The following is a 112500-nucleotide window of genomic DNA, read 5'->3' as shown; positions in this document are numbered from 1 at the left end:
TCAAGTTTATAGATACGTTCCTAACATGATGCTAGAAGAGGAGCTAACACGCTGCTAACAGAGGAGCTAACACGCTGCTAACAGAGGAGCTAACACGCTGCTAAGAGAAGAGCTAACAGAGGAGCTAACACGCTGCTAAGAGAAGAGCTAACAGAGGAGCTAACACGCTGCTAAGATAGGGGGACCAGACGTCCTCTTTCCCCGGACATGTCCTGCTTCTGAGACCTACAAAATGCGTCCGGCAGGGATTCCAAAAACGTCGGGATTTTGCTTCGTCGGATATTTGTGTTTCTCTGGGTTTTCACAAACTAGTATTTACCCCTTACAAGTTTGAGAAATGGTATCTCCCTTACGGTCCACCTTCTTGCGTGAGCTGACAGAATAGAGAGCAGTCATTGGTCGACCGATCTCAGGGTTGCCAGATACACGATAATTATCCTCCAAATTCAACCATGTTGAGCCTTTGGTACGATACTTCACCATCTCCAACCTGGCAACACGGAGCACCTCGCCGCCTCCACTAGTTCATTGTTGTTTGTGCTATAAACTCCTCCCAGCGCCGCCGCTCCCATAGCGCACTACGCGCTGTGCGGAGGGCACCACGTCCTGAGGGGGCTCCACAGAATAGGCAACGAAAAAAATCCTCATAGTTATAATAATTATAATGCCAATATTATTTCAGTCTAGAAATATTAGGCACCTTTTAGGCATGTATATCACAAAACAGGCAGAACAAGAGAGATGTTTAATCCCCGCCCCCGAGACGAAGTGTCCTCTTTTTCACAAACTCAAATCTGGTCACCCTAGCTAAGAGAAGAGCTAACACGCTGCTAACAGAGGAGCTAACACGCTGCTAACAGAGGAGATAACACAGGAGCTAAAAAAGGAGCTAACACACTGCTAACAGCGGAGCTAACACAGGAGCTAACACAGGAGCTAACACTGAAGCTAACACGCTCATAACAGAGGAGCTAACACACTGCTAGAAGAGAAGCTAACAGAGGAGCTAACACTCTGATAACAAAGGAGCTAACAGGCTGCTAACAGAGGAGCTAACAGAGGAGCTAACAGTCTGCTAACAGAGGAGCTAACAGAGGAGCTAACAGTCTGCTAACAGAGGAGCTAACAGAGGAGCTAACAGTCTGATAACAGAGGAGCTAACATGCTGCTAGAAGAGAAGCTAACAGAGGAGCTAACAGTCTGATAACAGAGGAGCTAACATGCTGCTCACAGAGAATCAAATATAAACCTTAAATGTGTTAATAAGTTAATTATAAAGTATGTCTTTACAAAGAGACGAGTCACTAAAGTGTTATGATGTATATATATATGTATATATATATGTATATATATATATACATATACAGGGCTCTCAAGTTTTGAAATTTTCGGATATCAGTCAGTCGCGCGCAATTCTAGGATGCTTTATTTTCATTGGTTGCTGGATTAAATCTTACCCAGATACAACAGATACGGGTTGTTTTCTGATTGGCTGTTGTGGAGCCCATTTCTTTTTTTTGATTGGCTGATAAGTGTCTCCTCACAGCAGAACTCCAGGGGAGCGCTTGATTCCTCCACGGCGAGGGCAGCGCGGCTCATGTTGGCGCGCTGCGGCACATTAAAACATTAAATAGCCGAGAGTTTTTTTCAGCGTGAGAAATACGATGTGTGGCGGGAGTGCGTGACTTAAGACCGAAATGCGTGAGTCTCACGCTCAATGCGTGACACTTGAGAGCCCTGCATATATATATATATATACATGTGTGTGTGTGAGTGTGTATGTGTGTGTGTGTGTGAGTGTGTGTGTGTGTGTGTGTTGTGTTCCACAGGCTCAGGTGATGATGACGTTAGTCTTCAGAACTTCTTCACACTGAAGCTGAAGTCCAGAGCAACCCGACCCCATCAAGCATTCATGAGCTGCTCAGAGCGCGCACACACACACACACACACACACACACACACACACACACACACTAACTAATGATGGAACCATAATGTCTTGTGATAACAATTCAACTTAATTGATACTTAAAATATCTCAGCGGTTCGTTTAGATCTTGGCGGGTTCACCCTCGTCATATTGGGACGTCTCGCTTGTCTTTCCACAGCGTAGCTGAAGTACAAGTACCTGGAAATGTACTTCAAGTACTCGAGTACACAGACCTGGAGATGTGGAGGAAATACACAAACATGGATCTGTCACATTGATTCAACAACAGCTGAAGGAATTAAAGTCTGTAATGCCACACACACATAATACACACACACACACACAGAAAGACACACACAAACATACAAACACACACACGCACATACACACTTCCTCATATCGACAGTACTGTCAAAGATCCTCTCACATTACCAAAGTGAGACGAGACTGAGGGGAAGGAGGAGGGGAGGAGGGGAGGAGAGGAGGAGGAGAGGAGAAAGGATATGAAGACAAAAGAGGAGAGGGTGAAGAGGAAGATGAAAGAGAAGGAGGGATGAGGAGGAAGAGGTGAAATTAGGGAAAGGAGTGAAAGTAGGTCAAGAGGACAAAAGAGCAGGAGGCCCCAAATCAATGATACATTTAAATGTATCAATGTAACATTGATACATTTAAATGTTACATTGATACATTTAGTTGTATCAATGTATCATTTCCACACAGCTCTATTTGTAGTGTAACTGAAAACTGAATTTAATGGATCCGTTCACAGCACCACAGAGGAAAAGCCCGGCAGGATATGCACGCGTGTGACTGTGTGTGTGTGTGTGTGTGTGTGTGTGTGTGTGTGTGTGTGTGTGTGTGTGTGTGTGTGACTGTGTGTGTGTGTGTGTGACACAGGAGGACAAGGCCAAGCATGTTCACTTCCAGTCTGAAAGAGGATGATGCGTCATCTAATCGCTATGAGCCGTCTGCTGGTTGCATGTAGTAAATATATGTGTGTGTGTGTGTGTGTGTGTGTGTGTGTAGATAGGAAGCTGCAGAAGATACACAATTAAAGTGTGTTGAAGATATGGGGAACTAAATAACCTTTTTAAACTACAGTAACAGAAAGAGATTTGACAGCCAATCAGAGGGCTGGATTAACGAAAGGGGTGTTGACCTCTGACCTCACAAAGCTGTGAACATGACATCACTGCTGCGGCCTCAGAGGAACGAATGAATCAAACGCACCTTCACTGACTGAACTAATTTACCCTGAGTGCTAATACACACACACACACATATGCACACATACACACACACATATGCACACATACACACACACACACACACACACACACGCCTCCTGGTGAACTGCCATCAGAGTGTGAATCAATCTCCGCTCTGCAGCAGGAACACGCCTTCGTCCGGAAAGGATGTGAAGAGGAGCATGATGGGAGGAACACTGAGGGGTGTGCACGTGTGTGTGTGTGTGTGTGTGTGTGTGTGTGGGTGTGTAGGTGTGTATGTGGGGGTGTCAGCAGGAAGATGGATGAGTCACAGCGATGTCTGATTCCTCTGAAATTTAAGGTCTCGGCTTCGGCATCAAAACATTTATCACAGCTGTAGTTCTCTGTATTACTCTGTGCAGTACTCTGTGTAGTACTTTGTTTAGGTAGTACTTTGTATTATATTATATTATTATTACTTTCTTTTTCTTTTATTTCTTTTATATATTTTATTTATGTTATTAAAAAAAAAAATTTGCAATTTTTTGTATTCTTTAAATTTAAATATATATACAGGACTGTCTCAGAAAATTAGAATATTGTGATGAAGTTCTTTATTTTCTGTAATGCAATTAAAAAAACAAAAATGTCATGCATTCTGGATTCATTACAAATCAACTGAAATATTGCAAGCCTTTTATTCTGATTTATTGCTGATTATGGCTTACAGCTTAAGAAAACTCAAATATCCTATCTCTAAATATTAGAATATCATGAAAAAGTATACTAGTATGGTATTAAACAAATCACTTGAATTGTCTAATTAACTCGAAACACCTGCAAGGGTTTCCTGAGCCTTGACAAACACTCAGCTGTTATAAATCTTTTTTTTTACTTGGTCTGAGGAAATATTAAAATTTTATGAGATAGGATTTTAGAGTTTTCTTAAGCTGTAAGCCATAATCAGCAATATTAAAAGAATAAAAGGCTTGCAATATTTCAGTTGATTTGTAATGAATCCAGAATGCATGACATTTTTGTTTTTTTAATTGCATTACAGAAAATAAAGAACTTTATCACAATATTCTAATTTTCTGAGACAGTCCTGTATATATTATTTATTTTTTACATTTAAAAAAAAGTTAATTTTTAAAACTTTTTTTAACTTAAAAAAATATTTGTATTTATTTATTTCATATATATATACACATATATAAATACATATAAATATATATATATATGTTCATCCTCAGCTTCTGAAAGTACTCGCATGCATTTTCAAATGACTGACTTTTCTTATCTTGTCATTAGTTTCATCATCTCGTTTCTTCCTGAGTATTTTATTTATTTATAGCCTGAAAGAAATGATATTGAAGCAGCATCACAAAACAAGCGCTCCCTCAGGAGGAGCCAGAGTACTGATGTACCTGTCCTAGTTTACTTTCACTGAAGGCAGGATGCTTAAGTCGTTTATAAATTGACGTTCTGGTATTTCTACCGTAGTAATAACGAGTATTTATTCTTTTTACTGAAGATTATTTACTTTGATCTCAAAAATCTGGAAGAATTAATAAACTAAAACACATTCATTTCATTCATGGATCTGGAATCAGAAAAAAAGTTAATTAAACTGATTCATTGGTTCATTGTTTGGTCTATAAAACGTCCCAAATCAATACAAAATTAAAAGTCGATCAGTGGATCAGAAATAAAATTTTAAAAATGAACTGTAAACTTTTTGATTGATCATCAAAATTGTCGACAACCGATCGATTAGTCGCTGCAGCTCTCGTTTACAGGGAAACCCTCCGACTCCGGTCGGCCCGACCTTTGACCTCCAGGTTCACAGCTCATGAAACCAGAGCTGGGAGCCGATAGCTGATCAATAGCTGATCAGCAGGACTTCAAGGTTACTTCATATCGAAAGGAATCAAAACCACAGAGGAACGACATCATAGAAGTTAATACAGTCTGACTCCTCCCCACTGGCGTGCACTGCGTTTGAAACCAAGCCCCCCCCCCCCCCCCCCTCCAGACCTCTGCTCAACTTTAGAAGAACCAGAAAAAACATTCAGACAGAAACCTGAACACCACCCCTCCCGCCGGGCATGGAATACATCACAAACCAAGCGCCTCTCTCTCTCTCTCTCTCTCTCTCTCTCTCTCTCTCTCTCTGTCTCTCTCTCTCTGTCTCTCTCTCTCTCTCTCTCTCTCTGTCTCTCTCTCTGTCTCTCTCTCTGTCTCTCTCTCTCTCTCTGTCTCTCTCTCTCTCTCTCTCTCTCTCTCTCTCTCTCTCTCTCTCTCTCTCTCTCTCTCTCTCTCTCTGCAGACATCATTTGTTCCCCCGACAGCTGCTCAGCGCCCCCTGCTGTGCGATGAATCACAAACCAAGCGCTCCTTTTTCTTTTCTTTCAAATTCTGTTCCAGCAGCAGAAAATTATTCAAAACAAACCATCAGCTGCAGCTAACTCCACCCCCCTCACAGGCCCACGAGGAGTCTCAAACCTTAACACACACACACACACTTCCAAAAAAGAAAACAATGCAAATCTCCGCCCGGCATATTACACGCCGTGAATCAAGCGCTCCCTCACCAGCTGCATTTCCTTTGGGTTCACCTCACTCTGTCTCCTCTCCTCCAGGCCTGCTACGGTTCATACATGAAGCACGCCTTCTGGATCTCTACAAACTCACCTACGGCTGATTGTCTCCCCCCGGCTGTGTTTAACATCACAAACCAAGCGCTCCCCTTCTCCCCTCTGTGCCAGGTGAACACGCTAGCTCCCCCCCAACCCCTCTCCTCTGGCATGAAATGCTTCACAAAACAAGCACTCCCTTCGCCTTTCAAGTCCAAACTTTCTTTGGTGTCCTCACATCGTTCCTCCCAACCCGCCCTCCAAGCCCCACGAACCAAGCGCTCCCTTCATCACGTCTGGAGCTGCTGTCCATCCACTCATCAGGAGTTTAAGTCTCCTCATCTCATGTATGCACCACCCGTCTCTCCTCAGTTGGCTCGCAGAGCTACATAAACCAGGCGCCCCTTTGTTTACCTCACAAACCAAGCGCTCCTCTGAATACTTAAATCAGACAACTGATAGTTTCCTTCTCCGCAACAAAATCAAACCAACCCCTTCTCGACTTGCCCACCCGCCTCGGCTGTCATGTGGGGGAAACCAAGCACTTCCTTCCTTCAGGATCTTGTCTGGTGTCTTTCAACCTGCAGCTGCAACAAAGTAAACAAACCCCTCCCCTCTCTCCTAGTTTCATCCCCCCTTCTTGCATGTCATGCATCAGAAACCAAGCGCTCCCTTATTTACCTCACTGCTGGAGACCCACAATTCATTTAATTATCTGATCATCTTTAGGGGCGAAGAACAGACCTGGACCGGGTCCACCTGGACCGGTCTCCAGTCCATCGGGGGGCGGAGCTTCACAATATCATGTGTGTTTTATTTCTTCAACACAATCAGCCAACCTTCTTGTCTCCTCTCCACCTCGACCCTCTCCTGTGAGCAGGGATGTGCTGCTCAACAAACCAAGTGCTCCCCTGATTCCCTCATAAAGTGGAGCTCCCCTTCACGGTAGCATTGTTTTTATTTTAAAGTGGAATCAACACTCCTCCCCCCGCCCCTCTCCCTCCGGTCTCCTCCAGTCTAGACCCACTCCTCTCTGTGGGGCATCCCAAATCAAGCGCTCCCTCCACCTGGAGCATCGCGTGTGTCTTCCTTTCTTTCGCTGCAACAACAGGATCAACTTCACCTCCTTTCACCTCCTCCAAACCCCTCTCTCCTTATCCTACATCACAAAATCAAGCGCTCCCTCCTCCACATTGACGCCAGAGCTTTCCCTCCACCATCACTTGATATTTCTGCAACAAAAATCCCCCCCGCCCCCCGCTTCTCCCATTCATGTGGACCCTCTCCTCTCAGCTGACATGTGATGCATCCCAAACCGAGCGCTCCTTCACCTCCAGACCCTCTGAAGCCTGAACACCATCACGTCTTCTTTCTGTTCTGCAACATCCAAAACACAACGAGCTGCAGCTCCTCTCTCACACACACACACACACACCTACACACACACACACACACACACACTCACGCACACACACGCACGCACGCACACACACACACACACACACACACGCGCGCGCGCACCGGGGGCGCACCGGGAGCGGGTCTTACCTCTGGAGCTGCTGAAGGCGGTGTACCAAGACAGGGAGACCAGCCCGCACAGCCCGAACAACAAGACCGTCAGGAAGGAGACATGTCGGAGCCTCATCTCCGGAGCCCCGGGAGCATGTCCGCACCGAGAGGGGGGAGCAGAGGGACTGGCGGAGGGAGGGAGAGAGGAGGGGGAGGGAGGGAGGGAGGGGGAGGAGGAGGAGGAGGCAGGTGTTACGGTTCAACCTGAGACCCTGTTAACTGGAGACCTTCGGTCGAACGCGTCTGTTGTTGTCGTAGTTACGGCAGATGTTGATCATAGCAGGAGAACACGCAGCTGTCCTCGCGAATGCCGCATTGTTTAGTTCTACAATTGAATGAGAAACCTTCTCGTGTCTGAACATACCGGAGGCGGAGACGACGTGGAAGAGAACGCGTCCAGCGACGTGAAGCGTCGCGTGTTGTTTACGGGTTAAACAGGATGTTAGCAAACTGCCCTTCCTTTGAAAGACATTTGGTCAAATAACTAAACACTTAATCAACATACAATTGGGAACCTGTTTTGTGTAAACATGTGTCACGTAGAATAACTCTGGAGTACAGGAACAGGTAGAGAGACATTGGGAGAGAGAGAGAGGGGCGAGGGAATTAAAATGATCGTCATGTGGGAAATAAAACCAGTTTATAAAGAAACTAAATACTAGTTCATTAAATAGTTGAAATAAATACTTAATTGTTTAATTGTGACTTAAGAATAAATTAAAACGATGACGTCATTTTAATTCAAGTCAAGTTTCATCATCTCGTTTCTTCCTGAGTATTTTATTTATTTATAGCCTGAAAGAAATGATATTGAAGCAGCATCACAAAACAAGCGCTCCCTCAGGAGGAGCCAGAGTACTGATGTACCTGTCCTAGTTTACTTTCACTGAAGGCAGGATGCTTAAGTCGTTTATAAATTGACGTTCTGGTATTTCTACCGTAGTAATAACGAGTATTTATTCTTTTACTGAAGATTATTTACTTTGATCTCAAAAATCTGGAAGAATTAATAAACTAAAACACATTCATTTCATTCATGGATCTGGAATCAGAAAAAAAGTTAATTAAACTGATTCATTGGTTCATTGTTTGGTCTATAAACGTCCCAAATCAATACAAAATTAAAAGTCGATCAGTGGATCAGAAATAAAATTTTAAAAATGAACTGTAAACTTTTTGATTGATCATCAAAATTGTCGACAACCGATCGATTAGTCGCTGCAGCTCTCGTTTACAGAAACCCTCCGACTCCGGTCGGCCTGACCTTGACCTCCAGGTTCACAGCTCATGAAACCAGAGCTGGGAGCCGATAGCTGATCAATAGCTGATCAGCAGGACTTCAAGGTTACTTCATATCGAAAGGAATCAAAACCACAGAGGAACGACATCATAGAAGTTAATACAGTCTGACTCCTCCCCACTGGCGTGCACTGCGTTTGAAACCAAGCCCCCCCCCCCCCCCCTCCAGACCTCTGCTCAACTTTAGAAGAACCAGAAAAAACATTCAGACAGAAACCTGAACACCACCCCTCCCGCCGGGCATGGAATACATCACAAACCAAGCGCCTCTCTCTCTCTCTCTCTCTCTCTGTCTCTCTCTCTCTCTCTCTCTCTCTGTCTCTCTCTCTCTCTCTCTCTCTCTCTCTCTCTCTCTCTCTCTCTCTGTCTCTCTCTCTCTCTCTCTCTCTCTCTCTCTCTCTCTCTCTCTCTCTCTCTCTCTCTCTCTCTCTCTCTCTCTCTCTCTGCAGACATCATTTGTTCCCCCGACAGCTGCTCGGCGCCCCCCTGCTGTGCGATGAATCACAAACCAAGCGCTCCTTTTTTTTCTTTTCTTTCAAATTCTGTTCCAGCAGCAGAAAAATTATTCAAAACAAACCATCAGCTGCAGCTAACTCCACCCCCCTCACAGGCCCACGAGGAGTCTCAAACCTTAACACACACACACACACTTCCAAAAAAGAAAACAATGCAAATCTCCCGCCCCGGCATATTACACGCCGTGAATCAAGCGCTCCCTCACCAGCTGCATTTCCTTTGGGTTCACCTCCACTCTGTCTCCTCTCCTCCAGGCCTGCTACGGTTCATACATGAAGCACGCCCTTCTGGATCTCTACAAACTCACCTACGGCTGATTGTCTCCCCCCGGCTGTGTTTAACATCACAAACCAAGCGCTCCCCTTCTCCCCTCTGTGCCAGGTGAACACGCTAGCTCCCCCCCAACCCCTCTCCTCTGGCATGAAATGCTTCACAAAACAAGCACTCCCTTCGCCTTTCAAGTCCAAACTTTCTTTGGTGTCCTCACATCGTTCCTCCCAACCCGCCCTCCAAGCCCCACGAACCAAGCGCTCCCTTCATCACGTCTGGAGCTGCTGTCCATCCACTCATCAGGAGTTTAAGTCTCCTCATCTCATGTATGCACCACCCGTCTCTCCTCAGTTGGCTCGCAGAGCTACATAAACCAGGCGCCCCTTTGTTTACCTCACAAACCAAGCGCTCCTCTGAATACTTAAATCAGACAACTGATAGTTTCCTTCTCCGCAACAAAATCAAACCAACCCCTTCTCGACTTGCCCACCCGCCTCGGCTGTCATGTGGAAACCAAGCACTTCCTTCCTTCAGGATCTTGTCTGGTGTCTTTCAACCTGCAGCTGCAACAAAGTAAACAAACCCCTCCCCTCTCTCCTAGTTTCATCCCCCCTTCTTGCATGTCATGCATCAGAAACCAAGCGCTCCTTATTTACCTCACTGCTGGAGACCCACAATTCATTTAATTATCTGATCATCTTTAGGGGCGAAGAACAGACCTGGACCGGGTCCACCTGGACCGGTCTCCAGTCCATCGGGGGGCGGAGCTTCACAATATCATGTGTTTTATTTCTTCAACACAATCAGCCAACCTTCTTGTCTCCTCTCCACCTCGACCACTCTGTGAGCAGGCCTCCTGCTGTGAGCAGATGTGTGCTCTCAACAAAGTGGTGCCTGATTCCCTTCTAAGTGGGCTTTCCTCTGTTTTTATTTTTTTGTTTTATTGAATCTCCTCCTCCCCGCTCTCCCTCCTCTCTCCTCCTCTCGGTCTACCTCCCACTCCTCTGTGGGGCATCAATCAAGCGCCGCCTCCACCTGGAGCATCGCGCGTGTCTTCTTTTTTCGCTGCAACAACAGGATCAACTTCCTCCTTTCACCTCCTCCAAACCCCTCTCTCCTCTCCTACATGTGAATCCCAAACCAGCCCAGACCCTCCAGCCTGAACACCATCGTCTTCCCTCTCGTTCTGCAACACCATCACAACACACACACCAAAACACACACAGCTGCACACACACACACACACACACACACACACACACACACACACACGCACACACACACACACACGCACACACACACACACACACACACACACACCACGCGCGCGCGCACCGGGGGCGCACCGGGAGCGGGTCTTACCTCTGGAGCTGCTGAAGGCGGTGTACCAGGACAGGGAGACCAGCCCGCACAGCCCGAACAACAAGACCGTCAGGAAGGAGACATGTCGGAGCCTCATCTCCGGAGCCCCGGGAGCATGTCCGCACCGAGAGGGGGGAGCAGAGGGACTGGCGGAGGGAGGGAGAGAGGGAGGGGAGAGGGAGGGAGGGAGGGAGGGGGAGGAGGAGGAGGAGGCAGGTGTTACGGTTCAACCTGAGACCCTGTTAACTGGAGACCTTCGGTCGAACGCGTCTGTTGTTGTCGTAGTTACGGCAGATGTTGATCATAGCAGGAGAACACGCAGCTGTCCTCGCGAATGCCGCATTGTTTAGTTCTACAATTGAATGAGAAACCTTCTCGTGTCTGAACATACCGGAGGCGGAGACGACGTGGAAGAGAACGCGTCCAGCGACGTGAAGCGTCGCGTGTTGTTTACGGGTTAAACAGGATGTTAGCAAACTGCCCTTCCTTTGAAAGACATTTGGTCAAATAACTAAACACTTAATCAACATACAATTGGGAACCTGTTTTGTGTAAACATGTGTCACGTAGAATAACTCTGGAGTACAGGAACAGGTAGAGAGACATTGGGAGAGAGAGAGAGGGGCGAGGGAATTAAAATGATCGTCATGTGGGAAATAAAACCAGTTTATAAAGAAACTAAATACTAGTTCATTAAATAGTTGAAATAAATACTTAATTGTTTAATTGTGACTTAAGAATAAATTAAAACGATGACGTCATTTTTAATTCAAGTCAAGTTATCATCTCGTGTGTGTGCGTTGGATTTGTTTACAGTGTAAAATAAAACGTCTGCTCCACCAATCATAGCTTGGCTATAAACTAAGCCCCGCCCCCCATTGAAAGTATCCTTATTATTAAAACATAAAGACATCAGAATGTCTAACAGGATTTGAAACTGTCTGATTGTAATAAAAACACAACAATTAATAATTTCACTGTAAAAGTCAATTAACCGCTGATGTGCGTAAGTTATGAAGTTACTTAGGTTCTTATAAATAATAGATTATACATGTTATCGTCTGTGTTTCTATTGTTTACTTTATGTCCTTTGGTGCATTTTTGTTTAATTGTTAATTGTTTAATAAAAAGGTTCATACAGAAACAAGTTAAGACATGAAAAACTCAAGTAATAAGTCAATAAGTCGCAAAATAAAGTTGCAAGTCAATAAATAAATAAGTGACTCAATAAATGTCAAGAATGAAATATGTGAATGTAATGTATAACATATAAATAAGTTAATTAATAAGTTAATAAATAAGTCAAGTTCTTAAATTAACACGTTTCCTCTGTTTATATTTTGTGTTTAATATGAATTGTCATTTTGTAGAGATGTGTTGAACGCAGCGTGCAGCGCCACCTGGTGGTTGGTGAGTGTAGTTACAACAAGCAAACTATTTTCTAGATTTCTTTCCGGTCACTTTTAACTGTAACTATCTTTTTTCTTTTTCAACTGTATTAGTAATACAATAATTATTTGTATAAATTATCTTGTGGTTTTTGTATTACAGTTAAGATAAAGAAAAAATTTGATAATTCTTCATCAGTCATAAAGCTGGGAAATGTACAGGATTAAAAATATATCCGTATATTATAAATTTAAAACAATAGTCAGTAGTAGTAGTAGTAGTATAGTCAGTAGTAGTAGAGTTAGTAGTAGTAGTAGTATTATAGTCAGTAGTAGTAGAGTTAGTAGTAGTAGTAGTATAGTCAGTAGTAGTAGTAGAGTCAGTAGTAGTAGTGTCAGTAGTAGTAGTGTCAGTAGTAGTAGTGTCAGTAGTAGTAGAGTTAGTAGTAGTAGTGTCAGTAGCAGTAGAGTTAGTAGTAGTATAGTCAGTAGTAGTAGTGTCAGTAGTAGTATAGTTAGTAGTAGTAGTATAGTTAGTAATAGTATAGTCAGTAGTAGTAGTATAGTCAGTAGTAGTCGTGTCAATAGTAGTAGTGTCAGTAGTAGTAGAGTTAGTAGTAGTAGTATAGTCAGTAGTAGTAGTGTCAGTAGTAGTAGTGTTAGTAGTAGTATAGTTAGTAGTAGTAGTATAGTCAGTAGTAGTAGTGTCAGTAGTAGTAGGCTAGTAGTAGTAGTAGTATACTTGGTAGTAGTAGTAGTATTATACTTAGTATTGGTAGTAGTAGTATACTCAGTCGTAGTAGTATATTGTATAGTCTGAGATCATCTGTGAGAACCTGACAATGAGTTGGTACTTATTTATCAAACCAATTATCAATAATAAAACATTAATCAATAAAAGGAAGTCTCTCAGTTATAAACCAGGAAGGTGAAGGAGCTCAATGAGAATATTTAAGTTACGGCGTTTCTCAATTCAAAGTACACGAGTACAGACGTGTGTTCTTTTGGAGTCTGGTCTTGGGAGTCCAGACTCCAGAGGACGGTCTTTCTGGTCTTTCTGGTCTTTCTGGTCTTTCTGGATTGGAGCAGCAGCTGACTTGATGACGTCACCACATCAGCTGTTCTTGCTCCTGGGTTTACTCTAATTATTCACTGTAAATTATTTTTTACAGTCAAATAAACAAAACATCGTAAAATTACATTCCTGACTCAACAAGAGTAGTATTTATAAAAAGTCAACTGTCAGTAGTTTATTTTCTCCTCCGCTACTGTTTCCGGTTGCTGGTGAAATGCATTCTGGGATATATGCTGGCCAGAGTACGCACGAGTCTCCTCTGATGCATTCTGGGTAAAGTGGGAGGATCAAGTCACATCCGGGCATTTTGACCGTGCTTTGAGAGAAGCGAACTTTGAATTGGAACATGCACTCGGGCTGCGACTGATGACGAGGCACGAGGACACAAGGAGAGGAAAGTACACACAAGTACAGAGAAGTACACAAGTAGAGGAAAGTACACACAAGTAGGCTGATTGAGAAACGCCGTTAGTTTATTTAATGTCGTGTCACTGTGCAGCACTGACCCCTAGTGGTCAGGACTTGAAGGTACACTGGAGGACAAACAATAACATCATTTATTTATTACAACAACCATTATAATGATATTGACTCAGCTCTCTGAGGACCTGAAGAGGATATTATTTATTCATATATTATTTATTCATATATTATTTATTCATACATCAAATACGTTCACATTCATCTCGACGTGAACTAACACATCAGATTATTATTTAAACCTCACAGCAGGAACGTGTCGTTTTTAAGAAGAAATCTGCATTTTAATTCCTGCTTTAACTTTTTTAAATGGTTGTTTATTGTCAACAATAATAATATTTATTCATACAGCACATTTCATATGGAATGTAGCTTTAAAAATAAATAAAAACAGAAAACCTCCAATTTAAATAAATAAAAGTCAAGTGTAGTGAGCGTGTTTTAATTACAAAACAAACGAATACAAACTGGAAAACATTACATATTTAAAATGTGAAGTAAATGTCAAGTATGTTTATACACATGAAAGATGATTATACAACACATAAAATAAATAGATAGAAGTGTTTTACCTGGAATTGAAAAATACCTTTAAAGGTCTAACATTTGGGTAATAATCTCATAAAAATAGTCAATTTTCTTTACGGGTTTGGAAATCAAATAAAACACTGAAATATGGAAGTAATGATCCGATGATGTGTCGTGAAGAAGTGATGAAGTCAAACTGTTTGTGAAACGTTGGATGCATACCTGCAAACTTGTCACCTTTCGGTGAAATTCACCGTTTTGAACTCAAAATAGGTCATCCACGTGAATCGTGGAGATCCGAAGAGTTTTTTTTGGGGGGGGGGGGGGGTCACCTGGCCCGCTGCCGTTGAGATTGCAGTGAGACGCGGAGAAAAGTGTGAAGTGGTGCTCTTCTTCGCAATAGAACATCTTTGATGGGACGTGTCGCGTCTCGGCCAATCAGCGTTCAGATGTCCACAGCGTTTGGGGATTCAGGTTAGCTTGAATGTTAGCCCGCTACATCTACTGCTGTCACGCTGCACGGTGTAGCGATGCTAACAAAGTACCCGTACGTTAAACACGATGTGATTTAGCATATGTTTAGTATCGATACTTCATTAAGAGAGCGATCAGAGCGCACGCGCTGCTCCGTGTCGAGCTGTCTGCGCACACTGCGCTGCGCAGCTCACAGCGAGAGAAGAGGCGGAGCTTAGAGACTTCGGCTTAAAAATCAAAAGATGCCAGAAGTGAAATGTTTCAGTCTGTAAAGTTGTGTAACTCTCCAGCTGCTCATCCTGATGAACTGTGGATCATCTGGTCAGAGACTAACGGCCTCATAGTGATAATCAATGCTATGATGGAACCATGTAGTTTCATTCATATCTGGCTGTATTAATACTCATATTACTGACATTTGTTAAGTGTTGAAAAAGTTGGTAAAACGTGAACCATACAGATGTTTTATTTATTACTATTATAGATAAATATACCAGTCTCGTAATTATGGTACCATATTGTTTGTATGGTGTATTGAATTCTGGTATCGGGTATCATGATATTTATGGCAGGTATGTAATATGTATAGAAGTTATAATATGAGTATCGTGACAAACAGGTAGAGACAGAACAGATTCAGGGAAAAGTCCATGAGGACTGTTCAGGCAACAAAAAGGAAGTTGGTTCATGAATGACTTTAACCATATTATATATAATGACAATGTATATTTGTTATTACTATCATTATAGGGCTGAGTCAGAGTGGAGAACCTTTTGTTCTTAAACTGTTTATTATCATTATTTAGATTTGTGGTCAGAACAATAAAATGACTGTAGTTGTGGTTCTAAAAGCTTTGAGGCTTCAAACAACGTGGATGTGGTGTGGTGACAAAAAAAAAATCACCTGCACCCCCCCCCCCCCCCCGTTGTCACCTTTTTCACCCCTCATGAGTTTGCAGGTATGTGGATGGATAATTTGTTAAATATGTTTTTATTCATGCATTTGAGTGTTCCACTTTCTTCTGTTTGAACATTTAAACAGTTTTAAGCTGTTTATAGTTTTTATTTACTCTCAATATCATTCACAATAATACTTTTCTATTCTAGGTGTCAGTATCACTTCTGACACACTATATATTTCAAATATGGTCTTTTTCTCTTTGAATTAAATTACTATTTAACTTTTTAACTGAGGCATTACTTATTAATAATTAATACTTATATTCTATCGTTTATATTTCTTTCTAATTTAAATGTAGTTTGTATTTCTTTATCATTGTAATCTAATATTTATATTTCTTTATAATTTGGATTTTTTCTTTACATTTCTTTACAATTTAAACCATATTGTTATATTTCTTTCTAATTGTAATTTATTGTTTATATTTCTTTCTATTTGTAATCTATTGTTTATATTTCTTTATAATTGTAATCTATTGTTTGTATTTCTTTATAATTTTAATCTATTGTTTATATTTATTTATAATTTTAATCTACTGTTTATATTTATTTATAATTTTAATCTATTGTTTATATTTATTTATAATTGTAATCTTTTTTAAATGTATTTATAATTGCAACCTATTGTTTATATTTATTTATACATTTAATCTATTTTTTATATTTCTCTCAAGTTGTTTATAAGTAAATAAATCTGAGGAAGGAGCGAGTGCAGAAAAAGGGAGGAAGGAAGAAAGGAAGGAAGGACACAAAAAAGGAATGATATGCGACATTCATTCATTTAATGGAATTCAGGAGAACCTCAAGGGGCAGGAAGAAGGGAAGGAGGGAAGGGAGGAGGAGTAAATCAGTGTTGGAGAGTCTGTGACGCGGAAGAAGAATCAGCCCTCTGAGGAGGAAGAGGAAGAGAAGAGGAAGAGAAGAGGAAGACACCCCAAAATGAAAGCGCCGCCCCCCCCTTCCTCCCCCCTCGCCCCCTCCCTCCTCCTCCCCCCTTCTTCTCTTCACACTTGTTGAGTAACGTCTCTTCTCCGGCTCTCTCCCCGGTTCCTCCTCTCCGGTTCCTCGCGTCTTCTCTAACCGAGTCTTGCACGCGCGCTCCAGCTGCACCACGTCCGAGCGCGTCGACTGGAAGAAGAAGAACTTCCGTTCCGGAGACTTCCTGCCGCCGCCGCCGCGCGCATCACTGCTTACCGGATCGATAAGTCATCTTTTATTCATTCGGCTTCCCGAACGGGGAGGAAGAGGAGGAAGAGGAGGAGGAAGGGAAGAAGAGGAGGGGTCGCACGGAGCACGCGCGGCTTGCGGCGCCGCTGGGTGGCACCGCTGTCTCCGGCGGAGGGAACTCTGATCTCAGCGCGGCGGACGTCGGCGACGTCGAAAGGTCCCCCCCCCCCCCCCACACACACACACGCATACATACGTCACCGCCTCTCCTGGAACTCCCACTCGGTGTTCCACGGAAGGTGGACACACGCACACACACACACACACACACACACACACACACACACACACACACACACGCACACACACCGGGAACAGCCGGCCCGAGAGACGCCGGCCGTAGCGCTCTCTCCGCCGGGCAGCAGCGCGGGTCCAGCCGGTGCTGATGACCCTCCAGCGGGTCACTAACTAATCCCGTTCCACAAAGTCGTGACCCGGTTGCCGACTTTGATTTTGTGTGATCTGGGCTGTGAGCTGCTGAGGCGGGAGGGTCTCACACACACACGCCGAGGACGGCGCCCTGTCGCCGGGGCTGCTGCGCCGCGGTGCCCGGTCGGGGATGCCTCTCCGCCGGGTTGTTCTATAGAGATTCGGGCTCTTGTTGTTGTTGACATGTCGGACCAGGACGCCGCGGACTGCCGGACAGCGAGCCCCCTGGCCGGGAAGAAGAGGGCGCAGCAGTCCCCCGGTGGTCTCCGGCCCCGGTACCAGGGCTCCGCCCCGGGCCACTGCCTCCGCAGGGTGACCCTCACCAAGCCCACCTTCTGCCACAGCTGCAGCGACTTCATCTGGGGGCTCGTGGGCTTCCTGTGTGAAGGTGAGATTACGTCATCGTTTATATTACATCGCTGTACTTGTTTCTACGTGCTCGCGGCTCGTGCACGTGCACGCTTGTTGTGGGAATTGAACCACCGACCCGGCTGGTTGTTCCTGCTGCCCGCGGAGCTCCAGGTGTGTCTGGGCGTCTCCGGCTTAACGTGGAAACGGACTCGTAGAGCTGGTGGTGTGAGACCAGATCCCAGACCAGATCCCAGACCAGATCCCAGACCAGAAGACCGAGAGAATCACAGACTTGGTTGATCCCAGTCCGGATGCCGGTCTGGTTTCAGGCCCAGGTGAAGGTCTTCTGCCATCACGAGGAACCAGAACTCGTTTATTCATCCCCACTTCCCTTTACTACCCTCTTTATTTCCTTTCTTCTGCCCTTCTTTCCTTTCCCCCTTCCTTTCTTAGTCATTCCTTTCCCCCTTTCTTTTCCCCATTTTTCCTTTCCCCTTATTTTCTTCCCTTCCTCTCACTTTTCTTTCCATCTCAAAGCCACGACGTAATCAGGAATTCAACAGGCGAACTAAAGATCACACACACACACACACACACACACTCTGCCCAGTAACACACTGGTTGTCCGCGTTCAGAGCCGCAGTCAAGTCGTGATTTACTTCCTGTGGGCTGGCATGGCAACAGGAGGCGTGTTTGTGAGTCATCATCATCTTTATCTTCATCATCATCATCACCAAACAGCAGCAGGTGCATCAGAAGCTGCAGAACAACAATAACAATAACAATAATGACGACGACACAACCAAAGGCGACGCTCGGCTGGATTATGTAATGGTTTATTTTTTCAGCCGAAGAGTCGGATTACACGATGTGCGGAGCGCGTCTCGTTTCTGTGAACATGACCAAGTTGATCACCGGACTTAATCCATGACAACCCAGGGTTCAGATCAGGAACCGGGAGCAGAGTTGTAGTTTAACACCCTTCTCTGCTCTTCCATTCGAGCAGTTACCCACCCATGACTCTAGAGTAGAGACTGTGTCTGTCCCACGGCCACTTCAATTAAATAAATCAAAAGTAAGCAGAAGAGGAGTCGTACACAATAACCTTATACAAGTTAACACCATTATTTCAGCAGTGCAACAAAATAGGTCTATTAAATGTGGTCTCCTAAATATTCGATCTCTGTCATCTAAAGCTGTGTTACTAAATGATTTAATATCAGATAATCACATTGATTTATGTTGCCTAACTGAAACCTGGCTGAGCCATGAAGAATATGTCTGCCTGAATGAATCGACTCCTCCAAGTCATATTAATACTCACATTCCTCGAGGCACCGGTCGAGGAGGTGGAGTAGCAGCCATCTTTGAATCGAGCCTATTAATTAATCCTCAACCAAAATTACACTACACCTCATTTGAAAGCCTTGTTCTTAGTCTTTCACATCCAACCTGGAAAACACTACAGCCAATTCGATTTGTGATTCTGTACCGCCACCAGGTCCATATTCAGAGTTTATATCTGAATTCTCAGAATTTATATCAAGTTTGGTTCTTAAAACTGATAAAGTTATTATTGTTGGAGATTTTAATATCCATGTGGATGTTGATAATGATTGCCTTAGTGCTGCATTCATCTCCTTGTTGGACTCGATTGGCTTCTGTCAGCGAGTACAGAAACCCACTCACAGCTTTGGCCACACGCTTGATCTTGTTCTTACTTATGGCGTTGACATTGAGCATTTGAACGTCTTCCCACAGAATCCTCTTCTGTCAGACCACAACCTCATAACTTTAGTTTATACTCCCGGAGTGTACACCGTTAGTCAAAAGGTTCTACACCAGATGTCCAACTGACATGGAGCTACATTTAAAGAAGAGATTCCTTCTGCATTTGATTCAATACCACGTCTCCATATGACAGAGGACTCCTGGTCTAACTTTAGTCCAGTCTCAATATAACAGAGGACTCCTGGTCTAACTTTAGTCCAGTCTCAATATAACAGAGGACTCCTGGTCTAACTTTAGTCCAGGTCTCAATATAACAGAGGACTCCTGGTCTAACTTTAGTCCAGGTCTCAATATAACAGAGGACTCCTGGTCTAACTTTAGTCCAGATTGATCATCTTGTTGACAGTGCCACAGGCTCTCTGAGAATGACACTGGACTCGATAGCCCCTCTGAAGAAGAAGACAGTGAGGAAGAGGAGGTTTGCTCCCTGGTATAACCCTCAGACCCGCAAACTGAAGCAAACGTCACGAAAGCTTGAAAGCATATGGCGTTCAACTAATCTGGAAGAATCCCGCTTAGTTTGGCGAGATAGTCTTAAAACTTATCAGAAGGCCCTCCGTAATGCCAGAGCAGCCGATGACTCATCAGGACCAGAAGAAGAACAAGCCCAGGTTTCTCTTCAGCTCTGTAGCTGACAGAGAGTCACAGCTCTGTGGATCCCAGTATTCCTAGAGACCTCAGTGGTAATGACTTGATCAACTTCTTTAATCAAAAGATTTTAACTATTAGGGACAAGATTAATATTCTCTTGCCCTTAACCAGTGCCAATCTGTCTTCAAGTGGAATGGCCTTGGAAACCGCTGTATGCCCTGGTGTATATTTGGATGGCTTTTCTCCATCAACCGTGACCAATTATCGTCAACGGTTTCTACTTCTAACACGTCTACCTGTCTCTTGGACCCCGTCGACCTGTCTCTAGGACCCCGTCTACCTGTCTCTAGACCCCGTCTACCTGTCTCTAGACCCCATCTACCTGTCTCTAGGACCCCATCTACCTGTCTCTTGGACCCCGTCTACCTGTCTCTAGGACCCCGTCTACCTGTCTCTAGACCCCGTCTACCTGTCTCTTGGACCCCGTCTACCTGTCTCTTGGACCCCGTCTACCTGTCTCTAGACCCCATCTACCTGTCTCTTGGACCCCGTCTACCTGTCTCTAGGACCCCGTCTACCTGTCTCTAGACCCCGTCTACCTGTCTCTTGGACCCTGTCTACCTGTCTCTAGACCCCGTCTACCTGTCTCTTGGACCCCGTCTACCTGTCTCTAGGACCCTGTCTACCTGTCTCTTGGACCCCGTCTACCTGTCTCTAGGACCCCGTCTACCTGTCTCTAGGACCCCGTCTACCTGTCTCTTGGACCCCGTCTACCTGTCTCTTGGACCCCGTCTACCTGTCTCTAGGACCCCGTCTACCTGTCTCCTGGACCCCGTCTACCTGTCTCTAGACCCCGTCTACCTGTCTCTTGGACCCCGTCTACCTGTCTCTAGGGCCCCGTCTACCTGTCTCTTGGACCCCGTCTACCTGTCTCTAGGACCCCGTCTACCTGTCTCTAGGACCCCGTCTACCTGTCTCCTGGACCCCGTCTACCTGTCTCTAGACCCCGTCTACCTGTCTCTTGGACCCCGTCTACCTGTCTCTAGGACCCCGTCTACCTGTCTCTAGGACCCCGTCTACCTGTCTCTAGACCCCGTCTACCTGTCTCTAGACCCCGTCTACCTGTCTCTATACCCCATCTACCTGTCTCTAGGACCCTGTCTACCTGTCTCTAGACCCCGTCTACCTGTCTCTAGGACCCCGTCTACCTGTCTCTAGACCCCGTCTACCTGTCTCTGGACCCCGTCTACCTGTCTCTAGGACCCCGTCTACCTGTCTCTGGACCCCGTCTACCTGTCTCTAGACCCCGTCTACCTGTCTCTAGGACCCCGTCTACCTGTCTCTAGGACCCCGTCTACCTGTCTCTGGACCCCGTCTACCTGTCTCTAGACCCCGTCTACCTGTCTCTAGACCCCGTCTACCTGTCTCTAGGACCCCGTCTACCTGTCTCTAGACCCCGTCTACCTGTCTCTGGACCCCGTCTACCTGTCTCTAGACCCGTCTACCTGTCTCTGGACCCCGTCTACCTGTCTCTAGACCCCGTCTACCTGTCTCTTGGACCCCGTCTACCTGTCTCTAGAGCCCGTCTACCTGTCTCTAGACCCCGTCTACCTGTCTCTAGGACCCTGTCTACCTGTCTCCTGGACCCCGTCTACCTGTCTCTAGACCCCGTCTACCTGTCTCTAGGACCCCGTCTACCTGTCTCTTGGACCCCGTCTACCTGTCTCTAGGACCCCGTCTACCTGTCTCTAGGACCCTGTCTACCTGTCTCTTGGACCCGTCTACCTGTCTCTGGACCCCGTCTACCTGTCTCTAGACCCCGTCTACCTGTCTCTAGGACCCCGTCTACCTGTCTCTAGACCCCGTCTACCTGTCTCTTGGACCCCGTCTACCTGTCTCTAGACCCCGTCTACCTGTCTCTAGGACCCCGTCTACCTGTCTCTTGGACCCCGTCTACCTGTCTCTAGGACCCCGTCTACCTGTCTCTAGACCCCGTCTACCTGTCTCTGGACCCCGTCTACCTGTCTCTAGGACCCCGTCTACCTGTCTCTGGACCCCGTCTACCTGTCTCTAGGACCCCGTCTACCTGTCTCTTGGACCCCGTCTACCTGTCTCTAGACCCCGTCTACCTGTCTCTAGACCCCGTCTACCTGTCTCTAGGACCCCGTCTACCTGTCTCCTGGACCCCGTCTACCTGTCTCTAGACCCCGTCTACCTGTCTCTAGGACCCCGTCTACCTGTCTCTTGGACCCCGTCTACCTGTCTCTAGACCCCGTCTACCTGTCTCTTGGACCCCGTCTACCTGTCTCTAGACCCCGTCTACCTGTCTCTTGACCCCGTCTACCTGTCTCTAGGACCCCGTCTACCTGTCTCTAGACCCGTCTACCTGTCTCTTGGACCCCGTCTACCTGTCTCTTGACCCCGTCTACCTGTCTCTAGACCCCGTCTACCTGTCTCTGGACCCCGTCTACCTGTCTCTAGACCCCGTCTACCTGTCTCTGGACCCCGTCTACCTGTCTCTTGGACCCCGTCTACCTGTCTCTAGGACCCCGTCTACCTGTCTCTAGGACCCCGTCTACCTGTCTCTAGGACCCCGTCTACCTGTCTCTTGGACCCCGTCTACCTGTCTCTAGGACCCCGTCTACCTGTCTCTAGACCCCGTCTACCTGTCTCTAGACCCCGTCTACCTGTCTCTAGGACCCCGTCTACCTGTCTCTAGACCCGTCTACCTGTCTCTTGGACCCGTCTACCTGTCTCTAGGACCCCGTCTACCTGTCTCTAGGACCCCGTCTACCTGTCTCTAGACCCCGTCTACCTGTCTCTTAGACCCCGTCTACCTGTCTCTAGGACCCCGTCTACCTGTCTCTAGACCCCGTCTACCTGTCTCTAGGACCCCGTCTACCTGTCTCTAGACCCCGTCTACCTGTCTCTAGACCCCGTCTACCTGTCTCTTGGACCCCGTCTACCTGTCTCTAGACCCTGTCTACCTGTCTCTAGGACCCCGTCTACCTGTCTCTAGACCCCGTCTACCTGTCTCTTGGACCCCGTCTACCTGTCTCTAGACCCCGTCTACCTGTCTCTAGGACCCCGTCTACCTGTCTCCTGGACCCCGTCTACCTGTCTCTAGACCCCGTCTACCTGTCTCTAGACCCCGTCTACCTGTCTCCTGGAACCCGTCTCTGACCCCGTCTACCTGTCTCTAGACCCCGTCTACCTGTCTCCTGGACCCCGACCTGTCTCTAGGAGCCGTCTACCTGTCTCTTGGACCCCACCTGTCTCTAGACCCGCTACCTGTCTCTAGACCCCGCTACCTGTCTCTGACCCGTCTACCTGTCACTAGACCCCGTCTACCTGTCTCTGGACCCCGTCTACCTGTCGACCCCGTCTACCTGTCTCTAGACCGTCTACCTGTCTCTAGGACCCCGTCTACCTGTCTCTGGACCCCTTCTACCTGTCTCTAGGACCCATCTACCTGTCTCTAGACCCCGTCTACCTGTCTCTGGACCCCGTCTACCTGTCTCTAGACCCCGTCTACCTGTCTCTAGACCCCGTCTACCTGTCTCTAGACCCCGTCTACCTGTCTCTAGGACCCCGTCTACCTGTCTCTTGGACCCCGTCTACCTGTCTCTAGACCCCGTCTACCTGTCTCTAGACCCCGTCTACCTGTCTCTTGGACCCCGTCTACCTGTCTCTAGGACCCCGTCTACCTGTCTCTAGACCCCGTCTACCTGTCTCTTGGACCCCGTCTACCTGTCTCTAGACCCCGTCTACCTGTCTCTAGACCCCGTCTACCTGTCTCTTAGACCCCGTCTACCTGTCTCTTGGACCCTGTCTACCTGTCTCTAGACCCGTCTACCTGTCTCTAGACCCCACCTGTCTCTGACCCCGTCTACCTGTCTCTAGACCCCGTCTACCTGTCTCTAGACCCCGTCTACCTGTCTCTAGACCCGTCTACCTGTCTCTAGACCCCGTCTACCTGTCTCTGGACCCTGTCTACCTGTCTCTAGGACCCTGTCTACCTGTCTAGACCCCGTCTACCTGTCTCTAGACCCCGTCTACCTGTCTCTTAGACCCCGTCTACCTGTCTCTTGGACCCTGTCTACCTGTCTCTAGACCCCGTCTACCTGTCTCTTGGACCCCGTCTACCTGTCTCTAGACCCCGTCTACCTGTCTCTTGGACCCCGTCTACCTGTCTCTTGGACCCGTCTACCTGTGTCTTGGACCCGTCTACCTGTCTCTAGACCCCGTCTACCTGTCTCTTGGACCCCGTCTACCTGTCTCTAGACCCCGTCTACCTGTCTCTAGACCTGTCTACCTGTCTCTAGACCCCGTCTACCTGTCTCTAGACCCCGTCTACCTGTCTCCTGGACCCGTCTACCTGTCTCTAGACCCCGTCTACCTGTCTCTTGGACCCCGTCTACCTGTCTCTAGACCCGTCTACCTGTCTCTAGGACCCCGTCTACCTGTCTCTAGACCCCGTCTACCTGTCTCTTGGACCCCGTCTACCTGTCTCTTGGACCCCGTCTACCTGTCTCTTGGACCCCGTCTACCTGTCTCTAGACCCCGTCTACCTGTCTCTTGGACCCCGTCTACCTGTCTCTAGACCCGTCTACCTGTCTCTAGACCCCGTCTACCTGTCTCTAGGACCCCGTCTACCTGTCTCTTGGACCCCGTCTACCTGTCTCTAGACCCCTCTACCTGTCTCTAGACCCCGTCTACCTGTCTCTAGACCCCATCTACCTGTCTCTAGACCCCGTCTACCTGTCTCCTGGACCCCGTCTACCTGTCTCTAGACCCCGTCTACCTGTCTCTAGACCCCGTCTACCTGTCTCCTGGACCCGTCTACCTGTCTCTAGACCCCGTCTACCTGTCTCTAGGACCCCGTCTACCTGTCTCTAGACCCCGTCTACCTGTCTCTAGACCCGTCTACCTGTCTCTTGGACCCCGTCTACCTGTCTCTAGACCCCGTCTACCTGTCTCTAGACCCGTCTACCTGTCTCTAGACCCCGTCTACCTGTCTCTGGACCCCGTCTACCTGTCTCTGGACCCCGTCTACCTGTCTCTAGACCCCGTCTACCTGTCTCTAGACCCCGTCTACCTGTCTCTTGGACCCCGTCTACCTGTCTCTTGGACCCCGTCTACCTGTCTCTAGACCCCGTCTACCTGTCTCTAGACCCCGTCTACCTGTCTCTAGACCCCGTCTACCTGTCTCTAGGACCCCGTCTACCTGTCTCTAGACCCCGTCTACCTGTCTCTAGACCCCGTCTACCTGTCTCTAGACCCGTCTACCTGTCTCTTGGACCCGTCTACCTGTCTCTAGACCCCGTCTACCTGTCTCTTGGAACCGTCTACCTGTCTCTAGACCCGTCTATCTGTCTCTAGACCCCGTCTACCTGTCTCTAGACCCCGTCTACCTGTCTCTGGGCCCGTCTACCTGTCTCTAGGACCCGTCTACCTGTCTCTTGGACCCCATCTACCTGTCTCTGGACCCCGTCTACCTGTCTCTAGACCCGTCTACCTGTCTCTGGACCCCGTCTACCTGTCTCTAGGACCCCGTCTACCTGTCTCTGGACCCCGTCTACCTGTCTCTAGACCCCGTCTACCTGTCTCTAGGACCCGTCTACCTGTCTCTAGACCCCGTCACCTGTCTCTAGACCCCGTCTACCTGTCTCTAGGACCCGTCTACCTGTCTCTAGACCCGTCTACCTGTCTCTAGACCCGTCTACCTGTCTCTAGACCCCGTCTACCTGTCTCTGGACCCCGTCTACCTGTCTCTAGGACCCCGCTACCTGTCTCTAGACCCCTCACCTGTCTCTAGACCCGTCTACCTGTCTCTAGACCCCGTCTACCTGTCTCTTGGACCCCGTCTACCTGTCTCTAGACCCCGTCTACCTGTCTCTAGGACCCCGTCTACCTGTCTCTAGACCCGTCTACCTGTCTCTAGACCCCATCTACCTGTCTCTAGGACCCCGTCTACCTGTCTCTTGGACCCGTCTACCTGTCTCTAGACCCCGTCTACCTGTCTCTAGGACCCCGTCTACCTGTCTCTAGACCCCGTCTACCTGTCTCTAGGACCCCGTCTACCTGTCTCTAGACCCGTCTACCTGTCTCTAGACCCCGTCTACCTGTCTCTAGGACCCCGTCTACCTGTCTCTAGACCCCGTCTACCTGTCTCTAGACCTGTCTACCTGTCTCTAGACCCCGTCTACCTGTCTCTGGACCCCGTCTACCTGTCTCTAGACCCCGTCTACCTGTCTCTGGACCCCGTCTACCTGTCTCTAGACCCCGTCTACCTGTCTCTAGGACCCCGTCTACCTGTCTCTAGGACCCCGTCTACCTGTCTCTAGGACCCCGTCTACCTGTCTCTAGACCCCGTCTACCTGTCTCTAGGACCCGTCTACCTGTCTCTTGGACCCCGTCTACCTGTCTCTAGACCCCGTCTACCTGTCTCTGGACCCCGTCTACCTGTCTCTAGACCCCGTCTACCTGTCTCTTGGACCCCGTCTACCTGTCTCTAGACCCGTCTACCTGTCTCTTGGACCCGTCTACCTGTCTCTAGACCCCGTCTACCTGTCTCTAGGACCCCGTCTACCTGTCTCTGGACCCCGTCTACCTGTCTCTGGACCCCGTCTACCTGTCTCTAGGACCCGTCTACCTGTCTCTAGACCCCGTCTACCTGTCTCTAGACCCGTCTACCTGTCTCTAGGACCCCGTCTACCTGTCTCTAGACCCCGTCTACCTGTCTCTAGACCCCGTCTACCTGTCTCTAGACCCATCTGTCTCTGACCCCACCTGTCTCTAGACCCGTCTACCTGTCTCTGGACCCCGTCTACCTGTCTCTAGGACCCCGTCTACCTGTCTCTTGGACCCCGTCTACCTGTCTCTAGACCCCGTCTACCTGTCTCTTGGACCCCGTCTACCTGTCTCTAGACCCCGTCTACCTGTCTCTAGACCCCGTCTACCTGTCTCTTGGACCCCGTCTACCTGTCTCTTGGACCCGTCTACCTGTCTCTAGACCCCGTCTACCTGTCTCTAGACCCCGTCTACCTGTCTCTTGGACCCCGTCTACCTGTCTCTAGGACCCCGTCTACCTGTCTCTAGACCCCGTCTACCTGTCTCTAGACCCCGTCTACCTGTCTCTAGACCCCGTCTACCTGTCTCTTAGACCCCGTCTACCTGTCTCTAGGACCCCGTCTACCTGTCTCTAGGACCCCGTCTACCTGTCTCTTGGACCCCGTCTACCTGTCTCTTGGACCCCGTCTACCTGTCTCTTGGACCCCGTCTACCTGTCTCTTAGACCCCGTCTACCTGTCTCTAGACCCCGTCTACCTGTCTCCTGGACCCCGTCTACCTGTCTCTAGACCCCGTCTACCTGTCTCTTAGACCCTGTCTACATGTCTCTTGGACCCCGTCTACCTGTCTCTTAGACCCCGTCTACCTGTCTCTTAGACCCCGTCTACCTGTCTCCTGGACCCCGTCTACCTGTCTCTAGACCCCGTCTACCTGTCTCTTAGACCCCGTCTACCTGTCTCTTAGACCCTGTCTACATGTCTCTTGGACCCCGTCTACCTGTCTCTTAGACCCCGTCTACCTGTCTCTTGGACCCCGTCTACCTGTCTCTTGGACCCCGTCTACCTGTCTCTAGGACCCCGTCTACCTGTCTCTTAGACCCCGTCTACCTGTCTCTAGACCCCGTCTACCTGTCTCTTAGACCCCGTCTACCTGTCTCTAGACCCCGTCTACCTGTCTCTAGACCCCGTCTACCTGTCTCTTGGACCCCGTCTACCTGTCTCTTAGACCCCGTCTACCTGTCTCTAGACCCCGTCTACCTGTCTCTTAGACCCCGTCTACCTGTCTCTAGACCCCGTCTACCTGTCTCTTGGACCCCGTCTACCTGTCTCTTAGACCCCGTCTACCTGTCTCTTAGACCCCGTCTACCTGTCTCTAGGACCCCGTCTACCTGTCTCTAGACCCCGTCTACCTGTCTCTAGACCCCGTCTACCTGTCTCTTAGACCCCGTCTACCTGTCTCTAGACCCCGTCTACCTGTCTCTTAGACCCCGTCTACCTGTCTCTTGGACCCCGTCTACCTGTCTCTTGGACCCCGTCTACCTGTCTCTAGGACCCCGTCTACCTGTCTCTTAGACCCCATCCCGACGAGGCTGCTTAAAGACGTTTTGCCTTTAATTGGCAGCTCTCTATTAGATATGATCAATGTGTCTCTGCTAACAGGCCACGTACCACACTCCTTCAAGGTGGCTGTTATTAAACCTCTCCTGAAGAAGCCCACTCTGGATCCAGAGGTGTTGGCTAACTACAGACCGATCTCTAACCTCCCCTTCCTCTCCAAGATCCTTGAGAAAGTGGTCGCAAATCAGTTGTGTGACTTTCTACATCAAAATTTTATTTACCTTATACATGCTTCCTTTGGGCAATATTATCAGGAAACACTCCATAAACTTTCATTGTTATGCAGATGATACTCAACTATATTTATCGATAAAACCAGAGGAGAGCAACCAACTCGGTAAAATTCAAGCATGTCTTAAAGACATAAAAACATGGATGACCTGCAACTTCTTGATGTTAAACTCAGACAAAACCGAAGTAATTTTAATCGGCCCTGAGCACCTCAGAGATCAATTATCTGGTGATGTGGATTCTGTAGCGGCATTGCCCTGGCATCCAACACCACTGTAAAGAATCTTGGCGTTATCTTTGATCGGGACTTGTCCTTTAACTCCCACGTAAAGCAAATCTCAAGGACTGCATTCTTTCATCTACGTAATATTTCAAAAATCAGGCACATCTTGTCTCAAAAGATGCAGAAAAATTGGTTCACGCGTTCGTTACTTCGAGACTGGATTACTGCAACTCCTTATTATCAGGCTGCTCTAATAAGTCTCTTAGGTCCCTCCAGTTGATCCAGAATGCTGCAGCTCGTGTTCTCACTAAAACTAAGAAAGAGATCACATCACTCCTGCACTAGCTGCTCTGCACTGGCTCCCAGTAAAATCAAGAATCACTTTTAAAATTCTTCTCTTAACGTACAAAGCCTTGATTGGTGATGCTCCATCATATCTTAAGGAGCTTGTAGTACCATATTGCCCCACTAGAGCTACGCTCACTAAATGCGGGACTACTTGTAGTTCCTAGAGTCTTAAAAAGTAGAATGGGAGCCAGAGCCTTTAGTTATCAAGCTCCTCTTTTATGGAACCAGCTTCACCTTCAGTCCGGGAGGCAGACACAGTCACCTCGTTTAAGAGTAGACTTAAGACCTTCCTCTTTGACAGAGCTTATAGTTAGGGCTGAATCAGGTTCACCTGGTCCAGCCCCTTGATATGCTGCTATAGGCTTATAGCTGCGGGACGTTAGGATGCACTGAGCACCCCTGAGCAGAAAGTGACAGAGTCTCAGTCTTCGGTCAAGACTGAAAACTCACCTTCTCCGACTATATCTGATTTAAACACAGATTAGCACTTCATTAGCACTTAGATGGCACTACTTATGGTACTTTTTTGTTTGTTCGACTATGTGGAAATGTTACTACCTTCCTGTATTCTTGTTGTTCTTAGTTTGTACTCTAGGTTGAACTTATTATGCAGTCGCTTGGATAAAAGCGTCTGCTAAATGACATGTAATGTAATGTAATCTCCTCTTTTCTCTCCTTAAGGATGAATTTTCATCTCTCAATCACACGTTACTAACTCTGCTTTCTCCCCGGAGTCTTTGTGACTTCACGTCTCATGGGGTCATCGGACCCTATGAGACGGCATAGATCCTATCTGCTGATGGATCATCGAGGTCTGGGTCATGGAATTCCTGCTCCTGACTACGCCACTGTCCTGTTGAGACTCCGCCCACTGTTGAGACTCCGCCCACTCCTCCTCCCCACCGCCATCTGCCTGATGGATCGTGGAGGTCTCCATCGTGGAATATGCCTACTATGAACTATTCATACACTCTGTCATATTCATTGAATGTATTTTAACTCTAAATCTGTCCTTCTGTACACATGACATCTATTGTTCTGTCCATCCTGGAGAGGGATCCTCCTCTGTTGCTCTCCTGCAGGTTTCTTCCCTTTTTTCCCCCCTGAAGGGTTATTTGGGAGTTTTTCCTGGTCCGATGTGAGGTTTTGGGGCAGGGATGTCTATGTGTACAGATTGTAAAGCACTCCGAGACAAATTTGTAATTTGTGAAATTGGGCTATATAAATAAACTGAATTGAATTGAATTGAATCACAGTGCCACATCTGGATATATATATATATATAATATAGTTATGTATATATATTTAAAATATATATATTTATATCTATATTTAAAATATAGATATTTATATCTATATTTTAAATATATATTTGTATATATATTTATAGATATATATGTGTTTATATATATTTATGTATTTATACATATATTTATTTATATACATATATATATTATTTATAAAAAATGTGTCTGCACGGTGGTGTAGTGGCTAGCACTGTTGCCTCACAGCAAGTGAGGCCGTGGGTTCAATTCCCGGTCGGGGCGGTCCTTCTGTGTGGAGGCAGCATGTTCTCCCCGTGGCAGCGTGGGTTCCCGCCGGGTTCTCCGGCTTCCTCCCACAAAGACATGCAGTCAAGTTAATTGATGTCTAAATTGCCCATAGGTGTGAGAGTGAGTGGTTGTCTGTCTCTCTTTGTGCCCTGGATGGACTGGCGACCTGTCCAGGGTGTCCCCTGCCTTCGCCCTATGTCAGCTGGGGTCGGCTCCAGCGCCCCGCGACCTTTATGAGGATGTAGCGGTATTGATAATGGATATATTTATATCTATATTTAAAATATATATTTGTAGATATATATATATATATTTATATTATACATTTATAGATTTATGTATTTATATATTTAGAATATATATGTTTAGATAGATAGATAGATAGATATATACTTTATTAATCCCCAAGGGGAAATTTGTCAAATATGTATATATTTATTTATATACATATATATATTATTTCTAGCCCTGAGATGGACTGTGACCTGTCCAGGGTGTCCCCCGCCTTCGCCCAATGTCAGCTGGGATCGGCTCCAGCGCCCCGCGACCCTAATGAGGATGAAGCGGTATTGATAATGGATGGATATATATTATTTCTAAAAAATTTAAATAAATAATAGATATAGATATAAATATATATATAAATGTGGATCTGATGAGAATCGAACCTGCAGCCCGCCGCTTGTCGATGCCTTGCTCAGCGGCCTCTGACTGCCTTCTCTGTCTCCTCCAGTGTGCAACTTCATGTGTCACGAGAAGTGCCTGAAGACGCTGCGCTCGCCTTGTTCCTGCATGACGCCGTCTGCAGTCCGGGTGAGTAAAACAAACGCACCCATCACCGATCAATAAACATGATGAACACGAGGGGTCTTCTTCCTCCTGTCTGAGACCAACGGAAAGTAACAAGTATAAGTACTCAACTTAAGTACTAATGCAAGGTACTTGTACTTTACTAGAGTACTCTCTACTTCCCCTCCAGTACACCTCAGAGGTACATGTAGTACTTTCTCCTGTACTACACCTCAGAGGTACCTGTCGTACTTGTACTACATGCTTGGTGTGACTCATGTCTGAGTGTCGTGATACTTGGTTTCCTGTGACCGCCAAAATAAAACACTACTTCAATGCATTATTTATGGGAATAAAAAACCTTTTTAATACGTCTCCATATTTAAAGAGGCGCTTCTCTGAGGACTTTCACGGCGTCTTTAACGTCTTTTTATTCTGTCTCTTGTGTGTTGATGAAAACCAGCTGCGGCCCGTGGGGTCAGATGAGGGGCTCGGGCCCCGTGGGGTCAGATGAGGGGCTCGGGCCCCCGGGCTCCGGCCCCAACGCCGCCCGGCGCTGTATGTTGACGTGTCAGGCGGTTATGTAACATGTCGTGTTGTTGTAGTCCGGTCATCCTCTCTCTCACCTCACAGTTTAAATAGATTATTTTGTTAACTGAGCTTTTATTGTGGTAAATATTTAAATGTACTAAGACACTCTCTATGGAGGACTTAAAATGTCTTAAGTATAAAATATATATAAAATAAATTTGCATACAAGGACACATAAATGTCACACATAAATAAATAAAGAAATATGTGTAGACACATAAATAGATATATAAATAAATGAAGAAATACAGAAATGTAGAAATATATTTATTTAATGATGTCCTGTTGAGTTATAACTTATATTTATTCATTCCTGTGTTTGTTTATTTATTTATACATTTATTTATTTATTACTGTATTTATTTATACATTTATTTAATCATTTATTTATACATTTATTACAAAATGTATTTATTTATTCTTGTATTTATTCATGCATTTATTTATTGATACATTTATTTAAGCATTTATTTATTTATACATTTATTTAAGCATTTCTTTATTCATTACTGTATTTATTTATTTATACATTTATTTAAGCATATATGTATACATTTATTTAAGCATTTATTTATTTATTTATTCTTGTATTTATTCATGCATTTATTCATTTATTTATACTTAAGACATTTCTAGTCCTCCATAGCTCTCGGTGCCCGGTAGCTCTCGGTGTGTTGACCCGGCCTCCTCGCTGCTCTCGGTGTGTTGACCCCGCCTCCTCGCTGCTCCCAGTGTGTTGACCCCGCCTCCTCGCTGCTCCCGGTGTGTTGACCCCGCCTCCTCGCTGCTCCCGGTGTGTTGACCCCGCCTCCTCGCTGCCCCCTGCAGGTTCCCGTGGCTCACTGCTTCGGCCGCGCCGGCCAGAAGAAGCGTTTCTGCAGCGTCTGCAGGAAGCAGACGGAGGGCCACGCGGCGCTGCGCTGCGAAGGTCAGAACCGGTTCCATCCGGTTTATATCGCTATGAATACGAGAAATCAAGAGAACAAAGTCAGAGAGAAAACTACAAACATTCATCAAATAATAATCATTCAGTTGTGAACGTGACCAGGTTGTCACTGGTGTGTGTGTGTGTGTGTTTCAGTGTGTGAGCTGCATGTTCATGCTGACTGTGCCGTCTTCAGCTGTGCCGACTGTCGCAGTTCTCACCTGGACGGGACTCTGGAGCAGGTGAGAGAACCACCGGCTGTTAAGACGCTCTTCTTCACTCTCTTCTTCACTGATTCATGAACCCCACCAGGGGACGACTCCTCTGGTTGTATAGAAGTCTATGCTTCATGTGTTAAAGCTGCATTCTCTCTCCTGACCACCAGGGGGCGACTCCTCTGGTTGTATAGAAGTCTATCAGGACATTACTAGTCGGATCCATGAATGTGATCGATCAGTCTGACTGATCACCTGACACCAGAGGTCTCTTTGAGCAAAGACTTCCGTTGAGTGTGTGTCTGTGTGTGTGTGTGTGTGTGTGTCTGAGTGTATGTGTGTGTGTCACTTCCAGCTGATTGATCGGATAACAAGCGCTAATTAATCATCAATAGCGTGAAGCTCCTGTAGAGCGGCTGAAACAAACAGCAGGAAGTGGAGCATGAGTTGGGACTATTTTCAGCGGCGGATTAATCCACATCTGGTGTGTGATGGAGATGATGATGATGATGATGATGAGGAGGAGGAGGAGGGGGAGGGGGAGGAGGAGCAGTGAGGCTCACTGATATCTGGTCCAGTTCCCTGAGCACCGGCTCACTCAGGATCTACTTCCTGCGCTGCAGGATACGTTCCACCACCACTGGAGGGAGGGGAACCTGGCGGCGGCGGCGCGCTGCGACGTGTGCCGCCGCTGCTGCGGCTCGTCTGACGTCCTGTCGGGGGTCCGGTGCGAGTGGTGCGGCGTCACGGTGAGGACCGGCAGAACCGCATTAAACCAGACCTGTAGACCTGCAGACCTCTAGACCTACAGACCAGCAGACCTCTAGACCTCTTGACCTGTAGACCTGTAGACCAGCAGACCTCTAGACCTCTAGACCTGCAGACCTCTAGACCTACAGACCTGCAGACCTCTAGACCTACAGACCAGCAGACCTCTAGACCTCTTGACCTCTAGACCTGCAGACCAGCAGACCTCTAGACCTCTAGACCTCTAGATCTGCAGACCTCTAGACCTACAGACCAGCAGACCTCTAGACCTCTTGACCTCTAGACCTGCAGACCAGCAGACCTCTAGATCTGCAGACCTCTAGACCTCTAGACCTGTAGACCTCTTGACCTCTAGACCTGCAGACCTGTAGACCTCTAGACCTCTAGACCTGCAGACCTCTAGACCTCTAGACCTGCAGACCTCTAGACCTCTAGACCTGCAGACCTCTAGACCTCTAGACCTGCAGACCTCTAGACCTCTAGACCTGAAGACCTCTAGACCTGCAGACCTCTAGACCTGCAGACCTCTAGACCTGAAGACCTCTAGACCTGCAGACCTCTAGACCTCTAGACCTGCAGACCTCTAGACCTGCAGACCTCTAGACCTGCAGACCTCTAGACCTCTAGACCTGCAGACCTCTAGACCTCTAGACCTACAGACCTCTAGACCTGCAGACCTCTAGACCTGCAGACCTCTAGACCTTCAGACCTCTAGACCTACAGACCTTCAGACCTCTAGACCTACAGACCTCTAGACCTGCAGACCTCTAGACCTACAGACCTCTAGACCTGCAGACCTCTAGACCTGCAGACCTCTAGACCTCTAGACCTGCAGACCTCTAGACCTGCAGACCTCTAGACCTCTAGACCTGCAGACCTCTAGACCTCTAGACCTACAGACCTCTAGACCTGCAGACCTCTAGACCTGCAGACCTCTAGACCTTCAGACCTCTAGACCTACAGACCTTCAGACCTCTAGACCTACAGACCTCTAGACCTGCAGACCTCTAGACCTACAGACCTCTAGACCTGCAGACCTCTAGACCTACAGACCTCTAGACCTACAGACCTCTAGACCTGCAGACCTCTAGACCTACAGACCTCTATACATTCAGACCTCTAGACCTAGAGACCTCTAGACCTACAGACCTCTATACCTTCAGACCTCTAGACCTGCAGACCTCTAGACCTACAGACCTCTAGACCTGCAGACCTCTAGACCTACAGACCTCTATACATTCAGACCTCTAGACCTAGAGACCTCTAGACCTGCAGACCTCTAGACCTGCAGACCTCTAGACCTACAGACCTCTAGACCTGCAGACCTCTAGACCTACAGACCTCTAGACCTGCAGACCTCTAGACCTACAGACCTCTATACCTTCAGACCTCTAGACCTGCAGACCTCTAGACCTACAGACCTCTAGACCTACAGACCTCTAGACCTGCAGACCTCTAGACCTACAGACCTCTAGACCTACAGACCTCTATACATTCAGACCTCTAGACCTACAGACCTCTAGACCTACAGACCTCTAGACCTACAGACCTCTAGACCTGCAGACCTCTAGACCTACATACCTCTATACCTTCAGACCTCTAGACCTACAGACCTCTAGACCTACAGACCTCTATACATTCAGACCTCTAGACCTACAGACCTCTAGACCTACAGACCTCTATACCTTCAGACCTCTATACCTTCAGACCTCTAGACCTACAGACCTCTAGACCTACAGACCTCTATACCTTCAGACCTCTAGACCTACAGACCTCTATACCTTCAGACCTCTAGACCTACAGACCTCTATACATTCAGACCTCTAGACCTCTAGACATACAGACCTCTATACCTTCAGACCTCTAGACCTACAGACCTCTAGACCTACAGACCTCTATACCTTCAGACCTCTAGACCTACAGACCTCTATACATTCAGACCTCTATACCTACAGACCTCTCGACCTACAGACCTCTATACCTTCAGACCTCTAGACCTACAGACCTCTAGACCTTCAGACCTCTAGACCTTCAGACCTCTAGACCTACAGACCTGTATACCTACAGACCTCTAGACCTTCAGACCTCTATACCTACAGACCTCTAGACCTTCAGACCTCTAGACCTACAGACCTACAGACCTCTAGACCGACAGACCTCTAGACCTACAGACCTACAGACCTCTAGACCTACAGACCTCTAGACCGACAGACCTCTAGACCGACAGACCTCTAGACCTACAGACCTCTAGACCTACAGACCTGTATATCTACAGACCTCTAGACCTTCAGACCTCTATACCTACAGACCTCTAGACCTACAGACCTCTAGACCTACAGACCTACAGACCTCTAGACCAGAACCAGGTAGTTTTTCAGGAGTCCTGGTTTGTTTTTATGGTGTCAAAATACAACAAGTATAATTAAATATATGTAAATGTGTCTCTAAACAAGTCTCTGTGTCTTTGTCTCTCTGTGTCTTTGTGTTTTTGTCTCTCTGTGTCTCTGTGTCTTTGTGTCTTTGTCTCTGTGTCTCTGTGTCTTTGTGTCTTTGTCTCTCTGTGTCTTTGTGTCTCTGTGTCTTTGTGTGTCTGTGTCTTTGTCTCTCTGTGTCTCTGTCTCTCTGTGTCTTTGTCTCTCTGTGTCTCTATGTCTTTGTCTCTCTGTGTCTTTGTCTCTCTGTGTCTCTGTGTCTTTGTCTCTGTGTCTTTGTGTCTTTGTGTCTCTGTGTCTTTGTGTCTTTGTCTCTGTGTCTTTGTGTCTCTGTGTCTTTGTCTTTCTGTCTCTTGGTCAGAGCCACACAGCGTGTTACCTCAGCGTGCCGCCAGAGTGCATTCTGGGCCGTCTGCGCGGCATGATGCTGCATCCGGCCTGCGTCCGCCTCGACTCCCGGAACTTCAGCAAGATGCACAACTACAGGATCACGGAGGGCTGGGGCCAGGACCTGGGTACACACACACACACACACACACACACACACAGACAGACCACATCCTCTCAGCTCATTTCCTGTCAGCTTCTCTTCTTCATCAGAGGCGAGAAAAAATTTATTTTTATATATATTTAGATATATATTTATTTTTATAAATGTAAATATATTTATATGTATTTGTTTGTATTATATGTGTGTATATATATATTTCTTAAAATATATATATATATTTATATATTTATTTCTTAAAATATATATATTTGTATACTTCTTTTTTTAAATACATAGAAATATATATTTATATGTATTGGTATATATATATATTTATATATATTTATTTATTTAATATATATATAAATATATATACAGTATATGTTTATATATATATAGTTTTATTACTTCTTTTTCAATGAAAATAAAAGAGGTAAACATGAAAACAGAGAGGAAGTAAAACACTAAATTAAATGTATGTTCCAAACCTTCTTGTTTCTCTCAGATAACTCTGATGATGTCGATCAGGCGGCTGCTGCGTCCAAAGAGGTCCAACCGGCTCCAGAGTCAGGTGGGTTCAGGGTCGACCCCCAGAGTCAGGTGGGTTCAGGGTAGACCCCCAGAGGCAGGTGGGTTCAGGGTAGACCCCCAGAGTCAGGTGGGTTCAGGGTAGACCCCCAGAGGCAGGTGGGTTCAGGGTAGACCCCCAGAGGCAGGTGGGTTCAGGGTAGACCCCCAGAGTCAGTCCACCTGTTGCTTCAGGGGAGTCTCTAAAATCGTGTGTGTATGTCTGTGTGTGTGTGTCTCTCTCTCTGTGTGTGTGTGTGTGTTGCAGGTAAACAGCTCCTCAAGGTGTTTGATGGTGATGACTCTGTGAAGCGCGGCTGCTTCCGATTGGTTCCCATCATGCGAGCCACAAAGAACGAGGAAGTGGTGGTGAGCGCCTAAAACACAGATAACAAAATACCTAATAACAATTTATTGAAATAAATGTAATATGTACAGCACTTTAAAAGGTAGGTACTGAAACTATATATAACACATGTGTTATTATTATTATTGTCATTAATATGACTATTATTATGATGAGTCCTGGCCTGACGCTGCAGTACTGGTGTCCTCCTGCAGGAGGCGACGCTGAGGGCCTTCTACCTCCCCGATGATCCTCAGGACTTTGAGCTGCTGGAGCTCGGCGGCGTGCAGCGGCTCCACAGCGACGACGTCCTCAACCGCAACGGCGACCACGACCACCGGGGCCCCAACACCCTGAACCGGGGCTCCCTGAAGGATGCAGGGGACGTCTGGCTACTGAGGGCCAAACCGCGAGACGCCGAGGTCATCAAGGTGTACGTGGGCCGGCCCAGGTGAGACTTCACGCCCCCCCTCATTGGGCTCAGACGGACTGGGTCCCCCCCAGGTTCTTTATGGTCTCACCTGGTTTAATGGTCTCTCCTGGTTCTAATGGTCTCTCCTGGTCTAATGGTCTCTCCTGGTCTTCATGGTCTCTCCTGGGTGTTTCAGGTCGGGTGCAGCCTTCGTCTCCGTCTCCGTCTCTAAGACCAGCACAGCGGCGTCTGTCCTCAGCGAGGTCCTCAGTCTGCTCCACAGACAGGTAACTGGATTGTTTTATTTATTTATTTAATTTATTTATTTTATTTTATTTTATTTTATTTTATTTTATTTTATTTATTTTATTTATTTTATTTATTTTATTTATTTTATTTCATTTATTTCATTTTCATTTATTTAAGTTTTTAAGTTTTTATTTGTTAATTTACTTAAGTAAAAAAAAATCTTTTTTATTTTATTTTTTCACGCATTTCATTTATTGAATTTTTTTAGATTCACTTTGTCAGCGTTAAACATTTTTGGGGAATTATTGTAATTTATTAGTATTTTCTCTAATTTGCAGCCTCAGACTTGAAACAATAAATAAAGCACAAAAACAAATTGTTATGAAATCACTTTCCATGTAAATATGATGCAACTCCTGATGTTTTAGGATGAAGACGCGTCCAGCTTCAGCCTCGTGGAGATCTACATGAGCAATAAGCAAGGTGACCTCAGCAATACATGAGTTCATTTCACATTTTACATTCTATTTTTAATTTTGGATTTAAATTATGAAATTGTAATATTCGATTTTTCGATTTTTCTTTTTAAACTAAAAATGTTTAAAATGTTTTTAAATAAAATGTTTTAAATAAAAAAATATTTTTTAAATAAAGAAATTCGAAATATTTTTTGTATTTAGATGCAAGTAAAAATGTGACATTTACATTTTTTAATTTACATTTTTACATTTAAATTCTTTTTTATTTTTATTTTAATTTGTAATGTTCTGTCTTCCAGTCCAGAGACAGACGCTGACTCCTCAGGAGAAGATTCAGGACAAGCTGCAGGAGATCAGAAAGGTAGGAGGAGGAGGAGGAGGAGGACATTCAACACACTGGATTCCTGCAGGAGGAGATTGATTGGTTGATTGATTAGTTGATTGATTGGTTGATTGATTTGTTGATTGATTGCCCGCCCCCAGGTGTCCGTGTGTCAGATGAACCAGACCCGCTTCTACCTGGTGGAGGACAGGAAGCGGGCGGTGCAGGTGGGCCTGCTGCTGGGCGGTCTGACCCCCCTGCTGACTAAAGACCAGTACGTGGAGCTGATCCAGGACCAGCTGTCCATCAAGAGTGAGTCACCGCCGCCAATGATGTCACGCACCTTTACCTGAGCGCTCCTCACTTCCTGTGTCTGTGTCTGCAGGTCACCTGGTGGCCGTCAGCCACGTCTACAGCACTCAGGGTGAGTCATCGTTACATAACATACATAATATACATAATATGTAATATTACGTTTACTTCTCAAGTTAATGCTCAATAGTACTTAATATCGTAGTCTCCATTAGGCTCTGATAGTAATAGTTGATTTTCTTAAGATATTTATAAATTATTAACTCTTACTGTGATTGTTTTCTGCACTGGTGTGACTTCTTTCACACAGTAACAGTTGCTATTGTTGTTTTGTTGTTATTCTTTCTGTTGTGATCTCCCATCAAACTCTGGCTCAATCATTTTGTTCGTGATAAGCAAAGTTCTATCTTATTGTATCGTATTAACAGATAGGAGCGTATTATCGTATTATATCTTATCGTAGCTTATTGTATCTTATTGTATCTTATCGTATCTTATTGTATCTTATCGTAGCTTATTGCATCTTATCGTAGCTTATTGCATCTTATCGTAGTTTATTGCATCTTATTGTATCTTATTGCATCTTATCGTAGCTTATTGCATCTTATTGTATCTTATTGTATCTTGTTGTATCTTATCGTATCTTATTGTATCTTATCGTAGCTTATTGTATCTTATTGTATCTTATCGTAGCTTATTGTATCTTATCGTAGGTTAACGTATCTTATCGTAGCTTATTGTATCTTATTGTATCTTATCATAGCTTATTTAATCTTATTATATCTTATCGTAGCTTATTGTATCTTATCGTAGGTTATTGTATCTTATCGTAGGTTATCGCATCTTATCGAGCTTATCGTATCTTATCGTAGCTTATTGTATCTTATCGTAGGTTATTGTATCTTATCGTAGCTTATTGTATCTTATCGTAGGTTATTGTATCTTATCGTATCATATTATTGTATAGTAGCGTATTATCGGATCTTATCGGATCGTATTATCGTATAGTAACGTATTGTATTATCGTATTCTAGCGTCTTCTCGTGTTCTTGGATCTCGTTGTCGGATCTGCTTCTCTTAAAAAACTACAAATGTCTCAGAAAAAATGTCAACTTTCTTTATCCTTGATTTGAATAATTTGTAAAAAAAGTGGTGAAGTGATTTATAATATGAAGTGATGTAATCATGATTATAATAAGAAGTGATGTAATCATGATTATAATAAGAAGTGATGTCATGGCCGCCCTCAGGTGCGGTGGCGCTGCAGGTGTCGTGTTTCTCTGAAGCCGAGCGGATCTACATGTTGGCCAAAGACACGGCGGCCGGCGGCCGGACGCTCACCTCGCTCGTCATCCCAGAGATCACGGTGAGAATGTTTAGATTTAAAGTCCTCCAGGTGATCTCACACAGTGAATGAGAAACACTCTGTTGACACGCGGGTTGTTGTTGTTGTTGTTGTCGTCAGCACGCCTCTCTGGGAGCCGACGTCTGCCCCCTGCTGGTGTTCGTGAACCCGAGGAGCGGCGGCATGAAGGGCCGGGAGCTCCTCTACAGCTTCAGGAAGCTGCTGAACCCCCACCAGGTCTTTGACATCTCCAACGGGGGCCCGCTGGCCGGGTGAGCGAAACCAACGCACCCCGGACCGGGAGAGTCACGTGACCCCTCGATGTTCACGGGGCGTTCAGGCCGGAGGGGTTTATATTTTATTGATGGATCTTTTTTGAACTTTTTAAAGAGAAAACTGGCCACTTTTTAAATCTGTCTGTCTGATGGTGAAGGCCTACATGTCCCAGGATGCATTGCGTCATGAGAAATACAATGTCAACAGGGGAAACATTCTTACACCGTAAATCCTTATTCTACGTATGTAAAGGTCAATTAATTACTTTATTTATATTGCACCTGTAATTAAAATGCGTTGACAAACTCCAATAAAACAACAACAAAAACATTGCGACGGCCGTAATCCAAGATGGCGACGGCCGTAATCCAAGATGGCGACGGCCGTAATCCAAGATGGCGACTGTCTACATAAAGAGCAACAAAAACAGTCTCTCGCATTTGAATGTAAATTACGGGCAACGATACTTTCCTTGGACTGGCCTCTGCAGCCATGACCTTTGACCTCTGGTGTTGTGGTCACACGGTTATTCTCTGGTGACTTTTTGAAAGGTTCCCTCTGCAGGCCTTGATAACTGTGATGTCTGATTTTCCTGAACGCCTCTCCCTGCAGCCTCCACACGTTCCGGGAGGTTCCCCGGTTCCGGATGCTGGTGTGCGGCGGCGACGGCACGGTGGGCTGGGTGCTCGGCGTGCTGGAGGCCGTCCGCCACAAGCTGGTGTGCCGGGAGCCGCCCATCGGCATCGTGCCGCTGGGAACAGGTGCGCCCGCCGCTGCCGAGGTTCAGACGCGGCGTCCGCGGGGTCCTAAAGTCTGTCTCGTTCTCCGCAGGGAACGACTTGGCTCGGGTCCTGCGTTGGGGGGCGGGGTTCAGCGGCGAGGACCCCCACCACATCCTGGTCTCTGTGGACGAGGCGGACCAGGTCCTGATGGACCGGTGGACCATCCTGCTGGACCACCAAGACCTCTCCGGGGACGGCAAGGACAACGGCTTCCTGGAGCCCCCCAAGGTCGGGTCCAGCTCCAGATCCGGGTCCTGCGGGACCGTCAGGACTAGCGGTCCTGATCCGTTCTCCCTGTTAACTTCTCAATCGTAGTAACTTATAAATAAATACTTTATTATAGATCTAATAACTGAAAAGGAAATTTACAATTTTGTTCAAATGATGACGACAATGATAACAACAATATTAATAATATTAACAATAATTATAACAACAATATTAATAATATTAACAATAATGATAACAATAATATTAATAATATTAACAATAATTATGATAATAATAATAATAATGATAGAAATAATAATCACAATAATATTAATACTATTAATAATATTACAAATAATAATAATGATAACAATAATATTGATGATAATATTATTCACAATAATGATAATTAAAAAAATACTAATAACAATAATGATAACAATATTAAAAATGATAATAATATTGATAATACTAATGATAATAATAATATTGTGAAACCAGTTACTACGGGTGGTCAGATAATATTAATAATTCTCATAATGATTTCATAGTATTTACTCATAATAATAATTCTCAGGCCTAAACGTGTCTTTTTGTCTCAGATCGTGCAGATGAACAACTACTTCGGTCTGGGCATCGACGCCGAGGTCAGCCTGGACTTCCACCAGGCGAGAGAGGACGACCCCGATAAATTCACCAGCAGGTAAAACAACAACAACAGCAACAAAACAACAACAACAGCAACTTTCAACATGTTAAACGGTCCACAGGTTCCACAACAAGGGCGTGTACGTGAAGGTGGGCCTGCAGAAGATCAGCTGCAGCCGCAGCCTGCACAAGGAGCTGCGGCTGCAGGTGGACGCGCAGGACGTCCCGCTGCCGCACATCGAGGGCCTCATCTTCCTCAACATCCCCAGGTAGGACACGCCCCTCACGCCTCACCTGGGCGACGGGAACCCACTCTCACCTGTGTGTGTGTGTGTGTGTGTGTGTAGTTGGGGTTCTGGTGCTGACCTCTGGGGGTCAGAGGTCGATGTTCGCCACGGGAAACCCAGAATCGACGACGGCCTGCTGGAGGTGGTCGGCGTCACCGGCGTCGTCCATATGGTGAGAAACGTCACGCCGCTCGAGGCCGAGGTCCACTTCCTGTTTCCAGAGCTTTCAACCGTGTGTGTGTGTGTGTGTGTGCGTGTGCAGGGCCAGGTGCAGAGCGGCCTGCGCTCAGGGATTCGCATTGCTCAAGGGAACTACGTCAGGCTGACGGTGAGCAAGCCCATCCCGGTCCAGGTGGACGGGGAGCCGTGGATCCAGCCGCCGGGTCAGATCATCATCTCCGCCGCCGGACCGAAGGTTTGACCCCCAAGGCCACCGTAGTTTGTCTGTTGTCTTGCATCTTTAGTCCTTGCTTATCTGTAGTTTAGTGTGTATCCTTGTAGTGTATCTATAGTTTATTGTGTATCCTTGTAGTTTATCTGTAGTTTATTGTGTATCCTTGTAGTTTGGTGTATATCCTTCTAGTTTGGTGTGTATCCTTGTAGTCTATCTGTAGTTTGGTGTGTATCCTTGTAGTTTAGTGTGTATCCTTGTAGTTTGGTGTGTATCCTTGTAGTGTATCTGTAGTTTGGTGTGTATCCTTGTAGTTTAGTGTGTATCCTTGTAGTTTGGTGTGTATCCTTGTAGTCTATCTGTAGTTTGGTGTGTATCCTTGTAGTTTGGTGTGTATCCTTGTAGTTTGGTGTGTATCCTTGTAGTCTATCTGTAGTTTGGTGTGTATCCTTGTAGTTTAGTGTGCATCCTTGTAGTTTGGTGTGTATCCTTGTAGTGTATCTGTACTCATGTTTACTCCTCTGTGTCTCCAGGTCCGGATGCTGAGGAAGTCGAAGCAGAAGCAGAAGAAGTCCTCGAGGGACGGTCGCTCTGAGAGTCCGTCCTCCAGAGACGGAGGACACTGACCGACCCGCCTGAGAGTCAACATCCTGCCCTTCACCCCTTGCTGCTATCTGGGAGGCCATTTTGTTTCTGTGAGCTCCCTCTGAGGGACTGAAGGAGGTTTAACGTCCTGGATCTCATTTCCATCCGGCTGACCAGGCACTGATCACCGAAAGAGTTCACACGGCTAATTTTCAGCAACTGAATAAAAAAAAAAAGGCAAGAATAACAAGTAATTTGCAGATTTTAAAAATATGAGTTCTGCATAGAGAGAGACGATTCCTCAGTACGAATAAGCTTCAGAGTTTAAACAAAGTAAATCTATAAAAGTATTTAACAGAAGTAGATTTCTGTATATGTAGCAGTAGACTCAGCGTCAGGTAATTTAATTGTAATAACTTTAGTTGTGAAGAATAATGTGCAGCTACAGAGAGATTATAACCTCGATCATGTTGTCAGGAGAGAATATGAAGAAACGGGAGAACTCCTGAAGACCGGCCGCTTCGCTAAGAAGCCGCAAACACATTATGTTTATATCTAAACTTCTTCTTCTTCTTCTTCTTCTTCTTCTTCTGAGCAGGAAACAAGACATCTCAGAAACCACTAAGTGTAACTGGAGTCAAAGATAAACTGTAAAGCCTGAAGCAGAGTTTGTATTTCAGCTGTAAATATTATGATTTATGAACCGATAGTTCGTCCCCAAGTTTTATTTTGCCTCAAAATATATTTGCGTGTTACGATAATACCGTCGCACAAGATTTAAACTTGTAACTTTTTTTGCACGAGAGGTTAACGGTTAACTTCTAAAAACAAATTATCTGAATTATAGATATTTTTTAAACGCCGGCTGCTTCACACCTTCTAGAATCTTTGTGTCTTTCAGGTAGAAACTGTGCAAACTTATATATAATATAATAATGTTTAAAATGTTGTGCCATTGAGATTAAAGTACGCGAAGACAAACAAATCTTTTTAGCCGGTTAGCAAAACAAAACCCAATTAATTGTTATGGGTGAATAAACACTGTAAATCAAAAGGTATACGTTACTAAAATGTGTCCCTTTGAGGTCAGGTAGCATCGTTAGCTAGCCAGATAATTAGCTGCATTACTAGCTAAACATAACCAGACATATAGCTTGGTTAGCTAGTTAGTGTGTTAGCTTGTTAGCTTGTTAGCATGTTAGCTTGATCCTTGGGGATTAATAAAAGTGTATATTCTTAATTCGCCATTGAACATTAAAAAAAGTTATTTACGGTCATTTCCAATAAGGGGATTTAATTATATTGTTCACCTCGGTATTTAAAATAAAGAACAACAAGAAGATCTACAATAATTATGTTTTAAATTAGACTTTTAAACATTTCATCACAAAGACAGAAGAACCACATTCCCGTAAAGAAACGTAAAGAAGCGTAAATAAACTAAAGAAAGTTAAAGGAGCGTAAAAAAACGTAAAGAAAGCTAAAGAAAGTTAAAGAAGCGTTAAGAAGCGTAAAGAAACGTAAAGAAAGCGAAAGAAAGTTAAAGAAGCGTAAAGAAACGTAAAGAAAGTTAAAGGAGTGTAAAGAAACGTAAAGAAAGGTAAAGAAGCGTAAAGAAACGTAAAGAAGTGTTAAGAAAGTTAAAGAAGCATAAAGAAAGTTAAAGAAGTGTAAAGAAAGTTAAAGAAGTGTAAAGAAGCGTAAAGAAAGGAACACTTGACTCTCCATGAAGCCAACGCTGTATTTCATCTCTGGACTTTGGATTCTTTCTTTTTTAAACTAACTGATTTTATTTTGGTGCTAAAATAAAACGTTTAAATTCTGTGTTTCGTTTCTGAAAGTCGTTTCCGGCGTTTCGTGTGATTTTAAATCTCATTTATCGTCTTTTATACGTCTGAGTTTCTGTCTCTGACGTGAAGCCGATGCTCTAACGGTGACTTCTCATTGGCTGAGGGCTGAGCTGCATGTCAGTCCTGCGTGTACTAGCGTGTACTAGCGTGTACTAGCGTGTACTAGCGTGTGCTGACATGAGTACTGTACACGGTGCACACGCCGGTAGCGTGTTTCAGCACACGCATGACGTGTTTCATCGGTTTGAGTCGCTGGTAACGATCTTCTGGTTTTACATGTTTTAAACCGTTATTCTTCGTCTCGCTCTTCGTCTTCTGATTGTTCTAGATTCTTTTATTTTATTTACTTCCTGCTCAAAAGTCGTTGATTTCACTTCATTTTAATGTTTAAAAAATGAAACTTGCAAATTCTTGAAACTGACGAACAAAAGATTTTGATTCCAAAAATCTTTCTTTTGTCTTCTTATCTAAATTTCTCCGTGAGTCGAGCCGCATGTAAATGTGAATTAACTTCCATTTGGCATCAGAAATATTACCGTAAACTGTAAAATCTCAGTGTCCTTGAACGCACCACTTGCTTTTCCATGCAAAGTTCTTTCTCCTCTGCAAGTTGAATTTGATTGAGATTTTCAAGAAAATATGAGATTTACAAGAGTATGAATCTAAGCTTTAAAAATCCTGGTGGAGGTTAGTTCTCCTCCAGGTGGCGGTTAGTTCTCCTCCAGGTGGAGGTTAGTTCTCCAGGTGGCGGTGTGTCCTCCAGGTGGCGGTTAGTTCTCCTCCAGGTGGCGGTGTGTCCTCCAGGTGGCGGTGTGTCCTCCAGGTGGAGGTTAGTTCTCCAGGTGGCGGTGTGTCCTCCAGGTGGAGGTTAGTTCTCCTCCAGGTGGCGGTGTGTCCTCCAGGTGGCGGTTAGTTCTCCTCCAGGTGGCGGTGTGTCCTCCAGGTGGCGGTTAGTTCTCCTCCAGGTGGCGGTGTGTCCTCCAGGTGGCGGTTAGTTCTCCTCCAGGTGGCGGTGTGTCCTCCAGGTGGCGGTTAGTTCTCCTCCAGGTGGCGGTGTGTCCTCCAGGTGGCGGTGTGTCCTCCAGGTGGCGGTTAGTTCTCCTCCAGGTGGCGGTGTGTCCTCCAGGTGGCGGTTAGTTCTCCAGGTGGCGGTGTGTCCTCCAGGTGGCGGTTAGTTCTCCAGGTGGCGGTGTGTCCTCCAGGTGGCGGTTAGTTCTCCAGGTGGCGGTGTGTCCTCCAGGTGGCGGTTAGTTCTCCAGGTGGCGGTTAGTTCTCCAGGTGGCGGTGTGTCCTCCAGGTGGCGGTTAGTTCTCCAGGTGGCGGTGTGTCCTCCAGGTGGCGGTTAGTTCTCCAGGTGGCGGTTAGTTCTCCAGGTGGCGGTTAGTTCTCCAGGTGGCGGTTAGTCCTCCAGGTGGCGGTGTGTCCTCCAGGTGGAGGTTAGTTCTCCTCCAGGTGGAGGTTAGTTCTCCTCCAGGTGGCGGTGTGTCCTCCAGGTGGTGGTGTGTCCTCCTCCAGGTGGAGGTTAGTTCTCCTCCAGGTGGAGGTTAGTTCTCCAGGTGGAGGTTTTCGTCGTGCCTCATTAACACCGTCAGTGCTTTGATTTTTTCGTGTGCCTCCAGATTTCTTTCAAATGTTTTATTTGCTGTAAAGTTTCAGTTTTAAAAGTTCTATTAAATATATAAGATGTATTATTATAAGATTATTATTATTATAAGATGTTTATTTTTGTTAAGTTTTAACTGTAAAGTTGCTCTAACTGTTAGATTAACGTTCAGGTTATTATGAATGTTGTAATAAAGATGAGTGTGTCGTACACAAGTGTAGTACACACATGTAGTACACACATGTATACAATGTACACATATATGTTAAAAGTACTGACGTGTTTAATCAGAATAAACGAAAAACATGAGAACAAAATACTTTGTGTTTTCTGATTTAACGTGTACTTTAGGAAAGTTTGAAGTACTTCAGTATCTTTGATGTTCTACTTGATTCTTCTACTTGTTTTACTTTTTAAACAAAAAATATTCAACTAACGAATAAATCATGTATTAATATAAATGTGTGTACATAAGGTAGTTATAACGAGTCATTCTGGTTATTTAATACTTGTTTGTTTTAAGTATATTTTGAGGCCAGTATTTAAATCCAATAATTTTTATTCAAATTGTTTTAAATATATATTTTAAATATGACTATTTCTACACTAAAGTTTTGCTCAACGATTTAAATTAAACTGAATGAATCGGAGAGGAAACAGTCATTTGACACAAATGACTCAGTTTATGGAAGTTTATTGAACTTCAAATAAGTAAAATATAAAAATAACTCGTAGATGTAAACGGTCATTTCTCACATTACATTTTTTTTTATGTTACAAGTTTTCGGAAATGTTATGTTTAAATATGCAAATGAGTCATTGTCTTATTAAATATGTGTAACTTTCATTCATTTCTTGAATTTAATTATTAAATATTATTAGTAGAACTGGTTCAACATTATTGTGTTTTGTAACAAAAAAGGGAAATTATGAAAGACACAATAAACTTTAAAATAGATAAAGAAAAGATACATTTGAATTTTAAAAGAAAAATTAATTTTAATCCAGTTAGATTTACCGATTTAATTTCCGGTTTGACCAGCAGGGGGCAGAAGGTCAACAACTCCAAAGATGGTTTATGACGAATCAGAGATCTCACTCTGCACTGCATTTTATTGGAAATGTAATCATCTTTAAAATGATGATCTCTCTAAATACTTAATCAGCTTTTACATTACACAGAAAAATAAAAGAGAAAGGATCTAAGACAAAGTATCTAATAAGAAAAATGCCCAATATTTAAAAAAATAAAATAGAGAATCTAAACATCATGGTATACATTATGATGAGATACTATCTCATAATTATGACTTGATACCTCATGATTTTGATTTACGATCTATAGTAGCTCATAATGACTTGTCTTTCCTCAAAGTGGCGGAAACGGGCATCAGAGTGAGACCTCTTCGCGTTTCCCCGCCTCTCTCGCTACGTCACAGGGAATTTCCAGCGGGGGAACGAAATCAACTTTATGAACAACTTCAACTAACTACAACGCGCAGTGCAGCGGCGCGCGCACCGGGGTCAAACATCGGATTTATTCGTGATTAAAAGTTATTTTTCTTCTTCTTTTTTCGTCTAACCGTCATGACGTCGTCGCGGCGCGTCACGACGCACCCCAATTAAACCCCTGTTGCAGTAAATGGATCTACTGGTTCTGCGCGAGCCAAAGTGAACCCGACTGGTCACCTGAGTTAACTAGGTGAGAACGCGTTAACTAACCCTTTATAGTCAAGACTAACTAACTCGTTCACTGTGTGGTCGCATTAATTACCATAAATCCACCGTGACGCGTTGCTTTGTTACTCTCGCGACACACTTCCTTGTCAACCAGGTAACTTCGCTCGCGCGTCGCGGCCAGACTGCGCGTTAAAAAATGGGAACTTTACGGTTTAACTTATTGACGGCTACACGCGCGTATGTCTCGCGCCTGCTGCTAAGGTACGGTTTTATAACCGTGAACGACACCCGGTTGAGTTCGGCGTGTGTGTATCTAACGTGGAAATCCTCCGGTAGTCGCAGTTGCCGCAAGAGTTCGCCAGTACAACACCGCGCGGTCCACCGTTTACTTTTTAGTAGGAAAACACGGCGTGAAGATGACACTTTTAAAATGTTTTAAACGTGCCGAAAACATGTCCGGATCCGCCCGAGTCAGAATATACAATACTATTATATATTCCGTTGAAGTTTAGTGTGTGAAAAAGAGAGAGAACCGTTCAACCGGCAGGTTTCTGGACGGAGTTCCTTGTTCTCCGCCTTCGGGGAAACCCGCGAGGGGCGCGCGCGGCTAGCTCGCGCAGGTGGCGGTTTGCCTCCCCTCTCGGTAACACGACGCCCAACGGGCAGACAGCCTGTGCGGGTCCGTCGGTGCTGTTGACGTGTTTACCGGTAATCACCGTTTTTTCATTCTAAACCGTCGCTTTAAGGGAGAGAAAGGACAAAAACCAGTCCCGGTAGTGCTAGCTAACCTTTAGCCGGCGAGCTAGCTCGGTCCACACACAGTGAACCCAACAGCAACAAGTGTCAACGGTGTTTTTTTATTAACTATAACAAGGAGAATACACATTTATAAATACACGTGTTGTAATTAAAACTTTACGCAATTATTTACATTATTATTACAAAATAAAAACATTTAAAACGATGGAGAAATATATGTATTTCGATGTGAATCGTTTTAGAGTGTCAGGTTTTTATTAACGTTATAAATAAATGATCAAATAAAGAGTGATGCAGGTTTGTTTTATATTGTTTGCTTACATCATTGTCACCATCGTTGGTTAACTTAACTTTGTGTGACTCTTGGTGTAATTGTTTTGACCTTTGACCTGCAGACAGCATGGCTGGAGAAGACCGTTACCTTCATCCGTCCAGCCAGGTAAACTCACCGAACCTCCTCCAGCAAAATGGCAAATAATGAAATATTGTGTTATAACAAGATATATATATCTTTTCTTTACTATTTTATGGACTAAACGACAAAATCTACTCATTAAGAAAATAAATAAAAAAGCTAATTGTTGTTGGCATCTTTCATAAATATGATGATATTATATTATAAATATTGATGTTCCTACATCGAGTTTTCATCAGACTTCTTCTCAGATCTTCGACAACATGGGAATGGATCAGGTGTGGGATTTTACACATTTCCCCGTGATGTCCCAGAATGCATCGCTGCAGACAGGTGAGCGTCTTCACACCTGCTGTAAAGGAGGCTTAATGCCTCTTATTTACCTGCTGGTCCAATGTGCATTATTTACTTTATTTACACTGTGGTTTCAACTTAACAAACTGCTTCTGTGTATTTAGTATTATCTTTAATTCAAACCTGGTGCTCCACATTAAATACGTGGTTTGGTCGGACCCTCCTCGGGTATCACAATCCTAACTAAATACCTGTTTCACAGGTGCACATTCCTACATGATTTACTGCATTCAGTCAATAATAAGTCAGAAAGTACGTTGCGTGACTTATTTGTTGGTGAAACTTTGACTTGATCGATCGTTAACCGTTACGCCTGACTGACGCATATCACAACGTTTTCAGAGCATTGTCAGGTAAAAAATTGTCATTTTATTGTTGAGTGTTGGTGATTTCTAAATGTTCACCTGAGAGGGGAAAGGGAGGCAGGTGAATGCAGGTCAATACAGACAGGAAGTCAGGTTGACGTTTGGCTGAATCATAACTCATAGCAGACATTACTCCGAACACATTAACATTATTAATACTTTTACTAAAACATTAATTCCCCTGAAGTGACAAACAATTTTCAACAACATCACATTTTTAACGTCAATGTTTTTGCACATAAAACAACTAAAGCAATAAATGATCCGTGTTTGGGAGAAACCAGCGGAGGTGGATAAGCGATCTGTGCTTCCTGTTGTGACGACAGCGAAGTCGAGTGAGAGGAGAGTTTCATGACCCGTCGGCTCTCACTTCCTCGTTCTGAGAGTTTGACTGAAGCAAAGATCAGGAGGGAAACTTTCTCCACTTTACATTTACATTACATTACATGTCATTTAGCAGACGCTTTTATCCAAAGCGACTTACAATAAGTGCATTTCAACCTAGAGTACAAACTAAGAACAACAAGAATACAGGAAGTAACATTTCCTCAACATAGTCGAACTACAAAAGTACCATAAGTAAGTGCTATCTAAGTGCCACTGAAGTGCTAATCTGTGTTTTAATCCAGATATAGTCGGAAAAGGTGTGTTTTCAGTCTCCGACGGAAGATGTAGAGACTTTCTGCTGTCCTGATGTCAGTGGGGAGCTCGTTCCACCACTGAGGAGCCAGGACAGCAAACAGTCTGGATGTAGAGTGATGAGCTCGAGGTGCAGGAGTCACAAGTCGGTTGGCTGTTGCGGCGGAGCGAACGTGCGGGTGTGCGGTGTGACCATATCCCGGATGTAGACGGGGCCCGATCCGTCTAGAGCACGGTACGCCAGGACCAGTGTTTTGAAGCGGATGCGAGCAGCCACCGGTAACCAGTGGAGAGAGCGGAGGAGCGGAGTGGTGTGGGTGAATTTCGGGAGGCTGAAGACCAGTCGAGCTGCTGCATTCTGGATGAGCTGCAGAGGTCGGATGGCCTTAGCGGGTAGACCAGCCAGGAGGGAGTTGCAGTAGTCGAGGCGTGAAATGATCAGAGCCTGGATCAGAACCTGCGCCGCCTTCTGAGTAAGAAGAGGACGTATTCTCCTGATGTTGTGCAGCATGGACCTACAGGAATGCGTCGTCACAGCGATGTTGGCCGTCAGGGAGAGTTGACTGTCGAGTGTCACCCCGAGGTTCCTGGCAGTCAGGGTAGGGGCCAACACAGAGCTGTTGAAGGTGGTAGTCAGGTCGTGGGTGGGGGAGCCTTTCCCTGGAAGGAATAGTAGCTCAGTCTTGTCAGGGTTGATCTTCAGGTGGTGAGCAGACATCCACTGAGAGATGTCAGTCAGACAGGCAGAGATTCGCGCCGCCACCTGTGTTTCGGACGGTGGAAACGAGAAGATCAGTTGGGTGTCATCGGCATAGCTATGGTAGGAGAAGCCATGCGAACGAATGACAGAGCCGAGAGAATTTGTGTACAGAGAGAAGAGGAGGGGACCCAGGATGGAGCCTTGAGGAACCCCAGTAGTGAGAGGACAAGGATCAGACACAGATCCTCTCCAAGTTACCCGGTAGGTGCGGTCTTTAAGGTAGGAAGAGAAAAGAGCGAGTGCAGTGCCTGAGATCCCCAGGTCCTGAAGAGAAGAGATCAGGATCTGGTGGTTCACGGTGTCAAATGCTGCAGAAAGGTCTAGAAGGATAAGGACAGAGGAGAGAGAGGCTGCTCTAGCAGTGTGAAGCTGCTCAGAGACAGCAAGGAGGGCCGTCTCTGTCGAGTGGCCGGCCTTGACTCCAGACTGGTGAGGGTCAAGAAGGTTGTTACTGTGTAGATAGGAAGACACTTGGCTCAAGATAGCTCGCTCCAGAGTTTTGGAGAGAAAAGGAAGAAGAGAGACCGGTCTGTAGTTGCTGACTTCAGACGGGTCGAGGTGGGTTTCTTCAGGAGAGGGTTGACTCTCGCCTCCTTCAGAGAGTTAGGGAAACAGCCAGTTGAGAGGGAGCTGTTAATAAGATGGGTGAGGAAGGTCAGAAGGTCAGGAGCAATAGCCTGGAGAATGGGAGACGGACGGGGTCAAGGGCGCAGGTGGTCGGTCGGGCGGAGGTCACCAAGCTAAGAACTTGATTGGGAGACAAGGGGTGAAAGAGGAAAGAGAGGGATGAAGAAGTTAGTGTTGGTGAGGTGATAGAAGATGGATTTGTAAAGGAGGAGCGTATGTCGTCTATCTTGTTTGTAAAGTAGTCGACAAAGTGGCTCGGCAAAAGGGTGGAAGGAGGAGGGGGACAGGGGGGATCAAGGAGGTTGGAAAAGATAGATAAGAGTTTTTTGGGGTTAGAGAAGGAAGACTGAATTTTGGTCAGGTAGAACGAGCTTTTGGCTGCAGAGATAGAGGAAGAGAAGGAGGAGAGGAGAGATTGATAGAAGAGCAAGTCTTCCGCTTCATTCGATTTGCCATTTTCTTTCCGCCGCAGGGTGGCTCTCTCGGCGCCACGAGTCCGACAACCACGGAGCCGGAGAGGATTTCCGAACCGGTCGTGTCTTAAAAGGACAAAGAGAATCAAGAGATGAAGACAGGGAAGAGAGGAGAGTGTCTGCGGCAGAGTTAGGATGCATGAGTGAGAAGCAGTCAGTTGAGGGGAGAGCAGATAGGACAGAGGAGGCCAGAGAGGAGGACAGGGAGGAGGGACAGAGGGTGCGAATGTTGCGGCGTACAGGTGTTGATACATGTGTGTACAGTTCATATGCTTCATCAGTGGCAGCAGCAATACCACCGTAAACTACCATATACCACCTTAAACTACCATATACCACCTTAAACTACCATATACCACTTTAAACTACCATATACCACTTTAAACTACCATATACCACCATAAACTACCATATTTAGTCTTAGTATTTAGTTTTTTTTTTAGTATATAGTTTTATATTTATTTTCATTAATGCTCTGATGCGCTGCTGTGATTTTTGAAATTTCCCCACTGGGACAAATAAAGGTATATCATATCATACCACCATAAACTACCATAAACCACAATAAACTACCATATAGTACCATAAACAGCCATATATTATATTGGGACAGGGATGTCTGTACAGATTGTAAAACCCTCTGAGGCAAATTTGTGAGAATGGGCTCTTCAAAATAAATGTAATTTAATATACCACCATAAACTGCTATAAACCACCATAAACTACCATATACTACCATATAGTGCCACATTCTACAATATACTACCATATACCAATTAATCAAACGTCTGAATGACTGTAGGTTTTAAATGTACTTTTACATTATATAAGGTTATTTATTTAAAATGTTTTCATTAAAATCAAAGCTTAACAAATAATACAAGGACCGATTTGTTCATTTACAGATTACAGCTGTTAACACACTAATCTGTTGATACTTTGTAAACATGAATAGATGTCTGTGTAAACTGTTCCTGATTCTAGTTCCGTGTGGTTTCAGTGGACGGACCATTCCTGCAGATCGTGGAGCAGCCCAAACAGGTGAGACTCACCTGGGGGGAGTTAATGCAGAGAGGGCGAGTCATACAACGTTTTCAGAATAACTGACATTACTTTATGGGCAATAAATACCTTCTTAGTTTTCAAGATGCCTTAATATCCTTTTTTTAATTGACTCATCCGGTTTTATTTTCTCTTAGAAATGTGTTTTTAATTCTTTCAGAGGGTTAAACTGAAACTGAAGCGCACAAAGAAAATAAAAAACAAGAGCTGTGTTGTCTTTGTTCTGCTGATGAATGTTCCGTCCGTTTGTCTCCCAGCGAGGCTTCAGGTTCAGGTACGGCTGTGAAGGCCCATCCCACGGGGGCCTGCCAGGAGCCTCCAGCGAGAAGAACAGCAAGACCTACCCCGCCGTCAAGGTAACTCCTCTCCTCCTGACCACCAGGGGGCCACTCCTCTGGTTGAATAGAAGTATATGCTTCATGTGTTAAAGCTGCATTCTCTCTCCTGACCACCAGGGGGAGACTCCTCTGGTTGTATAGAAGTCTACGCTTCATGTGTTAAAGCTTCATTCTCTCTCCTGACCACCAGGGGGCGGCTCCTCTGGTTGTATAGAAGTCTATGTTTCATGTGTAGTACATTATGGTCATTTAGAGTCACACAGACCATACAGCGGGGGCCGCTTTAGGGGCGGGGCTACAAGCTGATTGACAGGTCGACACCAGAGACGTATACGGTGTCTTCACATTCTCCTCCTCAGTCCTTATATGGTCACTTCCTGTTCACTGGTTGCTAAATAGTCGTATTCCAAGATGGCGACGGCAAAATCGCCTTTGTAACGTTTATAAATGATATACTTAAACTCTTTGATTTAGTATTTTTATTTCAACCAAATCTTTAACAAAACCCCCCGTGTGCATATCTGACGACCCCCTGTTTGTTGGACCTTATGTTGAGAACCCCTCCCACTGTAAACAATCTGTATGGGTTTCATTTCATGTTTCGGTTTTGGAGCTAAAACCAGACGGGAAATCCCCAGATTCCTGTCTGCCTCTCGTCTCTCTGCAGACCTCCAGAGAAACGTCAGTCCAGGTAGAGCAACGTCAGTCCAGGTAGAGCAACGTCAGTCCAGGTTCAGACGACGAGTCGCGTTCGTTATCGATCAATCGGCAGCTCGTTTTCTAGATCAATGCTTCAACCGTTTGATCCAGAAAATAGGTTAGTTAGTGTTTAAATGATTTGTACTTGGTCAGATATTGAGTTCAATATGATATAAAAACCAGAACACAGGACATCTTTAATCTCCGAGAGGCTGAAAATGTCATTTTCTTTCATGATGAATTACTTTTAACAATTCATTGATCATTTAAAGTTAATTAAGCTATTAAAAATGTCACTCGTCAAACCGCTGCATCGTCTCATAATTCTAGATTTCAATTATTTGTGGTGATTCTTTTTGAAAGAAATTTACGAACATAGATTTGTCATTTTGAGACGTGAAAAATATCCTCAAAGCATTTTTAAAAATAATTTGGAAATGTAATTTAAAGGGTTCACGGCTCACCTGGATGATGATGAAACGTTCAGTCACTCAATTAACGAAAAAAACCACCTGCATTTAATCAACATATATAGGAAAGTTCACTTTCTGAGGACATGATTATTATATATTGATATATATTTATATATTTTTTTATTATTATATAAAAATATTTGTATTATATATAAATAATTTTTAAAAAATGATATACATTAGGAACAAATATATCCTTTTTTATATTTATATAATTATATATTAAATATCTGCATTTAAACAATATATATATATATGTTGTTTAAATGCCAATGATTTTGTTTGTGTGGTAGTATTTCGAACCACTTTTATTAAACACTATATAAATATAAGACATTATTATTGACTGGAGATGAAGTCTTTTGTGTCTCGTGTGTGTCTTTGTTTTCAGTTTGTGCGTCGTGTGCGTGTTGAGCTGCAGAGCGGGGAAACCCCTCCAGTGGGATGATGACGATGATGATGACGAGGAAGTGTTTATCAGAAATATGTGGTGGTGCTTCCCTTTGATTGACTTATATGTTGAATTCTGTGTTTGGGTCTTTACAAATTTCACAATAAAAGACTTGGTTAATTCAAATTAGTAAATAAATATATTTGAATCTATAATTGGCAACATATTATTTCGTAATTTGTGTGTGTGTGTGTGTGTGTGGGGACTTTAGGGAAGTGTTTATTCTCGATTGGTGACTTTACTGAGGGTTTTTTTTTGTCAGATGAAATTTAATGACGCTTCCAAGAAGAGAAACCGGAATTCTGCCTCAATATTTACATGACGGTGTGTTTAGAGTTAAGAAACCAGTGCAGTTCACTCTCTGAGGACATGATTATTATATTCAGGCAATAAAATGATGCTGCGGTAAAACTTTATTAATCATTTAAAGATTATCAAATGTTACCAGCCTGACGGTGACCCGCTCTCTTCTGCATGACATGCTGCATAGCTTTCTTCATAATAAATGAAAATAATGCAATAATTATATATATATACTTGTATACAAATATTATATATAGATATAATTGTATATATTTATATAATTTTATTTATTTTCTAATATGACATATTTATATTAAATACAATTTAATTAAAATGTAGAGATGTGTGCAGCATGTTTTAGTTCTATAGCTGGAAGTCAAAGAAGCAAATTGAGTTTTGGGGGTTTTAGACTCTTCTGCTGGTCTGGACTTGCCCAGGTTTTCACACACTCACACACACACTCTGACGCACACACTCTCACTCTTGCTCTCTGAGACACATCTGCTGTTTCATGTCTGTTGGGAATTTCCTCCCCTGATGCCCTCGTGTAATTACAAGGAAGTGGCGTTGCGTCACCACAGGAAGGCGTTGAGCCTCATCTCAGGTGAAACGTGGCGAGGTGTCGGATCCGAGCCCAGAAACACACCACGCCGTTCTGTCCTCACGCGTTTCATAGCTGAAGAGACTTTCACTCTGTTATTGATTAACTACGTTATTCAAAGTGCACCTGAACAAACGGCGACTTGTTCCGCTAAAATAAACCGTTAGCTGCTCATGTATCCGCGTTGCACGCTAACGTGAGCCCTTCATTGTTACGCAGTTTAATTTAAACACATTATTTGCTGTCGTCCGCTATTATAATTTTTCCCGGTCGTGAACTCATTTTTACCTTCACATTGAAAATGCGGAAGGTTATGTTTTGATCGCCGTGTATTTATTTATTTGTATGCGTTTTACTCGCATAACTCAAAAAGTATTAAACCGAATCGCATGAAATTTGGTGGGATGATTGGTTATTATCCGGGGACCATTTGAATAGATTTTGGGATCGATCGGGTCAAAGGTCAAGGTCAAGGCCATGAAAAGGTCAAAATCTTCTTTTTACCATAGCGCGGCCAATTTTTATCCAATTGGCATGCAAATAATGCCAAAATGTTCATAATTCAATGCCCAATCTTGTGGGCAGCACGGTGGCTCAGTGGTTAGCACTGTCGCCTCACAGCAAGAAGGCCCTGGGTTCGAATCCCGGTCGTTCCGGTGGTTCCAGGTCCTTTCTGTGTGGAGCATGTTCTCCTCGTGTTCTCCTCTTGTTCTCCTCGTGGTCTCCTCATGTTCTCCTCGTGCCTGCGCTCCTCTTGTTCTCCTCATGTTCTCCTCGTGGCTTTACTCCGGGTCCTCCGGTTTCCCCCACCATCATAAGACATGCACCGCAGCCTCACCCCGGTTCGTATGGATGTGAATGAGTGTTGGTGGTGGGGGAGGGGCCGTAGGCGCTGATTGGTGGAGGGGCCGTAGGCGCTGATTGGTGGAGGGTCCGTAGGCGCTGATTGGCTGCCACGCTTCCGTCAGTCTGCCCCAGGGCAGCTGTGGCTCCTGATGTAGCTTACCACCACCGGGACGACTGTGTGTGTGTATGACTACTGGACTCTGGACTCTGTAAAGTGACTTTGGGTGACTTGAGAAGCGCTATATAAAATAAATGATTATTATTATTATTATATGCGAAGGTATGCGCTCTACCGAGTGCCCGTTGTAGTTACGGATATTTCCATCGCCGCGTGAACGCAGCGTTTTAGCGGCTGCTGCATTTGAACGTTTTTCACAACGAACATAATCCAAGATGGCGGCTCGAAGCTTCAAACCAACGGGTGACATCACCATAACGACGCCCACTTCTCGTATACAGTCTGGGTGCTGAGTGGACTTATAGAGTCGGACCTACAACGAGACTTCACAGGATCAGCTCACCTGTGTGAGGCGTAAACGAGCTAAGCGTGTGTTATGTCTCAGATTGTTATTTAGAGTTTGACATCACTGGAAACGGGAATAAAACCTTTTTCTTTACCTCTTCACCAACGTGTCTCTGAGGAAGATGACTCCCACGCTGACGGGCGAGGAGACGCACCTGCGGCCTTTTTTATTGAGTAAAACCCTTTCAGGTGAAGATTCAACGCTCACATTTTGGACTATTTAGCTTTTTAGGGCTTTTAAAAATAAGTGAAAATAAAACACAAGTTACAGGAAAGGACCTGCGGAGGCAAAGAGAGAGAACATGTCTGCATAACGTATATAATATATAAACATACATAAAGGTGGTTGTGTTCCACCGGAAGGTTTTTAGAGCTTCCTTCGTGGCGCCAGGAAACGGCAGCGACTCGCCGTGTTTCTAGGAACTGGGTCTGTGTGACGGAGCGATCCGATTGGCCGACAGTACCGGGAAGAGGAAGTGGTGTTTGTTTACCGCGGCAGTTTGCAACGTTACTGCGGAGACACACACGAGCGCACACACATACACACACATACACACATATATACACATACACATATATACACACACACATACACATATACACACACATATATACACACATATACACACACAAATATACACATATACACACACACACACACACACATATACACACATACACACACATACACACACACACATATACACACACACACACATACACATATACACATACACACATATACATACACACACACACACATACACACACACATCTACACACACATACACACACACACATATAGATAGATAGATAGATATAGATATACTTTATTAATCCCCAAGGGGAAATTTGTCGAGACAGTAGCAGCAACACACAAGAATAAAAAAATAAAATTAAATTAAAAAAAACACAAAATATAAGAAGGGTTAGGGTGATCTGGCAAGAGGTGAACTGTTGTAGAGCCTCATAGCCGTCGGCAGGAATGTTCTCCTGTATCTGTCCTTGTGGCAGCGGAGCGTGAGGAGACGTCTGGAGAAAGTACTCCTCTGTCTCTGTAGGAGGTGGTGGAGAGGGTGGTCCGGGTGGAGAGGGTGGTCCGGGTTGTCCAATATGGACACCAGTTTCTTCAACGACCTCCTCTCCACCACCTGTTCCAGGTGCTCCAGCTGGCAGCCGATGATGGAGCCAGCCTTCCTAACCAGTTTGTTGAGACGGCTGGTGTCACCGGCTCCGATGCTGCTCCCCCAGCAGACAATGGCAAAGTGCAGCACACTGGCGACAACCGACTGGTAGAATAACTCCAGCATCTTGCTGCACACGTTGAAGGATCGAAGCTTTCTCAGGAAAAAGAGTCGACTTCTCCCCTTCCTGTACACAGCGTTGATGTTGGCCTTCCAGTTCAGTCGGCTGTCGATGGAGACGCCCAGGTACTTGTACTCCTCCACCATGTCCACGTCCACTCCCAGGACACTCAGAGGGGGAGGAGCTCTTCCTCCTGAAGTCCACCACCATCTCTCTGGTCTTGGCCACGTTCAGCCGCAGGTGGTTCTCATCGGCCCACTTCACAAAGTCACTCCCCACTGCCCTGTCCTCCTCCCGTCCATCCCTAATACACCCGACCACTGCAGTCATCAGAGTACTTCTGCAGATGGCATGACTCCGTGTTGTACTGGAAGTCACTGGTGTACAGGGTGAAGAGGAAGGGAGACAGAACAGTTCCCTGTGGGGCTCCAACATCACTGACCACCGTTCCAGACAGCACACGGCCCATTCTGACAAACTGTGGTCTGCCTGTGAGGTAGTCAGTGATCCAGGAGATGGTGGACGCGTCCACACCGGCCACCCGCAGCTTCTCACTCAGCAGCAGTGGCTGGATGGTGTTAAATGCACTGGAGAAGTCAAAAGTGACTCTCACAGAGACATCGGTTCCATCCAGGTGCGACTGAGCTCGTTGCAGCAGGTAGATGATGGCGTCGTCCACTCCCACATGAGGCTGGGAAGCAAATTGCAGAGGGTCCAACGACGATTTCACCTGCGGCCGGAGGTGGGCCAAGACCAGCCTCTCCAGCACCTTCATCACATGGGAGGTGAGGGCGACCGGTCGGTAGTCGTTGAGGCCAGATGGTGTTGACTTCTTTGGGACGGGGACCAGGCACGACGTCTTCCACAGCACCGGGACCTCCCCCTGCCTCAGGCTGAGGGTGAAGAGGTGCTGCAGGACACCAGACAGCTGGGTGGGCAGGTCTTTAGGACCCTGGGGCTGATGCCATCAGGACCTTCAGCTCTGCGCTGGTGTAGTTTCTCCAGCTGTCTTCTCACCTGGTCAGTCGTCACAGAGAGAGGGGGGAGGGGGGAGGAGCCCATTGTTATCGAGGGCTCGGTGGATGTGCAGCTCAGCAGGGGGGACAGAGGGGGAGGAGGTGTTTGGGAGGTGTGATGTGTGGAGGAGACAGGAGAGGGCTGTGAACTGAACCTATTGAAGAAACAGTTCAGCTGGTTGGCCCTCTCCAGGGAGCCCCCTGGCTGTCTCCCTCCCACCTTGAAGCCAGTTATCTGCTTCATGCCAGACCACACCTCCCTTGTGTTGTTCAGCTGGAGTTTGGCCTCCAGCTTCCTCCTGTAGGAGTCCTTGCCCTCCCTGAGCTTCACCTTCAGGTTGCGCTGGACTCTCCTCAGCTCATCCCTGTCTCCAGACCTGAAAGCAGCTTTCTTCTTGTTAAGAAGCGCCTTCAGGTCCCTGGTGATCCAGGGCTTGTTGTTGGGGAAGCAGCACAGTCCGTGATGGGATGGTGGTGTGTTCACAGAACTTGATGTATTCCGTGATGCAGTCGGTCATACTGTTGATGTCCTCCCCGTGCGGTCCACACAGCACATCCCAGTCCGTTGACTCGAAGCAGTCCTGTAGAGCGTCGTTAGCCTCCAGAGACCACCTCCTCACAGTCCTGGTGGTCACAGCCTCTTCACCAGAGGAACATACCTGGGTGTCAGCCGGACCAGGTCATGATCAGACCTGCCGAGGGGGGGAAGGGCAGTGGCGCTGTATCGTACCTTAGTATTAGCATACAGCAAGTCCAGAGTTTTATTGTTCCTTGTTGGGCAGTCTATGTATTGATGGAAGGTTGGCAGAGCTTTTTCCAATGTGGTGTGGTTAAAGTCACCAGTGATAGCCATGAATGCTCCAGGCTGATGATTCAGCAGAGCAGACACAGTGGAGTGGATGGTGTCCACAGCTTCCTCAGCGTCAGCTGATGGCGGCACGCACACGACAACCACAATGGCGGACGTGAACTCCCTCGGCAAATAGTACGGGCGCATCCCCACGGCCAACAGTTCAATGTTCGGGCTACAGAAGCGCTCCTTCACGCACACATGGTCCGGGTGGCACCACCGTTCATTCACATAAACAGCGATCCCGCCCCCCCTCTTCTTACCGCTCTGTGTAGCGTCTCTGTCAGCCCGAACAGTCCTGAAGCCGGGCAAAGACGCGCTGTGATCCGGATAGTCCGCGTGTAGCCACGTCTCAGTGAAGCACAAGAGACTGCTCTCACGGAAGATCCTCTCGGTCATTACCAGCGCGCCGAGCTCATCCGTCTTATTCGCCAAAGACCTCACGTTCCCCGTTATGATCGACGGTACCGAGGGTTTGTATCTCCTCGTTTTAGCCCTCCGCTTGACACCCGATCTGCAGCCGCGAGCCCTTCTCCGTAGCTCCAGCGGGATCACAGGTCTTTCTCCAGGCAGAAGCTGCGGCCTGCACAGCGCGATCAGCTGAGCACGCGAGTAGACGACGGACCCGTCATTGTTTTGCTGTGGCTCTCCGATACTCACGACAAAGTGAACAAAAGCCACAGTAGAATTATCGAAAAAAGTAGTTATGGTCCAGTGTCCGACCGTAACTAAGACAAACGTGAAAGAAAAGAAAAAGAAAAAGAAAAAGAGAGGAAAAGTGCAAAAAAAGACAATAAAATAAAAGCAAAACGCCACTACTGAAGCAAGCAGCCGTTGGCACAGCGCCATTTTAGGTCATCACACATACACACACACACACATATATACACACACATACACACACACACACACAGAAACAGGAACACAGTGGTGTTCTGACATCTGATTTCCTTTATGTAAAACAGTTTTGAGAAAACGAGTGAATCATTAAGCGAGCGGCGTGACGTGTGAACGTGTGAGACGTGTGTTTCAGATCAGTAACTACCAGGGCCCGGCCCGGGTGGTGGTCCAGCTGGTGACGGCGCTGACCCCCCACCCCCAGCTGCACGCGCACAGCCTGGTGGGGAAGCAGTGCGACAAAGGGATCTGTGTCACGGACCTGCAGCCCAAAGACTCCAACATCAGGTGTGCAGGACACACACACACATACACACACATACATACACATACATACACATTCACACACACACACATACATACACATTCACACACACACACACACACATACATACACACATACATACATACACACACACACACATACACATACATACACATACATACATACATACACATACATACACATACATACACATACATATACATACACACATACACACACACACACACATACACACACATACATACACATACATACACATACATACACATTCACACACATACATACACATACACACACATACATACACATACACTACCGTTCAAAAGTTTGGGATCACTTAGAAATTTCCTTATTTTTCAAGGAAAAGCATTGTTTTTTTCAATGAAGATAACATTAAATCAATCAGAAATACACTCTATACATTGTTAATGTGGTAAATGACTATTCTAGGTGGAAGTGTCTGGTTTCTAATGAAATATCTCCAGAGGTGTATAGAGGCCCATTTCCATCAACTATCACTCCAGTGTTCTAATGGTACATTGTGTTTGCTAATCGCCTTAGAAGACTAATGGATGATTAGAAAACCCTTGAAAACCCTTGTGCAATTATGTTAGCACAGCTGAAAACTGTTTTGCTGATGAGAGAAGCTATAAAACTGGCCTTCCTTTGAGCTAGTTGATTATCTGGAGCATCACATTTGTGGGTTCGATAAGACTCTCAAAATGGCCAGAAAAAAAGAACTTTCATGTGAAACTCGCCAGTTTATTCTTGATCTTAGAAATTAAGGCTATTCCAGGCGAGAAATTGCAAAGAAAGTGAAAATGTCCTCCAGCGGTGTGTACTACTCCCTTCAGAGAACAGCACAAACGGGCTCTAACCAGAGCAGAAAGAGAAGTGGGAGGCCCCGGTGCACAACTCAGCAAGAAGACAAGTACATTAGAGTCTCTAGTTTGAGAAATAGACGCCTCACAGGTCCTCAACTGGCAGCTTCTTTAAATGGTACCCGCAAAACGCCAGTGTCAACATCGACAGTGAAGAGGCGACTCCGGGATGCTGGCCTTCTAGGCAGAGTGGCAAAGAAAAAGCCATATCTGAGACTGGCCAATCAAAAGAAAAGATTGGTATGGGCAAAAGAACACAGGCATTGGACAGAGGAAGATTGGAAAAAGGTGTTCTGGACAGATGAATCCAAGTTTGAGGTGTTTGGATCACACAGAAGAACATTTGTGAGACGCAGAACAGGTGAAAAGATGCTGGAAGAGTGCCTGACACCATCTGTCAAGCATGGTGGAGGTCATGTGATGGTCTGGGGCTGCTTTGGTGCTGGGAAAGTGGGAGATTTGTACCAGGTAAAGGGATTTTAAATAAGGAAGGCTATCACTCCATTTTGCAACGCCATGCCATACCCTGTGGGCAGCGCTTGATTGGAGCCAATGTCCTCCTCCAACAGGACAATGACCCAAAGCACACCTCCACATTGTGAAGAACTATTGAGGGAAGAAGCAGGCAGCTGCTGTCTGTAATGGAGTGGCCAGTCACCAGATCTCAACCATTGAGCTGTTGTGGGAGCAGCTTGACCGTATGGTCCTCAAGAAGTGCCCATCAAGCCAATCCAACTAGTGGAGGTGCTTCAGGAAGCGTGGGGTGACATTTCAACAGATTACCTCAACAAATTAACAGCTAGAATGACAAAGGTCTGCAATGCTGTAATTGCTGCAAAAGGAGCATTCTTTGACGAAAGCAAAGTTTGAAGAAAAAAATTAATACTTCAAATACAAATCATTATTTCTAACCTTGTCAATGTCTTGACTATATTTTCTATACATTTTGCAACTCATTTGATAAATAAAAGTGTGAGTTTTCATGGAAAACACGAAATTGTCTGGGTGATCCCAAACTTTTGAACGGTAGTGTATACACACACACATACATACACACACACATACACACATACACACACACATACACACACATACACACTCATACACACACATACACACACATATCCACATACACCATACCTGCAAACTTGTCACCTTTCGGTGAAATTCACCGTTTTGAACTCAAAATAGGTCATCCACGTGAATCGCGGAGATCCGAAGAGTTTTTGTTTTTTTGGGGGGGGGGGGGGCGGGGGGGGGTCACCTGGCCCGCTGCTGTTGAGATTGCAGTGAGACGCGGAGAAAAGTGTGGAGTGGTGCTCTTCGCAATAAAACATCTTTGATGGACGTGTCTCGGCCAATCAGCGTTCAGATGTCGACAGCGTTTGGGAAGTTAGGTTAGCTTGAATGTTAGCCCGCTACATTTGCTGCTGTCCCGCTGCACGGTGTAGCGATGCTAACAAAGTACCCGTACGTTAAACACGATGTGATTTAGCATATTTTAAGTATCGATACTTCATTAAGAGAGCGATCAGAGCGCACGCGCTGCTCCGTGTCGAGCTGTCTGCGCACACTGCGCTGCGCAGCTCACAGCGAGAGAAGAGGCGGAGCTTAGAGACCGACCGGCTTAACAAATAAAACGATGCCAGAAGTGAAATGTTTCAGTCTGTAAAGTTGTGTAACTCTCCAGCTGCTCATCCTGATGAACTGTGGATCATCTGGTCAGAGACTAACGGCCTCATAGTGTAACATCAATGCTATGATGGAACCATGTACAGTGGCGGCTGGTGAAATTTTTTTGGGGGGGGGCGCAGTTTAAATAGCACTCAACAATGAGAAGAAAAGAGGTTTTGAGTAGAATATTGTAAAAAACAAAGCTTTATTTCAAGAACACAGCGTGCTCAACACGGTCCAATAACAACTATCAACACACTGTGACTTTAGCATGAGAGGTTCAGAGCAGCTTTAAGAAACATGGGGTTGGGTTTCAGAGGTTTACAGAATAAAAGAGTTTCACCCTCACATGAAAGAGGTTCAGAGCAGAATAGAGTCAGAAAGAGATCACATGTTACATTGGGGGACAGAGCAGACCCACTACTTTAAAGACAAGTAGCTCCTCTCTTTAAAGTGGTCAAACTTCTCCATAACTCTCTGGTTAAAGTCAATCATGTCTGTAACCAGCCTGTTTCATTATTCTTGAGGGAATGTGTCTGTTTTTCAGAACTTCTTCGTTGTGTTTCGATGCCAGTTCGGTCTCCTACTGCTCTGCATGAAGCTAACTCGCTAACAGCTGTTAGCGAGTTAGCTCCATGCTCTTAGCTAGATAACTGCGGCAAGATTCGTGCTTTACACTTGTCTGAAGCTCTGTAGATCCCTCCCCCCGTTGTAGTCCAGAGAGTTTCAGTCCCAGGACTTTGGAACAACAGACAGGGGAACAAAAAACGAATTACTCATGGAGCATTCAGCTAACCAGCTCCGGTTAGCATATCGGCTAGAGGAGAATCTCCGGTGTCGTCCTCCCGCAGTCAGCGATTTGCTGCTGAATTTTTAATTCCGGATGTTCGGGTCCCAACTCTTTCAGCCTCTTCTTGTCAATATCTGACCGTCGATTGAAAGGTCTTTCGCGTAGAGATACCACAGAGTTTTCAGTCACCGACGCCATGCTAACAACAAGCTTCTGCTAGCTATGTTGCTCGCGTACCTGCGTGGAGGTGGAGCTCCCTGGCAGGGTTGCCAGGTCTGTGAGATAAAACCAGCCCAAAAACCAGCCCAATATCAGAACTCAAAATATGCCCGTGCCAAACCATATACACTGCTTTTAAAGTCCAACAGCATTGCTATCATTGCCAAATGTATTGTAATATCTACAAAGTAACAACATATGTTTAGTTTGCCAGCATTAAAAGCAGTTTTCCCTCAAGTTATTTCACCTAGGTCCTAAAATGGCCTTGTGTAATTAGATACAGTATATTATCATAAATAAAATGTGTATACGTGCTGATCTGGAGTCAGTTTGGTAGGATTTGGGTATGAATAAATTATTTCATTTAAAATATGGATTTTTATTTAAAGATATTCATGTAATTTGCATGCAAAATAGGTCTACCCGAACCAAGGACACAAAATTCAACCCGCGCAACACTTCAAAAGTTGCCCGATTCCGCAGGAAAACCGCGGACCTGGCAACACTGCTCTGTGGGCTGAGGGAACATACGGGTCTCTGATCTGCCCAATAATCCAATCGCCGGTCATTGCCAAAACGACTGAAATGTTGTATCGATGCCGTACACACACGTTAGACCAGCGCCTCGAAAAAGGGGAGGGGCTTCTCTCCGTGATAATGGCGATATATTATATTTTTTCACATTAACTTAAGTGGTTGTTGACAGGGGCTTACGGTCTCCCACACACATTTAGCGCGTCAACACGGTATATTTACTATTTAAATGATTTGGCATATAATGTTTTTTGACAGGATTTTTTTTTCTTTTCTTCTTCTTTTTTTTTCATCCAAATTTTAAGAGGGGCGGCGCACTAGCGCCCCCTATGGACGAACCGCCACTGACCATGTAGTTTCATTCATATCTGGCTGTATTAATACTAATATTACTGACATTTGTTAAGTGTTGAAAAAGTTGGTAAAAAGTGAACCATACAGATGTTTTATTTATTACTATTATAGATAAATATACCAGTCTCGTATTTATGGTACCATATTGTTTGTATGGTATTGAATTCTGGTATCGGGTATCATGATATTTATGGCAGGTATGTAATATGTATAGAAGTTATAATATGAGTATCGTGACAAACAGGTAGAGACAGAACAGATTCAGGGAGAAGTCCATGAGGACTGTTCAGGAAAAAAAAAGGAAGTTGGTTCATGAATGACTTTAACCATATTATATATAATGACAATGTATATTTGTTATTACTATCATTATAGGGCTGAGTCAGAGCGGAGGACCTTTTGTTCTTACTGTTTATTATCATTATTTAGATTTATGGTCAGAACAATAAAATGACTGTAGTTGTGGTTCTAAAAGCTTTGAGGCTTCAAACAACGTGGATGTGGTGTGGTGACAAAAAAAGAAAGAAAGTCACCTGCACCCCCCCCCCCCCCCCCGTTGTCACCTTTTTCACCCCTCATGAGTTTGCAGGTATGATACACATACACTCACACATGCATACAAACACACACACTCGCATACATATCGTACATACACACACACACAACATACACACACACACTCTCAGACACACATACACTCATATACACACACTGACATACACTAACACACACAGACACACACACACACACGGTCACACACTCTCACACACACACCTACATACACACACACACACACTTACATACACCTACACACACACACACACCTACATACACAGACACACACTTACATACACCTACATACACAGACAAGCACACACTTACATACACCTACACACACACACACACCTACATACACCGACATCCACACTCTCACACACACACACACACACTCTATGTACTCGCTCGGCGTGAGGCTCACGGTGTGTGTGTGTGTGTGTGTGTCCTAGCTTCCCTAACCTCGGCATCCTCCACGTGACGAAGAAGAACGTGTCGAAGACGCTGGAGGAGCGCATGGTGGAGGCCGTGAGGCTGGGCCACAGCGGGGGGGTCCGCATCCACCCCGACATCGACGCCCTGCAGGGGGAGGTCCGCGCGCCCCGGGACCTCACCGGTCAGTGTGTGTGTGTGTGTGTGTGTGCGTGTGTGCGTGTGTGTGTGTGTGTGTGCGTGCGTGTGTCTGTGTCTGTGTGTGTGTGTGTGTGTGTGTGTGTGAGCCTGTACTCGTGACCATATTAGAAGAAGGGGGACATTTCAGTCAGAATCTTAAAGGATCATTTTGGGGACATTTTAGAAAATAAAGAATTTTAGTTTGGGACATTTTTTTTTGTAGGACATTTTAGGGATGTGAAAACATTTTGTTACAAGATTTAAAGAGAAATATGGATAAAAAAAAGAGACACTTTAAGAAAGTGACAAACCATCAATCATCTTAATTTTCTCCCTCTGTCTTTCTATCATTATTATTTTAAAAATAATGTCATTATTATTATTATAATAATAATAATCATTATTATTATCTCAGCCTATCCCCCCTCCTTCTGTCTTATTATTTTAATAATAATATTATTATAATGATTATTATAATAATATTAGTATTATCATCTCAGCCTTTGCCCCCCCCCTCTGTCTCATTATAATAATAATAATATTATTATTATCTGCCCCCCTCTATCATTATAATAATAATAATATTAACTGCCCCCCTCTTTCTCTTATTATAATAATAATATTAACTGCTCCACTCTCTCTTATAATAATAATAATAATAATAATATTATTAACTGCCCCCCTCTCTCCCTTATAATAATAATAATAGTATTAACTGCCCACCTCTCTCTCTTATAAAAATAATAATATTATTATTAACGGCCCCCTCTCTCTCTTATTATAATAATAATAATTATAATAATAATATTAATAATAATAATATTATCATCTCCCTTTGTCTCATTATAATAATAATATTAATAATAATAATAATAATATCATAACTCTTTGTCTCATTATAATAATGATAATAATATTAATAATAACAATATTATTATTAATAATAATAATAATAAGAAGAATAAGAATATTATTATCATCTCCTTTTGTCTCATTATAATAATGATAATAATGTTAATAATAATAATAATGTTATTATCATCTCCCTTTTTCTCATAATAATAATAATAATAATACCCCCCCCCCCCCAGACCACCAGCGCAGCGTGATGAGCAGCGCCGCGTCCCTGCAGGCGAAGGAGATGGACCTCAGCGTGGCCCGCCTCATGTTCACGGCCTTCCTGCCCAACAGCGACGGAGGCTTCTCCAGGCGGCTGGAGCCCGTCGTGTCCGACCCCATCTACGACAGCAGTGAGTCCTCCAGGCTGCTGGGCCCCTGACTGGGGGTTCAGGGCCCCAGACTGGTTCAAGGTCCCAGACTGGTTTCATTAAGGTCCCAGACTGGTTTCATTAAGGCCCCAGACTGGTTCAAGGTCCCAGACTGGTTTCATTAAGGTCCCAGACTGGTTTCATTAAGGTCCCAGACTGGTTTCATTAAGGTCCCAGACTGGTTTCATTCAGGCCCCAGACTGGTTCAAGGTCCCAGACTGGTTTCATTAAGGTCCCAGACTGGTTTCATTAAGGTCCCAGACTGGTTTCATTCAGGCCCCAGACTGGTTCAAGGTCCCAGACTGGTTTCATTAAGGTCCCAGACTGGTTTCATTAAGGTCCCAGACTGGTTTCATTAAGGCCCCAGACTGGTTCAAGGTCCCAGACTGGTTTCATTAAGGTCCCAGACTGGTTTCATTCAGGCCCCAGACTGGTTCAAGGTCCCAGACTGGTTCAAGGTCCCAGACTGGTTTCATTAAGGTCCCAGACTGGTTCAAGGTCCCAGACTGGTTTCATTAAGGTCCCAGACTGGTTTCATTAAGGCCCCAGACTGGTTCAAGGTCCCAGACTGGTTTCATTAAGGCCCCAGACTGGTTCAAGGTCCCAGACTGGTTTCATTAAGGCCCCAGACTGGTTCAAGGTCCCAGACTGGTTTCATTAAGGTCCCAGACTGGTTTCATTAAGGTCCCAGACTGGTTCAAGGTCCCAGACTGGTTTCATTAAGGTCCCAGACTGGTTTCATTAAGGCCCCAGACTGGTTCAAGGTCCCAGACTGGTTTCATTAAGGTCCCAGACTGGTTTCATTAAGGTCCCAGACTGGTTTCATTAAGGTCCCAGACTGGTTTCATTCAGGCCCCAGACTGGTTCAAGGTCCCAGACTGGTTTCATTAAGGTCCCAGACTGGTTTCATTAAGGTCCCAGACTGGTTCAAGGTCCCAGACTGGTTTCATTAAGGCCCCAGACTGGTTCAAGGTCCCAGACTGGTTTCATTAAGGTCCCAGACTGGTTTCATTAAGGTCCCAGACTGGTTTCATTAAGGTCCCAGACTGGTTTCATTAAGGTCCCAGACTGGTTTCATTAAGGCCCCAGACTGGTTTCATTAAGGTCCCAGACTGGTTTCATTAAGGTCCCAGACTGGTTTCATTAAGGCCCCAGACTGGTTTCATTAAGGTCCCAGACTGGTTTCATTAAGGTCCCAGACTGGTTGCAGTCTCCGGTCTGAGGATCTCTGTGAACTCGTCCTGCTGCTCTGGTTTCCGTGCGCTGCAACTTCCTGTTGAAAACTATCAACTTCACCGGCGCAGACGGCGAGAGGCGAGAGGACCTGAACCCAGACGGGCTCAGGTCCAAGAGTCGGACGGACTTCCTTCTTCTTGAACTCATTGACTTTAGATCAGAGAGAAACCGTCAGCGCTCAGAGGGTTAACGCGGGACACTTGATATTATAGTTATGACACTTTCCCTCAAATGTGAATGAGATCCTTTAAGCTGCAGTGAACATGTCGGGTTGTTAGAGGTTAAACGCTACAAATACGGAGCCAGAATATGTTAAATATATAGAGAGGCCGGATAGGGGGCGTGGCTTATATCCATGGAATAAGTTGCCGTAAGCTGTGGATGTTTCTAGAGTCTGAGATGCAGCTTGAAGCTTACGTGATCGGGAATCGAACCCTCGGTCTCTTGTCCCCTCCCCACTGACCCCCCCCCCCCCTGTGTTTTCTGTGTTCCCCTCCCCTCAGAAGCTCCCAACGCCTCCAACCTGAAGATCGTGAGGATGGATCGCACCGCCGGCTGCGTGAGCGGAGGAGAGGAGGTCTACCTGCTGTGTGACAAGGTCCAGAAAGGTGACGCAGAAACACAGCCAGGCAAAACAAAGTCCAGTCTGTCATGTGGGAGTGTGTGATGTTTTTAAACTTCATATAAAACACGAGGCGCAAAGCAAGCGATCTGATTGGTTCAGAGCCGTGATATAAAACACATATAGGGTCACAGGGGAAACTGGTCAATAATAGTGTGTGTGTGTGTGTCTGTCTGTGTGTGTGTCTGTGTGTCTGTGTGTGAGTGTGAGTGAGTGTGTGTGTGTGTGTGTGTGTGTGTGTGTGTGTGTGTGTGTGTTTGTGTGTGTGTGTGTGTGTGTGTGTGTAGATGACATCCAGGTTCGGTTCTTTGAAGAAGACAACTCGGGGGTCACCTGGGAGGCTCAGGGAGATTTCTCCCCTACAGACGTCCACAGACAGGTACAAGGAGTCAGTAATACTACTGATAGTACAACTGATAGTACTACTGATAGTACAACTGATAGTACTGTTGGTACTACTGTTGGTACTAGTCACACTCGTAGTACTAGTTATTATTGTAATCTCGTTAAAGGGACCACCACCAGATGGAAGTTCCTCAGAGTACTTTAAGAATGAGCTGTAGTCGTCTCTGTTACCGTGACAACCGTCCTCTGCCCTCAGTTCGCCATCGTGTTCAAGACTCCGAAGTATCGAGACCAGAACCTCCAGAAGCCGACGGCGGTGTTCGTCCAGCTGAAGAGGAAGTCCGACAACGAGACCAGCGACCCCAAGCCCTTCACCTACCACCCTCAGATCATAGGTAGGTTGTGTAGCTCCACCCTCAGATCATAGGTAGGTGGTGTAGCTCCACCCTCAGATCATAGGTAGGTGGTGTAGCTCCACCCTCAGATCACAGGTAGGTGGTGTAGCTCCACCCTCAGATCACAGGTAGGTGGTGTAGCTCCACCCTCAGATCACAGGTAGGTGGTGTCGCTCCACCCTCAGATCACAGGTGTGGATAGTAGGCAGGGAGCTCACCTGTGCTCCTCTCCTCGTACCTGTGTGTCCAGACAAGGAGGAGGTGCAGAGGAAGAGACAGAAGACGTTGCCAAACTTCCAGGACTTCAGCGGCCACGGAGGAGGTGGAAGTCTGTACCGAGGAGGAGGAGGAGGAGGAGGAGGTCCTGCTGCAGGTGGAGGACCTGGATCTGCAGGAGAAGGAGGTATTATTAGTCTGGGGTTTCCACACACCTGGAGAACCTGGAAAGTCAGTGTGACCTTTGAGCTTCAATTTGAGAAGACTGACCACTGATGGTGCGTTTGATTCGTCCTCCAGGTTACTTCCAGGGCTTCACTACCTACAACTATGGCGGAGCAGGAGGAGGAGGAGGAGGAGGTTTCTCCACAGGATACTCAGCTGGTCTGGGAGGAGGAGGAGGAGGAGGAGGAGGAGGAGGCCTCAAACACGAGGAAAAGAAAAAAGCGGGCGACGTGACAGACGACCGCCACCCAGACGATGACTCGGGGTCGGGGGTCGCGCTGAGAGCTGCCGCCCGGCCAGGAGGCCTGGATGTGGGGGGGAGGAGTGAGGAGGGAGGGGTCAGTGCGGAGGAGCCTGAAGGTACACAACGTATACACACACTGTGAACCCTTTAGGGTTTATCAACATCTCACGGATCATTGCATCGCTGCATCGCTGCTGTTATTGGTGATAGAAATATTGGTTCATAAATGAAGAAGCTTTTATTTTGAAATGACAAGAAGGAAGTACGATTAAATTAAAAACAGCTGAAAAAACAAAGTGATTGATGATAATTAACGTATTTATATTTAGTAACTTTGTGTTAAATAAAATCTCGTTTCACACATTTTAGATTCTTTTGAGACGTTTTAGGAACTTTTATTCATTCAAAGAAGCAGATCTTTACATTTGAGAAGCTTTTATTGTCTAATTGTTTCAGTCGATGACGTGACGGCAGCTAAAAAGTTGAAGAATGTATTTTCTTAAATGTTTTTCTAACCAGTGACGTGAAACTTAAACATTTCTCTGCTTTTAAATGTTTTGTTATACTTTGTGTGGCATAAAAACTATTAGCTTAAATAAAATGTCTCCCTTTCGTACTGTAATGATGTGTTTGTGTGGCCAGGCGACCTCCGGCTGCAGGCGGCCGGCGGCCGGCTCGAGGCTCTGTTTCGGTATTCGGTGACCGGCGACTCGGCCTATCTGCTGGCGGCGCAACGGCAGCTGATGGCGGCGCAGGACGAGGACGGAGACACGTCAGTCAGACCCTCGTCTTCGCTCTCGAGGACGCACCTTCAGCGCTCTGACCGTCCTCCTCTCTCCTCCTAGGGGCCTCCACCTGGCAGTCCTCCACAGCCAGCAGGAGGCGCTGAAGAGTCTGACGCAGGTGGTCTCCGCTCTGCCCGGAGAGGAGGTGCTCAACATGAGAAACCACCTCTACCAGGTACTCGCCTCCTAAAGCTCCGCCCCCTAAAGCTCCGCCCCCTGCAGCGCCGAGCAGGAAATCAGCATTTCTTCTACCCGCGTTGTGTTCTTTTGTTCAGCGTAGTTTCCTAGCAGCGAGGATGCATCCTACTTCCTACTCCAAGGGCAAGAAGAAAAAACGATAGATGAACCTCTCTGTTTGAGAGGGAGGAGGAGCACTTAGGAAGCTAGGAGCCAAGATGTTTCCAGTTTAACAACAAGGGAACGACCTTGCTGAGGAGAGGGGTTGCTTCCTTGTCTGGGTGTAAGAAAGGCGTCTTTCTGTTACAGGAGATAAGAAGGAAGCAAGTGAGCGAGGGTGGACAAAAGGCAGCTTTCTGTTAAGGGAGATAAGAAGGAAACGAGTGAGAGAAGGTGCAAGAGACCTACTTAGGAAGCAGGAGGCAATGAAGTGTACTAGTTAGAGATCAATGAAGTGTACTAGTTAGGGATCAATGAAGTGTACTAGTTAGGGATCAATGAAGTGTACTAGTTAGGGATCAATGAAGTGTACTAGTTAGGGATTGTAGCAGGCCTGAGGCCGCCACCCGTGGGTTTCCCCCCCCAGCACCAAGGATCCGCCAGACAGCACGAGGGTTTGTTCAACGACATATTTATTGGCACACACACGACACCGAGCAGACCGCAAAACACGTGCCTCTGCTCACCTCCCTTCTCCACTCTCGAGTGGGAGCTTTTATAAGGGTGGCCTCGGCTGCTGAGTGATTGCCAATCACCAGCAGCCGAGGCCAAATCAGACACAGCTGCCACAGGGATCAATGAAGTGTACTAGTTAGGAATCAATGAAGTGTACTAGTTAGAGATCAATGAAGTGTACTAGTTAGGGATCAATGAAGTGTACTAGTTAGGGATCAATGAAGTGTACTAGTTAGGAATCAATGAAGTGTACTAGTTAGAGATCAATGAAGTGTACTAGTTAGAGATCAATGAAGTGTACTAGTTAGGGATCAATGAAGTGTACTAGTTAGGAATCAATGAAGTGTACTAGTTAGGGATCAATGAAGTGTACTAGTTAGAGATCAATGAAGTTTACTAGTTAGGGATCAATGAAGTGTACTAGTTAGGAATCAATGAAGTGTACTAGTTAGAGATCAATGAAGTGTACTAGTTAGGGATCAATGAAGTGTACTAGTTAGGGATCAATGAAGTGTACTAGTTAGGGATTAATGAAGTGTACTAGTTAGGAATCAATGAAGTGTACTAGTTAGAGATCAATGAAGTGTACTAGTTAGAGATCAATGAAGTGTACTAGTTAGGGATCAATGAAGTGTACTAGTTAGAGATCAATGAAGTGTACTAGTTAGGGATCAATGAAGTGTACTAGTTAGGGATCAATGAAGTGTACTAGTTAGGGATCAATGAAGTGTACTATTTAGGGATTAATGAAGTGTTCTAGTTAGGGATCAATGAAGTGTACTAGTTAGAGATCAATGAAGTGTACTAGTTAGAGATCAATGAAGTGTACTAGTTAGGGATCAATGAAGTGTACTAGTTAGGAATCAATGAAGTGTACTAGTTAGAGATCAATGAAGTGTACTAGTTAGAGATCAATGAAGTGTACTAGTTAGGAATCAATGAAGTGTACTAGTTAGAGATCAATGACATGTACTAGTTAGGGATCAATGAAGTGTACTAGTTAGAGATCAATGAAGTGTACTAGTTAGGGATCAATGACGTGTACTAGTTAGGGATCAATGAAGTGTACTAGTTAGGGATTAATGAAGTGTTCTAGTTAGGAATCAATGAAGTGTACTAGTTAGAGATCAATGAAGTGTACTAGTTAGAGATCAATGAAGTGTACTAGTTAGGAATCAATGAAGTGTACTAGTTAGAGATCAATGAAGTGTACTAGTTAGGAATCAATGAAGTGTACTAGTTAGAGATCAATGAAGTGTACTAGTTAGAGATCAATGAAGTGTACTAGTTAGGGATCAATGAAGTGTACTAGTTAGAGATCAATGACGTGTACTAGTTAGGAATCAATGAAGTGTACTAGTTAGAGATCAATGAAGTGTACTAGTTAGGGATCAATGAAGTGTACTAGTTAGAGATCAATGAAGTGTACTAGTTAGAGATCAATGAAGTGTACTAGTTAGAGATCAATGAAGTGTACTAGTTAGGAATCAAGGAAGCGTCCTACTATGAGAGGAAGCATGAATAAAGCTCCTCCTGCATGTATCCCAGACTCCTTTGCACCTGGCCGTGATCACCCAGCAGAGGGAGGCGGTGGAAGCGCTGCTATTGGCCGGCGCCGACCCGACTCTGACGGACCGCCACGGCAACACGGCGCTCCACCTGGCGTCCCGGCTGGAAGGAGGAGGAGGAGGAGGAGGAGGGATAGTCCAGTTTCTACTGCAGCACAGAGAGATGAGTGAGCTGCTGGACCACACCAACACAGCAGGTACACACACACACACACACCAACACAGCAGCTACACACACACACACCAACACAGCAGCTACACACACACACACACCAACACAGCAGCTACACACACACACACACACACACACCAACACAGCAGCTACACACACACACACCAACACAGCAGGTACACACACACACACACCAACACAGCAGCTACACACACACACAGAAAGCGTGTACAAAACGTCCGTGGCGTCTCCGCAGGTCTGTGTGCGATCCACCTGGCCGTCCTGGCCAATCAGCTGTCTTCTCTCAGGGAGCTGCTGGTGGGCGGGGCTAACGTGGAGGCTCAGGAGCGCGGCTGTGGACGCACCGCGCTCCACCTCGCCACCGAGAGGGACAACGTGTCGCTGGCCGGCTGCCTGCTGCTGGAGGTACAGGCACTGGTTCCTCTGGTCTCACTGGTCAGGTGGTCTCCCTGGTCAGGTGGTCTCCCTGGTCACGTGGTTCCACTGGTCAGGTGGTCTCTCTGGTCAGGTGGTCTCTCTGGTCAGGTGGTCTCACTGGTCAGGTGGTCTCTCTGGTCAGGTGGTCTCTCTGGTCAGGTGGTCTCCCTGGTCACGTGGTTCCACTGGTCAGGTGGTCTCTCTGGTCAGGTGGTCTCTCTGGTCAGGTGGTCTCCCTGGTCACGTGGTTCCACTGGTCAGGTGGTCTCTCTGGTCAGGTGGTTCCACTGGTCAGGTGGTCTCCCTGGTCAGGTGGTCTCCCTGGTCAGGTGGTCTCCCTGGTCACGTGGTTCCACTGGTCAGGTGGTTCCACTGGTCAGGTGGTCTCACTGGTCAGGTGGTCTCCCTGGTCAGGTGGTCTCCCTGGTCACGTGGTCTCACTGGTCAGGTGGTCTCTCTGGTCAGGTGGTCTCCCTGGTCACGTGGTTCCACTGGTCAGGTGGTCTCACTGGTCAGGTGGTCTCTCTGGTCAGGTGGTCTCCCTGGTCACGTGGTTCCACTGGTCAGGTGGTTCCACTGGTCAGGTGGTTCCACTGGTCAGGTGGTCTCTCTGGTCAGGTGGTCTCCCTGGTCACGTGGTTCCACTGGTCAGGTGGTCTCCCTGGTCACGTGGTTCCACTGGTCAGGTGGTCTCCCTGGTCAGGTGGTCTCCCTGGTCACGTGGTTCCACTGGTCAGGTGGTCTCCCTGGTCAGGTGGTCTCCCTGGTCACGTGGTTCCACTGGTCAGGTGGTTCCACTGGTCAGGTGGTCTCACTGGTCACGTGGTTCCACTGGTCAGGTGGTCTCACTGGTCACGTGGTTCCACTGGTCAGGTGGTCTCTCTGGTCAGGTGGTCTCCCTGGTCACGTGGTTCCACTGGTCAGGTGGTCTCACTGGTCACGTGGTTCCACTGGTCAGGTGGTCTCTCTGGTCAGGTGGTCTCCCTGGTCACGTGGTTCCACTGGTCAGGTGGTCTCTCTGGTCAGGTGGTCTCTGGTCAGGTGGTCTCCCTGGTCAGGTGGTCTCTCTGGTCAGGTGGTCTCCCTGGTCAGGTGGTCTCAGGTGGTTCCCCAGTAAGATCTGACTGATGCCTCCCGTCTCCAGGGAAACGCTCAGGTGGACTGCTTCACCTTCAACGGCTCCACCCCCCTCCACATCGCCGCAGGCCGAGGCTCCGTCAAGCTGACGGCTCTCCTGATGGCTGCAGGTAAACACACACCTGGAGATGCTAACCTTAGCTTAGCATAGAGACCGTATTGTTATCTGTCTCACTGTTGTTGCAGTGAGACAGACACTGCAGATTGTGGGTTGGTTAGTTGTTTGGTTGGTTAGTTAGTTATGGTTAGTTAGTTGGTAGGTTGGTTGATTAGTTAGTTGGTTGGTTATGGTTAGTTGGTTAGTCGGTTATGGTTAGTTAATTAGTTGGTTTGTTAGTTATTTAGTTGGCTATGGTTAGTTGGTTATGGCTAGTTGATTATGGTTAGTTGGTTATGGTTAGTTGGTTATGGCTAGCTGGTTGGTTAGTTGGTTAGTTAGTTGTTGTTGTTTAACCAACAGAGCGTGTGTGTGTTTCAGGAGCGAACCCTCAGAAGGAGAACTTTGAGCCACTCTTCTTCAGGGAGGAGGACTGTGATGAAGAGAGGGAGGATGAGGATGAAGATGAAGGCTACATCCCAGGAACCACTCCTCTCAACATGGCCGCCACCACTCAGGTACAGCTGTAACTAAAGAGACACGGTTTTCAAAATAAGAGCCTAACCTAAACAGTTTAACAGGTTCAACAGCAGATGAACTGCAGTGATCTCTCTCTCTCTCTCTCTCTCTCTATATATATATATATATATTAGGGCTGTCAATCGATTAAAAAAAATTAACTAATTAATCGCATATTTTGAAATTCATTAATCGCGATTAATCGCAATTAAAAGTTAAAAGTTCATTCTTTTTAAAGACCAAACTTCACACAGAGCTGTGTTTTCAAAGAGGCTCCTACCTATAAAGTGCCAGCGAGGTATTTAATATTGTGGATGATAAATTGTTTCTTCAGTGAAACATCCAGATTAGTAAAAAAAATGAAGTATATTGAGACCCCATTGGTCCTGTCATCTTTAACACTGAACAGCAGCAGAACCAGTGGCCTTGGTAACTGACTGACATTCACATATGTCACGTTCACCCTCTGGAGGCTGGGGGCATTTTATACATTTTACAAAAAAATGTAAATTCACCTTTTTAAGGCGTTTGCATATGACACACCCCCACGTGTTATACATCAAACATTCCAGAACAATCTCAGCTCTATTCAATGAGGCTCATTGTCCTCGCGCCGTGTTCTCTGGTTCTCTGACTGACAGGCTGCTAATGAGCCTCACCTGTGAGGTGGGAGGTCCTTTGTGATTTACTGAGTGTTCATTGGTTGTTTTTTTCCCAAAATGTTAACAGACAAACGGATTGACCAATCACGGTGAAGGTTTCGTGTGACGAGTTCTTTCCGCGCCGCGTCCCCCGACACGTCGCCCCTCCGTTCCTCTGTGTATCAGAGGGGGAGACGGGAGGAAGGAGGAGCAGGAGGAAACCCGACTGATTCATCCACGAGTTTAAACTCATTTCTGCTCCTTATTTTCGCGGAGAAATAATTGTTTTAAAAACGGAAACAGTGTTAAACCGCAATGCCGCGGTTTGACACTCGGTTTGAGTGTAAAAACTTCAATGAACACCGGAAGTAAACAAAGTTGCGTTAATTGCGTTAAAATATTTTAGTGCGTTAACACGGCCAAATTAATCGCATAGATTAACGCGTTAACGCTGACAGCCCTAATATATATACATATGTATATATATATATATGTATATATATATAATGTAATATAATATAATATATATACCTTTTTTATATATTTCCACAACAAAACAAAAAAATATATATATTATTTTATATATATTTTATTTAATAAAAATAAAAAATCTATTATTATTTTATATAAATAAATTTAATATAAATATATTATATATATATATATATATAATATATATATATTTAATAAATTTTATATAAATTGAAAACATGCAGTGCATTTTTATGACGGCGCGTGTGTGTGTGTGTTTGTGTGTTTGCAGGTGTTGGAGCTTCTGAATGGAAAAGAATATGAAACAAAATGTCCACAAAAAGCCTTCACCCCTTCTCAAGGTGAGTCTCCAATCTGAGGCCATTTAATATTTACACACTAACGTGTAGTTAAAACTTTTGTTTTTAAAGTTTCATTGAATGACGTTTAATCAACGGGGTCATTAAAGTGTATTTGTATCTGTGCATGAAGAAATAGAGACGTACACACAAATGTACTAAACAGGGTAATTATACATAATGACAGTGAGACATCAACAGAAACATATAGTTATAATGACTCTATAACATATTATTATTATTATTCTTAATTATAAATCCAACTTAATGCCATGGCAATTAATGAAAACAGTAACTATTAAAAAAATATGTAAATTCTTGAAAACATATATTCTGATCATTATGTGAATAAAGAAATCGAAAAAAATTAAATAGATAATATTAAATAAATATTTAGATAATTACGTGATTGAATAAATAACAAAAATATAAAACGTAAACAATTTAAAAAATCATCGAATAAATACATAAAATATAAAACATTGATTACATAATAAAAATATAAAGCATCATAAGGTGAATAATAAAATAGAAAATCCTGATTAAATAAATAATATATACATTTAATTAATTAATAAAAATAACATTGAACATGTGTGTAATAATGTCCACAAGGAGGGAAAGCTCAACTAAAGTTGTGTGACCTCTAACCTTTCTTCTTAAATTTGGGGAGGGAGTGAAGTGAGTCAGCTGTTTTCAAGTGTGTGTGTGTCTGTGTGTCTGTCTGTGTGTGTGTGTGTGTGTGTGTGTAGGCGACTTGGCGATCCTGGACCTGGAGGTGAAGCAGCAGGTGTGTCGCGCTCTGGAGAGTGAAGGATGCTGGGAAAACCTGGCTCACAGTCTGGGCCTCGGGATCCTCAACACGGCCTTCAGGCTGAGCCCCTCCCCCGCCAAGACACTGCTGGACAGCTACGAGGTAACACACACACACACACATTTGATATGTCACATGAGAGATGAGCTCTTAAGAATTGTTGAGAAAGTTTAAGATATTGAAAATAAAGAAATCCAACTTTGAACTGTTTTATTTTAATGTTTTTCCTCATGTTGTCTTTAAATGCCTTTGTTTAGATTATATTTCAGTTTAAAACTCCTCATACGATTTATTTTTCGCTTCCTCTCTTAATCAATTTGGTTTTATTTGATCTAACTGGATGAATTGATTGAGTTTGACCTCTGACTTCCTGCAGGTTTCAGGCGGGACGGTCAGGGACCTGCTGGCTGGTCTCAGGTCAGTCGGCGAGTGCAGAGGGCTGAGCGTCCTGGAGGAGGCGCTGCGTCGCCGCCATGAGGATGAGGATGAGGAGGAGGAGGAGGAGGAGGAGGAGGAGCCGAGCGGTGAGCCGACCACACGAGGCGCTCGCCGTCCAGGTGTTAGGGTTCAAACCGGCGACTCACTCAGGCGTGATTCTCCCTCCGCAGGCGAGTCTCTGGCTCGGGATCCGAAGGCGGACCCTCGGGTGGACAGCGGCGTGGAGCTCTCAACGGCGTGACGCCCTCCACGGCGTGACGCCCTCCACGGCGTGACGCCCTCCACGGCGTGACGCCCTCCACGGCGTGACGCTCTCCACGGCGTGACGCCTTCGGCCTTCGACTCGGGGACGAAGGTTTCTCACAGCTAAGATTCAACCGAACGGGGACGAGAAACGAAAAGTTAAAGTGCCGTTTTGACGGTTGTCCGCCCACACTACACTCCAGCAGCTCCACCAAAGAACACGTGTCTGGTTCCTCCAGAGGAATCATTGACCCCAAAGAGTCCCTCCAAGGTCACGCGGTGTACAGAGTGTTGACGTGATTGATTAGTGTCTGCAGGGGGACGGTGCTATTGATACTGAGATGACTGTAGAGAGGGTCAGTTACCCCGAAAGGAACGGTTTTATTAATTGTGTCTTCAGGTGACACTCACGTCCACCTGGAGGAGGATTCCTCCAGTTCATGCTTCAGATCCACAGTCTGGTCCCGGTCCTGGTCCTGGTTCTGGTTCTGGTCCTGGTCCAGGGGGAATCATCCCAACAACTCTCTAAATATGAACACCTGAACATTGTCTTTTAAGACATTTGAGAAACAGTGGAACTCCTTTTTCAATGTGCACGTTTTTAAATCTGGTTTGTGTTTTTTTCAATTTTCAGCGCCCTGTAATTTGTGTCCTTCTCACCACCGAAAACCTTTCAAAGAGAAACGGGGTTCGTACGCTCAGGGAAAACCTGGAGAAGTCCTGACATTTTAAAATAGTTATCAGGCCTGGAAAAGACCTCGAAAAAAATACATATTTCCAAAAGTTTTGGAAAAGTCACGGAAAACCGTTTATTCATATTCATTTACACAGTTTGATGAAAAGAATACAACTTTATATAAATATTTATTCTTTTAATCAAACTATTGTCTCGTTTGTGTCATTTAAGGTAAACTCAGTCATGGACATTTGGTTTAAAGTCCTGGACTCCCATTGGTCAACATGTGTATGAACCATCAACTCTTTTTTAATAATATTCTTCGTGTATTTTCGTCGAGGAGGTGGAGGACGGTCTGTTTGAGCCTCGCGTGATGCAAAGCATTGTGGGAAAAGAAAAAAGAAGTCTAGAGCTGTGAGGAGTCGTTGTCTCTTGTGTGTGAAACCGAAGCTCCTTTGATATTTATATATTTGCCAGCACTGTACAGTCAACACCAGCATTTCATTGGTTGTTATTTTTTAAATAAAGTTTTTTTATATATATATATATAAACTTTTGTTAAGTGTGTTTATTTATAACTGTAAATAATTACTTGACTTGTGTCATTTCCACAAATTTGGCCACAGGAAGTACTGTGATATTCTCCTAAAAATACACATTTAACTTTAATTACACATACTATATAAATATATATACTTGTATATGGTAGATTTAATTGAATTGTTAATTGTATTCTAGTTCGTGCAAATTAAACCTATGAAGCTCAACACAGGGCTTGTTGTACTTTATTTTTGTAAATATTGTCGTGGGAAGCAGAATAATCTAAATGTGGTTGATCAAAAAATAAATGAAGTAAATATTGTGTCCCTCCACCTAACTGATGAATACAATGTGTATATTTTAACAAATTAAAATAATATGTTGCTGCTTTAAAACCATCAATAATTATTTAAAAATATATATAATTAACTTTAAGGTAGTTTAGTTATTAAATATTGCAGTAATATACATTGTATTTGTAAATACTTTTGTTGTGTGTATATATATATAATATATATATATACACAACAAAAGTATATATATAATATAATATATATAACTTCCAAAGCCTAAGACATACAATATATATATATAATATTTATATATATAATATATATATATATATATATATAGTATTTATGTATTAGGCTTTGGAACTTGCTCGACCGGAGGTAGAAGATCTTTGATGGATAAGACACTCGTCATTTTCTCAAGAATAATGAAACTAAAATAGTGACGACATTATTAATAATGAGAATGATAATAACAAAACTACTAGTTGTACTAATATAAATATTGATCATGATAATAATAACTAATGTTATCATAATAATACATACATCAATCAATACAACTTGTGCTTTTCCTGCCACCATGTTTTTGGGCGTCGTTTTTTCCCGGTGCCTGTAAACCGCGTCAGAGTGAGACCTCCTGCTCCCGGTCCTCTGACAGCTGCTCTCTGTGTGCAACGGAAGACATCTTGAGCCGCTGCGGTCGGTCCTTTATTCGAGTGTCGGCCTGAACGTCGGGCCTGACGTGTTGCTGGAGAGTCTGCTCTCCGAGACCCGAGCTGTGAAAGTCCGTTTGAGCAACACCAATAACAACAACAACAGCAGCAGCAGCAAGCCCAGTTGTAGTCCTGAGTTCGTCGCATATCGCTATAGCTACAGACTACAACGGCTAGCGACGTCCTAGATGCTAGTTAGCGCCACCTAGCTGGCCTCCTGCTCCACCTCCTCCGCCTCGACAGCCAGCCCCTTAACGCAGACACAATGGCGTTAAAACGGATCACGAAGGTAACGGACTTCTTCTTTGCTTTCCTTCTCTTCCTTCGTGTAATTACGACCGATTTGACGTTTTCTGGCTCCCTCCAACCGCCGTCTCGCGAGCCGCCGTTAGCTCGCAGAGCTAACTAGCCTCACTTAGCGGCTGCCGATGACACGACGGTTGGCTTTTTCAAACTGCTGCTCCTTCTCTTTCAGCTCGCGTCGTTTCTCCGTTTCTCTTCTTGGAATCACCTATTTATATATCTGGTTATACGAATGTGTTGTATTTGTTCTTTCTTTAATGAAACGACCCCCAGCCCGGTGTTTGGCTTCGGCTCCGGGCCTCAAACTGTCCGTCCCATTAAAATAACTGTACAGTCATTTTCACTGACACCATCTTTTATTTTGACCACGTTCGTCTTTCGGTTGTCGGGTTTCAGTTTCGGTCGGTTGTCGGTGGAAGAAATACTCTAATTATATATTTAACGGGATTTAAGGGACACTAATGCATACCGCATTTTTTTTAAACATAGCGTTTAAAGCTCGAGCCTCGTATTTATAGTTTTACTTCAGGAAAAGTAATAAAAGTCATTAATTTGATTATTTTCATAAACATCAATACAATACAATATTATCGTGGTATAATGACAATAAATCCTTGTTATGTGATTAAAATACTATTATTGTCCTCATAATAATTAATTTAAGAAATATTACTGCTTTTTCCTCCAATTTTTTCCCCCGGTTGAAATATTAAAGAAATTCAGCCATTATTTATTTAAATGTAATTTTCTATATATATATAATTAGTGGTATTATGTGATTTAATGACTGTCTTTAATATTACCAACATATTTTGTATTTTCCTCCTTAATTCAAGAAATATTACTGCTTTAAAAAAAAAAACAATTAACAAATAATATTTAAAAAACACAGCTGCATTTTTGTAGTCATTTGATTTTACTTAGCACCTCAAACCTATTATTGCTTAATTATTTAAAACCTGTGCCCTTTACTTATAATTGTACTGAACAAAAAGTGAAACGTCATTGTTTATTTAAATTATATAGTTGTATCATGTCCTTCAATATTACCAGAACAATATACTGTATTATTCATTTCCTCATAGTTCTTTAAAGAAATATTCTGTTCTCCTCCCAATAAATGTTTTGTATTGAAATATTAAGTACATATAATATACTACTGTATATCTGTAGTCTTATGATTTCAATATTATGTATTAATTATTTAGCCGTGTCTTACAAGTCCTCCTTATACCCTGATGTAATCTGAGTTTTTAGGAAAAGTTATTATTAAAATAAGTACATCTTAATTTTATAAGAGGTTTTACAGGGAGAAGTTGAGATGGGTGAATAAATGTTATATTTAACTCAAAAGCCACAATAGTTTGTTATAATATCACTAATGTTTATTTTCATAGATATATACTTATGGACAACATATTTGACTATAATATATGACATGTTATATCTCTTAACGATAGATATCACAATATAATGAGTGTGAAATAACCACATCAATAAAGATTAATGTTAATCAAACTAATACAAAAATGATCAGTTAAGAAGTTTCAATAGTTTAAAGTGAAATTACAGGTAAAACATATAAATATTTCCTTATATTCACATGTGTTAATTGGAGTAAAGTGTGCTGTATGTTGGTATGCTTTTTTCTGATTTTGTTTATCGATTTATCCGATTTTTGTTTCAAGATATTTCCCTTCTGATTTCATCACCAGACAATTCCATTGAAAGATAATAAATAATCATATTTGAATCATTGCCCCAAATTCCATCTTTGTATTTCACACTTTGTCGGCGGTTTGAGAGCACGGCGGTAACATTAGATAACGGCGGTAACATTAGATAACGGCGGAACATTAGATAACGGCGTAACGTTAGATAACGGAGGTAACGTTAGATAACGGAGGTAACGTTAGATAACGGAGGTAACGTTAGATAACGGAGGTAACGTTAGATAACGGAGGTAACGTTAGATAACGGAGGTAACGTTAGATAACGGAGGTAACGTTAGATAACGGAGGTAACGTGAGATAACGGAGGTAACGTGAGATAACGGAGGTAACGTTAGATAACGGAGGTAACGTTAGATAACGGAGGTAACGTGAGATAACGGCGGTAGCGTTAGATAACGGCGGTAACGTGAGATAACGGAGGTAACGTTAGATAACGGCGGTAACGTGAGATAACGGAGGTAACGTTAGATAACGGCGGTAACGTGAGATAACGGCGGTAACGTGAGATAACGGAGGTAACGTGAGATAACGGAGGTAACGTGAGATAACGGCGGTAACGTGAGATAACGGAGGTAACGTGAGATAACGGCGGTAACGTTAGATAGCGGCGGTAACGTTAGATAGCGGCGGTAACGTGAGATAGCGGAGGTAACGTGAGATAGCGGAGGTAACGTGAGATAACGGCGGTAACGTGAGATAACGGAGGTAACGTGAGATAACGGAGGTAACGTGAGATAACGGAGGTAACGTGAGATAACGGCGGTAACGTGAGATAGCGGAGGTAACGTTAGATAGCGGAGGTAACGTTAGATAACGGCGGTAACGTTAGATAACGGAGGTAACGTTAGATAACGGAGGTAACGTTAGATAGCGGAGGTAACGTTAGATAGCGGAGTTAACGTTAGATAGCGGAGGTAACGTTAGATAGCGGAGGTAACGTGAGATAACGGCGGTAACGTGAGATAGCGGCGGTAACGTTAGATAGCGGCGGTAACGTGAGATAACGGAGGTAACGTGAGATAACGGAGGTAACGTGAGATAACGGCGGTAACGTGAGATAGCGGCGGTAACGTTAGATAACGGAGGTAACGTGAGATAACGGCGGTAACGTGAGATAACGGCGGTAACGTTAGATAGCGGCGGTAACGTGAGATAGCGGAGGTAACGTGAGATAGCGGAGGTAACGTGAGATAGCGGAGGTAACGTGAGATAGCGGAGGTAACGTGAGATAGCGGAGGTAACGTTAGATATCTGATGGCGCCGCGAAAGGTCGCCTCGGTGTGTTGGTGCGCGATGTTTTTTATTGTTTTCGTTTTAAATACTGTTTTCTGCTGGGATTCCCAGAGCTCTTTCACCAGAGAAGAGCTCTTGAACATCAGGGGAACAACTCCAGCGGATTTACTTCCAACGTTTTTAACTTCTGTGGAGTTACTGGACATTTTTGTAAAAGGTGTGCTCACCTTCGCCACGTGGTGAAACGCCGGCGGAGAGGGAAACGTTCGGGAGCGCTTGTTCGGCTACGGAAACGGGGATCTCGTACAGCGCTGCCGGGCATATTTCTCTCCAACGTCCGCTCACTGTGCAACAAACTGGACGAACTCCAGCTGCTGGTGGGGAGAGACAGAGACTTCTCCTCATCCTCCGTTATGTGTTTCACGGAATCATGGCTTAGTGGCTCGATACCAGATTCTGCGCTCCAGCTCGCTGGCTTCCAGCTGTTCCGAGCGGACCGGGTCTCGGAGCTCTCCGGTAAAAAAAAGGGTGGAGGAATCTGCTTTTACCTCAACAACGGCTGGTGCAACGACGTAACGGTGATTCTACAGCACTGTTCGCCGGACCTGGAATCTTTATCATCCACTGCAAACCCTTCTACTCCCACGTGAGTTCGCTTCATTCATCCTGGCGGAGTTTACATGCCGCGAGGGGACGTGAACGAGGCACAACAGACACTCGCTGAACAGATACGGCGTGTGGGCGGACCTTCCCGGACTCTTTAGTTATTGTACTCGGGATTTTAACAAAGGAAACCTCAGCCACGAACTCCTAAATATAGACAGTTAATTAAATGCCCTACCAGAGAGAAGAGCATTCTGGACCACTGCTACACAACAATCAGCAGGGCCTATCACGCCGTTCCTCGAGCTGCACTGGGAAACTCTGACCACGTCATGGTTCATCTGATTCCCTCATACAGGCAGAGACTAAAGCTCTGCAAACCTGTGGTGAGGAAGTTCAAGAAGTGGACCAGTGAGGCTCTGGAGGATCTACGGGCCTTTGACTGTACTGACTGGGATGTCTTCAGGACTGCTACCAACAGCCTGGATGAGTACACAGAGGCTGTAACTTCCTACATCAGCTTCTGTGAGGACAGCTGTATTCCATCCAGCTCCAGGGTGAGTTATAACAACGACAAACCCTGGTTCACAGCGGAGCTCAGGAAGCTAAGACTGCAGAAGGACCAGGCATTCAGGAGTGGGGACAAGGACCTGTACACAGAGTCCAAATACAGGTTTAGCAAGGCGGTGAGAGATGCTATACGACTGTACTCTGAGAAACTGCAACAGCAGCTCTCAGCAAACGACTCTGCTTCTGTCTGGAGAGGGCTCAGGCAGATCACCAACTACAAGCCCAAATCACCCCACTCCATGAACAATGTGCTTCTGGCAGACGAGCTAAATGAGTTCTACTGCCGCTTTGAAAGACAATGGAGCAGTCCTGAGACCATCCCCACAGCCCCACCAACAAGCCACAGACCATCAGCCCACCCTCCCCAGCCCATCAGTTGCTCACATTTCTGGAGTACTCTCCATCAACTCAGCGACGCCTCGTCATCCTGGAGAGAGCCGTCAACAGGCTGTTTAAAAGCAGAACCCCGCAAAGCAGCGGGCCCGGACTCCGTCTCCCCCTCCACCCTGAAGCACTGTGCGGACCAGCTGTCTCCGGTGTTCACCGACATCTTCAACACCTCCCTGGAGACATGCCACGTTCCAGCCTGCTTCAAGGCCTCCACCATCATCCCGTCCCCAAAACCCAAGATCACAGGACTCAATGACTACAGGCCCGTCGCCATGACCTCTGTGGTCATGAAGTCCTTTGAACGCTTGGTCCTGTCACACCTCAAGACCATCACCGACCCACTCCTGGACCCCCTGCAGTTCGCCTACAGAGCCAACAGGTCTGCAGACGATGCAGTCAACATGGCCCTTCACTACATCCTCCAGCATCTGGACTCCCGAGGAACCTACGCCAGGATCCTGTTTGTGGACTTCAGCTCTGCCTTCAATTCCATCATCCGTCCCTGTTGCAGGACAAGCTCTCCCAGCTGCACGTGCCCGACTCCACCTGCAGGTGGATCACAGACTTCCTGACCGACAGGAAGCAGCACGTGAGGCTGGGGAAACACGTCTCAGGCTCCCGGACCACCAGCACGGGTTCGGCCCACGGGTGTGTTCTCTCCCTCTGCTGTTCTCCTGTACACCAACAGCTGCACCTCCAGTCACCAGTCCGTCAAGCTCCTAAAGTTCGCGGATGACACCACCCTCATTGGACTCATCTCTGGCGGGGACGAGACCGCCTACAGGTGGGAGACTGACCACCTGGTGACCTGGTGCAGCCAGAACAACCTGGAGCTCAACGCTCTGAAGACAGTGGAGATGGTTGTGGATTTCAGGAGGAATGCAGCCCCACCCGCCCTCTCATCCTGTGTGTCTCCCCCGACGCTGTGGAGTCCTACCGCTTCCTGGGCTCCATCATCTCCCAGGACCTCAAGTGGGAGCTGAACATCCGCTCCATCACCAAGAAGGCCCAGCAGAGGATGTTCTTCCTGAGGCAGCTGAGGAAATTCAACCTGCCAGGGAAGATGATGGTACAGTTCTACACGGCCATCGTTGAGTCCATCATCTGCTCCTCCATCACCGCCTGGCACCCTGCAGCCACAGCCAAAGACAAGCGCAGGCTGCAGAGCATCATCCGCTCGGCCGAGAGGGTTATCGGCTGCAATCTGCCTTCCCTCCAGGTCCTGTTCACTTCCAGGTCACTGAAGCGGGCCAGAAAGATTGTCGCCGACCCTCCCACCCTGGACACTCCTGTTCGAGTCCCTCCCCTGGGAGGAGGCTGCGGTCCATCATGGCCACGACCTCCCGCCACACCAATAGCTTTTTCCCGACGGCGGTCGGGCTCATCAATGGACCCCGGGACTGACTGACTGTCACCCCCAGGACTACCACCTCTTCTTCCACCTTCCTCTCTCCTCCTTCTTCCCGCTCCTTCCTCTTCTTCCTCCCACTCCTCCTCCCTCCTTGCGTTGATTGTTGTTTGTCATGTCCAAATGTTGCACCTTCCACCAAAAAAAATTCCTCGTTTGTTTGTGAAAACATTCATTCTTTGGCAATAAACCTGTTTCTGATTCTGATTCTGATTCTGATAGCGGAGGTAACGTTAGATAGCGGAGGTAACGTTAGATAGCGGAGGTAACGTTAGATAGCGGAGGTAACGTTAGATAACGGCGGTAACGTTAGATAGTGGAGGTAACGTTAGATAGCGGAGGTAACGTTAGATAACGGAGGTAACGTTAGATAGCGGAGTTAACGTTAGATAGCGGAGGTAACGTTAGATAGCGGAGTTAACGTTAGATAACGGCGGGTAACAAACGGCGTTAGATAAACACTAAACACACGTTTAGGAAAGTAGATTTCTGTTTCTGAGTGAAAAGGGAAACGATCACCACTGAGACCTGAACGTCTTCTCGACGCAGCAGAGAACACGATGATAATAATAATAATACAATCATTTTCATGAACAATGTCTCGTGTCAATATAATTTGGTTTTCTTGTTTTCCTTAAAACACGACAAAGTAAATTAAACAATTAGTCGATTGGAAAAAATAAAACTTTTTCCAACTTTTGCTCAACATTGACTCGTTCCAGCTGCTCCAATGTGAGGATTTAAATGAACTAATATCTGTTGTCTATCTTTATATATTAATGTTTCTGTGTTGGTCAGGAGGACACATTTTGAAAATGTTTTTAGATCTTCTTGAGAGATGATCAGATTGTGAGTTAATAGTTGAGACGCTGCGGCCTAAACTGACATGTCTGTTGCGTCTGTAGCTTCTGACTCTCGAGCCGTTGAGGAGGCTCTCAGCTTCTCGTTGGGTTTGCTCAGCGAACCGAAACCAAAAGTTTGATTGTTTGTGTTTAAAATAAAAAACAGTCACAACTCAAAGTTCTGCTGCATGAAGTCTTTCTGTGCAGAGCAGAAACACATCGTTGCTGTTCCCCCGGCTCTCGTCACCTGGTCTGAGACCCAGATGACATGAAGCGTGTGAGTCAACTCAAGAGTGAAAGGTTCATTACTCCAGCTGTAAACGATCTCGAGCTTCCAGAACGTTTCTGATAACTCGACAAACAGAAGACAGATTGGTCTGGAGTCAAAGAGTTGTTCAGCGGATAGAATCATGTTTTTATTTAAGTGTACATTTTAATGTTGCTCGTATTAAAATGCCATGAAAAGAAACTCCGAAATATTAAAGTGGATCAGAAGATTTAGAGCGCGTATTCAAGTGAACTAGTGACATATTTATAAAAAACTTAATTTAAAAAAAGTCTGTTTTTAACGCGTCTTACAGCTGCTTCTGTCACAGCTGCCTGTCTGTCTCTCTGTGTGTGTGTCTGTCTTTCTGTCTGTCTTTCTGTGTGTGTGTGTGTGTTTGTGTGTCTGTATGTGTGTGTCTTTCTGTGTGTGTGTGTATCTGTATGTGTGTCTTTCTGTGTGTGCATGTGTGTGTGTGTGTCTGTAAGTCACATACCAACGCACACACAGCCAGTCTGGCTTCAGGCGGACCTGCAGGCCTGAAATACCCCCCCATCCTATAAGCAGCCCCCCCCACACGATGTATCCTGATCCGACTCTCCGGTGTATAAATACTCGTCTGCTCGGCGTTGGTTCTGCTCCGTCTCCACGCCGCCTGGAGGAGCCCAGCGCTCTGTGGCAATCACCATTGAATGTGTAAATCAGTGGCTAAGCAGGAGGAGCGTCTGGATGCAGGAGCTCGTCTGGTTATCAACTGATCTCCAGTCAGCCATCGGCTATTCTGGAGAGATTACCACAAACACGCCTCACACTGGTTCAGTGTTTCTAAAGCCTCCATTAAAACAAACTCACGCTCACGAGGATCAGAGACGACGAGTTCCTGTGTTCTCACCTCTCAGGTGATCACAGGTGAGCCTGGAGCTCCTGGTTGTTAGAGGGACTCGGATTAAACGTCTGGGAACGGAAACGAGCTTCAGATGAATTCATCCCTCCTGGAGCCAACATGGTCGACTTCATCATGGAGAGACCTCTGAAGAAGGAACTGGTCTCTGGTCTCTGTACTGGTCTGGTCTCTACTGGTCTCTGTACTGGTCTCTGGTCTCGACTGGTCTCTTCCTCATAATCACTCCAACCTTTGCAGCGTTTCCTTTTAGGATGAGTGAGTTTATTATCTTAATGTTCTGAGTCCTGTTGGTTTTGAGTCGGGCTGCAACTAACGATTATTTTGATAATCGGTTGATTATCTAATCGATTAATCGGATTAAAAAAACAAAAACTTTAATTTTCAACCCTTCATTCAAAACGGGGTCCGTACGGTCATGGAAAACCTGGAAAAGTCATGGAATTTTTAAATGCTTATTAGCAGGCCTAGAAAAGTAATTGGAAAAAAATAAAATCCCAAAATATTTGGGAAAGTAATGAAAATTTGTTTCATTCAAATGTTAATTTACACGGTATATATACGGTATGCTTTGGAATTCTCAATGTTAGTTTAAATACTACATCTTCTCACTTTGTCACGTATAGACAGAGTTTTCACAAAATGTTTAATCATGGAAATTTGGTTTAAAGTCATGGAAAGGTCCTGGAGACCCACTGGTCACCATGGTGATGAACCTGTTCACTGGTCACCATGGTGATGAACCCTGTTCACTGGTCACCATGGTGATGAACCTGTTCACTGGTCACCATGGTGATGAACCTGTTCACTGGTCAGCATGTGTATGAACCTGTTCACTGGTCACCATGGTGATGAACCTGTTCACTGGTCACCATGGTGATGAACCTGTTCACTGGTCACCATGGTGATGAACCTGTTCACTGGTCACCATGGTGATGAACCCTGTTCACTGGTCAGCATGTGTATGAACCTGTTCACTGGTCACCATGGTGATGAACCTGTTCACTGGTCAACATGGTGATGAACCTGTTCACTGGTCACCATGGTGATGAACCGTCACAAACAGACAGCTCTCCTCTCCTGAGCAGTGGTCCCCATGTGGCCCCGCCCCCTGAACAATATCAGAGACGCGTTCCCATTTATTATTGTGTTCACCTGGCCCGCTGCCGTTGAGATTGCAGTGAGACGCGGAGAAAAATGTGAAGTGGTGCTCTTCGCAATAGAACATCTTTGATGGGACGTGTCGTGTCTCGGCCAATCAGCGTTCAGATGTCCACAGCGTTTGGGAAGTTAGGTTAGCTTGAATGTTAGTCCGCGACATCTGCTGCTGTCACGCTGCACGGTGTAGCGATGCTAACAAAGTACCGTACGTTAAACACGATGTGATTTAGCATATTTTTAGTATCGATACTTCATTAAAAGAGCGATCAGAGCGTACGCGCAACTCAACTTTGTTTATACTCCGTGACTTATTGAGCGCCGAAATAATTGCGAGACACAACGAATCGATAATGAAATTCGTTGCCAACTATTTTAAGAATCTATTTTTATCGATTAGTTGTTGCAGCCCTAGTTTTGAGTCTTAAACCGTGAGCTGGAGGAACCTCCAGAGCTGCTGGTCCAGCAGAACACGAGCAGACTTCCTGAGCGCCGCGTGTTCCTGGGAGACTCGCGATCACGGTTCATCCCAGCCACCGAGACGTCGTCGTGTTCCCGACTCTAACGCCGGCTCTTCTTCTTCTCCTCGTGTTCCAGGAGCTCACCGATCTGTCCAGAGATCCTCCGGCTCAGTGCTCCGCCGGACCCGTCGGGGAAGACAGTAAGAACCACAGAAACAACAGCAGCAGGTTCCTCTGTCTGCTGGTCTGACTCACGCTCTGCTCTGTGTCCTCAGTGTTTCACTGGCAAGCAACTATTATGGGGCCTGTGAGTATCCACCTGCACCTATGATGTCACACCTTACCTGGAGCTCAAAGAAGTTACCTTTTCATGAGCTGCTGCTCCTCTATATCTAAAAGAACTGAAAATAATCTGAACATGGAAACGATCGGAGGCCACGTTGTAAAATACTGAATTAATTATAATATAGCTGATATGTTTACTTGTGGTAGAGAATAAATAAACTTTAAACGGATGTATTTGATGTGTTTGTAGTACTTTTCTAAACCGATTCTGAAAGTGTGTGTGTGTGTGACTAACCTGTCCAACCCGTGTTCTCTGTTCTCTGCTGCAGCCCGACAGCCCCTATCAGGGTGGAGTATTTTTCCTGACTATTCATTTCCCCACAGATTATCCCTTCAAACCACCGAAGGTCAGTCGGCCGCTCCTCTTCCCCTCACGTCTTTAACGAGAGGCTTCATACACCTTTCAATAAACAGACGTCACAAGACCAGTCGCCAAATGTAGAAAATATCTAGAATGTCCTCTAGAGCTCAGCTTCCCCACTCGGACCCATCGAGTCCTAAAGGCCTCGGGTTCTGTCAGTAGAATCTAGTCCAGGAGAGACTTGGTGTTGCATCAACAACTATTCATCTTTAAAATGTAGTTTTTTGTGTGTACTTTTTGATCAATGTGAAGATTGTTTTTAAATGGCGCCGAGTGTTAAACACTCTTCTGTGTTTCTCTTTTTCCTTCAGGTCGCCTTCACAACAAGAATTTATCACCCAAATATTAACAGTAATGGCAGCATCTGCCTGGATATATTGAGATCACAGTGGTCTCCTGCATTAACTATCTCTAAAGGTAAGAGGCCGTTCACTCTGCATTAAGTTGTATAACCACCGGGGAACAAGTTCTACCAATGTTCCCACTTTCAATCTGAAAACAAATGTTTTTTAAAATATATATATATATTTTTTAATTACATTAATTTATATATAGATAGATAGATAGATAGATATATACTTTATTAATCCCCAAGGGGAAATTTGTCGAGTCAGTAGCAGCAACACACAAGAATAAAAAAACAAAACACAAAATATAAGAAGGGTTAGGGTGATCTGGCAAGAGGTGAACTGTTGTAGAGCCTCATAGCCGTCGGCAGGAATGTTCTCCTGTATCTCTCCTTGTGGCAGCGGAGCGTGAGGAGACGTCTGGAGAAAGTACTCCTCTGTCCCTGTAGGAGGTGGTGGAGAGGGTGGTCCGGGTTGTCCAATATGGACACCAGTTTCTTCAACGACCTCCTCTCCACCACCTGTTCCAGGTGCTCCAGCTGGCAGCCGATGATGGAGCCAGCCTTCCTAACCAGTTTGTTAAGACGGCTGGTGTCACCGGCTCCGATGCTGCTCCCCCAGCAGACAATGGCAAAGAGCAGCACACTGGCCACAACCGACTGGTAGAACAACTCCAGCATCTTGCTGCACACGTTGAAGGATCGAAGCTTTCTCAGGAAAAAGAGTCGACTCATCCCCTTCTTGTACACAGCGTTGATGTTGGCCTTCCAGTTCAGTCGGCTGTCGATGGAGACGCCCAGGTACTTGTACTCCTCCACCATGTCCACGTCCACTCCCAGGACACTCAGAGGTGTAGGAGCTGTCGCCTTCCTCCTGAAGTCCACCACCATCTCTCTGGTCTTGGCCACGCTCAGCCGCAGGTGGTTCTCATCGGCCCACTTTACAAAGTCACTCACCACTGCCCTGTACTCCTCCTCCCGTCCATCCCTAATACACCCGACCACTGCAGAATCATCAGAGTACTTCTGCAGATGGCATGACTCCGTGTTGTACTGGAAGTCACTGGTGTACAGGGTGAAGAGGAAGGAGACAGAACAGTTCCCTGTGGGGCTCCATCATCACTGACCACCGCTCCAGACAGCACACGACCCATTCCGACAAACTGAGGTCTGCCTGTGAGGTCCTCAGTGATCCAGGAGATGGTGGACGCGTCCACACTGCCACCGCAGCTTCTCACTCAGCAGCAGTGGCTGGATGGTGTTAAATGCACTGGAGAAGTCAAAGAAAGTGACTCTCACAGAGACACCGGTTCCATCCAGGTGCGACTGAGCTCGTTGCAGCAGGTAGATGATGGCGCCGTCCACTCCCACATGAGGCTGGTAAGCAAATTGCAGAGGGTCCAACGATGATTTCACCTGGGGCCGGAGGTGGGCCAAGACCAGCCTCTCCAGCACCTTCATCACATGGGAGGTGAGGGCGACCGGTCGGTAGTCGTTGAGGCCAGATGGTGTTGACTTCTTTGGGACAGGGACCAGGCACGACGCCTTCCACAGCACGGGACTTCCCCAGCCTCAGGCTGAGGTTGAAGAGGCGCTGCAGGACACCAGACAGCTGGGTGGCGCAGGTCTTTAGGACCCTGGGGCTGATGCCATCAGGACCTTCAGCTCTGCGCTGGTGTAGTTTCTCCAGCTGTCTTCTCACCTGGTCAGTCGTCACAGAGAGGGGGGGGGGGGTGGAGGAGCCCATTGATGTTGAGGGCTCGGTGGATGTGCAGCTCAACAGGGGGGACAGAGGGGGAGGAGGAGGTGTTTGGGAGGTGTGATGTGTGGAGTAGACGGGGGGGGGGGGGGGGGCTGTGAACTGGACCTGTTGAAGAAACAGTTCAGCTCGTTGGCCCTCTCCAGGAGCCCCTGGCTGTCTCCTCCCACCTTGAAGCCAGTTATCTGCTTCATGCCAGACCACACCTCCTTGTGTTGTTCAGCTGGAGTTTGGCCTCCAGCTTCCTCCTGTAGGAGTCCTTGCCCTCCCTGAGCTTCACCTTTAGGTTGCGCTGGGCTCTCCTCAGCTCATCCCTGTCTCCAGACCTGAAAGCAGCTTTCTTCATGTTAAGAAGCGCCTTCAGGTCCCTGGTGATCCAGGGCTTGTTGTTGGGGAAGCAGCACAGTCCGTGATGGGATGGTGGTGTGTTCACAGAACTTGATGTATTCCGTGATGCAGTCGGTCATACTGTTGATGTCCTCCCCATGCGGTCCACACAGCACATCCCAGTCCGTTGACTCGAAGCAGTCCTGTAGAGCGTCGTTAGCCTCCAGAGACCACCTCCTCACAGTCCTGGTGGTCACCGGCAGCCTCTTCACCAGAGGAACAGACCTGGTGTCAGCCGGACCAGGTCATGATCAGACCTGCCGAGGGGGGGAAGGGCAGTGGCGCTGTATGCGTCCTTAGTATTAGCATACAGCAAGTCCAGAGTTTTATTGTTCCTTGTTGGGCAGTCTATGTATTGATGGAAGGTTGGCAGAGCTTTTTCCAATGTGGTGTGGTTAAAGTCACCAGTGATAGCCATGAATGCTCCAGGCTGATGATTCAGCAGAGCAGACACAGTGGAGTGGATGGTGTCCACAGCTTCCTCAGCGCCAGCTGATGGCGGCACGTACACGACAACCACAATGGCGGACGTGAACTCTCTCGGCAAATAGTACGGGCGCATCCCCACGGCCAACAGTTCAATGTTCGGCTACAGAAGCGCTCCTTCACGCACACATGGTCCGGATGGCACCACCGTTCATTCACATAAACAGCGATCCCGCCCCCCCTCTTCTTACCGCTCTGTGTAGCGTCTCTGTCAGCCCGAACAGTCCTGAAGCCGGGCAAAGACGCGCTGTGATCCGGATAGTCCGCGTAGCCACGCCTCAGTGAAGCACAAGAGACTGCTCTCACGGAAGATCCTCTCAGTCATTACCAGCGCCGAGCTCATCCGTCTTATTCGCCAAAGACCTCACGTTCCCCGTTATGATCGACGGTACCGAGGGTTTGTATCTCCTCGTTTTAGCCCTCCGCTTGACACCCGATCTGCAACCGCGAGCCCTCCTCCGTAGCTCCAGCGGGATCACAGGTCTGTCTCCAGGCAGAAGCTTCGGCCTGCACAGCGCGATCAGCTGAGCACGCGAGTAGACGACGGTCCCAGTCATTGTTTTGCTGTGGCTCACCGATACTCACGACAAAGTGAACAAAAGCCACAGTAGAAGTATCGAAAAAAGTAGTTATGGTCCAGTGTCCGACCGTAACTAAGACAAACGTGAAAGAAAAGAAAAAGAAAAAGAGAGGAAAAGTGCAAAAAAAGACAATAATATATATATATATATACTTTTTCATTCTATATAGATTTGATATCCTGCAGCAACTTTACTGAATTGATTTGTTAAAATATCCTCTCGTGCTTTATTGTTTATTAATAAATAAATGTGAGATTATAACCACCAGGTAGAGCTGTTTGCTGATATATATATAAATACATTTAATTATTTTTTGTTATAATTCTTTATGTACATTTTAATCAAATATAAAAATATATATATACAGGACTGTCTCAGAAAATTAGAATATTGTGATAAAGTTCTTTATTTTCTGTAATGCAATTCAAAAAACAAAAATGTCATGCATTCTGGATTCATTACAAATCAACTGAAATATTGCAAGCCTTTTATTCTTTTAATATTGCTGATTATGGTTTACAGCTTAAGAAAACTCAAATATCCTATCTCTAAATATTAGAATATCATGAAAAAGTATACTAGTAGGGTATTAAACAAATCACTTGAATCGTCTAATTAACTCGAAACACCTGGAAACACATTTTCAAATGTTTGATTTTGTTTTGCTGTTATAAATCTTTTTTTTTACTTGGTCTGAGGAAATATTCAAATTTTATGAGATAGGATTTTAGAGTTTTCTTAAGCTGTAAGACATAATCAGCAATATTAAAAGAATAAAAGGCTTGCAATATTTCAGTTGATTTGTAATGAATCCAGAATGCATGACATTTTTGTGTTTTTAATTGCATTACAGAAAATAAAGAACTTTATCACAATATTCTAATTTTCTGAGACAGTCCTGTATATGTTTTAAACGTGTTATTCTATATATCAAGCACAAGAGGATTTTAACAGTGAATCACTTCAGTAAAGTTTCTGCAGTATATAAAATAAATATATATATATTTCTTAAAATTATTTTAAAAAGTTTATATATATATACTTTTTTATTCTATATATATTTATATTCTGCAGCAACATTATTGAAGTGATTTGATTCGATGTTAAAATCCTCTTGTGCTTTATTGTTTGTTACAAAATAAATGTCAGATTACAACCACCAGGTGGCGCCGTTTGCTGATAGTTGGAGCTTTAGGATACAATTCAAACATTTGTTATTAACTGAGATGATTTTTGTGAAGTAGACTTTTTATTATGTTTTAGGGTAATAATCAAACGTGTAGAGCGAGCGGTCGCTCAGTTTATCTTTGACCAGGAGTCGTTGTGTAACTTGAGTTGTGAAATGAATTTGACCCTTTTTGTTTTTGTTTGCAGTCCTTTTGTCCATTTGTTCTCTGTTATGTGACCCGAACCCCGACGACCCGCTAGTGCCAGAGATCGCCCGCATCTACAAAACAGATCCTGTTAAGTGAGTTCACCTGTTAACCCTTTGAGAACATGTCAACAATTATTAGATATAATTATACTTTTTGTTTTTTACATCTAAAAAAAAGGTCAATAATTAAAATATATATATTTATAAATTTTGTATATGTATAATTGACTTTAGAAAAATGTTAAAGTATTTTTTGGATATATATATATATATACATACTTTTATAATCTAAAATAAAAAGTGTCTATATATAATTACATTTTTTCAATTCAGTTTATTTGTAGAGCGCTTTTTCACAAATTACAAATTAGTCTGAGTGCTTTACAATCTGTACACATAGACATCCCTGACCCAGAACCTCACATATAAACATCTAACTCTAGATAGGGTGCGTAAAACCATCATCCGTCATCTTCACTGTCCAGATGAGCGCATGATCTCATAATCAGTACTTTACTTCTTCATCGCTGAGTGTTTTGGGGTTCAGCTTCACTCTATTGTTGGCAGTAGAAGCCCAACAGGAAGTAGAAAGTTTGAGGTAGTGTGGAGGTCGTAACCAGCTGGTCTGTCTCAGGTATAGCAGACTAGCCAGGGAGTGGACAGAGAAGTATGCCATGCTGTGAGCGGTAAGAGCTCAGCTGTCGTCTGATTGGAGCAGAGCTGCTCAGCTGTCGTCTGATTGGAGCAGAGCTGCTCAGCTGTCGTCTGATTGGAGCAGAGCTGCTCAGCTGTCGTCTGATTGGAGCAGAGCTGCTCAGCTGTCCTCCTGAAGCACGTTGCTGCGAGGCATGCGGAGCTTCATGTGTTGCCTTCTGGATTATAATAATACATCAGTCAACCTCATGACACGAGAGCTGCTGCCTTGTTGTTGTTGTTGTGACGTTGATGGTTTAGAGGTTCTTTTGATTCTCCGAGGTCACAACCACACAAACCCAGAGCAGCAGCTCCTGGTGAGGCGAGTGTTTAACAATGAGTTGTCTTTATTATTATAATAATAGTTGAAGAGGTTCTATGGCGTCTGATAAACCGACGAGACGACGATGTGAAACAGTTTAAAACGTTCAGCGGGAATTTATATTTACAAAAAACCTAAAACATGAAAACCGATGAGATATTTTAATATATAAATATAAAGAAAACATAACGAGAAATAATTGTTCCTTTTTTAACGTTTATCACAAACTTCATAATTTAAAAAAATAAATACGAGAAAAAGTTCCGACATAATATTTAAGCACTTCAGTATCGGCAAAAAGAAAAGTTCTCGTTTATTTGGTTGCAAACAAAAGTTTTTAAATAAATATTGAGGGAATGAAAACAAAAGTATTTTCCTTCTGAGTGAAGTAAAACTTTATAGTCGCAGAAAATATTAATATTCATTTTTGCTAATATATTTGTTTGTTTTCACCCCCAAAAATACAAGATTAAAATATCTGAAAAATGGGAGTAAAACATGAGGAAATATTAATAAATACCTAGAAAACTGTTTAGGATATCAGAAAAATACGAGATAAATATGAATACATATATTTAAATATATTGGTTAGATATGTATAAATATATATTAAATATGAATAAAAATATTAGATTAAAGTGAATTAATATGTATAAATATATAATTTAAATATGAATCAAAATATTAGTTAAATATATTGATTAAAAGTAAATAAATATGTCAATGTATTTAAATATGAATCAAAATATTAGTTAACAATTAATAACTACAAATGAACAAAATATATTCAAAGTGTTTGACCTTCAGTGAGTTTGTTGAATGCTTTTTAGTTGTTTTTTTCCAGTTTAGTTCGAAGACGAGAGTGTGTGTGTGCGCAGCATGGCATCGTCTCATTCCTCCAGGTGAGCAGCTGATGGACTCACCTGTCCTCCTCCCTTTGTCCTCCTCAGGTACAACAAGACTGCTCAGGACTGGACTCAGAAATACGCCATGTGACCACCTGCTCCTCCTCCTCTCACTGCTGGAATAAACTGTTTGATTTTCTCCTGTGGCCACGCCCCCTCCCCCCTCAGCCAATAGCAGCAATTTGTTCATAATTTCCTTTTCGTTTTTTGGGTCCGAGAAGCTTTTAAATTGTCACGATTATCTTTTTGTTTTTTTGTTCAAAATAAAATAAGGACTGAGCTGTGAATGTGCCAACCGCAAAACAACAACAATAAACAGGCGGAGCGACTGAAGAGAACCATGGATAAAGTAATAATAATTTAATGCATGATAAACAACAACAAACAGACTTTTGTTTAGTTTTAGACGACAGAGTTCATCGTCACTTCTCCTCTTGCACTGAAGATGAAACGACTCGACTGATCACTGATCGCTCCGATTGATCCACTGATCGCTCTGTGATGGGGGTTTTTTTCTCAATAAAGTTGAACAAATTGCAGTTTGCCCGTTGTCCTGTTTTATTTGTTTTTAATCTGAATTAATTGTTTAGTCTGAATAAATAAAATGTAAAATATTGAGTTAAATATGGATCAATCGTCCCGGCTCCTCTTATTGATCGTAGATCAGAGGGTGAAGTACCTCCAACGCTCTTTAATGACATACTGTGTTCCAAGTCTACATTCTACTGGAGTAAAATACTTTACCACAACCTAAAGTACAAGTCCAGTTGAATGTCACTAAAGTATTTCTACCTCTAGTACTTTGTGTTTTGATGCTACTTTAATCTTCACAGGTTGAATCCCGGAGTACTTTTCCTTTGTGGTCCTTTCTCCAGGAACAGCCTTCATCCTGCGCTTCCTGTGGTACGAACCAGGAACAGTATTAATACTCCGTGCTTCTACACTAAGTATTGTTATTGTGGTGTTTAAGCTACTGAGGTACACAGAGTACACAGAGGCAGAAGAAGAAATAAAGGAAACGGAAGCAGCTGATTGGACGGCCGTTGACCAATGACATGAGAGTAACATATTTCTGCAGGTGAACAATTAGTTCAGAACAACCGGAAGCTCGATAAGTTTGTATATATGTCAGGTTCATCACATGTGTTTGTAAAGGTACAAACTACTACACGAGGTACTTTATAAATACTTTGAACATAACGAAGTAGTGCTGCGTCACGTGACCATGTCTGACGTCACGGCTTCAGAACTAACAGCTTCATATTTAATTACACATATAATCCACTAATAAGTGAAGAAGAATTTTTACAGGTGCAACGTCAACTTTTCATTAATGAGTTGCTGTAAAGAAGTTTTCGTTCTTATTCCTGCTTTTTATTAACATTGAATCGATGCCCGTTTGTTTGTTTGTTTGTTTGTTAAATGTGTTTATCTCTCTGATCCTGGAGGCTGAGGGCTGAAGCAGTGACACCCGGTGCTCCATCGATCTCAGGTTGGTTTCTGCTCTAATTGTTATTATTGTTATTATTATTGTCATGACACAAATGGTTCGAGTAGTTTTGAAGAGTGATTCTGGTGTTTTGAGAATTCATTTATTATACAGGCTGATGTTTCAAGACGTCAAACTTGACAATAAAAAACAAAAACAAATAATAATAATATTCAGACTTACAGGTTCATGACCTAAGTACTTGTAAGTACCGTGTCTGTAAATACTTGTATTAATACTGTTATAGTACCTCAGTAGTTTTAATGAATACAACGCTGCAGCTCAAATAACACCACAGTGCAACGCGCGGTTCTGTCCACCAGAGGGCGCTCTTTACCTTCTTTAAATCCTCTGAATTCAACAGATATTTAATTCAGTTTTCAATTCAATTTAATTCAATTCAGTTTATTTGTATAGCACATTTTCATAAATTACAAATTCCCCTCAGAGTGCTTTACAATCTGTACATATAGACATCCCTGACCTTTGACATTTGACCTCACATCGGATCAGGAACAACACCCAAACAACCCTTCAGGGTAAAAGGTCAGAACCCTTGAGGAGAGAACAGAGGAGGATCCCTCTCCAGGATGGACAGGTGTAATAGATGTCATGTGACCAGAAGGAATCATTACACACTAATTAAAACACAGTAACAACAAAATGAATTTTACAGAGTGTTTATGTTTCATGTTTCAAAACATTTTCCTCACTTATGGAATAGAAATGGGAAACAATTTTTTTTTTAAATGACCTGCTTTAGGTGATATCAACATTTATGCAAATTAATACTCTAGTTTTTATCCCTCGATGAAACTCTTATTTCTAAACATGTTTAGAGCTGCAGTCAAAGTCATTGATCGTACGTAAACCGATCAAAGCACAAGGGGTAATCAATAACATTATTATCTTCATGTTCAGCGTTCTGGTTAGAAACCAAGATGGTGGGTTAACATTTATTTTATGTTTGAATGTTTTTTCTCAATAAAATCCCAACAATCAGGACTCGCAGCAACTCAGAGTTAATTCAATTCAATTCAATTCAGTTTATTTGTATAGCCCAATTTCACAAATTACAAATTTGTCTCGGAGTGCTTTACAATCTGTACACATAGACATCCCTGCCCCAAAACCTCACATCGGACCAGGAGAAACTCCCAAATAACCCTTCAGGGGGAAAAAAGGGAAGAACCCTTGAGGAGAGCAACAGAGGAGGATCCCTCTCCAGGATGGACAGAACAATAGATGTAATGTGTACAGAAGGACAGATTTAGAGTTAAAATACATTCAATGAATGTGACAGAGTGTATGAATAGTTCATAGTAGGCATATTCCACGATGGAGACCTCCACCATCCATCAGGCAGATGGCGGTGGGGAGGAGTTAAAATGACATGAATCACAAAACGAGACAGAAGTTCAGCCCTTCAGAATAAAGTGATTTAAAGTGAAAGTCTCGAAGCTTCTGTTTACTAAAGTTACTGTTTATTGATAATTTATTTTATTGTTGTTTATTGTCTCTTTTCAGATAAAATATTTCAAAAATATCTATTTTAAATCTCAGTTAGGATTGTATCTGTTTGTGGTTGTAAAGATCTCAAACTGAGAAGAAATTATTTTTAAAAAAAAAGGAAATAAAAGCTCCTCAGTGTGTGATGTGCAGTAGCGACGTCTGTCCACCGGGGGGCGCCGCGCGCCCGCGAACTGCAGCGGAACCGAGTGGAACCTTCACGAGCAGGTCCACCGGAATCCAGAGGTCTCTCATCTGCTCTGTGGGCTCGTGTCACAGCTTCAGGTGTTCTTCAAGGTTCTCTGTGGAACCTCTCAGAGGTTTGGAGAACCCTGTTGGGAGAACCTCCTCCAGGCCCTCGTGCAACGGTATATTAGCATGTGTGTGTGTTTGTAATGTGTCGTTTGAAAGCATCACGGTTCTGTAAGGTTCTGCGTGTGGTTCTGTGAAGCCTGGCGGAGGTTTGAAGAGGGTCAACGAGGTTCTGACGGTTCCTCAGTTGGTTCCACGAGAGCTTGAGGCAGTTCAGGTTCTTTAGCGGGTTGCTAGGCGGGTTTGGAGGACATTCTGGGTTCTAGAGGTTTCAGGGGACCCACATGAGTGAGAAAGTTCTGAGGAGGCGTTCAGGGGGTTCTGATGTTCTGAAGGCGGTACCGGGTCCAGTGAAGGTTCTAACGCCTCATGTTTAATTTAATGCTTCCGTCAGGGGGTTCTGAGAGGCCCCGGAGGAGGTCGGGGGGTTCTGAGAGGCCCCGGAGGAGGTCGGGGGGTTCTGAGAGGCCCCGGAGGAGGTCGGGGGGTTCTGAGAGGCCCCGGAGGAGGTCGGGGGGTTCTGAGAGGCTCCAGAGGAGGTCAGGGGGTTCTGAGAGGCTCCAGAGGAGGTCAGGGGGTTCTGAGAGGCCCCGGAGGACGTCGGGGTTCTTGATCCTGTTCCTCGGCCTTTAGAGGGCGGTCCGGGAGTCTTGGAGGATTTCTCTTCGTCGGTCTCTGCAGAATGTTCCGGCTCCATCAGACGGAGGTTTTTGTGATTGAAAAGAGGATCCGGGGACCAGGAGCTCGGGGCTCACGGGGGTCCCAGGGATCCTCTTGAGGGGTCCGGCGGGCCGCCAGGTGTTCCAGGTGTTCTGGTGCTGAGGCAGATCTTTATCCCGTATCGGCGTCTTGAGGGTTCCGGACTCCGGCCCTCATCAGCACCACGTTGTTTATTAAGTAAACATAAAATAAAAGAATAATTCATATTTAAGGAAATGGAAATGAAACAAAACATCTTGAAACAACATTAAAATGTGATAATTATTTATAATTAAATTACAGCGTAATCTTTTATAAACATCAGTTTAATTGGTTAATTAAAATCTAATTTTTATAGAAGTGAATAATACAAATAATATAAATGTTTAGAATTATATTCCTACTAATAATATAAATGTTTAGAATTATATTCCTAATAATAATAATAATAATAATAATATAAATGTTTAGAATTATATTCCTAATAATAATAATAACAATATCTCATTTAATTAATTCTCGTGCCGTGGCGGACCGCTGAGCCTGTTGCGGTCTGGTTTATAATCCGAACCTTCTTCTTCATCTTCCTCCTCTTCCTCCTCCGCACGTTCACCGGCTCACCGGCTCGTCCTCTCCCCGCGCAGAGCTCCGTTCTCCGGCTCCAGACGCGCCTCTCCCCGCGGAGCAGCTGCGGAGGATGAATATTTAATCACGCGCTCCGAGTTTGAGCTTAATGAGAGAAATTCTGCTCCTGCCGCGAAAATGAGCACAAAAAAATGACTGCTGGAGATGTCAAACACCCCCCCCCCCTAAAAAAAAACATCAAGAGGGATGATCACACACACACACACACACACACACACACACACACACACACTAATATTCTGTGTAGATGATCGATGCTGCGTTTCTGTTTAAATTCTACAATTAAAACACATTTTTTAAGTGTGAAATATAAACACTTGTACTGAAACACGTCTTATTAGCGGCTTCCCCTCCCGGCGTGTGTGTGTGCGCACGTGCGCGTGTGTGTGTGCGCACGTGCGCGTGTGTGTGAGAGCGCCATATGTTCGTGCGTAAAAACGCGCAAATTGGTGCCAAATCTGCGCGCCGCCCGTGTCAGTCATCCTAACGGCGGCATGACAGAGGAGATTATTCCACATGAAACCAGTTAATCTCCCCCCCCCCCCCCCCCATGTGAAGGCGGTGTGTGATGTCGGAGGAAGTGAATACAGATTGTTGGACTTCAGTATTTCTGTCTCGTCTCCACTGAAAAAGGTTTTGGATGTTAAAGAAATCCTTTTTTAATAAAATAAATAATAATAATCCCTCCTCTGTGTTCAGCACCGGGACGGACCGGGCTCGTGAGGCGTGAAGCCCCGCAGGAGAAGAGCGTGCAGCGCGTGCAGGTGTTCCTCTCCTCCCTCTCATCTCTCCTTCATCCACTTTAAAAGTTTCTCTTTATTGTTCTTCTTATTTAGGCGTGCAGTGCACGCGGGGCTCGTGCACGCGGAAACCCTTATTTGGAGTGCGTTTACAAAAAAAAAAAATCTACACATATTTTTTTCCCGTATCCATGACGCAACGCGCCGCTCTCGTCCAATCAGGCGCCAGAGGTGCGACCGATATGCAAATGAGCTGTCCTTTTACGGTCGCATCCCCGCCCCCCCCACTCCCACCGATCCGCGCCGGTCCCCCGGGACCCTCCCGAGCCTCGGACCCCGGGAGAAGGAGCTCTCCGCCGGGACAGAGGAGCCGTAAAGAGCCGGGGAGGGAGGGGGGGGGACGCGGCTCCGCGCTGCCCAATCCCCCGGTTCCCCCGGGAGCAGCAGCTCCGAGGCCCGACCCTCCTTCCCTCCCTCCCTCCGTCTCTCTCTCCCTCCCTCTTGTTTGCTAATCATTTCATTTTACTCCTTTTTGAAGCGGAGGCTTGTTTTTTATCCCACTTTTCATTTCTCCACAATCCGCGGCGGCTCGTCTCCCTCTGATCCCGGCTCTCCGCGCTCCGTCCTCCCGCGTCAGGCTCTCCGGATCCCGGCTGATTCTCTCTCTCTCTCTCTCTCTCTCTCTCTCTCTCTCTCTCTCTCTCTCTCTCTATCTCTCTCCCCCTCGGCTCCTCTGAGATGCTCTCCCGGCTCTCCGCCCTCTTTTAACTTCACGCAGCGGCTTTAAAGCGCGTCGCTCCGCGGCTCGGATCTAACACACCCGGAGAAACCCAGAGGGAGCCCGGGCTCTTCTTTGGATCAGGACCCGGTACTTTGGGGAAAGCTCGCTCGTGTGTCCTCCTCCTCCTCCTCCTCCTCCTCCCGCATCGCTCCTCTTCTCCTCCACCTTAATCCAGGTGGTCCTTTGGCTTTTTGGAGCGTCGGCTACGAGGAGGATTACTCTTCTTCTTCTTGTTCTTCTTGTTCTTGTTCTTGTGGTTCCCGGTGAAGACAAAGCTCCCGGAAGGACACTTTGATGTTCTCCATCCCGGACAGCCTCCCCCGGGGGGCCCTGACCATGAAGGAGGAGCCGCTCCCCACCGGCATGACCCCGGTCCGCTCCTGGATGCAGGGCGCGGGGATCCTGGACGCCAACACAGCGGCACAGAGGTAACAAGACCCCCGAGAACCAGACCCGGGTCCTGGCTTCGCTCCGCGGGGCCACGCCGGTGAGCACAGCCACCGGCTAGAAACACTCAGCCCGGCTGCGGGGTCCAGAACTAAAAGTTAGACCCAGACCACATGCTGCTGCTGCTCCTGCAGGAGGAGAGGAGCAGCAGCTTCAGGCTAGAAAAAAAAAACTAAAAACCTGAACAAACTGAAATCACTCTGAGTTGGAGGCGGTCTGAGCTGCGCGCGCGCCTCGTTCCACCAAAATAAAATAAGAGTAAAAACGACCAGATTCTGGTCTTAATTCAGAAAATAAAGTAGAGCGACAAAAATGAGACGTGAAACCTCGCCGGTGCTCCGGTCCTCCGGTGCTCCGGTGTTCCGGTCCTCCGGTAACTCCACCCAGCGGGGTTCCGTGGTCTCCTCACGCCGCCTGCCTGCTCCTCTCCGCCGGGCTCCGTGTCCTCCATGAGGAGAAACTCCAGTTCAACATAATTCTTCATTATTATCTCGTTATTAATTTGATGTCCGGTGCGCGCGCCGCGGGAGGAGCGCGCGCGGGGCAGCCGCGGCCGCCGCCGCGCGCGGCTCTCCTCCGGGATCCTCGCGGCGTGTCTTAAGGGTTATTTATCACATTATTATTAAGAAGTAAAACTTTATTATTTAAAGAAATGGATCCGGTGTTTTTAAATTCTCTTTCCCACCAAAATAAAAGCTCCTCGTCTTTAAACCTCTAATTGGTCAAATACAAGAAAACGATATTTTATTTATGAGTCAGGAAGAAATAAATCTTTCTTGAAGAGGGTCACAGGTTAAATTAAAGGCTCGTGCATGTTCTCTCGTGCACGATAAATTAGTGTAAGGGTTTGACCTCCGTGACACGAACACGCGCACTTTCCCTTCAAAGCTTTGATTCCATTTCAAAGTTATGACATATTTATTTAACATTAATGAAATTATTTAAAAGTGGAAATGTAAATTTCTCTAACATACAAAATGTAACAATAAAATATTTCTGCAGAACATTTTATTAAATTAGAAAAAGTCTCGTAATTCTCCAAAGTGACTTCCGGTGAATAATCAGAGATCACGCGATCAATCAGATGAACGCGAGGAGGAGAGGAGGAGGAGATGAGGAGCAGCTCCTCCAGGATCCATCACCTCCCGCACGCGCTCCTCCAACTTTCACTCAGGCGCTAAACAAACAGGTTTCCATACAGAATGCAACAAATGAACAAAAAGAAGAAAGAAGTATAATTAATAACTAATAATTAATCATTAAGAATGAATAATTCTCGTTTCCTGAAGCTTTTGGTTGAGTCTCGTCGCTTCCTGTAGATTTTGATTTAAAACACATTTCTAACCGGATGTTTGACGTCATCCCAAAAAGATGTTTTACAAATATGTGGAGCAACTACAAATTATTTATATGCAAAACTTTCTGAAAAAACTAAAAAACATGATTTATTGATTTCAATCGATTATTAATGTGATTCTGCAAAACATTTTCACTGTTTAATGTTTAGTTTATATATAAATATAAACATGTATATGCATACTTTGTTTATATTTATACATATATATTTATAAATATGAATGTTTAGTTTATATGCCTGAAGATATATATAAACTTCATATATCTACATATATATATATATACATATATTTGTATATATACATATATATATATATATATATACTGTATATATATATACATATGAATGTTTAGTTGAGCCCAAAATGCAAGAACTTTAAATCTTAGAAGACAAAAGTAAATCAGCAGATATTTAAAAATATCTAGTCTAAATATTGTTTATATATATATATATATATATTGATGAGCAGCTGTCAGATGAATACTTCAAATTTTCTGTAAATATCATGTTTCATAATTTTACTTCTCAAATCTCGAGACGTTTAACAAGCTGAGTGACAACAAACAAACAAACAAGTGGTGTACGTTATGAACGATTCATCTCATGAAGAAAGTTTCTCTGAAACATTTGAAACTGTAACCAGAAAATCTGACTGTGTGTGTCTGTGTGAGGGTGTGTGTGTGTGTGAGGGCGTGTGTGTGTGAGTGTGTGTGTGTGTGTGTGAGGGTGTGTGTGTGTGAGCGTGTGTCTGTGTGTGAGGGTGTGTGTGTGAGGGTATGTGTGTGTGTGAGCGTGTGTGTGTGTGTGTGAGGGCGTGTGTGTGTGAGTGTGTGTGTGTGTGAGGGTGTGTGTGTGTGTGTGTCTGTGTGAGGGTGTGTGTGTGTGTGTCTGTGTGTGTGTGTGTCTGTGTCTGTGTGTGTGTGTGTCTGTGTGAGGGTGTGTGTGTGTGTCTGTGTGTGTGTGTGTCTGTGTGTCTGTGTGTGTGTGAGAAGCTGAAGATGTTCTTCATGTTGTCGTCTGTTTCGTAAACTGCATATTTAGATTGTACACATATTAATAATGAAAGTTTTAAATGTCTGTGTGTGTCTGTGTGTGTCTGTGTGTGTCTGAGTGAGTGAGTGTGTGTTTTCAAAAAACATTTTTTGAAAAAAAAAAAACATCAACGTGTCTGAACATATGAAGAGTTCACCTCATGTTGACCTCAAACAACCAAGAGAACAGAACCAGAACCAGAACCAGAGGGCTCCTCCATATACAGAACTATATATCTCTCTCTCTCTCTCTCTCTCTCTATATATATAATATGTATCCATATATGTATAAATATATATATATAATATGTATCTATATATATATATATAATATATATAATATATATCTATATATAGATACATATGTTTGATAATCTCGATGTAATTTCTTAACGTCTTGATGAAGTGTTTGATGAAGACGAGCTGCGTTAATAATCTCAGAGAGACGAAGAGACGAAGAATAAAGTTTAAACATAAGTTAGAAAATAATTTAAAATAATTAAAAACAATTTAAAACAACCAAAAATAAACAAAGATTAATTTTCTACGCTGAAAAAATAAAAATACTTTAAAGACTTTAAGACAGTTTTGATATAATTTATTGATCTGAATCAATATTCTCCAGGCTGAGAGTCTCTGATCAGAGGAGCAGGCAGAGGACTTTAAAAGCTGATATCTGGGAGGCTGTTGATCAGGTATTGATCAGGTGTTGATCAGGTGTTGATCAGGTATTGATCAGGTGTTGATCAGGTCTTGATCAGGTGTTGATCAGGTGTTGATCAGGTGTTGATCAGGTCACACGGTCACATGGTCACGTGACCCTGGTCGTCCCTCGGCCCCCTGGGTAATCTCCAGGTGGATCGTCTGCAGCAGAAACGTGTCCCGAAAGAGAAGAACACACACCTGTTGTTGTAAAGGTGTGAGAGGTCAGAGGTCAGAGGTCACCAGGCGGCTGCTGTGTGTGTGTGTGTGAGTGGAGGTGTGTGTGTGTGTGTGTGTGTGTGTGTGTGTGTGTGGAGGTGTGTGTGTGTGTGTGTGTGGAGGTGTGAGTTGGTGTCAGTGCACAAACTTGTAAACTTTATTTTGAAAAGCTCTTATTAGAGAGACGAAAACCTCGTGAAAACATCTGAAACCAACGGAGCGACGACCTCCTGACCTCTGGTCTCGGATCGTACGTCAGTTCAGGGACTCTTCTGAACGTGGTTTTATTGCATCCTGATCTCCTCGTTGAGACGTAAATGTTCCTCAGATCTTTTGTTTGTTTCAAGATTAAATTCTTTAGATTATAATTTATAATGTTGACGTCATCCTGATAAAAACTGAGACTTTATTGTTTCTTAAATAACAGTGTTCTGATGGAATATGAAGCTACTTAAAGTATTGAGGCTTAAACTTTATTGTTATTGTCGCTCGTTGATCTCAAACTAATTCAATTATTAAATCTTCTTTGATAAAATTAATGAATAAAAACACGTCGAAACAGATTCTCTCACTTCTCTCACAGGAATAATAAATGTAGAGATCTCAAGAACAGGATACTTTTCTGGTGGTGTTGGCAGGTGTGTGAGAGTGTGTGTGAGAGAGTGTGTGAGTGAGTGTGTGAGAGTGTGTGTGAGAGAGTGTGTGTGTGTGTGATTTCCCTCCCTGACAATGCTGCAGTAAGTAAGTTTTTAAAAAAAAGGGTTAAAGAAATATTGAGCAGAGTGAGGGATCCTGCCTCCACGCCCTATCTTTGTCCTGTGGGGTTAAGGGGGTTAGTGTGTGTGTGTGTGTGTGTGTGTGTGGGGGGGGCGGGTCCAGGTAGTGCTGTGAGGTGAATAATCGGCGGCGGGGGGATTCCCCACTTTGCCGCCATCCGTCATCCGCTCAACCACCGGGGGGCGCTTGGCGTTCCACTCGGCGCTCCCCGGGGG

The 112500-nt window shown here is 45.0% G+C and overlaps 5 protein-coding genes across 21 annotated transcripts in view; 4 read left to right on the top strand and 1 right to left on the bottom strand.

Moving 5' to 3' along the window:
* Positions 1–10933, bottom strand: part of mgat4b (alpha-1,3-mannosyl-glycoprotein 4-beta-N-acetylglucosaminyltransferase B) — a 64811-nt gene extending 53878 nt beyond the window's left edge. The window contains exon 1 of one of the 2 annotated variants that reach the window (XM_056439560.1): positions 10791–10933. In XM_056439560.1, the coding sequence (XP_056295535.1) occupies positions 10791–10887 (97 nt within the window). In that variant the 5' untranslated portion in view covers positions 10888–10933. Of the gene's footprint in view, positions 1–7322; positions 7465–10790 lie in introns of those variants that run through there. The other variant, XM_056439559.1, reaches the window with a different exon arrangement.
* A 5766-nt stretch (positions 10934–16699) lies between these two features.
* Positions 16700–45873, top strand: LOC130209797 (diacylglycerol kinase theta). 4 transcript variants are annotated; one of them, XM_056439643.1, is made up of 23 exons: positions 16700–17739; positions 31362–31441; positions 32837–32936; positions 33090–33175; positions 33772–33897; positions 36710–36863; positions 37344–37409; positions 37674–37774; positions 37967–38202; positions 38360–38450; positions 38841–38895; positions 39191–39252; positions 39375–39525; positions 39599–39637; positions 40776–40891; positions 40991–41142; positions 41759–41907; positions 41978–42156; positions 42741–42841; positions 42909–43055; positions 43134–43245; positions 43336–43488; positions 43998–45873. In XM_056439643.1, exons 1-23 carry the CDS (start codon positions 17535–17537, stop codon positions 44088–44090), a joined length of 2754 nt encoding a protein of 917 aa, XP_056295618.1. In that variant the 5' UTR covers positions 16700–17534; the 3' UTR covers positions 44091–45873. The 4 variants fall into 4 exon arrangements, with proteins under 4 accessions (XP_056295618.1, XP_056295622.1, XP_056295620.1 ...); XM_056439647.1 differs by lacking the exons at positions 43134–43245; positions 43336–43488; positions 43998–45873 and having other exon boundaries at positions 42741–42837; positions 42909–43031; XM_056439644.1 differs by lacking the exons at positions 16700–17739; positions 31362–31441; positions 32837–32936; positions 33090–33175 and adding an exon at positions 33507–33632.
* Positions 45874–48947: 3074 nt separating this feature from the next.
* On the top strand, positions 48948–83466 carry nfkb1 (nuclear factor of kappa light polypeptide gene enhancer in B-cells 1). 9 transcript variants are annotated; one of them, XM_056438926.1, is made up of 23 exons: positions 48948–49204; positions 50337–50380; positions 50608–50689; positions 54575–54615; positions 54894–54992; positions 63075–63226; positions 68684–68847; positions 69935–70093; positions 71851–71955; positions 72257–72348; positions 72571–72709; positions 72960–73112; positions 73226–73510; positions 74037–74166; positions 74240–74354; positions 76580–76796; positions 77028–77197; positions 78354–78456; positions 78825–78961; positions 80367–80436; positions 81186–81349; positions 81624–81771; positions 81856–83466. In XM_056438926.1, exons 2-23 carry the CDS (start codon positions 50342–50344, stop codon positions 81924–81926), a joined length of 2835 nt encoding a protein of 944 aa, XP_056294901.1. In that variant the 5' UTR covers positions 48948–49204; positions 50337–50341; the 3' UTR covers positions 81927–83466. The 9 variants fall into 9 exon arrangements, with proteins under 9 accessions (XP_056294901.1, XP_056294904.1, XP_056294899.1 ...); XM_056438929.1 differs by having other exon boundaries at positions 50596–50689; positions 78366–78456; XM_056438924.1 differs by having other exon boundaries at positions 50596–50689.
* Positions 83467–84113: 647 nt separating this feature from the next.
* Positions 84114–102120, top strand: LOC130209354 (ubiquitin-conjugating enzyme E2-17 kDa-like). 2 transcript variants are annotated; one of them, XM_056438941.1, is made up of 8 exons: positions 84114–84439; positions 94154–94217; positions 94293–94324; positions 94632–94709; positions 95035–95140; positions 99657–99750; positions 100292–100343; positions 101623–102120. In XM_056438941.1, the coding sequence occupies exons 1-7, from the start codon at positions 84416–84418 to the stop codon at positions 100338–100340; spliced, it is 447 nt and encodes a 148-aa protein (XP_056294916.1). In that variant the 5' UTR covers positions 84114–84415; the 3' UTR covers positions 100341–100343; positions 101623–102120. The 2 variants fall into 2 exon arrangements, with proteins under 2 accessions (XP_056294916.1, XP_056294917.1); XM_056438942.1 differs by lacking the exon at positions 100292–100343 and having other exon boundaries at positions 84115–84439.
* A 5599-nt stretch (positions 102121–107719) lies between these two features.
* LOC130209352 (transcription factor COE1-like) overlaps positions 107720–112500 on the top strand; it is a 124730-nt gene continuing 119949 nt past the window's right edge. For all 4 annotated transcript variants that reach the window (XM_056438938.1, XM_056438936.1, XM_056438935.1 and 1 more), the window contains exon 1: positions 107720–108180. In XM_056438938.1, coding sequence (XP_056294913.1) covers positions 108047–108180 — 134 coding nt within the window. In that variant the 5' untranslated portion in view covers positions 107720–108046. The remainder of the gene's footprint in view (positions 108181–112500) is intronic.

Source organism: Pseudoliparis swirei, chromosome 19, assembly GCF_029220125.1.
Source record: "Pseudoliparis swirei isolate HS2019 ecotype Mariana Trench chromosome 19, NWPU_hadal_v1, whole genome shotgun sequence".
In the NCBI taxonomy this organism is placed as follows: domain Eukaryota; kingdom Metazoa; phylum Chordata; class Actinopteri; order Perciformes; family Liparidae; genus Pseudoliparis; species Pseudoliparis swirei.
The sequence above is the reverse complement of the archived record's forward strand: the minus strand, read 5'-3'. Positions and strand labels throughout refer to the sequence as shown.

What these genes read in the sequence shown, in the direction of transcription:
- LOC130209797 (XM_056439643.1), top strand. Translation starts at nt 17,535, where the DNA reads ATGTCGGACCAGGACGCCGCGGACTGCCGGACAGCGAGCCCCCTGGCC. An exon ending in CAAAGAACGAGGAAGTGGTG is followed by an intron (nt 37,775 to 37,966) that starts GTGAGCGCCTAA and finishes GTCCTCCTGCAG; the next exon opens with GAGGCGACGCTGAGGGCCTT. An exon ending in TCGTCATCCCAGAGATCACG is followed by an intron (nt 40,892 to 40,990) that starts GTGAGAATGTTT and finishes TGTTGTCGTCAG; the next exon opens with CACGCCTCTCTGGGAGCCGA.
- nfkb1 (XM_056438924.1), top strand. Translation starts at nt 50,342, where the DNA reads ATGGCTGGAGAAGACCGTTACCTTCATCCGTCCAGCCAG. An exon ending in TCGTGGAGCAGCCCAAACAG is followed by an intron (nt 54,616 to 54,893) that starts GTGAGACTCACC and finishes TTTGTCTCCCAG; the next exon opens with CGAGGCTTCAGGTTCAGGTA. An exon ending in AGACCTACCCCGCCGTCAAG is followed by an intron (nt 54,993 to 63,074) that starts GTAACTCCTCTC and finishes CGTGTGTTTCAG; the next exon opens with ATCAGTAACTACCAGGGCCC.
- LOC130209354 (XM_056438941.1), top strand. Translation starts at nt 84,416, where the DNA reads ATGGCGTTAAAACGGATCACGAAG. An exon ending in CGGACCCGTCGGGGAAGACA is followed by an intron (nt 94,218 to 94,292) that starts GTAAGAACCACA and finishes CTGTGTCCTCAG; the next exon opens with TGTTTCACTGGCAAGCAACT. An exon ending in TACAAAACAGATCCTGTTAA is followed by an intron (nt 99,751 to 100,291) that starts GTGAGTTCACCT and finishes GGTCTGTCTCAG; the next exon opens with GTATAGCAGACTAGCCAGGG.